This window comes from Lepus europaeus, chromosome 8 (assembly GCF_033115175.1).
Source record: "Lepus europaeus isolate LE1 chromosome 8, mLepTim1.pri, whole genome shotgun sequence".
Lineage (NCBI taxonomy): Eukaryota > Metazoa > Chordata > Mammalia > Lagomorpha > Leporidae > Lepus > Lepus europaeus.
This window is the reverse complement of record NC_084834.1, coordinates 102,951,820-103,082,067: the sequence shown is the minus strand read 5'-3', so window position 1 is coordinate 103,082,067 and position 130,248 is coordinate 102,951,820. Positions and strand designations below refer to the sequence as shown.

The following is a 130,248-nucleotide window of genomic DNA, read 5'->3' as shown; positions in this document are numbered from 1 at the left end:
TTATTTATTTATTTGAGAGGCAGAGTTACAGAAAGAGAGAGGAAGGGAGAGAGAGAAAGGGGGAGACAGAGAGAGAGAAAGAGACAGAGAGAGAGAAAGGTCTTTCATCCACTATTTCCTGAAATGGCTATAACAGCCAGAGCTGGGCCAATCTGAAACCAGGAGCCAGAGCTTGTTTTGTGTCGTCCACATGGGTAGAGGGGCCCAAGTACTTGGGCCATCTTCTACTGCTTTTCCAGGCCATTAGCAGGGAGATCAATTGGAAGTGGCATAACCAGGACACAAACTGGCCTCCATATGGGATGCTGGTGCCACAGGCGGAGATTTAACCTACTACACCATAGCACCAGCCCCTGGCTACATTTCTGCTCCAGGAAACAAACAGGTACAATGGGAGATGTGAGGAAGTAGACAGGCATTCACCTGGTGGGAGGCCTCAGACTCTCTGGGTCTTACAGGAAGCTAAGCTATCTTTCTCATGGGACAGTTTACAAGTGTTCTTCAGAAACCTGGCTCTTTCCTCGGCCACAGAAAATGTTCCTCCAGGTGATTGAGGCATTGCAACTCCTTCCTCAGCTCTGGGTTCACAGGATCCCATCTCTGTGTCCCTGTAGATTCTGGGAAAGAGTCAAAAACTCTGTCTAGACTTCCTTTCTCTTCTCTAGAAATCGACTGGATGTCAGTCCTGTGCCTCCTCCACTTCCTGGTTCTCTCAGTGGTCCACTTAAGCACATTTCAAGGCTAGAGTTTGAACAATAGAAACTCCATTTCCTTTCTCCTAAAGAAACCAAATGTATATGCTTCACAGTAGGAACAGCTATTCTAAAAAGAATTGTCTTTACCAATTGCATAGCTACCTTCCTCATCAATAGCTAACTGAAATGGCCAAAGATTTGGGAGATAACCTTTGAGACCATTCTCTTTGTAAATCAACATATAAATCATGAGGAATCAGTTTCATATCCAATTGGATATTCGATACCCATTTCTACTGATGCTTGCAAAGCACCTGTGTGTATATCACCTGCTGTGGGAGACTCCTGAGTCTGGTGGGGATGACAGAGGGATGGGTGCTTGTGACTATGGAAGGCTTATGTGCTGGCACTGGAAAACACTGAGGCTGTGTGGGAGGACTCAGGGTGTGGCTGGGACTTTGGGCAGGCACTGTGGGAGACTCCACACACTCAGGGCTCTCTGGTTACCTGGTGAGGGACATTTCTGGGGAATCTTAGCTTACACTGATGACTGCACAGATCCTTTATGTACTTGTGGTAGAGCAGACAAATAATATAACCACTGAAGCTAGTGCCCAGGCAACTGGTCTCCTTTGAGGAGAGGAGCTCAGCTGAGTCTACCCCAACAGACAAGAACAAATGTCCTTTTTCTTTTTTGGATATCCAGGGCTTTATTTTGTAATCCAGAGGCCACACCGTGGCCCCAACCCCACTTCCCACCCTTAAATGTTTATCACTCTTAAATGTTTATCACTCTAGGAGACCCAGCAGTCCCCTTCATGATCTTTTGAAGATAATTGAACTGGAAAATTATACTCTTATTTCTCTTAAAAAGATCAATAGCATTATTTACAGAATTCATTTTACATAGATAGCAAAAGTTATACTAAAATTTTCACTAAACTAACTTTATATTTTCCTTGCTTCAGTTTCATTGCTAAACATCGTCACAATGCCTTCTGGTTCTCATTTTCTTGGTGATTTCAAGGAAATTTACCATGTCAAACCTGGGTATGTCATTTCAGACATGCCCTTCACCCTGGAGAATTTGACCATACCTACCACACACCTCTAGGTATTCATTGAAAGCAGGCACTCCACTAGTCTACATAGGAATAGTACAAAGATAAAAGACACCACATCAAAAAAAAAAAGAAGAAGAAATCAACAAGTATCTCCACAAATGCTGAATAACAAATGTACCAATTCAAGAAACTAGAATAAGGAAGGCAACATAATACCCCAAGAAAAACACACCACTTCAGTACTAAATTCTGAAGATGATAAACTTGAAGGATTGTCAAAAATGGAATTCAAAAAGAGATCATAATAATAATTAGAATCAAATGCATGAACTAATGAAATCTGTATATGACATGAAAGAAAATTTCTCCCAGGAAATTGAGATCCTAAAGAGAAATCAAAATGGGGGCTGGTGCTGTGGCGCAGTGGGTAAAGCTGCTGTCTGCAGTGCTGGCATCCCATATGAGTGCTGGTTCAAGTCCCAGCTGCTCCAGTTCTGATCCAGCTCTCTGCTGTGGCCTGGTAAAGCAATGGAAGATAACCCAAGTCCTTGGGCATCTGCACCCACATGGGAGACCTGGAAGCAGCTTCTGGATGTTGGCTGCAGATCAGTGCAGCTCTGCATTTCAAATAAATAAATAAAACTGACTTTCAAATAAGTAAATAAATAAATCTTTTTTTTAAAAAAAGAGAGAGAAATCAAAATGAAATCTTGGAAATGAAGAATTCAATAGAACAAATAAAAAATGCAGTGGAAAACTTTGACAATGGAATCAGTGAAGCAGAAGACTATCTGACTTGGAAGACAAAGCACAGGGAATTATACAATCAGACCAAACACAAGATGAAGAAATTAGAAAGCTAAAAACCTACAGTAATCTACAGGATACTACCAAATGATCCATATATGAGTTCTAGAAGTTCTGAAAGGGGTGGAAAGAGAGAAAGGATTAGAAGGCCTTTTTAGTGATATAATAACAGAAAATTTTCTCAGTTTGGAGAAAGAAAAGGGCATCCAAGTTCAGGAAGTAAATAGAACTCCTAATAAACATGACCAGAAAAGATCTTCACCATGACATCTTGTGATCAAACTCTCTGCAGTAAAATATAAAAAAAAAAAGGATTCTAAAATTTGCACAAGAGAAATGCAAGCTTACTTTCAGAAGATGTCCAATTAGACTCATAGTGGACTTATCAGAAATTCTACAGCTAGGAGAGAATGGGAGACATATTCCAAGTCCTAAGAGAAAACAACTATCAACCCAGAATACTATACCCTGAAAAGCTCTCATTTATGAACAAAGGTAAAATAAAGGCTTTCCATGACAAACAGAAATTGAAAGAATTTTCACCACCTGTCCAGCCCTGCAGAAGATGCTTAAGGATGTCCTGCACACAGAAACACAGAAACATGGTCAACATTATGAAAGAGGGTAAAGAAAATCTCCATTTAAAAGTACAAAGGACTGGGTTTTATTCCTGGTTGCTCTTCTTCCAGTCCAGCTCTCTGCTGTGGCCCAGGAGGGCAGTGGAGAATGGCCTAAGTCCTTGGGTCCCTGCACCCACATGGGAGATCAGGAGGAAGCACCTGGCTCCTGGCTTCGGATCAGCACAGCGTGCCGGCCATAGCAGCCATTTGGAGAGTGAACCAGCGGAAAGAAGACCTTTCTCTCTGTCTCTCTCTCTCTCACTGTCTATTACTCTACCTGTCAAATAAAAAAAGTACAAAGGAAATAAAATGTAAAAAAATAGGAATATTTATGGAAACATGGCAGGGCAAATTCATTACTTATCAATACTCACCTTGAATGTAAATGGCCTCAACTCTCCAGTTAAAAGATACAGACTGGCTGAATGGATTTAAAAAAGCAAAATTCATCTATTTGCTGCCTACAAGAAACACATTTCACCAATAAAGATGCATGCAGACCAAAAGTAAATGGTTAGAAAAAGATATTCCATGCTAATAGAAACCAAAAAAGAGCTGGTTTAGCCATCCTAATATCAGACACAATAGATTTTAACACAAAAATTGTTAAGAGAGACAAAGAATGATACTATGTAATGACTAAGGGATCAATTCAACAGGAAGATGTAACTATTATAAACAAATATGCACCTAATTACTAGGCACTTGGATATTTAAAAGATGTTAAGAGAGCTTATGGGAGTCCTAGACTCAAACACAATAGTAATGCGGGATTTCAATACTCCACTTTCAGCAATGGACAGATCAACCAGATAGAAAATCAGCAAGGAAACAGCAGAGTTAATTGACGCTATAGACCAAAAGGACCTATAGACCAAAGGATCTGCAGAACTTTTCATCATACAGTAACAGAATAAACATTCTTCTCACCACTGCATGGAACTTTCCCTAGGATTGACCACATAAGAGGTCATAAAGGAAGTCTCAGCAAATTCCAAAAATTGAAACCATACCATGCATTTTCTCAGATCACAATGCAATGAAGCTAGAAATCAGCAACTCAGGAATCTCTAGAACATATGCAAATACATGGAGACTAAACAACATGCTCCTGAATGAACAGTGGGTCATAGAAGAAATCAAAAGAGAAATAAAAAAATTTCTGGAAAAAATTGAAGACCACAATACAACATATCAAACTTATGGGATAGAGAAAAATTATTGTCAAGAAGAAAGTTTATACTAATTGGTGCCTACATTGAGAAATTGGAAAGACAGCAAATAAATGAGCTATCAATACATCTCAAGGATCTAGAAAAAACAGCAGCAAACCAAACACAAAACTAGTAGGAGAAGAGAAATAATTAAATTTGAGGAAAAATCAACAAAATTGAAACAAAAAAAGCAATATAAAATCAGCAGAACAAAGAGCTGGTTTTTTGAAAAAATAAACTAAATTGACACAAAATGGATCCAAGTAACCAAACAAAGAAGAGAGAAAGCCCAAAGCAATAAAATTAGAGATGAAAAATGAAATTTAATAACAGACACCACAGAAATAAAAAGAATCATCAGGAATTACTATGAAGAGCTGTATGCCAACAAACTGGGAAGCCTAGATAAAGTGGATAGATCTGTACACATACAACCTACTTAAACTGATCAATGAATACATAGAATACCTAAAAAGACCCAGTACCAAGACAGAATTGAATCAGTAATAAAGACCCTTCCAAAAAAGAAAAACCCAGGACTAGGTGGCTTCACTGTTGAATTCTACCAGATATTTAAAGAAGAACCAACTTCAATTCTTCTCAAGTTATACAAAACAATTGAAAGAGAGGGAATCCTTCCAACTTCTTTCTGTGAAGTCAGCATCACCTTAATTCCTAAACCCCAAAAATACACAACAGAGAAAGAGAACTACAGATGAATTTTTCTGAAGAATATTAATGCAAAAATCCTCAATAAAATTCTAACCAATCAAATAAAACAACACATCAGAAAGACCATCCACCCAGATCACATGGGATTTATCCCTGGGATGCAGGGATGGTTCAACATTCACAAATCTCTCAGTGTGACACCTCACATTAATAATCTGAAGAATAAAAACCCTATGATTATCTCAGTAGATATAGAGAACACATTTGTTAAAATACAACACCCTTTCATGATGAAAACTCTAAGAAAATTGGGTATAGAAGGAACATTACTCAACACAATCAAGGCAATTTATGACAAACCCATGGCCAACTTCCTATTGAGTGGGAAAAATTTTGAAGCATTCCCACTGAGATCCAGAACCAAACAAGGATGCCCACTCTCAGAACTGCAATACAGTACAGTCTTAGAAATTTTAGTCGGAGCCATTAGGCAAGACAAATAAATCAAAGGGATACAAATTAGGAAGGAGGAAGTCAAATTATCCCTATTTGTAGATCACATGATTCTATATTTAGGATATCCAAAAGACTTTACTAAGATATTATTAAATCAAATACCTTGGGATAAATTAAACCAAGGATGTCAAAGATCTTTATGATGAGAATTACAAAACATTAAAGAAAGAAATAGAAGATACAAAAAAATGGAAAAATCTTCCATGTTCATGGATTGTAAGAATCAATATCATCAAAATGACCTTTATTCCAAAAGCAATTTATAGATTCAATGCAATACCAATCAAAATACCAGACATTCTTCTCAGATATAGAAAAAATTATCCTGATTCATATGAAAGCACAAGAGACCTCAAATAGCTAAAGCAGTCTTATACAACAAAAACAAACATGCAGTCATCACAATACCAGATTTCAAGACATACTACAAGGCTGGTACTGGTACAAAAATAGATGGATAGACCAATGGAACAGAATAGGAACTCCAGAAATCAATCCAAGTATCCACAACCAACTGATATTTGACCAAGGAGCTTAAACCAATCTCTGGAGCAAGGACAGTCTCCTCAACAAATGGTGCTGTGGAAACTGGGCTTCCACATGCACAAGTATGAAGCAAGACCCCTTCCTTACACCTTACACAAAAACCCCCTCAATATGGACTACAGATCTAAATTTATGCCACAATACCATCAAATTAATTGAGAACAAAGGGGAAACCCTGTAAGACATTGGCATAGGCAAAGAATTCCTAGAAAATACCCCAAAGGCACGGGCAGTCAAAGCCAAAATTAACAAATAGGACCCCTTCAAATTGAGAAGCTTCTGTACAGCAAAAAGTCAGGAAAGTGAAGAGGCAATCAACACAATGGGAGAAATTATTTACAAACTATGCAACTTGTGTAGTATTAATAACCAGAACCTACAAAGAGATCAAGAAGCTCCACAACAACAAACCAAACAGCCCACATAAGAGATGGGCAAAGGACTTAAACAGAAATTTTTCAAAAGAGGAAATCCAAATGTCCGAAAGACACATGAAAAATGTTCAGGATCACTAGCTGTCAGGGAAATGCAAATCAGAGCCACAATGAGATTTCACCTCACCCCTGTGAGAATGGCTCTCATACAGAAATCAACAAATAACAAATGCTGGAGAGGATGTGAGGAAAAGGGTATTCTGATCCACTGTTGGTGGGAATGTAAACTGATGAAGTCACTAAGGAAGACAGTATGGAAATACCTCAAGAATCTGAATATAGACCTACCATATGACCCAGCCATCCCACTCCTTGGAATTTACCCAAGGGAAATGAAATCAGTAAATAAAAGAGCTATCTGAACCTCCATGTTTATTGCAACTCAATTCACAATAGCTAAGACAGGGAATCAGCTTAAATGTCAACTAAAGAATAGATAAAAAAAATTATGGGACATGTACTCTATGTAATACTATACAGTGGTAAAAAAAATGGAATCCCATCATTTGCAACAAAAGGGATGAATCTGGAAAACATAATACTTAGTGAAATAGATCAGTTCCAAAGGAACAAATACTATATGTTTTCCCTGATCTGTGATAACTAATAGAGCACCCAAAAAGAAATCTGTAGAAGTAGAATTGACATTTTGAGAAAGAATGACTTGAACAGCTCTTGTCTTGACTATTGAGAAATAGCTTTTATATTTTTCTTCATACTATTTGTTGAACTCCTTTCTTAACACAGAATTAATCATATGTGTAGAAAGTCAATTGAAAATAGATTTCAGCAGGGCTAGTGCTACAGCGTATCAGGTAAAGCTACTGTTTGCAGTGCTGGCATCCTATATGGGTGCCGGTTTGAATCCCAGATACTCCACTTCTGATCCAGCTCTCTGCTAGAGCCTGGGAAAACAGTGCAAGATGGCCCAAGTCCTTGGTCCCCTGCACCCATGTGGGAGACCCAGAAGAAGCTGCTGGTTGTTAGCTTCAGATGGGCACAGCTTCATCTGTTGTGGCCTATTGGGAAGTGAGCCAACAGATGGAAGACCTCTCTCTCTCTCTCTCTTTGCCTCTCTCTGTGTAACTCTGACTTTCAAATAAATAAATAAATCTTTTAAAAAAAGAAAATAGATGTCAGTAAAAAATAAGAGTGGGAATAAGAGAAGGAGGAGGAAGTTTGTAACTGTAAAGCAGTATAGTTCTGCATACATTCCTACGGACTTCTTTTTTTTAAAAGACTCATTCATTTATTTGAAGTCAGAGTTACACACACACACACAGAAAGAGAGAGAGAGAGAGAAAGAAAGAGAGAGAGGTCTTCCATCCACTAGTTCACTCCCCAGTTGGCTAGTGATTGCAGCTGTGCTGATCTGAAGCCAGGATTCGGGAGTTTCTTCCAGGTCTCCCACATGGCTGCAGGGGCCCAAGCACTTGGGCCATATTCTGCTTTGCCAGGCCATAGCAGAGAGCTGGATCAGAAGTGGAGCAACCAGGACTCAAATTTGTACCCATATGGGATGCCAGCACTGCAGGTGGCGACTTTACCTGCTACACCACAGCACCATCCCCCAGACTTACTTCTTTTTCTTTTTTTTTTAAGATTTTATTTATTTATTTGACAGGCAGAGTTACAGAAAGTGAGAGAGAGAGACAGAAAGAAAGGTCTTCCTTCTGCTGGTTCACTCCCCAAGTGGCCGCAATGGCCAGAGCTGCACTGATCCAAAGCCAGGAGACAGGTGCTTCCTCCTGGCTTCCCACGTGAATGCAGGGGCCCAAGCACTTGGGCCATCCTCCACTGCCCTCCTGGGCCACAACAGAGAGCTGGACTGGAAGAGGAGCAACCGGGACTAGAACCCGGCGCCCATATGCAATGCTGGTTCTGCAGGCGGAGGATTAACCTAGTGTGCCATGGCGCCAGCCCCCCAGACTTACTTCTAAGAGTTCAGTTTAAAAACTTTCCACAGAACCCCTAATCACCTTAAGCTAGGTGGTAAAAATGCCATCTTAAGTGTTAAAGTGACCATATTAAGTGTAACAGTGATCATATAGATAGGATTAAGTGTTAAAGGGGTCATATGAATAAGATCAAGTGCCTGGTAATAATAATAATAATAATAGATAGATAGAATTAAAAAGGAGAGAACATTCCAACATGAGAAGCAGTCCACACAGCAGACTCACAGAATGATAATCACTTTAAACAGCCCTCTGACCTCAGAATCAGCCCTTAAGGCATTCTGGTCTGCACTCGGAAAGCCAAGACACTGTGGCAAAAAAAAAAAAAAAAAAAGTGTCATACATGAGGGATCTCTGTGAATGAAATCCTAGTGGATAGAAGTGGCCATCAAAGAAGGATGTACTTTTCTCCAAAAGGAGAAGAGAACTTCCACTTTGAATATGGCCTTGTCTATACTGATGGAGTTTGTGGGCTCAAAAAGCTTCCGTAGCCATGGCAGCTCATGTCAAGAGCCTCAGGTAATCACTGACGTCATACATAAGAGTGTTAATTGTTAAATTAATAACAGAAGTCACTGCGCACTTACTTCCCATATAGGACTTCTCTCCTCATGAGTTGTTATGAGAATTAAATGTAAAGCTTGTTCTCAGTTTGCGTGTGTGTGTGCAAATTGTTGAAATCTTTACTTAGTATAGAGTTGATCTTCTGTGTATAAAGTTAATTGAAATCGAAAAAATAAATAAAACATTATCGTTTCCACTTACTTCTGTATTCTTGGCTCAGGGTCCTCTCTACCTATTCATGTCTCTCCAAGTGATAGCTGGCATTGTTGCACCCTCTGGTGGTGATTTATGTTTCAGAGCTGGAGATGTTAACCCTGTGAGCTTTTGACTAATTCCCTACATACATTTTAATCCCTGGCAGGTATGTTGGTCCTATTCATTGTAAGTTTAAATTTAAGTAATATTAGTGCTCTCAATGATTTTAATTTTCATATGTCAAGTAATTTTTACCATGTAAAATTTGTCTGAAATGAATATAAATATCCCATCTCTATCCAAAAGCCTTTAGATACATGTGCAATTTATCTCACACTGCTAGCACCTTAAGACATTTAAAAAAGTCATCCTCATTTTTAATTAAGGGCTTTATATGTTTTAACTAGGCCTTTTATTTTTGAGATAATTATAAATTAACATGAAGCTGTAAGAAATAATACAATGAGATGGTATGTACCCGCTAGCCAGTTGCCACCAATGAGGACATTTTATCAAATTATGTTCCAATTGTCATAGCCAGACTACTTAGGTTGCTTCAAGAAAGATACAGAAAACTTCCATTGCCACATGGACTCCTGTACCACCATCGGTTACCTGCCTTCCCCCACCATTTAGCTCTTTTTTTACATTTCTATAATTTTGTCATTTCAAAAATGTTCTTATATAAATTAATTATACCTTCTGTACCCTTTTGGTATTGGCTTTTTTTTTTTTTTACTCCACATAATTCTCTTAAGAAATATCCAGGCTCCTGTGTACACAAGTTTATTTTTTGTCATTGCTGAGTAGTGTGCCATGATATGGATTTGCCTCGGTTTGCTTACCAATTTATCCAGTGAAGGACATCTGGGTTGTCTCTAGTTTCAGACTATTAAAAATAAAGTAACTAGGCCAGCGCCGTGGCTCACTTGGCTAATTCTCCCCTGCGGCGTCGGTACCCGGGTTGTAGTTCTGGTTGGGGCGCCGGATTCTGTCCCGGTTGCTCCTCTTCCAGTCCAGGTCTCTGCTGTGGCCCAGGAGGGCAGTGGAGGATGGCCCAAGTGCTTGGGCCCTGAACCCACATGGGAGACCAGGAAGAAGCACCTGTCTCCTGGCTTCGGATCAGCGCAGCGCGCCTGCCGTAGAGGCCATTTGGGGGGTGAACCAACAGAAGGAAGACCTTTCTCTCTGTCTCTCTCTCTCACTGTCTAACTCTGCCTGTCAAAAATAAAATAAAATAAATAAAGTAACTATAAATATTCGTGTTCAGATTTTTGTGTAAACGTATAAGTGCCCAGTAACGCAATTTATGATTTTTATGATAAGTACATGTTTAGCTTTTAAAGAAACTGCCAACAATTTTCCAGAGTGCCTGTACGTTCCCAACAGCAATGTGTGAGCATCCAGCTTCTACACATCGTTGCTAGCATTTGCTATCGTCACTGTTTTGTAGGTTGGCCATTATGATAGGTGAACAATGATATTACCCTGCTTACATTTGCAGTCCTCCAATGGCTAATAGTATTGAACATCTTTCACATGATTATTTTCCAGCTATATGTCCCCTTCATAAAATGTCTGTTTAAGTCTTTTGCCCAATTTTTATTTGGATTTTTTGCCATTTTTTAAAAAATGTTGAGTTTTGAGAGTTGCTTATATATTGTAAATCCTTTGTCAGATATACGGATTGCAAGCATTTTCTCTCAGTCTGTAGACTATCCTTCATCCTATTAACAGGGTCTTCTATTGAACAAAATTCATAAACTTTGATGAAGTCCAACTTACCAGTTTTTCCATAGCTGAATCATGCTTTTGGTGTGAAGTCTAAGAATTATTTGCATAGCCCTAAATCTCAAAGATTTTCTCTTATTTTTTCTAAAAGTTTTATGTTCTGCATTTAAGCCCTAGTTTAAAACCTAGCCTGTTAGCTTTTGGATAAAGTGTCAGACTTGGGTTGAGTTTCATGTCTTTGTATATGATCATGAATTACTCCAGCCTTATTTGTTGAAAAGGCTTCTCTTCCTCCAGTGAATTGCTTTTGCGTATTTTCAAGCTTGTTAGGCAAGAACATGAACAACAGTGTGAAAATGGAACCTGTGGGATGTGCCATGGTTTGGGTATAACTCGTCCCCTAAATTTATGTAGGTGTTTAATGTTTAATGTTAATGATAATACACACAAGGAAAATTAATCAAATTATGGAGTTAAAAAATGAAGTCCTTGGACACTGATTGGACTGAGTTAGGTCATTGGAGTTGAACCCTTATGATATGAATCCTGGTAGCTTTGGAAAGGAGGCAGGGACACAGACAAAGACACAGACACACAGTCTCCCTGTTTCTTCTGTGTGCTCCTCTGTGCCTTCCTGGGACCCTGCCAGCAGAAACATCAATACCAGAGGCTGAACCAATTGGACACTCCCAGTCCTAGACTATGAATCTGCAGAATCATAAGTCAAAATAATTTTGTTTCTTTTAAAAGGTAACCTGTATCGGTATAGTAATAAAAAGCTGAATAACGTAAGATGGACAAAAGTATTCACAAATCATTTACCTGATAAGGATTAATATTCATGATACCTAAAGAACTCATAAAGGCCAATAGTAACAAAAACAAGCAATATAAAAATGGGCAAAGGATTTGTATACACATTTCTTCAAAGATAACTTACAAATGGCCAACAAACTCATGAGAAGGTTCTCAGTGTCAAAAATCATTAGGGAAATGCAAATTTATTAATGAGATGCCCCTTCACACCCATTAGAATGATTAATATTTCTTACAAGAAAAATAAGATAAGTGTTACCAAGGCTGTGGATAAATTTGAACACTGTGCAATGTTGGTGGCAATGTAAAATGGCACAGCCACTGTGGAAAGCAGTAGAGTGGTTCTTCCACCATAAAAAGAGAATTACTATATGATCTGGCAATTGCACTTTTGAGTGTATGCCTAAAAGAACTGAAAGAAAGAACTCACACATAAACACGTACATCCATATTCACAGCAGCAGATTAGAAACAGTCAAAGGGTGGAAACAACTCACACGTCCAACAGATGAATGGATAAACTGAGCATTACATATATACACCATGAGAAGTCATTCAACCTTAAAAAGGGAGGAAACTAATACACACTACAGAGTATATAAACTTCAAGAACATTACAGCAAGTGAAATAAGTCAAAGCCAAGTGATGCTATGACTGGTACTGAAACAGTATTTTTATACTTTGCGTTTCTGTGTGGGCGCAGTCTGATGAGGTCTTTGCTAATTATATACTGAAGTGATCTTCTGTATATAAAGAGAATTGGAAATGAAAAAAAAAAAAACAACCTGGTGTTAAAATGGAAATGGCATAGAAAATTAATTAATTTGAAAAAAAATTATGTAGGATCTCTGTCTTTAATGTGCTGTACATTGCTATTTAATGCTATAATTAGTAATCCAATGGTAGTTTTTTCACTTTATGTTGCTATATGGGCAAAATGTTGAAATCTTTGCCTAGTGTATACTAAACTGATCTTCTGTATACAAAGAGAATTGAAAATGAATCTTTACATGAATGGAAGGGGAGAGAGAGCGGGAAAGGGGAGGGTTGCGGGTGGGAGGGAGGTTATGGGAGGGGGGAAGCCATTGTAACCCATAAGCTATACTTTGGAAATTTATATTCATTAAATAAAAGTTTAATAAAAAAAAATCCCAAAAGGACACTACCGTATGATTCCACTTTCATGCAGTAACTGGAGAAACTATCATAGAGACATAAAGTGAAGTGATAGGTGTTGGGGCTGGGGGGAGAAAGCGAGCAGTTATTGTTTAATGGGTATAGAATTTTGTTTTTATAAGATGAGTTCTATGTCTGAATGGTTGTGATGGTTGCATAATGTGAATGCATTTACTGCCACTGTGACATGCACTCAGAATAGTTAAGATGATAAAATTATGTTTTTTAACACAAAAAAGGGAAGAACTCAGTGAGTATACTTTTGTATAGTTTTTCTGAGTTTTCTATTTTATTTTATTTATCTTTTTCTCTATCCTCTTGCCAGTGCTACCAGTCTTGGTACTGTAACTAAAAAATCTTGAAATCAAGAATAATATCTCCTCCTATATTCATCCTCTTCAAAATCATTGAAGTACTTTGCCTCCTCTTCAGTATAATCATGTCTACAGTTACAGAAATTTTTTCCAAGATTTTGAAAGCAATGTCATTAAGTCTGTATATCAATTTTGAGATCACTGATATATTTTCCATCTCGAATCTTCCAGTTCATGAATATGTTATATTTGTACACTTAGTTCTATTTTCTCTGATTTCTTGTATCAGCATTTTGTAGTCCTCAGTATATATTATTGTCTCAGTATATATATATATATATGTATATATATACACATATATAATTTGTCTCCCCAAAACTTGTGAGAATAGTTGTTCCCCAAAACATAATATGCATTATCTTGTGCCTATGAAACGTGTACCAAGATAAACTCTCTCCTTTAATTTCTTTTTGGTTTAACTACCTTTCTATAGCCATCCTTTACAGGTAGATCTATCAGCAAAGTCATTTTGCTTTAGTTCACCTGATAATGTTCTAATTTTCCCGTCACTATGGAAGGACATTTTCCATGGGTATAGAATTCTGAGTTGACTTTGACTATTTAACATTTTTTTTTTTTTGCCAATTATTTCTGGATATCAATCTTCTGGTCTGAATTGTTTCTTCCCGTAGGTACCATGACATTCCTTTCACTGCTGTCAACACTGTTTCTTTATCTTTAGTTTTCAATAATTTGACTTGATGCTTTTGGGTGTGGCTTTTTTGAGCTTATCTTCCTTGGGATTTACTCAAGTACTTGAATCTGTATAATTTATGTTTATATTTTTTATAATATGGAAAGTTTGGGGCATGATTTCTTTCAATACTTTTCCAGATCTCCTTTTTATTCTCTTCTCTTTCCACTCTGAAGACATAAATGCTGAATCCTGTTGTATAATCTTGCAGGACCCCATTCTCTGAACTCTGTCTTTAACTGTTCTTCCTACTTTTCTTTCTTTCTCTTTCTTTCTCTTTTTCTTTCTCTCTCTCTTCCTACCTTCCTCCCTTCCTTCTTTCCTTCTTCCTTTCATCTTTTTAAAATTTATTTTTCACTTTATTAATTGTTTTCCTTTTAAAAAAGTTTTATTTAAGGAAAATAAACTTCATGTATTTCATATATACAAATGTAGGAACACAGTTATTCTTCTTTTTTTTTTTTATTAAACTTTTATTTAATGAATATAAATTTCCAAAGTATAGCTTGTGGGTTACAATGGCTTCCCCCCTCCCATAACTTCCCTCCCGCCCGCAACCCTCCCCCCTCCCGCTCCCTTTCCCCTTCCATTCATGTAAAGATTCATTTTCAATTCTCTTTGTATACAGAAGATCAATTTAGTATATATTAGGTAAAGGTTTCAACATTTTGCCCATATAGCAGCATCGAGTGAAAAAACTACCATTGGATTACTAATTATAGCATTAAATAGCAATGTACAGCACATTAAAGACAGAGATCCTACATAATTTTTTTTTTCAAAATAATTAATTTTCTATGCCATTTCCATTTTAACACCAGGTTGTTTTTTTTTTTTTTCATTTCCAATTCTCTTTATATACAGAAGATCACTTCAGTATATAATTAGCAAAGACCTCATCAGTCTGCGCCCACACAGAAACGCAAAGTATAAAAATACTGTTTCAGTACCAGTCATAGCATCACTTGGCTTTAGACGACACATTAGGGACAGATCCCGCATGGGGTGTAAGTACACAGTGACTCCTGTTGCTGACTTAACAATTTGACACTCCTGTTCATGGCGTCAGTAATCTCCCTAGGCTCTAGTCATGAGTTGCCAGGGCTATGGAAGCCTTTAGAGTTCGCTGACTTTGGTCTTATTCCGATAGGGTCATAGTCAAAGTGGAGGTTCTCTCCTCCCTTCGGAGAAGGGTATCTCCTTCTTTGATGGCCCCGTTCTTTCCACTGGGATCTCACTCACAGAGATCATTCATTTAGGTCTTTTTTTTTTTTTCCCATGATATCTTGGCTTTCCATGCCTGCTATATTCTCATGGGCTCTTCAGCCAGATCTGAATGCCTTGAGGGCTGATTCTGAGGCCGGAGTGTTGTTTAGGACATCTGCCATCCTATGAGTCTGCTGTGTATCCCACTTCCCATGTTGGATCTTTCTCTCCCTTTTTGATTCTATCAGTTAGTATTAGCAGATACTTGTCTTGTTTGTGTGATCTCTTTGACTCTTAGACCTATCAGAGCTATCAATTGTGAGCTGAAATTGATCACTTGGACTAGTGCGATGGCATTGGTACATGCCATCTTGATGGAATTGTGTTGGAATCCCCTGCACATTTCTAACTCCACCATTTGCGGCCAGTCCGATTGAGCATGTTCCAAATTGTTCATCTCCTCCCTCTCTTTTTCCACTCTTAGATTTAACAGGGATCACCTCCCTCCCACCCATATTCCCCCCCTTCTTCCTCATCCTCTTATTATTCCCACTCTTATTTTTTTACAGAGATCTATTTTTCAGCTACCTTTATATTTATAAGATTAACCCTACACTAAGTAGAGGGATTAACAAATAGCATGAACAAAAATGTAAAAAAAAAAAAAAAGCATCATTCTTCAACAGTCCAGAAAAGAGCTATTCAGAATCATCAAATTATAAGGAGTTGGCTTCACTCCTACGGATCAGAGAGAGCATACTGTATTTGTCTTTTGGTGACTGGCTTGTTTCATTACATATAATGGTTTCTAGTTGCATCCATGTTGTTGCAAATGACAGGATTTCACATTTTGTACCACCATATAGTATTCCATAGTGTATCTAAACCATAATTTCTTTATCCAGTCTTCAGTTGATGGACATCAGCTTTGATTCCATATCTTAGCTATTGTAAATTGAGCTGCGATGAATATGGAGATACAGATAACTCTTTCAAATGCTGATTTCATTTTCTTTGGGTGAATTTCCAGGAATGAGATAGCTGGGTCACATGGTAGGTCTATATTCAGCTTTCTGAGGTATCTCCATATGGTCTTTCACAGTGGCTGTACCAGTTTACATTCCCACCAAGAGTGGATTAGGGTACCCTTTTCCCACAAGCTCTCCAGTATTTGTTGTTTGTTGATTTCTGTATGAGAGCCATTCTACTTGGGATGATGTGAAGACTCATTGTGGTTTGGATTTGCATTTCTCTTATTGCTAGGGGTACTGAGCATTTTTCATGTGTCTGTTGGCCCCTTGAATTTCCTCTCTTGAAAAATGCCTGCTCAGGTCCTTTACCCATTTCTTAACTGGATTATTTGTTTTTTTGTCGTTGAATTTCTTCGGCTCTTCATATATTCTGGATATTAATCCTTTATCAGTTGAGTAGTTTGCAAATATTTTCTCTCATTCTATTGGTTGCCTCTTCACTTTGCTAAGTGTTTCTTTTGTAGTGCAGATCTTCTCAGCTTAACGTAATCCCACTTGGTCCAAGTGAATGATCTTTCTGATTTGTTGTTGGATTAAATTGATTAGAATTTTTTTGAAGAATTTTGCATCTATGTTAATCAGAAAAATTGGTCTATAGTTTTCTTTCTCTGTTGTTTCTTTTTCTGTTTTGGGAATTAGGTAACGTTAGCTTCATAGAAGGAGTTTAGGAGGATAGTCTCTCTTTCAATTGTTTTGAATAACTTGAGAAGAATTGGTATTAGTTCTTTAAATGTCTGGTAGTATTCACCTGAGGCTTGCTTTCTGACCTAGTATATGGTCTATCCTAGGGAAATTTCCACGCACTGATGAGAAGAATGTATAATCTGTAAGTGTGGGGTGAAAAGTTCTGGATGTATTGGTTAGGTCCCTTCTGTCTATAATTCTATTAGCTCTGATGTTTCTTTGTTGATTTTTTGTTTGGTTGATCTAGCCATTGATGAAAGTGAGGTGTTGAAGACCCCCATTACTATTGTATTGGAGTCTATGTTTTTTTTAGATCCATTAATATTTATTTTAAATATCTAAGTGCCCTGTAATTCAGTGTATGTACAGTTATTATATTCACATCTTCCTTTTGAATTGATCCCTTAATCATTACATAGTGCTTTTCTCTGTCTCGTTCAACAGTTTTTATGTGAAAATCTATTTTGTTTGATACTAGGATGGCTACACCTGTCCTGTTTTGCTTTCCATTAGCATGGACTACCTTTTTCCATCCTTTCACTTTCAGTCTACATGTATCTTTGTTAGTGAGATATCTTTCTTACAGACAGCAAATAGGTGGTCTTGTTTTTTAGTCTACTTGGCAGATACATGTCTTTTAACTGGAGAGCTGAGGCCATTTACATTCAAGGTGACTCTTAAGTAATGACTGGGCCCTGTCATTTTTCCATAAATATTCCTATTGTTTATTTTGGATTTCTTTTGCACTTTTACTAGGGGATTTTCTGCCTTCACATTCTTTCATAATGATGATTATCTTTCTATGTTTCTGTGTGTAGCACATCCATAAGCATCTTTTGTAAAGTTGGATGGTTCTGTTTGTTATGGAAGGTCTTTATGTCACCTTCATTCATAAATGAGAGCCTTGCAGGGTACAGTATTCTGGGTTCACAGTTTATTTCTCTTAAGTCTTGGACTACTTCTTGCTATTCTCTTCTAGCCTGTGAAGTTTCTGATGAGAAGTCAGCTGTGAGTCTAATTAGAGAGCATCTTAAAATAATCTTGTATTTCCCTCATGCAAATTTTAGGATCTTTTCTTTATGCTTTACTGCAGAAAGTTTGACTATAATGTGTTGTGGTGAAGATCTTTTCTGATCATGTCTGTTAGGTATTCTATGTGCTACCTATACTTGGACATCCCATTCTTTCTCCAAATTAGGGATTTTTTTCTGTAATTATTTCAGTAAGTAGGCCTTCTTGTCCATTATCTCTTTCCACACCTTCATGAACTCCTAAGACTCATATGTTGGGTCATTTGATAGTATCCCATAAATCTACAACAGTGTTTTTAAATTTTCTAATTTCTTCTTCTTTTGGTCTGACTGAATGATTTCCAGAGATCTATCTTCTAGTTCTGATATTCTTTCTTCTACCTCACCGAGTCTGTTGTTAAGGCTTCCCACTGCATTTTTATTTGATCTATTGATCTATTTGATCTTCATTTCTAGTGTATCATTTTGATTTCTCTTTAAAATATCAATCATGGGAAAAATTTTCATTCATGTCACATATGGTTTTCTTTAGTTCATGGATTTGCTTCTGATTGCTTTTGAGTAAATCTATGATTAGTTTTTGAATTTTCTTTCCAGCATTTCTTCAATCTCTTCATCTTCATGTTCTAATATTGAAATGTTGTGTTCCTCTTGGGGGGTCATGGTGACTTATTTTTGTTCCTTGAATTTCTGCATTTATTTTTAGGTATTTGAGTATTAAATGTTGCTTTTTTCCCTCTGATGGCTTTTATCTTTGAGCTGTGCCTCAGTGGCTAAGTGGAATGTCTGTGCTTTCCATGAATACTGAGATGGATGTTGTGGGTATGGCCAGGGAGCTCTGGTCAGTGCTCCAGGGTGGGGCAAGTATCCAGGGTAACAACCAGTTTGGGCATGGTTGCTCTCCTCTTATTAATAGAAGAGGAAGTGATGGTCATATCTGTTGGTATGATCATCCCCTCACCTCCTCTCCTTCAAGCTGAGCAATGCCCGGGTGTTAATCCCCAGTGTGTTCAACAATCATCTGTATCACCTTATGAACCACACAAATGATCTGCCAGTACTCACTGTGAGCCTGGTTCCAGCTGCAATGGGCTGCCTTGTCAACCAAGGGCTTTCAGAGTGTGGCTCTGCACCCAGAGCTTGCTCAGAACCCCAGCTACATCCTGCCCACTCTCATGCAGTTACAGTGTTTTCACAGTCTCAGCACCCAAGGCTCCCATGATCAAGGAATTCAAAAGGATCCACTCCACCCTGTCAGCTGATGCTGCTCACAGAGAGGCTGAAAGGTTCCCCAAGCCACTGCCATGAGTGTTCTGCCTGAACAGATAGAACTAGAATCTCCAAGCCAGACTTAAAGTCAGTGTAGAATGTGGATTTTTCCCTCTGGCAAAATCCCTGGATCACACACATGCACAATACCCACCAGCCGCAGCCCCACTCCTTTCACAATTGTGCTGGGCATGTACAAGAATTCCCATAGGCAGCACTTCCTTTCCACTGGGATGGCTCCCCCTCTGCACCTGTTACCCAGTGGACAAGGCAAAGCCTGTGTTGTTGCCCAGATGAAAAGGTGGAGACAGTCCCTGCCAATTGACTCAAACTGCCATGGTTGTCCCTGCCAACAGTATAGAGACTGTCCCTACTAGTTGCTGGGTGAGCACAGAAGAGCTGGAGCGCCTGCTACCTGCTTATGTCCAAAAAATATCTTTCTTTCATCTTTATCACTGTTATTCATTGAACAATTCTTATTATTTTACCTTCCAGTTTAATTATTATAAGCATATCCATTGAGTTCTTTCTTTCTGTTACTGTATTTTTCAGTTCTAAAACTTCCACTTGATTGTTTGCATTCTGGCTTTTCGTTAACAACTTTTTTTCTTGCTAAGAATTTCTAGTTTTCATTTATTTCCAATAAGTCTGTAATGTGAACTTTTTAAAAATTGGTATAGGAGCCGGCGCCGCGGCTCACTAGGCTAATCCTCCGCCTTGCGGCGCCGGCACACCGGGTTCTAGTCCCGGTCGGGGCACGGATCCTGTCCCGGTTGCCCCTCTTCCAGGCCAGCTCTCTGCTGTGGCCAGGGAGTGCAGTGGAGGATGGCCCAAGTCCTTGGGCCCTGCACCCCATGGGAGACCAGGAGAAGCACCTGGCTCCTGCCATCAGATCAGCGCGGTGCGCTGGCCACAGCACGCCTACTGCGGCGGCCATTGGAGGGTGAACCAACGGCAAAAGGAAGACCTTTCTCTCCGTCTCTCTCTCACTGTCCACTCTGCCTGTCCAAAAAAAAAAATGGTATAGGGAAAGAACTTATTTTTAGATTTATTTATGTATTTTTTTATTTGAAAGACATCGATACAGAGACAGAGGGAGAGAGAATCTTCCATTTGCTGGTTCACTCCCCACATGGCCACATGGCCAGGACTGGGCTAAACCAAAGGCCAGGAACCAAGAGCTTCTTCAGGGTCTCCCACATGTGTACATGAATCCAAGCACTTGGGCCATCCTTTGCTGCTTCCTCAGGCTCATTAGCAAGGAGCTGGATTGGAAATGGAGCAGCCAGGATTCAGGACTTGAATGAGTGCCCATATGGGATGCCAATGCTACAGGAGATGGTTTAACCCCCTAAGCCACAGTGCCAGCTCTTCCCTGAAGCATTTTAATGATAGTTGACAAATTTTAAAAATTTGTCAGGTAATTCTAACATGTCATTTCAGTGTTGGAATCTGCTAATAGCCTTAATATTAATTTTGAAGTCTTCCTGGTTGTTAATATTATGGGCATTTGATCTCTCAGTGTTTTGGGCATTATATTATGGAACTATGGATGTTATTCAAGTATTCTGAGTTACCTGAATTCCTGATACCACTCCCATAGGATAAGAGTGAAAGAGCCTCATACCTGCCAGGACTGAAGGTACAAGTCCAGATTCCCCACTCAGCCTCCCTAGACACACACAGGTATCCTCATCACTAGATTCTAGCCTCTTTGGGTATCTTCAAGGCTGGAATGTTATGATTTCTTCATTATTTTTGCCTGACATGGACTCCATTGATACCACAAGTGGGTTTGTGATGTCATTACCTCATTACCACTGGGCAGTGGTAAAAGTCCTGACTCTCCACTAGAAGTCCCATGATAGTGCCTCATAAGGAAGAGAATAGAATGTCTCATTCCTGCCAAGTGGTTGTAGAGGAGGAACCTTCCTACGTGGCTTCCAGGGAAACTGTGAACATATTGTTGTCACCTGGAAAGATAAAAGGGCTAGTGCCCTGCCTGGACTTTCCTGCCAGCATCCTGAAGCATGCAGAAGTTAATGTATCATGTTATACCCTGTTGATGGTAGAAGTCTGCCCTCTCCACGGAGCCCTTGCTGGCATGGGTGTGGGGTTTTCTGAAATGTTTGGTTGAAGTAGAGCGGGTGTTATCTACTTATTCTGCTTGCTAAGCTGTCCATTTGATTGGAGAGAACAGATTTTGTTTAGGCTTTTCTGCCTTGCCTATTGTTTTCTCTAGGTTTCCAACTTCTTAAGCTTAAAATCTGGAATATATGAGGCAAAAAGAAAAGCCAGGGAACTCACCAGCATATCCTTCTCTGGGTGCCAAAATCTCCAGCCAGTGAGTTGCCTTTTCCATCGTTCACCTTTTTATGTTTGATTTGCCCTCAATATTCAGAATTTTGGTGTACTTGTCAGGAGAAATAAAACACATGTCTACTTCTTATTTCTGCAAACAAAATTTCCATCTGCTATGCCTTTTATAATATGTCTGAAGGAAGCCTGAAAACATAGTGTACCCCCTCTAAGCTGCTGAAGTGTCCACCAACATCTTGTCTTCTGGATATTTGTAATTCTGTTTGTTACAATTTTCAGTTCTAACTTTCTGAGAAATTCAGTCCACATAACTGCTTTAAATAAAAAAAAAACTGTTGTACTCCTTTAGCAAATCATTTCCTAAAATCCATTGTTAAAGAAGAAAAATAGAAAAACTATATAATTTAATTTTATTTTAAATTTCTGCAGCCTATATACTCTCAGTTTTGGATTGGTTGGGGAAATAGCAGAGAAGTTGAGTCCCTAAATGAAATAATCTCTGTCTAAAACTCAATTTCTTGACATGCTAGCTGTGTAGCCTCAGAAAATTTAAGTAATATCTCCAATATCCATTTAATCCTCTCTAAAATGCATAAAATAATACTTTTTACCACTTAACATTATTGAGAAAATTTAGAGTCACAGTCCAACCACAACAGTCTCTTTCCCTTCAAAAACTACCACTATCTTGAATTTTATAGTAATACCTTCCTTGTTTTTAAAAAAATATTTATATCACCAAATATGCATACATAAGCAATGTGGTTTAATTTTGCCCATTTAAAAATATGTCCTTTTAATTATTTTTTAAATAAATATTTTATTTTAAAAGTAATTTTAGATTTACAGAAAAGTTGAAAAGATTATTCAGTTTCCACAAATTTCACATTAACTCCTGCCTATGATTAACATCATACATTATTAGCATGATCAGTTTGTGGTTAAAAAAAAAAAAAGCCAATGTTATCACTTAATATTAATTAGAGTCCATGTTAATCCTGATTTCCTTAGTTTTAATCTAATGTCCTTTCCTGTTTTAAAGTCCTACCCTCAACACCACATCATTTGTCACAGTACATCAGGAGGCCTCTTTGGATGCATCAGTTTCTCAGACTTTTCCTTGCTTTTGGTTACCTTGATAGTTTTGAGGAGTATGGTCAGATTTTTGCAGAATACCTTTCATTGGGAGTTTGTCTGATATTTTTCTTATGATTAGCGTGGATTTATGGTTATGGGGGAGGAAGACTAAAAGGTCAAATGCCATTCTTATCACATCACACTTAGAATGTATACTATCAACATTACTTAATCACTGTTGACATGAACCTGATTGCTTGCCTGAGATTGTGTTTGTCCAATTTATCTACTGTGCCTTTCCATCTGTGATCTTTGAAAGGAAGTCACCATTAAGCCCCCTATTTCATGAGTGCATAGTCATGATTCACCTCCTGAAGGCAGGGTATCTACATCATTTAATGGAAGTCTTCTCCATGGGATTTTTATGTTCTCGATTATTTACTTGTCCATTTAGTTTCTGGTTCATTTTAGTATGAACTCAATGGTTACATTTTTAATACTTTGAATTATAATCCAATATTACTTTATTTACTTTGTTGCTGAAATTATCCCAGATTTCATCACTGGGAGTATAAGCAGTTGGTTCCTAAGTCCCATTGACACACCCCTATCATTGTGGGTTTTTGTTTCAGTCCTTTATTGGCTTATTCTGGAATTTCAAAATGCTCCAGGATTGTCTTGTCTATTTCTGCCCCAACCACAGGATCAGTCACTTCTCCACAAATCCCTATTTCTTTTGTTGGAGAATAGTATTAGAAACTAAGGTCTGGGAGCTGAGTGAGTATGCTGATTGCTACCATGATACTGTGCTTCAAAGCCAGACACTAAGGTAACATAAGTATATAAAGCAACCCATATACCTCCTGCTAGTGATAGCCTCATATACAACCACCTGTAAATAATAGCATAAGCAAATGTTCCTATTTATGTGTCCAACTCTAACCCAGTACTACATGGGCCATTCTAGCTTGCTACCTTATTTGTATACAAACTTCCACTCCAAACATGAAAAAAAAAAACTATCTTTTCTGAGGAATATTTTACTCAATGATTCAGTAAATAATTTTCACTGTCTTCAATGTGCCTAATATTGCCTAACATCTACTCTAGGTAGAACAGATAGAGCAGTGGGAAAAAAAAAAAAAAAGTTTTACCCATGTATTGAAACAGTCATTTGAAGTCAATGTAAATGTTCTCTACAGGAACAACTTCCACACAGGCCTCATGGTCTAACCTGCTTATGTGCTTGCTCACTCAGTGATGGATTTTTAAAGTTTTAAAAAATATTTATCCAAGGCCTGTGCCGAGGCTCAATAGGCTAATCCTCCGCCTTGCGGCGCTGGCACACCAGATTCTAGTCCCGGTTGCCCCTCTTCCAGGCCAGCTCTCTGCTATGGCCCGGGAAGGCAGTGGAGGATGGCCCAAGTGCTTGGGCCCTGCACCCACATGGGAGACCAGGAGAAGCACCTGGCTCCTGGCTTTGGATCAGCACGATGCGCCGGCTATGGCGGCCATTGGAGGGTGAACCAATGGTAAAGGAAGACCTTTCTCTCTGTCTTTCTCTCTCTCATTGTCCACTCTGCCTGTCAAAAATTTAAAAAAAATTTTTTTTAAAAAGAAAAATATATTTATCCAAGGGTTGGGGCTACAGCATACCAAGTAAAGTTGCTATCTGCAAAGCTAGTCTCCCATATGGGTGTAGGTTCCATTCCTGGCTGCTCCACTTCCAAACCACCTCCCTGCTAATGTACCTGGGAAAGCAGGGGAAGATGGCCCAAGAATTTGAGTCGCTACACCCATGTGGGAGACCCAGAAGAACTTCCTGGCTCCTGGCTTCAGCCTGGTTCAGCCTGGCACTTGTAGCCATTTGTGTAGTGAATCAGTGGATGAAAAAATCTCTCTCTCTCTCTCTCTCTCTCTCTCTCTGCCTCTCTGTAAGTCTTCCTTTCAAATAAGTAAAAAGTATATTTATCCAATATTGTTCTAAGCAAGAAAGTGATCAAATCTGCCATATTGCTGGAAATAGAAAGTAGCATTTCTATAAAGACAGAATTCCTTTTGGAGCTCATTTTGTGAAATAACCTCTGGATTTTAAAAGAGCCTGCACACATTTAGATGTTTTGAATCACTCCCTCTAGTATAATATTAACTCTTGTTCATTCCTTTCTTCCATCTGTGTATATGGCATTTCCATTACTCTACTGGAGACATTCACAGTGTGTATAACAGAAGTTATTAGAGCAAAAATGACAAGAGCAAGATTCTGTGTGTTAGGAGAGGAGATGTGTAGTTCTTATACTATCTTGTTAGTCTTTTGGTAATCAAAAGCTAGGGTCTTTAGGAAACTGTCAGATTGTGCCATTAAAAAGGAACATGGGAAAGAACAGGAAAGGAACCAGTCCACCTTGTCCCCCCACCCTCCGACCCTGAAGTTCTGCCCTTCAGAGAGGAGAAGGGAGCTGTCTGGTGGTGGAAGGTGAAAGAGAATCATGGGGGAAGGAGCAGCAGTAGCATCAGAAGATTACCATGTCGGCAGCTCAGACCAGTGTGGTCTTAGAAACCAACCACCTGTAGACTTCTGTTCTTCATAGGAGAACCCAAGCTGTTGTCTCTTGGTCCTGTGGCATGAGCTCCTTCTGCTCAGTTACCTGCATGACGCTTAGAGATCATTCAGCAGAACTCACACCCCAGACTTTGCTGACACACACCCAAACTGCCTCTTGTTTCAACTGCACATGACACACATGAGGCGAAGTAAAGGGTGGGGCCCTTCATACCTTAATGCACAGTAAGAGTATGGGAACAAAAACCCAACTGTGTCTGGGTAGAACTGGACATACACATATATATCTTACATATATGTTGCACATGTGTGTGTATAGACACACACATACTTCTTCCTCATTTAGACATAGTAATGTGTGCCATCTAACCATATCAATTTTTAAATACTTTTATAACTTTATTTTTTAATTTTAATTTTTAAAAATTTTTAGGTTTTAACATTCAATACAGTTTATATTCTAAGAATATGATGATAGTCACTTCCTCCTTCACTCCTCCCTAGCCCCTCTCTCCCTCCCACATTCCTATCTCTCCATCAAAGATACTTTAAACCAATATTATAGTCATACATTATTTGGATAAGGGAAAGGATGAACATGAAGGTTAGGAACTGGTGTTCTTTCTACACAGCACCCAGTGCCTAGTAGGGAACAACTCTAGCTAAGATGTCTTATAGTGGACACATCCTAAGATGGACAAAGCTTACATTCTTTAGAAATGTCTTTAATGAAATTACTTAGAATCGTGCTCCTTAAGGCGGAGCCTTGTGACAGCCTACGCACTCAGCCTTTTAAGGAGGAGGAAGGCTCCTAGCAACAGTGAGCCCCATTGCATCAGATGCCAGCATCCAGGCAGCAATCCTGGCAGCAGTGCCAAGGCAGTTGATCTAGCAGCCAATTAAACGGATTCTCCTAAAGAAAGGGACTTTCACGGGAGAGATGTGAAACTTCATATTCAATAAAAGTCAACTTGCTGCTGTCTCTACTTTGGCTAACCATGAGCTAAAAATACCAAGTGACCATCAACAAACCCATACACCTCATCCATCTCTGTCCTCAGAGGAATGCCAGCAAATCTGCAACCCCTCCAGGGAAGTGACTGACCAGGGAAGGCAGAGCTCCAAGGAGACTTAGAAATCAACTCTGGACAAAGATATTCTGCAGAGAAGGATTGCACCAATGATTCTAAAATTTCCTTTAACTCAGAAATTTATTGATGCTTATGAAATACAAATATTTGGTTGTGGGAATTGGCCTAGCAAGTAAGATACCAGTTAAGATGCCTGTATCCCATATTAGTGTCTGGATTTGAGTCTCATATTTGGCTCATGATTCCAGCTTCCTGCTAATATGGATCCTGGGAGGCAGTTGGTGGAGGCTTAAATAGTTGGGTTCTTGCTATCCATGTGAGAAACTTGGATTGAATTGCCAGATCCCAGCTTTGCCCTGGCCCACTTCTGGTTGTGGTAAGCATTTGTGGCATGAACCAGTGGATGAAGGGGGTCTCTGTCTTGTCTGTTTCTCTCAATCTCTATGCCTTTCTAATAAATACATTTTAAAAAGAAATATGAATATTTGGAAAGGAATCTCTGCGGTACCTTTCTATCAAAGTAGAAGACAGTTTGTGGGCAGTTTCAGAGGTATTTTACATGCAGTGCTCACAGCTCACTGGGTGAAATGATTTCTTTCTCAGGCACCCACATATGGAGAGAATGGAGACAAGTCACAAACTGAGGACCAAGGAGACTATAAGGCCTGCAGAAGACAAACCACCAGTCATCATCCTTTCAGCTTATCAAGTGTGACTACCTGTACTCCATTCCTATAGTCACGACCAATGTGCTTCTTTCCTGCCTAAAAAGGAGAGCTCACAGATAGCACAGTTGGCCCTCCATGCCACGGCTTCTGCATCCACAGATAATCAACAGTGGATTGAAAACATTCAGAAAAAAGAAGTGCATATCCTGAACATGTAACAGGTTTTGTTTTCCTTGTCTTTATCCCTAAAAACAAATAGTATAACAATGACTGGGACTGACACTGCAGCACAGCAGGTTAAACCTCTGCCTGCAGGGCCGGCGCCGTGGTGCAGTAAGTTAATCCTCCGCCTGTGGTGCCAGCATCCCATATGGGCACCAGTTCTAGTCCCGGCTGCCCCTCTTCCAATCCAGCTCTCTGCTGTGGCCTGGGAAAGCAGTGGAGGATGGCCTGAGTAATTAAGCCCCCGCACCTGCATGGGAGACCAGGAGGAGGCTCCTGGCTCTTGGCTTCGGATCGGCACAGTTCCGCCCTTTGCAGCCATTTGAGGAGAGAACCAACAAAAAGAAGACCTCTCTGTCTCTCCCTCTCACTTTCTGTAACTCTACCTCTCAAAGAAATATAAAATCTTAAAAAAAAAAAAAAAAAAAAAACACTGCCTGAATCGCAGGATTCCCATTTGGATGCTATTTCAAGACCTGGCTGCTCTGCTTCTGATCCAGTTTCTTGTTAATGAACCCAGTAAAGCAGCAGAAGATGGCCCTAGTGCTTTGGCCCCTGCCTACCCACGTGGGAGATCCAGATGAACTCCCTGGTTCCTGGATTTGGCCTGGCCCAGCCCCAGCTATTGCAGCCATTTGGGAAGTGAACCAGCAGGTGGAAGATCTCTCTCACTCTCACTCTCACTCTCCCTCCCCCCAACCCCATCGCTTCTGTGACTCTGTCTTTCAAATAAATAAGTAAATAAATAAACAATAAAAGATCCTGGTTTTAAAAAATGGCTTAAATATCCTTTTCTTTGTATTCAGTATTACAAGTTACCCAGAGATGACTTTGGAGTCTGTGAGAGGATGTTTGTAGGTTCTATGCAAACACTACACCATTTTGTAAAAGGGACTTGAGCATTTGCTGATTTTGGTACCTGTAGGCTCCTAGACCCAATTCCCTGGGATAGCAAGGAATGACTACACAAACAACTGATGACGAAACTACCAAATTAGTGCAACAACACACATTCATCCCCAATATAATCAAAGTGTAGAAGGACAAATAATTCTGAAACTTGGAGGAATGGGGGAGGTGTTTCTGTTTTGACACCCTTGGTATCCATCTCCAGCTGAATTTTTGACTCTCCCTAAATCCCATCTCGTGTTCACAATGTCCTCTACCATCACTGTGTCAACCCTCAAGTGACATTTCCCTGCTTCTTGAACTTCCTGAAAGAGCCACAAAAAGTTGAATAAAAAGCAAACTATGTTTCAGAGCAGCAACCAGCCTACAGCTCATGTTATTGACACTGGTCTTTAAATTTTCTTCCACATTCTTACTGCTAAGAACAATTCTTCCTCTGGCTCTGCCCCTTTTTCTTCTTTGTCTCCCCTTTGCCTGGAACAAAAAAATATTGTAGGAGCCCAAAGCTTATACCATGTTGGGGAGCCTTTTTAAAGGCAAACAATACAAAACTCTGAATGCAAAATTAGATACAGGTCCTTAGAAGGGGCTCATGCAAATGTGATGCCCTAGAGCCTAAACTTCATTTGCTTTACTGGCTCCTTATCCATTTCCATAATGCTCTGACAGTGTTTTCCTCTCACAGCTTCCAACTCCTGACACTTCAATTGGTGATATTTTTCTTAGGAGAGAGAACACCAACTTTCATAACCTGAAAATGTAAGAATATATCTTTCTAAGTAAAATAATTTTTTTCTCCTGATATTTAAAAGCCCGCTGTTAATGCATGAATATGTGTTATTTCCATTGCATTTAGCATAAGAATTCCTAGTTCTGGATTTTTCTCTCCCTCTGTCTTAAATCACTCATGTCCTCCATGCACACCCACCCTCTCAACCCCAGCTAAGTATCACATCCATTTTAGAATTCACTCTGATATAGCTCCCCTAGTTTGAAGCAGGTGGGCTATGTGAAGAGCTTCTATAGGCATGTCAACACTTCCCACCCAAGGGTGCAAGTAAACTGAATGACAATTGATGCTTGCTACAGCCTCTGCTTGAACACGGAAGAATGTGATGAGTCCCAACCATTGGATGGGAAATGGAGAAAACATCAGAAGGCAGTGGCTATCAGGATCTAATCAATGAACTTGGAGAGTGCTTTTCAGTTTTTGCCCTTCCACATAAGCCCATCCCCCACCATCCCAGCTAGGAATTCCTACAGTCACTATTAATATGCTTCTATGTCACTGAGAACATAGATGCCCTAGATCAGTGTTGATGGCTATCATGGATGGATCTGTCCATGAAGCGATACTGTCAGGGCATTCCTGGGGGAAAAAATGTGCACAGGAGCTAAATTGCCCCCAGGTGTCATAAAATCTCTTGGAGGGCATTTCCTCATCTATGCCTTCTTGCTAACAATAGTAATTGCAACAGAGAAACTTAAGTGCCAGTTATTAAGAACTCTTCCAGCAGAAACTGTGCTGAGTGCTTTGAATAATAGGTATAATTCTCACACCAGTTCTGAGATTTTACTGTTCTCCATTTTTATTAGTAAGGAGATAGAGTTTTGGAAGGTTAAAAAAAAACCTTCAAAATCATATGTCTGATAAGTGAAGGACACAATTCAAACCTTATATGTGTTTTATTTGAAAACTAAACAATATTTTGGTCAAAGCATATAAAATTGTCATTTTATTGGCCAAAGGTAGTCAGATATGAGCAGTTTACTATGGTTCAACCCAACGCTCATTCAACTTTGTGCTGACTTCTCAATTAAAAGTCTCTGGCTCATGGGTCACTTTCTAGGTTTGCATAACTACTATCCATGGCTGAGAAGTAGCCACCACCCTGGGTAGCTAAGAGGGCTACACCTCAAGGAATACAGCAGACAATGTTGGAGTCAACTTCCTGAGTCACTTAGAGCAGGGGCCAAGCAATCTTTTCCTAAAAAGAGGCAGATAGGCACTGCTGTAAGCTCTGCAGGCCATACTGCCCCTGACACACTGCACAATCGTGCAGCTATGGTGTGAAAATAGCCACAGACAGAGAAGCATGGCTGTGTTCCAGTTGAACCTTCTTTGCCAAAACATGACAACTCTTGGGTTTTCTGAGCATTACCTGAAAATTCCCAGTGAGTGCAGAGGACTTAAGTCAAGGAGGAAACAAAATTATGTGGTGGTTTGCCATCTCGCCTCTGCGCTCAGGCTGCGAGCATTGAATATCAGTTCAGATGCTTCTTAGCCATGTGACTGGCTGAGAGCTTGAATTAAGCCTCAATTTTCTCATCGGTACAATGGAATAATAATAGTATATAGCTCATAGGCTGTGACAAATGAATGAAAGGATTCATGTAATGCCTTAGTTCAGGGCCTGTCTTACAGAAAGCACTTGATAAATGGTAGTTGGGTGTCCGTTTGGTACTTTTCCAGGTACCTTGGCATGTTTATGCTGAATCTCTGCATCTAAAGACAGTGCAGCTAAGATACTTGGGACTTACTTGGAGGAAATCTGCTCCAGATGATTTCCACGAAGGTTGTTAGAAGGGAGAAACCCAGTGCTGGGACCATTGCTACTTCTAGGCTCTATGAGGGCAAGCCTGGTATTCAAAAGGGGAGCTGCTGAGAAGGAGATTCATCCAGGCAGAGTAGGGGAGTAGGAGGACGGTCTTCCTTCCCCCTAAGACAAGAAGGGGAAGATTTCCAAGATTCCCAATACAGGAAAGAGGAAATGGGCTTCTCACCCTCCTTTCACCAAACCACGGAGATGCAGGTCTAGGTGTTTCCAATGAAGAGGAGAAAAATGTGCTGAGTTAACGGGGAAAAAATGACATAGATGCCCTTGCGTTTAGGAATGACAAGAAAACTGATATTGATGCCCATTTTCACAGGGAGAGTGCTGAAAGCAAGAGACGTGCTGCAGCAGAGCAGCAAGGGGCTGCATCTGATTTAGTGGTGCAAAATGTGGGAATTTCCCATTGGTTAAGGAATGGCACAGCCAAGTCAAGTCAGGAGGCCTCATTCAGAATGCCAGCACTTGAGTGGAGAGATGCATACAGGGGCAGTAGATAAGTCCGGAGCTGGGAATCCAGCATCAGCTGGGTGTGAACTGCCAGCAGCAGGGAGTGAGACCACTGACAATCCTATGGCCTCTTCTCCAGGCAGATATGACGCTGTCTTTCTTCTTTTAATCCCTCCTTCTTCTATAACCAATATGGAGAAGACAGAAGGAGAAATGTGTAGATTGATGAAGGAAGGCTGAAAAAACAGAGTATGGTTCTATTTCCACATTGGTCCCCAAACAAGCGTCAGGATTGAATTATTTGGGATTAGGAAGGTTTTGAATCAAATATGAGATGGAAATTTTGATAGTACTGAACTATTTATGATAGTAATATCTGATTTAATCCAATTTATTAACAATATTATCATTTTAGCATGTAATCTATATAAAAAGTTAGTTTTAAAATAATTTCAAATGTCTAATACAAAAGAATTGTACAGATTTATAGACTAAAATGTGAAATTTCAATACATGAATACAATGCATAGTGATCAGGCCAGGGCAATTGACATATCCATCATCTCAAACACTTATAACTTCTTTGTAGTGAGAACATACAAAATCCTTCCTGGGGCTAGCAGGGTGCTACAGTGTGTTAAGCAACCACTTGTGATTCCCCTATCCCATATCAGACTGCCTGGGATTGTCACTTCTGCCTCTAATGTTCCTATGAGGCGGCACATTATAGCTCAGGTACCTGGGTCCCTGTCACCCACATGAGAGACCTAGAGACCTTGATTCAGTGCCAGACTCCTGGCTTAAGCCTGACTGAGCCCTGGATGTTGTGGGAATTTTTGAAGTGAACTAATGGATGAAAAATAAATAAATAAACCACTGTGTGTATGTGTGTGTCTGTGTCCTTCCTTCTGTGTCACTCTACCTTTCAAATAAAATAAATTAATAAAAACTTCTAAAATTCCTTTCCACTAGCTACTTTGAAATATACCATTAATTCTTGCCAACCACAGTTACCCTACTGTGCTATAGAACATCAGGTTTATTCTTCCTACCCAACTGCATCCCCATACCTGTTCACCACCCTTTGTCCATCCTGCTGCCTCTCACACCCTTCTTAGCCTCCAGTAACTGCTATTCTAGTCTCTACTTCCACGAGATCAACTCTTCAGCTTGCACATGTGAGGGAACACAGAAGATGTTTGGCTTTCTGTGCACAGCACTTTTTAATGCCTGAACATCACAGCATAACTTTTGTTAAAGGAAAATCAATGACAAAGAAAACAAGGACCCTAAATTTGACTATTCACCTTCTCTTCTACATCTGTGCCAGTCACTAGGAAGCAGCCACTCTGCAAGCTCAGGACAACTGGGAATGGATTTGTTCATGGTTATGCTGAGCTAAACTGCAGTGGAAAGACATGCTCTCAAAATAATTCTTTCCAATGAGCAAACTAATGCATCTGTGTTTTTACTTGGAGGCTAAAATAGCTTGGCCATCAAATAACTCTTTTTATTTGTGGAAATATAGTATAGTCAAAGAATAATACTAAAGATGACTACTGCATAATCCTTTACATTGCCCAAAGCATTTTCACATACCTTACATCATTGGGTTATCTGATTTGGAGGAAATTTGGAGATGTTAGAAGGGAATAGGTCCTAGACCGGGGATGTGGACAATGATTCTAGCCCCACAAATCCTAGTTATGTGCCACAGAGACATCCTCTAAACAATCTTAGCCTCTGCTCAGAATCTCTTAAATAATAAATTTACCCTTCACGAAAGTTCTACTTCCTTTTGTGAAGATTTAGTGAAGTGTAAGTCACACGGTCAAGGCATAAATCGTAATCTGGGATCATTTATTCCAATGACAGTTACTGTGTACTTGTAGGTGCCAGGCACTGGGTAGGCACAAGAGACACAGCTGGAACTTACAGACACAATCCCTGCTGTCAGGTCCATGGTCTACAGGGAGTCAAGATAGAGAGGACCATCAAATGGTGATGTCACATGGTGACTTTAGGTAAAGACGTCGCAGTAGACTCTAAATTGAACTGACACTTCAGTATGGGAAGTGGCCACGCTGAGACCTGGACAAGCTCACCCCAGCCCTTCCTCAGAGGGGAATAGTGATTAGTGGAGAAGAGAAAATTTCCAAAGGGGCAGCTTTCTGTCATTGCCTGTGATTTCGTGGCAGCCTATAGGGTTTGTGGAACTCCAGAACCCTTTCAACTGCCTGTTCTTGTGAACATTCACAAACGGTCAAAGTAAACACAAGGATCACTTCCAAATTCAAAATGAGCTTCAGCTAAAGCAAAAGGCTAGACTTCTGGGGTATTTCCTAAGGCTGGTTTAATGCTATGTGGAGTGTGTGTGTGTATGTGTGATATTACTATACTTTTTTATGATATAACATTTCATGTAAGTATTATTCCAAAACCAGATATTTCCTGCTCTCCTAACTCCAAAATTATACTCTACTTCCATTTATAGACTATATCACGATAATTATTCCCAGGCATAAGGAGCTAAGAAAAAAAGCAAAGAAAGTCTTTGTGACTACACTTAGGCAGATTGCATTGCAACCGAACTACCATAACCCAGATAAGAAGCAAGGAGAAACAGACAAGAAAAGCTATTCTAATACTAGAACTTTTTCCAGTTGCCTACTCTAATAGTCATAGATAGCCCGCAAAATGGGCCGTTAGTTTTATTGCCATTTACTCTGAACATTCACATCAGCAAAGTGCCATCACTTGATTAATGCTTCAAAATTGTTTAACTGCACAGTTTTCATGACTTAACAGTGGAAAATTCCTGAATTAGAAAGAAGTCATTCACATCTATGTGCCTGTCTATTGGTGCCATAAATGACTTCTCAAGCCTACATTTACATTCCTATCTAGGATTGCTGTCGGTGAATTCTGCAGTGCTTTCTATATCTGGTAAAACTGCATCAGAGACCAAAATATGCACATTTAATTTTAAAGGAACATACCGTGCACTGCATGTAATTATTACTGCATTTTTCTTCCACAGTAAAAAATGCTATCAAGTGATAAAAAGACAAGCCCTTTTGGCCTCAGATCAAAAATCATCTGAGGCCTGTGGCTTCCTGGATGAACGTGGCATCCATCACACAGGCCTTTGATCAGAGGGCTGGACACACACCTCCTTAGGACAAAAGGGGCTTGCACCAAGATGCTCTTTCTCTCCCTCCACACCTAATGTCCATTCCTAGAAGATGCTGAAAGCACATGAAGCAGGTGTAAATAGTCCACAATTAACAAGTATGCAAATACTGCTTGTTATACCCCAATATGTGTCTCCCCTTCCTTTTTATTCCTATTTGCTGAGCCAATGGCTGCCCCTTTCTAGACTGCTGCTTTCAGCTAGGTGAGGCCATGTGGTTAAGTGTTGACTGTGGTGTGAGTGGAAGTTATTCCTCAAGCAAAGTGCACACCTTCTGTGACTCTCCTTCATTCCTTGCACTGAACAATGTTGCCCATGCAGAAGAAAATAAATTCCCAGTGAGTGACAAAGCCACAAGATGAAGGGGCCAGTACTCTGAATGACAATCATGAAACAAAGCCACCTACTTTGGAGCTCTTAAATGAGAGAAAAAAAAATAGACCTTTATTTTGTTTGGGTCACCATATTCTTGAATTCCTTTATCGCAGCAACATGATTTGTATCTTTTCTATCAATGAGTTCAACAATATATGAAAGCAATGAATTCAACAATCATTCAATCAATTTTGTTCTTAGCGCAAGGAACTGTGTTACTCTCAGCAGGGAATATAAAAAAAATGAAAATATACAGTCCTTGCCCTCCAAGAGATTAAAAAATTAGCAGAAAGGGACACATGCAGGTGTAAGAGCAAAATCAGAGAGGATACCATAGTGCTTCAGAGAAGGCAGAGCACACAGTATCCTATCAACTGCTCAAACTGCCAGCCAACATTGTTTCTTGAGCACACACTAATGGGATGATGAACGATTGTCTATGAAGATAACAAGAACAGGCAAGCCTGCACATACCCCTCTTTCCTGTCTGTTTCCTATTGCTTCTTCCCTCAGCAGGTACCGAACCCTTCTTTCTACTGTAGCCCTCTCTTGTAGAAGCCCCATCATGTTTGGATGACCCCCTGTGTCTCTACTTCCATCCAAATACATGTGACATTTGTCTTTGTCTTTGTTCCTTGGATTCTTACTGCCTGGATGGTTTTTTAAAAATCAGTATGAACCCAGGTGTTAAATGAATACTCTGTGGCTTCTCAAATAATAGTTAGCACTTATTAAACATTTACCATGCACCAAGTGTTGTTCTATTTTTTTTTAAAGATTTTATGTATTTATTTGAGAGGTAGAGTTAGAGAGAGAGAGAGAAAGAGAGAGTGGTTGTAATGGCCAGAGCTGGGCCGATACAAAGCCAGAAGGAGCCAAGAGTTTCTTCCAGGTCTCCGACGTGGATGCAGGGGCCCAAGCCCTTGGGCCATCTTCTACTGCTTGCCATGGCCATCAGCAGAGAACTGGATGGGAAGTGGAGCACCCGGGACATGAACCAATGCCAATGTGAAATGATGGAGCTGCAGGTGGAGGCTTAGCCTACTACATCACAGTGCCAGCCCCTCTAGACCAGGAGCCTTGAGACTCAGACCCAGTCATCTTCTGAACTCTGCTAATCTGAGTTTCTAATGATATTCACTTTACCAACACAAAGCTGTTTATTTGACAACTTAGCAAATATTGAATGTTGCAAAGATCACCATGCTAAATTAAATACAGAGCTCAAAATGAGAAATACAATCAGTTCATGAAATTTGGATTCCTCCTTGATATTATCTGAATACAAAATGCAGAAGTATTTCTCAATAATTTCATACAGGAACAAAAGTGGCCTCACAGTTAAGCCACTCATTGGGGTGCCTGCGTCCCATATGGGAGTGCCTGGATTCAAATCTTGGATCTGCTCCCAGTTCCAATTTCCTACTAATGCATAGCTTTGGGGGAGCAAATCATGGCTCATATTGTTGGGTTCCTTTCAGTCATGTGAGGCCCCTGGATTGAGTTCTCACCTCTTGGCTTTGACCAGACCAACCTTGACTGTTACAGTCATTTGAGAAGTTAACCATTGAACAGGAGCTCCTTCTATCTCTGTATCTCTCTCTCTCTCTCTCTCTCTCTCTCTGCATCTCAAATAACTGCCTTCATAGGCCATAAGCAGAGAGCTGGATCTGAAGAGGAGCAGCCAGGGCACGAACAATAACAGAGCAAGCCCAAAATATGATCTGTGGGTTGTTAACACTGTGCAGTCCAACAGTTTTAAAATGCCATTTCCTTTTCATTCCATTAATGTTTGTTACTTCCCTTCTACTTCTAATAGGTTACATGGATTATCCAATTACAATAGTGATATAGTTGCCTTAAAATAAATATAAATTTAAAGTGCAGTAATTGATGCCGGCGCTGTGGCACAGTGAGTTAAAGCCCTGGCCTGAAGCGCCAGCATCCCACATAGGCACTGGTTCTAGTCCTGGCTGCCCCTCTTCTGATCCAGCTCTCTGCTATGACCTGGGATAGCAGTGGAAGATGGCCCACCTCCTTGGTCCTCTGCTCCTGGCTCCTAGCTTTGGATCAGCACTGCTCCGGCCATTGCAGCCATCTGGGGAGTGAACCAGCAGATGGAAGACTTCTCCCTCTGTCTCTACCTCTATACCTCTCTGTAACTCTTTCAAATAAATAAAATAAATCTTAAAAAAATAAAGGAAGTAATTAAAAGAAGATCAAGTAAAATAGTATTATGGTCAAATATACATATAGGGAGAGAATTATTCAACAATGTATTAACATTTGGGAAATATGTCTGTAACAGATAAGGGTTTTCCTGGTTCACCTCCTGTGGGCACTAGAATGTCCCTTAATATTTTTAAAAAGTTATTTTTAATTTAAGATAAAAACTTAGGACCATAAAAATGCTAAGAAAAAACCACCCATTCAATAGACTCCATAATGCTCGGTTCATCAAACAGCAAATAAATACACACATATGTGGCACTTCCAAAAGTTCATGGAAAATGCATACTATAAAAAAACGGCATGGCTTTCAAAAACTTTTGCATCAAAATAAATTTTCCCTTTGTATTTGCCATGATCATTCTGAAGTACCTTACTACATATTCACAGGCCATAGTTCAAGTAATAGTGTTCACTATTGATTATCCACCATCCTGTTATAGAAATGAAGACTAATTAGGAGTGACACAGGTCAAGTCTCTGTGCCAGTTCTAATCTTTCTGTCCTTTAGGCTATATTTTTTTACTTCTTTATAATACACTTTATGTATAAAGTATATATCCATTTCACTTTTTTTTTAACAATAGACCACAGCATACAGAAGAGAATTGGGGCTTTGTAGCCAGGTGGATTTAGCTTGAAATTTTGACGCTGGCACCCATTGCTATGTGGTTTGGGGCAAATTACTTAGCCTCTGATTACCTGATATCCTCATCTATAAGGTTAGGACTCATCTCATTTTAAGAAATGGTACAAAAAATTAGAAGCAGTATTATTATGTTTAGTGCATTAAATCACTCCTACAAAGGTAAATATTGTAGGTTTTTTCTGATATGTGACAGTTAATATATAATTTTTAAAAAAAACACTTTGAAGGAATGAAACTGACGTATTATGATTTGATTATTGTTTATTACCCTTGTAAGAAAGCAAGCAAGTTAGAAAGAGTCTTGCACTGTGCCTGGCACCACAGTAAGCTCCTGAGAGCTGGAAAATGAAGCAGTTACTCAAAGATCAGGGTTTTAAGTACAGTGGTCCTGTCTGAGGAGGCTGGCATCGAGTATTTCACTATTCACATAATTCTCTTATTTGCTGCTACAGAAGTATGAAAGCCAAGGACTCCATGATAGGAGTCTCCTTTCAATGTATCCTCACAAGTCTTTCTGCCAACTGTCTCTCTGAAAAAATTACCTAATCAAGCTATAGGTTATGAAAGTTCTTTTGACCTCTCTGGTAGGAGGAAGGAAGGAAGGAAATCTATCTCTGGGCTTTTTATCCACTATAAGCAATGTACCCATAGCTAGAAATTTCTAAAGGGTCCACAAGAAAGTTTGAGACCTGAAAAAATATATCGATAATGACATATACAAAGAAAAATCCTACTAAAACAAACTAATAAAAATTTAACTCAATGACTAAAATATGTAATAATATAGTACAGTGGGTTGAAAGTGATTCCAGGCTGGTGCCGTGGCTCACTTGGCTAATCCTCTGCCTGTGACACCAGCACCCAGGGTTCTAGTCCCGGTCGGGGTGCCGGATTCTGTCCCAGTTGCTCCTCTTCCAGTCCAGCTCTCTGCTGTGGCCCGAGAAGGCAGTGGAGGATGGCCCAGGTCCTTGGGCTCTGCACCCACATGGGAGACTGGGAGGAGGCACCTGGCTCCTGGCTTCGAATCGCCACAGCGCACCGGCCGTAGCAGCCATTTGGGGGTTGAACCAACGAAGGGAAGACCTTTCTCTCTGTCTCTCTCTCTAACTCTGCCTGTCCAAAAAAAAAAAAAAAAAAAGAAAGAAAGAAAAAAAAGAAAGAGACTCCAGAGATATCAGTCCTGATCTCTAGAACCTATATGTTGCTTTACTTGAAAAAGACATTGTTTGCAGAGGTGATTCAGTTCAAGATTTTTATATGAGGAGATAATCCTGGTTAACCTGGGTGAGCCCTGAACGCCATTACAAGTATCCACACAAGAGAGCAGTAGAAAGAAATTGTGTGCACAGAGAAGATGTGGACACAGAGTCGAAGGCTGTTGCAATGCAGCGCAAGCCATGGCATGCTGCAGCTTCCAGAGGTGGAAGAAGAAAGGGAGAGTCACCCCCAGAGCCTGCAGAGGGAGCACAGCCCTGCCCATATCTTGGCTCTTAACCCAGTGGAACGTCAGGCCTCCAGAAATGTGAGAGAATAAATCTCTTTCGTTGTGAGCCTCTTGGTACATGATGGCAGCTAAAGGAAACCACTAAATATGTCAGTTTGTCACCTGCAACTCAACTATGATATAAAGAATAATTCCATAAAGTTTATACCTTTAGATCATGAATTCTTAACAACTCTCTCTCTCTCTTTTTTTTTTTTTTTTTTTTTTTTTTTTGGACAGGTAGAGTGGACAGTGAGAGAGAGAGAGAGACAGAGAGAAAGGTCTTCCTTTTCCATTGGTTCACACCCCAATGGCCGCTGCGGCCTGCGCGCTGCGGCTGGCGCACAGTGCTGATCCGATGGCAGGAGCCAGGTACTTATCCTGGTCTCCCATGGGGTGCAGGGCCCAAGCACTTGGGCCATCCTCCACTGCACTCCCTGGCCACAGCAGAGAGCTGGCCTGGAAGAGGGGCAACTGGGACAGAATCTGGCGCCCCGACCGGGACTAGAACCCGGTGTGCTGGCGCCACATGGTGGAGGATTAGCCTGTTGAGCCACGGAGCAGGCCAAAAACTCTCTACTTTATAAAACCCCTTTCTCAAATGTTATAACCAAAAGTTATATGTAACATACAGAGTGTATTTTAAGATGTTAGATATGGTGAGGAATGGATCCTCCCGAAATAAGAGTTGCTAGGAAAGCCAACATTATAACATGCTCCTGGCTCGGGAGGTCCTGACATGCTCACTAATTACTCAAACGCTCCCAGTGACATCTCCTAACATAAGTAATTGGGATTAACGACCATTTAGCTGTTCAACTACAGATCCATTGCTTTCTCCCTTAACTTTCCCAGAACAGGCAGAGTAAGCACATGGCAGAGAAAAAATAAATGCAATTTTAATGGCTGTCACTTTTTTTTTTTTTGGCTTGGCTTTATATTAATTAGTATTATCACAAAGATTCTGTCTAAATTATGAAATGAATTTATCCAAAAATTCAACCATGGATTTAAATGTTCTTTTGAAAACACATTGCTGATCATGTATTGGCTTTTTCCCTGTCATTCCCTAAACAATACAGTATAACATTTATTTATATAACATTTACTTTGTATTAGGTAATGCGGGTAACCTAGAGAGATCTGTGGCAGACAGGAGAACAGGCAGAGGCCAAATGCAAATACCACATCATTTCACATTAGGGAATCAAGCAGCAGCAGATTTTGGAATCTGTGGGGGTCCCTGGGACCAATCGCGTGAGGATACTAAGGGATGGTTATACTCACAGGTGGAACAATTGCAGCTGTGTCCATAATGCAGAAGATGCACTTGCTCTCTGCAAGTTGCTGTTCTATGAGAAATCCAGATTGGAAGACTAATGATTTCCCGTAAATTGTTCAGAGAGAAAACAATCAGAGAAGCAATGTGATGTCAAGCTGAACTTCCTGGATGAGCTGTCTGTGGACTCGGGCTGTGTGAGCTCAGCACAGACTCTCTCCCCCTTGACACTGCCCTCATCTGTAACCAGCGCTAGCAAATGGTCTTTGACCATGTCTTTCACCTCTGAGAGCTTAACTCGTACATCAGGAAAATGTGAAAATCTGCTTGACATTACCTCTGGCTCATGATGTTGGATGACTTTTCCTTGTCTTGTATTTTTCCATTTATCTTGAAATTTTTGACAATGAATAATATTCCCCCCTCAAAATTAAGAAACAATACAAATAAACAGAAACATTTTTTATTTTTAAATTTTCTTTTTATTTTAAAGGCAGAGTGAGTGAAAGAGGGAGAGGGGGAGGGGGAAGGGGAGGGAGAGAGGGAGAGAGGGAGAGAGAGAGAGAGAGAATCTTCCCCAAAGCCTGGGCTAGATCAGGATGAAGACAGGAGACAGGAACTCCATCAGGGTTACCTATGTATGTGGCAGGAAACCAAGCACTTGGGCCGTCCTGTGCTGTAACTCAGGTGCATTAGCAGGAATCTAGATCAAAATGCATCAGGTAGCAGGGTAGAGGTTCTCCTCTATGAGACACAAGTATCCCAAGTGGTGGCTTACTCACTTTGCTACAACATCCACCCCAAGAAGCTCTTTAAATTATACTTTTTTGCAGCCGGTGCCGTGGCTCACTAGGCTAATCCTCTGCCTTGCGGTGCCGGCACACCAGGTTCTAGTCCCGGTCGGGGCACCGATCCTGTCCTGGTTGCCCCTCTTCCAGGCCAGCTCTCTGCTGTGGCCAGGGAGTGCAGTGGAGGATGGCCCAAGTGCTTGGGCCCTGCACCCCATGGGAGACCAGGATAAGTACCTGGCTCCTGCCATCGGATCAGCGCGGTGCGCCGGCCGCAGCGCGCAGGCCGCGGCAGCCATGGGGGTGTGAACCAATGGAAAAAAAAGGAAGACCTTTCTCTCTGTCTCTCTCTCTCACTGTCCACTCTGCCTGTCAAAAAATAAAAAAAAATAAATTAAAAAAATTATACTTTTATTGCATTTATGTTCTAAAATGATAGCTTGGGCCCCTGTTTCACTGCTTCAGTGCTTATTGCCATCAAAGTAACCTCGCTGGTGTCAACTGAGCCCCAGATCTGCTCTGAGAACCTCATCACACAAAGTGAGTTCCTCTCCTTACTCTGCATTCTTCCTCTCGAGAGAGTCATCAGGACTTCGAAGGGCATCGTATAGTACAGCTTATTAAGATCTCTCATGGTGAACTGAGCAAGCCAGCCCTGAGACAGGTCTGTAATACAATATATATAGCAACATCTCTGGAACTAAAACTAATTAATTTGACTTGTGAGATGGTTCGGGAAACTTTATTTTGACTCAGGATTAATTCTAAGTAACTATAAATCTTTATCATTCTTATGTGGTTTCCTACCCCAGTAAACACAATCCAGAAGACTAGCAGCTTCTATATGGACAGGTGCAATTTAACTTTCTAACGAGTTTCAGTTTTATCATCACAAGCACCATTAGATTCACCTCTGGCTATAATTAAGGTAAGGCTTATCCAGCTGTAGCCAGATGAACTGATAATTCAAAATCCGCACATTCAGCTTTATGGTCTTTCTCTTCCTTCCTTCTTACCTACCTACTTAGTTGAAAAAAAAAAAAAAAAAAATCCCCAAACATCTTCAACAGCTGTGATGGATCATTGTCAAATTATGAACTCCTCCTAAAAACACTGTTGTCGTGGCTGTAGATTTCTATCATATCTTTATTTTCAACCAAAGCCCAACAGGAATATTTTTGGCAGTGAACAATAAAGCCTGTTTATTAAAAGTTGTTATTAATTGAGTAAGCAAGTGTATGTGACTTTATGTGAGTCGCTATGTGCACTACAATTTTTCAAAATGTGAATTTCCAGATGATTTACACCATAGTAGCTACTTCCTTCCAAGGTGATTAGGAAAAGAAGCAGAACTGTGAGAAGAGGGGCAGCCACGCCAAGTAACGGGAGAAAAGAGAAAAAACGGAACATTTTCCCTGAGATTGCAGGCATCTTAGTCATGTAACAGCGTTTTCCTGCCGACTCTGAAAGAAACCAGTTTCACAGGCTTGAGAGGACCTCCAGAAGACAACTGGATTTCAGGGTCAGTAAATCATGACAGCCTGGGACTCTCAGTCACCCCAGCATCAGTGAGGACCTGACACCAGCATGGGGGTCGCCACACTGCACAGACAGAGCCTGGAGGGCTCTGAGCATGTGCTTAGGGGCAGCCCAGGTCTCCCAACCAACTTTTACCCAGAGCTAGGTACCAAACCTTCTTATGTGAGATACAGGCACCCTACCCTACAGTTTAACTGCTCAGCCCAATCACTGTCTCTCTTCCCCTTCTCTTATATCCTATTCAGAATTTCACAAGTGAGGATGGGTATATTGCAAAAACCCCACTCCAATCACCAGCACTCTTATTTCTCCATATAACTTCACATTTCTTTGTCAACTCCAAACTCTTCATCTATCTTACTACTTCTTTCTCACAAGCTACTCAGGATAGTAGTTCCCCCAGGACCAGTCCAGCGAATCACTCCCTAGAAAATCTGTCCACACTGAATATGAGTACTAAAATAGATCCTACATATACATCAATATTCATTTATCCCCTAAAGATGTATACCATGCCTTCAATGTATCAGTGCGGGAACAAACATAGTAGGATGCCTGAATCCCATAGGAATACCTGGTTTAAGTCCCTGTTCCATCTCCCATCCAGTTTCCTGCTGATACAAACTCTAGATAGGCAGCAGGTGATGGCTCAAGGGCTTGGGTCCCTGTCACACATGTGGGAGTACCCAGATGTAACTCCAAGTGCTCGAGCCCCTTCCATGCACTTGGGAAACCTGGATTGACTGGATTCCTGACCACTGCCTTTGTCCTGATCCAGCCCTGGGCTGATGCAGGCATTTGGGCAATAAACCACTGAACAGAGACTGATATCTCTTCTCTCTCTCTCTCTTTCCTCAAATAAGATAAAAATGAATAAAGAAAAATTTAAAAGAGTAATAACATCAATATTGCCTCATGGATTACAAGTATACCATACTTAATATAACACATTAATAATAACAAAAACTGGTACATGAGAATTCTCTCAACTAATGTCACAATTTTCTGTAAATCTGTAACTGTTCTAAAAAAATAAGGTTTATTTTTAAAGTGATTAAGAAAACTAATTAGCTTTCTCCTAAGGCTCTTAAGTTCTTTCAATAATAACAAAGCAAGAATTCTATATTAGGAAGTGGAAATAAGCATATTAATAACCTAATAACTCTTCAACCTGAAAAGAAGGAAAGGATAATAAACTGCAAATATCAGAGAAACTCTTTCCTTTGTATTAGACTTCATATTGTAAGCACATTTAAAATTAGCACAGAATAACATTTATTTCCTTGACGTTCATCTTCCAAAGAGTCACATTGTTTGAGAGTCAATTAAAAATAAGGCATGTGAAATTTTATTAGGGTAAATTTACTGTGAAATTACTGCTAAGATAATGCTTTCGCTCTATTTTCTCAAGTCCTTTCCTGATTGTTCAGCCTTTTAGCTAGAGCTTCGAAGTACAAAAAAATGTCTTAGAAAGCAAAATTTCAGGTTGCAATTACAGTGCCCTAATGGAATCTCATATTGTTTTCTTTTGCTCAGATAGGGAACCTAATAAGTGTTTGAAGAATAAATGAAATCATTGCTTAATGCTTCATTTAGTTCACTCTAAGTCCATCTCTTGACCATTTTATGAGTGTGATTGTAAGTTGGCTTGATGCCTTTGCTTTCTTCTACAATCATTATCTCACAGTGTAATCCTGGAATCAGGAAGGCCTGGTTATTGGAGGTGCTGCTCTCTACATGCTGGACTTGTGTAGAGATGACTGAGAAAGGAGCTGCTATGGAGACCCCTGCATCATCTTAAATGCTACTCACTTAACGTTGTATTATAGGAAGATGAGATGACACTCCCTCCTCTCTACCTGCAGTCTACTTGTACAAATTCAACCAATACCAGTTAGTTTTCACTGCATAACAAATCACTTCAAAACTTACTGGTTTGGCCGGCGCCACAGCTCACTTGGCTAATCCTCTGCCTGCGGTGCCGGCACACCGGATTCTAGTCCCGATTAGGACACCAGATTCTGTCCCAGTTGCTCCTCTTCCAGTCCATCCCTCTGCTGTGGCCCGGGAAGGCAGTGGAGGATGGCCCAAGTGTTTGGGCCCTGCACCCGCATGGGAGACCAGGATAAGCACCTGGATCCTGGCTTCAGACGGCGGGGGGTGAACCAATGGAAAAAGGAAGACCTTTCTCTCTGTCTCTCTCTCACTGTCTAACTCTGCCTGTCAAAAAAAAAAAAAAAAACTTACTTGTTTAAAACTACAACTATTTCATCTAGCTCGTGGTTCTCTTGGTTGTTTCAGGCTAATGGGACTTTTCTCATACCAAATCTCACCCTTCAAGAAACTAGTTTATCTTTTCCACGTGAAAAAGTCCAGAATAAGAAACAATAAGCCTCAATGAGCAGGTACTTTTCAAGCCTCTGCTTGAGTCACACTTTCTAGCATCCCTTTGGCCAATGCAAGCCACATAGAAAAGTTCACGTTTAAGAGATTGAGAGATAAATTCTACCCCATGATGTGCAGAACTGCTAAGAGTTGTTACTATTCTGTTTCACTCTAGCACATTCCATTCACTGGGGTAAATTCTTTGTATTCTCTCCAAAGCATTAATCCTTAGGACTTTCCCCAAGTCTGTTCAATATCAACCTAAGATGTAATATTTTTGCAAGATATGTCTTTTCCAAATGTGATGAGGGTCCTTGGATGTGCTATGTTGACACCTCCCATTGACCAAGACTTCTAAACTTAAGAAGAAAAGAGGTCAGTTTTTCACTTGTTTAGTATGTAATGATGAGTCACAGATAAATAACAGACACTCATGCAAAAAGGAGGAAACAGGAGTCACACAGCAGCACTGTTTCATAAAAATTCTAAAATGAAATTGGGTACATATTGTCAGATGTCTCTCCTATGGAAGCCAGGAATGATCTCTGCCTAGAATCTGAAGATGGATTTGCCAAGGGTGAATCCTGGCTGTGCCACATACCTGGCTATGCGATCCTTGGCAAGGTGTTGACCTTGTGTCCCATGATTTCTTCAAGATTACATCAGGGAACCTTGAACACCTACCCGTGAAGTCTGGGGAGGTTACATGAGTTCCTATGCAAAGCACTAGAATAATTCTTGGCTCAGGATAAGTATACTCCACAAATGTAAACTTGTGCTGGGAATAACAAAATCTCACAAGTCCATTTAGGTGCTTAGAAATTATTATGTGGATTTTCAGGAAATTAAGACTCAAAAAGTATAAGTACCTGTCCAGGTTTGCTTAGCTAACTAACTGCATGAAACTCAAACAGACAATTTCTGGGTCCAAGTCCACTCTTTCAGGCCTCCCCAGTCCACAGTAAAAATTATCTTTCTGGAACCTCAAGGAAGTACCCTTGGCTAATTGACATATACTTTGCCATTGGCAACAATGTCCCTTGGTCCTTTCCAAATCAATGCAGATACATTTTCCTGGGATGTCTGCGCTGTGGAGAGATCAGTGGAGATTCTTGTCACTCTGAATTTGTTTGTACAGGATAGTTTACAATAACAGGAACTAAATCCCAGATTTGGATATGAACAGTAAGATATACAAGTAAAAAGCACTAGTCACTGGAATATTTCCATGTTTTACATGCAAATTATGTGCTTTCCAAATATATTGGCAAAATGCCCATGTATAATAAGAGTTATCAGTGTCAAAATGCTGATGGGAAAAATATCATAGCAGAGCTGAAAGGCATAGCCAGGTCTGTTTGCCCTCCAATCTTTTGTCCTGTCCGTCATATTGTTTCCACCAGTGTATTCCACCGCCACCAACACCTGCCACCACCAGAGGTCATTTGTAATGGCTATTTTATGATCTCCTAGAAGAGGGAAAAAGAGATAGAGGAGAGGCTGATGAAAAGGCACTAAAATGTACAGAAACTTAGGGTTAGGGATGACTTTAGGATTCACCTGGTATATCCTTGAAAGGGAAATAGGGTTTATATTTTTAAAGGCTAAAAATCTCATATCTGGAAAAAGTCGTTAAGACCAAACAAATCCTTAATACTCAGCCTCATATTTCTAGTCTCTTTTGGTTTGGTTTCCATGGCAACCTATATTTATTGAGCAATGCTGCACATATTTGCTGAAGGCAGGTGACTGCTTTCCCTCTGCCTTGGGGTAGGGGGTAGGGGAAAGCTATCCAGAGAGAGAACATTTTGAAGAACACATTCCGTTTATTTCACAAGAATGATCAGGTTCAAATTTTTTAAATGACCAAATCAATTTCTTAAACATTGTGTTAGGCATTATCAAAAGGGTAAATTAATATGAATTATAAGAAGAATATCAGGTGGAAGAGGAGAGAGAAAGGGAGAGAGGACAGAGGTAAAAACAGAAAGTGTAAAGTGCAGATTCTCCCTGGATCACCCTAGGCAAATTCTAGCCATTTCTCTCGCTTGCCTTCAAACTCCTGCACACTTTGTCTGCATCCATTCCTCTGCAGCCCTGTCTTCCTTCTGCAGTCTCATTTCTACCCCTTTCACTGCACAGAAGCAAAGGACAGACACTATCTGACATCCAGGGATGGCCCATGGCGATGACTCAACCCATGCCCTGGACTCAGCTCCACAGATTAGAAACTCCAGCCCTCTGTCCCTCTGCCTGAGGACTTCCCCTCAGTAGGGGAGATTTTCCTACCCATGAGCAGGACAGTCTACAGATGCAAGAATTACGACAACAGCTGCAGGTATTGTACCAGTGAGCACTTCATGTTAAGACAACCTTGGTAGAACACTTGTCCCTGTCTTGACATCAACATATCTGCAAAATAATGTCATTATTGACAAGTAAAGTAAAATGAAGTTGATATTTTTTAGGTTCACCAACATCCCAATGCCTCACTCTAGGTTCCATCCAGAAAGCAGAATCTCCCCTGGCTCCCTGTAGAAGGAGCCACAGCAATGTGGCGCAGCAGATTAAGCCTCCACCTGCAATGCTGGCATCCCATATGAGCTATGAATCAATTCCCAGCTGCCCCACATCCAAACCAGTTCATTTCTATTGCATCTGGGAAAGCAGAGGAAGACAGCCCAAGTGCTTGGGCCCTGCCACTCATGTGGGAGACCTGGATGAAGTCCCTGACTCCTGGCAATTGCTGGTACTGAACCAAGCTGGAGCCCATTTGAGGTGTGAACCAGCAGATGAAAGATGTGTTTCTCTTTTTCTCCTACTTGCTTTGTCACTCTGCCTTTCAAATAAGTAAAATAAATCTTAAAGAAGAGTTTTGCTGCAGGATTGGCGGATGATAGAATCAATGAAGAGCTGGAGAATTGCAGGTCAAGAAAGTAGCTGCTGGAAGGATGTGAGGCTCAGCTCACACCTGGGAAACATCTGCAATACCACAGCTGCCAGACTTCAGCTTCCTGCTGTTGCTAGAGAAAACAAACTTCTTTTCTCTTCCTCCCTCCAAATTCTGTGCAGATAACAAGATTCTAATATAGAAACAATAGGAAGGAAAGGACTCCTGAAAATCAGGGTCAAGGTGTCTGCTCTGTAAGCAGAGGGGAATGCTGACAAAGAGGTGAGCATGTGGCTGTTTGTTTTCATTTCTTCCTTTTGTCTTACTGATTACATAGCCTGTACCAGTCTTCCCTGTCTATAAGAGTCAGCTACTGCCAACCAGAATGCTTAGCCTCCCATGCATGCATCCATGGTGTGGATGCAGAGAGCGACGTGCCCTGCCATACAGCCTGTCATGGAGGATGAGCTAATACCACAAAGAATGTGATGAACACTTAGGCCAGAGGCAAGATGGAGGGTTGGAAGGAAACCAGGAGCTCCAAACGGAAGTCAGCTAGGGTAGGATGGTCACTGTGCTTAAGGCAGACCACATGGTCAGCTGTCTCAGAGTTTCAAACTCAAGCCATGTGCACCGGGGACATGTTCCTGGAAAACAACAGATTCCTGCCAGAAAAAAAATCCCAGGAACCCACAATTTTCCAAAGCCCATTTCTTCATTCCCTGCACAGCACTTTAGAGAGGTGGAAAGAGATGGAGACTCTGAGAACATCAGCATGGCATTGCAAGCCAGCCAGGGAATTTCTGGAGGGACTTCTTTATAACACTCCATTGTGCTAAGTCTAAACCAATTTGGATGTTTAATTAGTTTGTTTATCCCCTTACTAGCAGATGAGCATTCAAGAGTGGAAAACTGATTAGTTATGGACTAAATTAATTTATTAGATTTTTTTTCCTGCACAAGCAATTTAGAGTGTGGATTGCATATCCCTGTTATTTTTTTTCCTAACCAAAACCAGAAGAATTTGCATTTCTTTTCAAGGAATTCACAGCCTTTCTTAGAGTGAAGATCCATATTCTGTATTCATATTCTCTGAAACACTATTGATTTGTTGTAACTCCATACCATAAAAAATCTGTATTTTCATCAGTGATGTATAATTTACACTAACAGGACACCTTAACTTGGATGCTCTACAGATGAGCTGAGAAGCTGAGACTCCAGGATGCACAGTGGAGCCTCTCTGTTGTTTCTGAAGTCAGTTCCCTCTTGCCATCATGAACACAGCATTTCCATGCCCTGTCTTTCTCGACAGCATCAAAGGGCTTTGCCTCCTGTTCTCCTTTATTCCCAGATATATCTAGTGTCAAACCTGTTATTTTATTTTTTTCTTTCAAAGCATCTCTAGGTGTTTCTTCTCATCTTCCATTCCAACATCATGAAACCTCCAATCATCTCCTCTTTTCCTTCTAGTCTCAATATCTGGCCCTTTAGTCTGTCTTAAATCCAGTGGGCCTACCTTTTGTGATCAGGATCCATTTCAAGAACTGCACTGGATGTCTGAGGCCACAGGTAGTGCAGAATGCTGAATTTCTTGTGTTTTATCTCATATACACATACACAAATTTAACACCTTTTTCATCAAACCTAAACATTTATGCACTGTGGCAGTAACTTTTGCAATTTCCGTGGAAAGATTTGCTTATCTTTTTTTTTTTTTTTTTGACAAGCAGAGTTAGAGAGAGAGAGACAAAAAGGTCTTCCTTTTTCCGTTAGTTCAACCCCCGCCATCTGAAGCCAGGAGCCAGGTGCTTCCTCCTGGTCTTCCATGTGGGTGCAGGGCCCAAGCACTTAGGCCATCCTTCACTGCACTCCCGGGCCACAGCAGAGAGCTGGACTGGAAGAGGAGCAGCTGGGACAGAATCTGGTGTCCTAATCGGGACTAGAACCCTAGGTGTTGGTGCCGCAGGCAGAGGATTAACCAAGTGAGCCGCGTTGCCGGCCAGATTTGCTTATCGTTTCTTAGCCGCCTTAGTACACGACTCTCTTTCGTTATTCAGTCAAGGACTTCTAACTTAGAGGAAGCACTTTATGGCTTCTTTTTGGCATATCTGAATTGCCAGTATCATCACTACCCTTGCATTTTGAGGCCATTACTAAGTTAAACAAAGGTTACTTGAACACAAGCACCGTGCAGAGAGTAAAGACAGTAGAAACACAACTGATGGTGGCCAGGGGCAGGGGGCATATAGAGTGTGGATGCACACTGATGACTGGAATCCTGGGCAGAACAGAGTGAGCACAGCACACAATGTCATCGTTCTACTCAGAACGGAGCACAAGTTAACATTTCTAAAGTATTTATTTCTGGAGTTTTTGTTTGGTGCTTTTGGACTGTTGCTGACCTCAGGTAAGTGAAACTAGAGAAAGCAAAACCGTGTAAGGATTAGAGTGGTTCTTCCTGAAGCTGTGATTCAGTATATCTCTCAGATACTCAGAACTGGCCTTCCTCTTCATCTGGACATTTTCGTGAACTCCAAGTCTATTCCTAGTTGCTTGCAGGATTCCTCTACAAAGATATTCTCAGAAACCTCAAATCCATTTTTTTTAACCAAAAGCATGAGCTTTTCCTCATCCAAGCCCCCTGTCTTCCCTCTCTGTTCCTACTCCTGTCTCAGTAAATCATACCAAGAGTTCTGTGGTCACCAGTTTGAAAGCATCACTCTTCTGTAACCCTTGTCTCCCTCACAAGTACAACAAATCACAAAATCACATGGACACACTCAACAAAACATCCTCAATGTATCACAGTCTTCACTTTTCTACCTCCCAGTTATGGCTTCTATGATTTATTCTGCCTCTTTCTATTAGCTTCCTGGTTTATTCTTCAGAACACCTGCAGAATCATCCTCCTAAACAATATGACTTTACCATATCACTTGCTTTCTCAAAACCTATCGTCTTTCTCATCCATTAAATTACAAGAATCCTTGGGGGAGTACTGTGGCACATGGGTTAAAGCCCTGGCCTGCAGTGCCAACATTCCACATAAATGCAGGTGCGAGTCCTGGCTGCTCCACTTCTCATCCAGCTCCCTGCTAATGTGCCTGGGAAAGCAGCAAAGAATAGCACAAGACCTTGGGTCCCTGTACCCATGTGAGAGACCTGGAAGAAGCTCCTGAGTCCTGGCTTTGGCCTGGCCCAGGCACCATTGTTGTGGCTAGTTTTGTTGCTTATCTGAAATTCAAATTTAACTGAATGACTGTATCTATCTAGAACACTGTTCTATGCAGCATTCACCAAATATGCCCTGCACTTACAAACCTGTGTAATCCTTTTACAATGGTATGCTCTTCACACTCTGGTTTCATGTCTTGATTTGTCATCCATCCATAGATCTCTTATTAACCAATAAGATCCAGCTCTTCTTCCCATCTTAGACAGGTCTTATATAAAGTTGTGCAGTGAAGTGGACTTCAAACTTTCCACTCCTTTTGCCTGAAGTGTCATTTATTAAAGAGAGAATTCTTTTGATGTAACTCAAGGGGATTGAAGGCAGAAATGCTAGGCTATCATCATAATACCAAGGTATTAACTTTCAAGAAATAGATTTTTAAAATGTGCTAATGTAAGGGATACAGATTCCTCTTGGGAAGTATGATGGAGAATTACTTCATTTTTTAAAGATTTATTTATTTGAAAGTCAGAGTTACAGAGAGAGAGGGAGACACACACACACACACACAGGGAGAGAAGGAGAGAAGGAGAGAGGGAAAGAGGGAGAGAGGTGATAGGGAGAGAGGGAGGGAGAGAGAAAGAGAGAGAGAATCATGGGGCCGGCGCTGTGGTGCAGTGGGTTAAAGTCCTGGCCTGAAGTGCCAGTATCCCATATGGGCACCAGTTCTAGTCCTGGCTGCTCCTCTTCCGATCCAGCTCGCTGCTGTGGCCTGGGAAAACAGTAGAAGATGGCCCAAGTCCTTGGGCCTCTGCACCCACATGGGAAACCTGAAAGAAGCTCCTGGCTCCTGGCTTTGGATCAGTGCAGCTCCAGCTGTAGCGGCCATCTGGAGAGTGAACCAGCAGATGGAAGACCTCTCTCTCTGTCTCTACCTCTCTCTGCACCCTGTCTTTCAAATAAATTAAAAAAAAACTTAAAAAAAAAAAGAAAATCGTGCATCCACTGTTCACTCCCCAAATACCCGATAGCCAGTGTTGGGCCAGGCTGAAGCCAGGAGCTAGGAGCTTTAGCCAGGAGCCAGCAGCTTCATCCAGATCTCCCACAAGGGTTACAGGGGTCCAAGCACTTGGGCCATTTTCTGCTGCTTTTCTCAGGCCATTAGCAGGGAGCTGGAGCAGAAGTGGACCAGACAGGACTCAAACCTGCACCTGTATGGGATGCTGGCATTACAGGCAGTGGCTTTACCTGCTACACCACAATACCTGCCCGGAGAATGAATCCTTTTAATGGTGAGAGTTGCTTGATTAAATATTTAATACAGAGATAGAAGAAACTTCCATGTTTCTTAACCTTGCCAGAGAGGGGTAGAGAAGAAGCCAGCAGACACTGAGACAAAGTTCATTCTTTTTGTGAAAAGATGCAGCCAGGCACAAGGGTCGCCTATGTTCACACAGAAGCTGAGGAGACTCGCTTTGATTGAGAAAGGGCCTAGGGAGCACGGAGGGAAGAGGGAATCTGAAGGGAGCAATGGATGGCTAAAGGGAGAATCCTGTGGGGCAAATCCTGTGGGGCAAATCATCCTGATTTTTTCAAATTCCTCCCTACCCATTCCTATTTGTAACAGTTTGGAAAGAGGACCCACAATCTCCTCAGAGCTGAAATGAAAACACTCCAGGGGTGTCCAGTACACATTTTCCTTTAACGCAAAGTGGATGCGGCAGCACCCAGAAGAAGAGGAAAAGGAATATCCCTTACACCCAAGTTATAAATTAACCAAACTCTTCCTCCAGGCAGCGTATGGGATTACTCAAAGCATCTCCACACGGAGAGCACCCAGCAGGAAAACACTCAATTTGATTTCAGCTTGATCCTCCCTGGAAGATGCTAAAAACAAAAAAGCATCAGAAAATATGAGAACTGCACCATGGATGACTCCATGTCAGTACTTAATACCTTCTGCCTTGTTTTTTCAGAGAAGGGTGATTTATTGAGGATATGCTGGGTGGCCCAGTGGGCGATGTTAACACATTGCACATGTTTACTGCTAGAACTCGCATAAATCTATCTCTCCTCCAAGGAGTAGCTGGGCTTTTGTGAGTCTGAGCTTTGGATTTTTTTTTTGGCAAAAGGAACGTTACTAGCTTTTGTTTGACAATTGTAAAAGGAAAGTTGCCAGAGGAATGAGGGACCAAACTGATGAAATCACAAGTGAGAATTTGTGTCTCAACTCATTCAATTTTATTTCCTAATAAAATGAAAGGACTGAACATTCTGGGCTTAGAGTGTTGAAAAACTGAAAGCAACACTAACATCAGCTGACTACAGAAAGAGTGGCAAGGAGGAGGCGACTGGTGATATGTGGCCACTTTGCAGCTCTTAGATCCCAATATGTGCTGATTAATGGGTACCCACAAGGATAGAGCGTGGCTGTCTGAAACCCTGGGGAGCACCACCTATAGCTGAGCTTGACCTGGAGGTACAGCAGGTGCTAAAGGACCTCTGCGACTTGGAGCAGAGCACTTGGCTGGGGCAATGAGGACCCCACTCCAGTAGGTAGTGTTACAGCTCTGAGGGCCTCGGGACCCCTCGAAGGGTGGTGGTGAACAACTCAAAAAGGAGGCTGGAGCCTTGTCTCCTCGGCAATACAATTACATCTAAAGTCTCCATCAGTTAGTCTCCTTCTGCCTCTCATTGTCTGCTTTCAATCTATTTTGGTTTCTCCTATGCTGAAAACAAGAATCATAACTAATGCAGTGCATTCTTTAAACCCCATATCATCGTGTGCTGGGCACAGAGCACAATCTCCATAAATATGTGTGTCCCCCCAGGCACTGCCATAGTCAGTTCCACTAATGCTGCTTGAGTGATTCTGTATTGCAGGCACTCTATTAGGGCCAGGAACAGCTATGTTATGTATGGGGCCCAGGGCCAAATGACAAGGCTGGGTTCCTTGTTTAAAAGCAGCTCAGAATTTCAAGAGTAGGGCTGTTCAAAGTCCTGGGCCCTGTGTGCTGCACAGTTTGTATGCCCGTGAGTCTGGCACTGGCCAGGGGCTTTCATGAGCTCACCATCTGTGGGGTGGGTATTGCCATACAAAGTTCACAGATTAAGAAACTGAGGGTGAAGAAATTTATGCAATTTGCCAGAAGTCTTACTGCTAGCAAGGAATGCATTTTACATCAAAACTCAATCCTAAGGCCTCTGTAGTAAGCCTCTAGAACATTGGTAGGAATGATGAAAATGTAAAATTCATTAGGTCCCAGTAGAGATTCTGTTAGTTTTTTTGTTTATGGAAAATTGCCTGTTAATTTTAGTCTCCTGTCCTGTCTTTTATCAACAAACAGATCTGGGATTAGAGTGAAAAGAGTGAGGCACTCATTTGCTATAGTCCAAAATCTAAGTTGGTTCCAAAGTCTCAGGAACCAAGATAAATAATATACAATGTGATATGTTTTTAAAACCAAAATTAATGACAAAAGTCATAATAAGCAAAATATCAAAACTAAGTACAGACAGGTAATAGTTCTTTAACAACTTTGTATTATTATGCAATGAAAATCATCTGTTTCCAATATAATTGCAGGTCTCAGACACATAGCCACCAAGCCCCTAGCAGGTTTATGAAGGTTTACGAAAATGTGTGAACAGAGTAGACAATGCAAGGCTATACATAGGGTCATGGCCTTTCATGGAAATTTCATTCACTTTTTCTAGGTGGTCCAAAATGTAAGTGGATTTTTGAGAAGTGTATTTAGAGGCTATATATATATCAGGCTCCAGTAAGTCTGGCATGATCCAGTTGACAACTAATTATATTCTTGAGTATCAACGTATATAATGCCATGAATTGTGATGTAGTTCACATGGTACAAATCTCTAACATACATCCATTCCACCCATAAAAGTCTTGAACACCATTTTGACTGATGACAGAATATACTCTGTTTGGAAGAAGATGCTCCACTTGGGTGACAGTATGTAGTCTTCTAGTCATCATTGCCTGTGTGAATATTGGACCAGGATATTTCCTAGACTGCCTTTGGTGTCTGGTTTACACTGGTAGTTGGCACTTCTCAACCAACTGAAGTTGCTCCTGTGCCTTCATCCACACTAACCGAGGTACTTGACTGTCTTCTCACCTATACTTGGCTCTCAGGTCTGTTTTTCCAGGCCTGGATCTATGTCCCTTCTTCTGAGAAGTCTCTTCTAATCTCTTCAATCTTGAATTCATACTAACAAAGTGTTGTTTATGTAAAATCTCATCATTTTGACTGGACATTAGGGCACACATTAAACCTAATTCATCTTTTTATCCTTAGCATTTGGCACTATGTTATAACTCTGGTAGATGCTAAATATTCATTAGATGAATAAAGTAACTACTCAACTGTTTTTATAATAGCTATTGGACAATATGTACTCCTCATTAAAAAAAATTAAATGGCCTCTCCTGAACTCTGAAACATTTGTGTATCTGGCCATTGTCTACTTTCAGTAGTATTTAACTAAATCAGAATCAAAGCGCTTCATAAAAATGATGTTAGATTTGAAACATGTGAGGTGATGAGAGTATCATCATGAAAAGAAAGAAGATACTGCTGTTGCTCTTGAAATGTAATTTTAAATGTATTGGAAAGATTTCTAATCCTGAGATTTCCTATTTTTAAAAAATGACTATTTTAAATAAAAAGAAATAAAAAATAAAATTCCTCTCTCTCTCACTGTCTAACTCTGCCTGTCAAAAAATAAAATAAAATAATTAATAATTAAAAAATGACTATTTTGTGATTATCACTTTCAGTTCATGCCTAAGTGATGATAAATTCCATACTGATGGAATCTAAGCTCACAACATTACATTGAATTCAAAAGATATGAGCAATATAGAGTAAATAGCTATCAAATATTATTAAATTAGTTTGTATAAAGCTTTACTACTTATGAAAACCTCAGGAGTAACAAAGTCTACTTCTTCATAACCTGCGTTATATAAAAAAATACTTTGATCATGCCCAGTTGCACTACTCTCTGGCAAAAAAGCACACATTGAGTGAGTGCGCACACTGCTTTGCTCAATCTGGATGCGTTACACTCAATATCCTTCTCTTACATTTTAGGATATTTTAAGATTTGAGAAAAGAGAACTAAACCCATCAAAGGCAGTTGAAAATTGAATTTTATTTACAAAATGAAGACAAAGTGCCTGGTTGCAACAGAATCCTCAGAATCTTATTTATGTCCCGTTTTTCACCTTTTAAAATATTTCTATTTATTTTCACTTTGTTTAAGAGGAAGAAAGAGAGACAGAGAATGCTTCTATTTGCTCTTTCACTTCCCAAGTGGCCTCAACAATCAGGGCTGGGCCAGGCTTAAGCCAGGAGCGTGAAATCCTATCTAAGTCGCCCACATGGGTGTTAGGAACCCAACTACTTGAGTCATCATCTGCTGCTTCCAAGATGTGTATTAGCAGGAAGCTGGATCACAAGCAGAGTAGGCGGGACTTGAACCGATCAAAGTAATAAGGCATATGGGCATCCCAAGTGATGACTTAGGCACTGTGACCAACACCTGCTCTCACATTTACACTTTTTAAAATGTGCTGAGAATTCAAAAACTACATAGCCTTAATAATCATTTATTTAGCCACAGTGGGAGTCCAGACAATATATTTTTTTTTATTTTCCATTTGGAATGACATATTTTGAGTGGTTTTTTATGTTAAAGTTGGAGATACCACAGTTAAGAGAAAGCTATCATCTAGGAAATGTATACTATGAGGGTTGATTGTGAATATCAAGTAACAGAAGCTATTTTCTGGACCTGGCCCAAGTTATGTGTAAAACCTCCCTTGATGCTGATTGTACAAGTAGTAGTGAATTCAATTCCACCTTCAAAAATACATTACATCTCTATATCAGTGTAAACTAAGATGTTATTGGGCCTTCTTGTTTTCAACAGTGTTATAGTAGTTCTTCCACAATTTTTTTCTCATTGGGTGCTTTTTAGGAAGTAGTAGAGAAGGGATAGAGGAGGAATGTAGGGGATAAATGATGCAGTTTCATTGAGACAAGTCACTGAGTTGGAATTCTTCACCTAAACATGACTTGTTCCAATAAGAATAGAAGTGCATTCCTTTCCATAAGGATCACGAATGCTTAAATACACAGAGACCTCTCACTATTTCAGGGCAATGACTCTACTGTAGGAAAGAATTCCTCATTTTCCGCAGGAGTGATTGGAGTGCATCATTATCATCATCACCATCACCATTGCCACTATTATTTTTAAAAATTAATTACTTAATTTACTTCCATTTTATTTGAAAGGCAGAGAGGCACAAAGAAAGAGAATGACACACTGAGATGGAAAGATAGGGAAGAAGAGAGAGGAGAGAGATCTTTCGTCCACTGATACACTCATCAGATGGCCACAATGGCTGGGGCTTGGCCTGGCCAAAGCAGGAGCCAGGAACTTCATCTGGGTTTCCCAAATGGCTGGCAGAGATACAAACACGTGGGCCATCTTCTGCTGCTTTTTCCAGGTGGTTAGCAGGGAGCTAGATGGGAAATGCAGCATCAGGGGCCACAACCCTTGCCCATATAGGATGCCGGCTTACAGACAGCAGCTTTAAAATGCTAGGCCACAACACTGGCCCCCAGAAGTGGTGTCTTAGTTACTGTGCTCAATGTCTGTCCCACTAGTATTATTGATCTTAGCAATGATATACAACTAACATTTAATTTAACTCATACCTACAGAGTGCTTGAAATATCCCAGATGCCAGGGTAAGTTTTTAACCAGCACCATCTTAGTTAATCCTCTCAATCGGCCCTGTTTATCACTTACATTGACTCTGGGGATGAAAACATTATGAAGGGTAAGTAATTTGTTCATAGCCTCACACTGAGTAACATACCTGTGACTGAAGTCCGGAGCTGTTTGAATAAAGATCTTAAGCTCATAACCTTTGTATTAAGATTTGGAAGTGAGTTTGCTCATCCCCCACAGCATTTATTGAATGATGAAGAACTCTGGCTTGGTGAAGAGTTCAGATATTTTAAATCCAGGGGGAGTTAGGAGGGAGAGCAATGTCGTACAGTACCAAAACCAGATGGTCTTTTGCACTGAAACAAAAACCAACCAAACAAACAAAAAAAGCACTGAGTATATGAATTTTTAGAATAGTTAATTCTGGCTTATTGAGTAAACAAAATGTCCCTGCAGTGTTAAAGAAAAAAGTACGGGAGACAGGTTTGTTTTAATTAGTTTAAACATCACAGGATTTCAAAAATGGTTTTAGAGAACAATTCAAATACGTGTTTCCTCTCACTTCTCACTTAGAATACTACAAATCACTTCCTAGCTTGGATTAAAGAGTTTCATTTTTTTTTTTATAATTCTGTACACATCTTACAGGAAGAATTAAGCTTGCTGCAGCAAGCAACATTGAGAACTTCTGTGTTTGTGAAGAATTTTGACTTTTAAATACACCAAAGAGAAAAAAAAATGAAGAAAATAACACTCTTGAAGTTCTTCTGTTGCATATATTGGGGTTTTGTTTGTTTTCGGTGATTTAAGCAAAAATAATAAAACGTAGAGAAAAATGTCCTTCAAAACTATAGCTCCCAACATTTCTTTTAGAATATAAGTACTGGGGCTGGTGCTGTGGCGTAGTTGGTTAAGCTTCCGCCTGCAGTGCCGGCATTCCATATGGGCATCGGTTCAAGTACCAGCGGCTCCTCTTCTGATCCAGATCTCTGCTAATCACCTGGGAAAGCTGTGAAAGATGGCTCAAGGGCTTGGGCCCCTGTAACCCTGTGGGAGACTATATGAAGCTTCTGGCTTCTGGCTCTGGCCATTGCAGCCATTTGGGAAGTGAGCCAGCAGATAGAGGATCTCTCTCTCTCTCTCTCTCCTCCCTCTCTCCCTCTCTTTGTCTGTCTGTAACTCTACCTCTCAAATAAATAAATAAATCTTTAAATAAATATATGCATATATATTTATATAAGTACTGACTACAATTATTCATTAAACATACAAAAATTCACATTTTGGAATTTCAGGAAAAATCCTAATAAATTAGCTCTTGAAAACAATTGCTGATATAGTTTTTAGAGTTAAATAGTTTATATTCTTTCCTAATAGGACTTCAGACCCCTTCCAGCTGCAATTACTGACAGTTTTTGGGGAAGAATGGGTTTATAGAAGTGCCAACTAGATGTTACAATAAGATACACAATTCCAGGATCCAAGAACATTAGCAAGCAGGCAAGAGTAGACTGTTTGCACGTTATGTTCTAACATTAACACTCAGCTGCCAGCAATGGTCACATGGGAACAGGTTTCTTTGTAGAAAAATGCTTTGAAGCTTAGAAGAGTCTTTGAAGGAGAGCAGATGCCCAAATAGAGCTCCAATATTCATCAAGCATAGCAAAATAAAAAAAAAAGTATAAACAAAGATTTTTTTTACACCAAAGCAACATAGTTATACTTTTTTTTTTGCTTTTCAGAGTCATCATTAAAATATGTAAATGATTCAGTCACAGGGGAAATCATCTAAATCTACCATATCCTGGGTTCTTCTGTTACTACTCAGTTGGTTTCATGTTTCAAGACTTTTAGGTTAAAAGTCTAATGACAATGTTTTTTGGGTAACAACTTCTGGGGTAAGTCTTGTTTTAAATTTCATGATACAAAGATTGTATCCACTAGAAGATTAGCTCCAAGAGGTAAGGGGTTTTTAATTTTATGTAACTGCTGTAGTCCTAGAACCTAATTTACATAGCACATTTTAGGTACTTATTAAATACTTTTGGATAAATGAATGAATAATAACAATGTGCTGATGTGTTTAGCTCTCATAGGAAAGTATCTGCAGAATATATTAAAATGAAGGGCCCAATAAGGCAAAGCCTTAGACACTGAAATATGTCCTTGGTGACCTTTATGAAAGTTAACATCATTATGGCTTTATGTAAATAATATATATTTGACTCAAACTATTTTACTGCACTCGATGTAATGTGTCTATACCCTGCTCAATAAGATAGAGTATAAAACATTAATGATCTGAATAATCTACTTCAAGAAAGATAAAAATCTCTCCCCTGATCCAGCCCATCACTTTATCACACAGCATCACTGGGACCAGGACTATCTGACCTCACAGCTCATAGGCCCACATACTCTATCCCATCATGCCCAGGGCTGTTGGGAACAATGCATGAAACTGTTGATTGCTCTCTTCCTTTGTAGTCCCACCACTGCTACAGTTTTCAGAGGAATTCTGCAGCATTTGACAAGAACTCAAGATGTATTTGAGTTTATCCAGGTTTGAGTATGGAGACTTTTATTTCTCACAGCTAGACATCAGATTTAATTTGCTACAGGAGCCTACCTTGATACTTTCTTAGCTAGGTCAAGTCATACTCCTCTCTATTTCCATAATATCTTGAGCTTCTTTCAGAACATCTCTATTATTTAGAATTCTGCAGAGAGATAGAACCTACACACTATGCATATTGATAAATGAGGGGGAGCAGATTTATTAGGGCGATTGGCTAATGAGGAGTCTCCAATAGGCCACTTGCAGACTGGAGACCCTGGAACACCACTACATGGCTCGTTCCAAGTCTGAAGGCCTCAGAACCAGGGAAGTTGAAGGCATAATTGTCATTTTGTACTTGAAAGCCTGAGAACCAGTGCAGTTCACTAGGTTACATCCTAAGACCAGAGAGCCTGGAGTATTGATGGTCAAGGCCTTAGGGAAAAAAAAAGTCTACTCCAGTTCTCAGAGAAGAGACTAACTTGTCTACATGTTCATTCTCTCAGTTGGGTCCCAGCCACTTGGTGGTGCCTGGCCACAATGAGGGCAGATCTTCCCTAGATAATTCACTCTGAATCACATTTTAATTTCCTCTGGAAACACCCTCATAGGTACATCCAAAATAAGGCTTTGCCAGGTTTCTAGACATCTCTTAATCCAATCAAGTTGACACCTAAAATTAAATGTCATGAACCCAGATTGTACTGAAATCATCAGTGTTAGGAAACTGGCACAGTTTTAGCCAGGTGGCCGCATGGCCCAACCTCTGTGGTCAAGCTCCACCACCATTCCTAATGAGATTCGCTGCTCCTGCTTCCCTGCCCGCCCTCAGGCAAAGTTTTAAAAGGGTCTGTTTCTGAACACATGCTCTCTTGGCTCTTCTCTCCTGCACTCTCTTGGTTCCTCTTTCTAGCTTCCTCCTCTTCTCTCTTGGTCCTTCTCTTCTGCGCTCTCTTGATTCCTCTCTCTTGGCTCTCCTCTCCTGCTCTCTTCTCTGCTCAATCTTCTCTCCTTGCTAGCTCCTCTCCTCTCTGTTTTTCTCCTATACTTTCTCTCTCTCTTTCCCTTCGCTGCCCCTTCACTCCGGTCTGTTGGGTGTTCCCCAATAAACTCTTTCCCTTACTCTGGTGTTCGGTGTATTTTGCGAGGCTAACATTAATATATAACAATCAGTGAGTTGATGTTTCCCCCACTAAACTCCAAGTTTCTTGAGAAGCCATATCATATTCCTCCTTAGCACTTGCCACAGTGGATGGCACAGTACCTGGAACACAGTGGTGCCCAATAAGTGCTTGCCTAACTCTCTGATTCCTCCACATGCTTCCCTGTATGGCGAAAATGGAAGTTTGTGGCTGGAGATGTTCCTGTAATACAATGAAAGACTCTATTGTAAAATAAGAGTTTCATGGTTTTCTTCACAGACATTGCTTCTGCATTAACAGAATGTTGTTCACAATCTCAGGATGCACCCAACTTGATCAGAATCTTGGCTTCAGGTTACTAAAACACACAGAGAATCAGCTGAAAGGAAGACTTAATTATAAAGGTGCTCACATGTCTCATGGAGTGATGCCAGCCATGAGGCTAAAGCTTTGAATACAAGTCTCTGAGAATCAGTTTGTTGGGAAATTATACTCTCCTGTATTTCTCATTATCTGCCCAAAGCCTCCTTCTTACCACTGAACAGATTCCTTAATTTTTCTTATCCATGTGAAGCAAGGCATTGCCAATAGCTATAAAATGCACATTTTTATACCCCAAGAACCCAAAGAACACTGACTTCAGTTCAAGTTCCCAGCAACTCTGAAAATGACTTCAATTGGCCCAACATCATTAAGTGCCCACCCTAAACCAATCAAAAAACGTTGAAAGTAGAGTTCAAAATACAACCAGGGTATCAGCCAGGCAGTCCCATGGGTGCCTACCATACTTTCAAGCCTTCAAAATTTTACAAAAAGTTTTCAAAAGCGGTAATGTTCAAATTTATTTCCATTAATAATTCATGGTATAATAGAAAATTCTCAAACAAAATATGTCCATTTTGTTTTAAAAATAAATTTATTTTATTACACGATAATATTGACAGTTTACATAAACAAGGTCTTTCAGTACATGCAAAAACAATTATATAATACATTTTGTAAAGATACAAAAATACTTGAAATTCTTTATTGGTTTTAGAATTTCAAGGAAAACCATTACCTTTCCTGGATGAAAACAAAATTCCCAAGCCTGAACTGGCTTGAGAGATTCCATTTGTCAACCAACATCAGTCAGGTAAAGAGGAATTTATGGCATTGTTTTCTATTTTTAAATGCTCTAATGGGTATTTGTGTGTCAAACTCTTTTAGTATCAAAGAAGACTGATGAATGAACCCTAAAGAGACTTTTGAAAATCAAGCATATACAACATCAACCAGCTGGATATAATTTTGCTTCAGGGTTGACCATTAAGCCAGGAGAAAAAAAAATAGACCTTGAAAATTATCAGTTATTTGAGCTCTTTCTGATAGTTGAGCTACTTCTATATTCTATGTAACCACACTGCCAGCCTCATTCAAAACACCATGCATACTAGAAGAGGGTACACAAGTTCAGCTTTGTCTGAATTCTCTGCTTCGCTTGGGCCATGGAGTTTCCATGGCAGAGTTGAGTCACAAAGATTCTGCAAAAGAAGCAGCTTGGCTGACAGAAACAAAGTACAGCAATTTGGGAAGATCTTCCACTAGTTTTTGGAAGCAGTTCATGTAATCAGTGTAGAAAGATATATCGGCAAAACACAGATTTCACTCTTTTAGGTTTAAAGCAGTCTTTAGCAAATATGCCATGAATTTGAAGGCATACTTGGAAAGCTGGTCCCAAGTAACACATGCTATGGTCATGGTTTCACTGCCCCAACATTCACCTGAGGGTGATGCACATGCTGTTGTCTAGAAGAACAAAGTGAGGATGTGGTTCCAGCTGGCCTCTGCCTGGGCCCTCTGGTGCCATCACTGACATACATAGACTCTTCCAGTGCTGTTACTTGCACTCTACTGAGTGTAAACTCTGACTTGGGGCTTAAAGGACCAGAGGCATTTACTTCTCCATCTCTATTCATTACCATGGCTATGGGGCAAATCTGTTTGCTTTAAAAATGTGCGAATTTATTCAAGTCACGGAGAATTTATAAAGAAACGAAGAAACATTAAAAGTCAACTCTACAGAAAGCATGATGCAAACATCAATAAAGGCCAGATTCTGCAGGTCTGTTTTTCTGCGGGGAAATGGCCTAGTCATCTCAGAATCATAGCAAAGCACAGTTTAGTACAAAATCATGGGCTGTATGATTGGGTTAAGTTGTGCCAACCCAGATTAACAGAAATGATGGTTATGAGCTCGAACTTCGAATTTGGGTAAATCTTGGTTCCAATACCAGTTCCATCAATTCTTAACTGTCTAAATCTGAATTTGATATTTAACTCCTTTGGGGTTGTTGTCATATCTGAGAAATGAAGACCACCATATGTATCTCAGAGTTTAAAGAGAGGATGAAATGAAATAGTGTATGTGAAATAATAGATTATAAACTCTGAGCATACACTAAGTGTTTGATAAGTGGTAACTCCATTCTTAATTCATATTTTAAGATGTATGTTCTTGCCTGGCGCCTCGGCTTACTTGGCTAATCCTCCACCTGTAGAACCAGCACCCTGGGTTCTAGTCCCAGTTGGGGCACTGGATTCTGTCCCGGTAGCTCCTCTTCCAGTCCAGCTCTCTGCTGTGGCCTGGGAAGGCAGTGGAGGATGGCCCAAGTGCTTGGGCCCTGCACCCACACAGAAGACCAGGAAAAAGCACCTGGCTCCTGGCTTCGAATGGGCGCAGCACGCTGGCCATAGCAGCCATTTGGGGGGTGAACCAATGAAAAAGGAAGACCTTTCTCTCTGTCTCTCTCTCTTTCTCTCTCACTGTCTAACTCTGCCTGTCAAAAAAAATTTTTTTAAAAAGTATATTCTTCCCCCCTCCTCAATTTGCCTGACTAGGAATCCTGGTGATCAAAGTGGAAGTGCATTGAAATTTTCCTTATTACTATTGCTACCTAACCAGGTACTTTTTTCTCAATTACTATACAATAATAATATTATTTTTATTATTAAAAAACAGTAACAAATAACACAAACTAAAGTTACAAATAAAAAGTAAATATATTATTTAAAATCCCTTTCTACTAGCTGTTTTCCTGAGACATGTTCTGTCCATTTTCAATTAAGCAAGGCCTTTGCAGCTTCGCCATCAGCCTGGAGGAAACTTCATAGGCTGTAAGAATGGAGAAAACACAAGTGACATTCAAGGAAATGTGCTATGCACAAAGGATAACAAAAAAATACCCAGAACCAGCACTTTTATTTTCAATTCATTGTCATCCGGGTAATAAGTTAGGAGGACATTAAAAGCTCTCAACAGCATTTACCATCCCCCAGGAAATTTCTGGGGTTTTCTTGGCGAGGAGGTTCTTTTATAGCTGTGAGAGCTATGGTAAAGTCACTGCTCTCTCCTACTATGTGGGGAAGCATGTGGCCCCACTTGCTACTGGCCTCTGCTTTAACCCAGCAGGACCCAGGCAAGAATGAAGACAATGCTTTGAGCATCGAGCAAGACAGAGAAATCATGTTTCCTTCAGTGTGTGTCTCTGGTTCAACCAAGTGTGAAACTTACCTTCCCTCTGACTGCCATTCAGGTGAATTAATCCATCACCCTAATTTTTAGCCAGTTGAGTTGTCTTTGAGGTTCCTAGAACCCAAAGTATCCTGCTTAGCTATGCTAATTATGCACCATGGCTCCCTTTGCCGCTTTTCCCTGTCCTGCCCTGTCTCCAGGGGCCAATTGCTACTGAGTCCATCCCCAGAGCTCCATGGCTCTCAGGCTCTGGTGGGCTTCAGCTAGTAGGAGGCACCTGCTGAAACTCTGAAGGCAGGAGGAAAGCTTGGATACTTCTTGCCTATCTCCTCTCCATCTTGTTTAGATTCCCACAGTGGCCACAATTACAATTCCTGTCTGGGGCTGTCTTCCAGCATGCCTCTGAGTGCTAAGTAACACTAGCTCCAGCCTTTGCTGGTAAAGGAATGGCAGCTCCTTACCACTGCCTGACTCAAGGAGCCTCAGCAGTCCTGTGGGTTCCCTTAACCCTCAATGTCACAGTCCCTTCATCAAAATCTATTGGATTATTCAAGAGCATTTTTGATCCCTACTGGGATTCTAACTGGTATAACATTTGAAGAGCTTATGACAGTGCTTGACATATGGTAAATGCTCAATAAATGTATCTATTATTAAGACCTGCTAGTGATATTTCCTTTGTTTTTTTTTAATTTTATTTTGTTTATATAAAGGGAACATATCTCAAATGTACAGTTTTAAGAAGATAATGATACTTCTCTTATTATCCTCCCTCCTTCCCCTGCTACTACCCTCCCTTCACTTTCCTTTCTTTTTTTCTGTCAATTTTTGCAATGACATACTTTAAATTTACTTTATAATCACAAGCTTAATACTCTGCTAAATAAAGAATTCAACAAGTAGCAAGTAGAAAAATCACTGATACTCAGTAGTATAGACAAGAACTATAAACAATAGTCAAATCACAAAATGTCAATTTCATTCACATACATTGCAGTTTTTTGTACTCTATTGGGCTACCACAAACCAGAGAAAATGTGATATTTGTCTTTTGGCGAGCAGCTTATTTCACTAAGCATCACAGTCTGCACTTGGATCCATGCTATTTCCTTTCAATGTGACATTCTAAAATTAAAATATTTCTTCTGTATGCCCCAAAATGAGGTAGAGCAGAATATAAAATAGCCACCACCACCACCATGCAAATTAAGTGCCTGTTTCTGTGGTAATATGAGAAGAAAAGTAACAGAAAGTTTTTTAGTGGCCAGAGATGGTATGAAAAACTATCAATTTATTTTAAGTGTTTTTAAACATAATCAAATTCCAAACAATGACCTGTTAAAATAAGCCCCATCTTGCCACTTACAGGTCATTTAAATAGTTTCTCACTTACCAAGTTCAACGCACTTACCACTAAGTAATATTAGTTTCTTCAATATCTTCATTTACAGGAGTTATATCTTTACCCAGAGTTTCCATTTCCTCTTCCTTCTTCCTTCTTTTACGATGTTTCCGGAGAGGACTTAGAAAATAACATGTTAGAAATTAGTGTGGGCCTGTTAGTTCACAGGAATATAAACTTATTTGTCAGAGAGCCTACGATCTCGTTTCTGCAATGCTAAAAATATATAGGTTCTTTTCTTGAACATTTTAGGTTCTCTATTAACCCATCTCTTTCTCTGGGCTCAAATGAAAGCTCCAATAGACAATAGTGTGTGTAGCATATATATGATGATCTGTACATAGTTATCTAATGGAAAAGACATAGAACCTAATATTTTATGGAGCTTAGTTAGCACAAGAACATGTTCAGGCCAAGAGATTACAAAATATACTGATGAACATCATATACTATCTCATGTGTAAACAAGAAATAGTACAAATTGAAAACATGCAGAAGAAAACCAAAAGAGTGTTGATAGCTTCTGCATATATCAATTAAGCTTCTAGATACACTGATTAAGAAACGTGTTAAATATTCTGGACTGCAGTGTAGTTTTCTTAAAGAGTAGTTCAACATTAGTATAACCAAAGAGGCCACTTCACAGTCCTGCCCAAATGATTTTCGCCCAAACCTGGTACTAGAAACATCCCTGGGGCCAGCGCTGTGGCATAGCAGGTAAAGCCGCTGCCGGCAGCACCGGCATCACATATGGACACCAGTTCTAGTCCTGGCTGCTCCATTTCCGATCTAGCTCTCTGCCATGGCCTGGGAAAGCAGTGGAAGATGTCCCAAGTCCTTGGGCCCCTGCATCCCGCTGGGAGACCTGGAGGAAGCTCCTGGCTGCTGGCTTCAGATCAGCGCAACTCCAGTCATTGTGCCTAATTGGGGAGTGAACCAGTGGATGGAAGAACTCTGTCTCTTTCTGACTCTCTTTCTCTCTCTGTGTAACTCTAACTTTCAAATAAATGAATAGATCTTAAAAAAAGAAAAAAAAACAGTCAACATAAGCCCACCCTATGTCAGGAAAAAGAGTTTCATTGGATAGTACTAATTAATAATGAAATTTTCAGGCCGGCGCCGCAGCTCACTAGGCTAATCCTCTGCCTTGCAGCGCCGGCACACTGGGTTCTAGTCCCGGTCGGGGTGCCGGATTCTGTCCCGGTTGCCCCTCTTCCAGGCCAGCTCTCTGCTGTGGGCAGGGAGTGCAGTGGAGGATGGCCCAAGTGCTTGGGCCCTGCACCCCATGGGAGACCAGGAGAAGCACCTGGCTCCTGCCATCGGATCTGCGTGGTGCGCCGGCCGCAGCGCACCGGCCGCGGCGGCCACTGGAGGGTGAACCAACGGCAAAAAGGAAGTCTCTCTCTCACTGTCCACTCTGCCTGTCAAAAAAAAAAAAAAAAAATTTTCTCAAAAAGCATCCCTTCCCACCATGAAGTAGGTAAAATAAAAAATATCTCTTAATTTTATATCTAAAAGGAAGATTACAGATTATCTGGCTTAATATTCTCATTTTACCAAAAATAAAAGTAAGGCTCAAAGCTGTTAAGAAATAAGCTCAAGTTCTCAAAGGTGTATAATGACAAAGTCAAAGATTCCCTCTATGCTACTGTTTCTTTCTTTTTTTTCCCCCAAGAACATTGTGGCAAAAAGAATCATGAGAGACAGCTTCCATCAGTGTGGACCATAGTACAGACGTGGATGGAGTAGTCTTGTCATCATATGCGTTCTCCATGAGCCTTCTGAAAGCCTCACACAGATGCAAGAGTTTAGGAAGCTGGTTCAACTTCACAAGCGAAAAGTATAGTACCATGATAAAGGATCTTTTGAATACACTGTTAGCCTTGCTGATAAAAAATGGTAGATTTCCAAAATAAGCTATGAAGAATTGTTTGAAGTCACTCTACCTCAGAGAAAAACAAGGTGTTTCTTCATTCATAAATACAGGAAAATCATTATTTGTATAATCATTATTTGTGCATAAAATTCATTATTTTAAAGTGACCAAGAAAAATGCTTTTGTTGGTTTCTAGCTGTTAATGTTATTGTGTATGGTATAGTTTGAAAAAATAAAAGTCTTATTTAGCATACTAACAAACACTAAACATAGCTGAGTTTAGGACTAAATGATTTATCAGTTATAAGTTATACATATTTTGCTTCATATCTTCATAATTGTGTTTAGTAAAATAATAAAATCATGTGTTGTGTGTTTTATTATACATAAATATCTTAACATCAGTGATGGTGCACTTCAAGAAGTAGATATATTTAAACCAAAGCCAAAAAGAAAATAAAAGGTAGGAAGGAAGGAGAGCGGAAGGAAGAAAAGAAGAAAGTAAAAATAGCGGATAAGAAGTCAGGCTTATTTAAAATTAAATTTAAAAATACTTACTGACAGCATGTGCAGACACCAATGACCAAAATGATGAAAATGATCATTACTGCTATCAAACAGATCACCAAGATCTGTCTTCTATCCCCTCTGAGGTAAAACAAGTCAACCCTCTCACATCTTGCCCCTGTGTAGCCTTCATCACAGCTGTAAACGTGAAACAACAGGAGGGAAACACAATAAAGAATGAAAGACTTTTAAGAAGCTGCTTCTTTTTGAGAAAATTACTACTTTTTCATTACTTAATAAAGAACACCATTCCTTTAAGGAAAAAAAAAATTCACCCCTGTGTTCACAAATGATTTCACTTTCTTTGCTGTGCTGAAAACCTGTCATCACTTGGACATTATTAACATGTCGACTATAAATAAGCAAGCATAATGACAATTTGCTAACATTTATTTTGAAATTTTAGATTCTGAGTTTGAAGTGGAGAGGTTGATAAACTCCTTCCATAACATTCCCAGTAAGAATTTCCATTTCATCATAGGGCAGCGGGAAGTTTTAGTGTACTCAAGCTCTATTACATAAATTACTTTTAAATTACATGATTTTATTTGATCAAACACGTTAATGTATATGAAGGTTCATAACCCAATGTCCAACACATAGAAAGTTTCATAAACGTCATTTCTACAGATTCTCCCCTCTTTCCTCCACATGCACCTCTGCCCTCCCTTCCCCTCTCCTCCCCTCCCCTCGCCTCTCCTCTCCTCCCCTCCCCTCCTCTCCCCCTCCCTTTCCCTCTCCTCCCCTCCCTTCTCCTCTCCTCCCCTCTCTTCTCCTCCCCTCCCCTCCCCTCTCCTCCCCTCTCCTCTCCTTCTCTAAAACACGACAGGTGCTATCCAATCCAGGCCCTTTATCTGATTCTTTAAGCCTACATTGTCAAATCTGTTCCCCATTCCCTCTTCTATCCTGCTAATGGCCTTGTATCCTTGGCTCTCTTAAAGTGGAGAAGCCAGAAATTAACAAGCTAGTTTCTAGGTGGAGCTATCATTTTCCTCCTTCTCTCAGATGCCTGTCAGTATAATCTCAGACTGCAACTCAACTCAGCAGATTCCCCAAGCCTGAGGTGAGAGATTTGGACCCATTTGACCAAGCTGGGGCTTTGGGGCAGCAACAGTCAGCAAGCCAAAGGCTCAGTGATTTGGAAACTACCCTTAGAATTCTCAGAATTGTGTCAGAAGCTTAAAAGCTATGTAAAGAGTTTGTCTGATATTTTAACCAAAATTATGTAACCACAGTGCTGTTGCATTAGTAAGTATTTTCCAGGGTGGATGGTTGGCACAGGATTTAAAATGTCATTTGGGAAGCCAACATCCCATATTGGAGTGCCTAGGTTCGAGTCCCTAGTCCACTTCCAGTTCCAGCCTCCTGTTATTGTGCATGCTGGGACGCAGCAGGCACTTTCTCAAATACTTGGTTCCCTGACACTCCTGTGGGTAACCCAGATGGGCTCCTGGCTTTGGCCTGGGCCAGCCCTGGGTTTTGTAGGCAGTTAGGAAGCAGCAGAGGGAAGATCTCTGTTGGTCTCTGTTCCTCTTCCTACCCACTCTCTCTTCTCTCTCTCCCTTTCCATTAAAATGAATAAGCATTTAAAGTGCCTAGCAGAGGTCAAAATGGAAATTTTTTAACAAAAGAAATATTTCCCCTTATTCTCTTCAAATGCATTTAAAACATGAAGAGATATTAGTCATATGCATAATAATTTAAATATCAGAAAGATTAAATTCTGCTCTTTGAAAAGATTTCTGAGCAAACTTTTTTTTTTAAGGAAAGATTTATTACCAGGCTGCTCTATAGCTTATACTTGACAAGAGCCTGGGCAGTTAATTCCCACAAACCCTGTATTCCTCAAGTTAGGCGATCCCTTAACACCAATATGGTAGCTGACACAATGCTTCAAGAAACAAACAAAAACAAGCTCAGTAACAACCATCAATTGAAAAGTGAGGTGCAACACAAGCAAAATAGAAAAAACACCTAATGCCAGCTATTCCAAAAAGACCACAGCAGGAATGAGAAAATTGCTTTCTACAAGATAGCTAGTTATCCTCATTCCAAGGTCAAAATAAAAGAAAGCAAGTTTAGAAATATCTTGAAATACAAAAATCTGTTGGACATAGTATTGAAATTATTGCAGGGCATAGGGGAATCACCCCTCGTTGTACATGTGTGAGGAGAGATTTTCTAAAAAGGTTTTTCAAGGTCATAATTAAATCTTACAAATATAGTCTCATCCAATTGGCTTAAATATTCCTCTAACAAATTGACTAGGGGGATGGTATTTTTAAACAACAGTTTTGCCCATAAAATGCACAGCAATTACTGGCTGTTCTTTCGGAATGTTTTCCTAATTATAAGCCCTGGGTTCAGTGGCTTGACCATGGTTTAATTGAATTTCTCAGCAAGCAGTACTTCTTGTAAGCTGTAACTCAATGAAGCCATGCTGGACGGTCAAACCTTAACCAAGCTGGTTACCGTGGCTCTCATGTAATTTCACTCTTCAGCAAACCATCACATATCAGCTGATGGCTATGCTCAACAAGTGTGACTCCTGTTTGGGAGAGGAAGAGGCAATGGGACCAAGATCATAGTGTTTATTTAATGGTGAATAATTGGATATATGGGTTTTTATATAAGATGATAATGGATTTAAATAAGATAAAATTGAAAATCAAAAAATAATTTTTAAAGATGACCCTGACTCTCGAGGGACTGCAAAGTCAGATTTTGGGGTTATTGTACTGAAATTATCCCTGAGAGACTTGTAAATATTACCTCAAGCAGTGTGTCAACCTTCAAGGTAGATAGTAAACTAACCCCATTTTACAGATGAAGAAACTGACGTACAGAGAAATTAAGTGAATGGGGCTAAGATTCAAACACAGGCTTTGTGACTCCCAAATTCCATACCCTAAATTGCATGTAAATAATTTGTGTTAAACAAAAATTGTGTGTGTGGAAACAAATTATCCTAACTCCAAGTGAAACACTGAGAAGACCAACAGGGATTTGAATTAGCAGAAACACATTTTGGTTTTTCATATACAAACAGGAGTCTACAAACTCTGATGAGCCCAAGCAAGGGAGGTATTTCTGGCTTCCCAAGATGACTTTGTCACCAATGCTGAGACAGATTTGCCTGAATCCATGCTACACCAAGTCACCCAGGAGGTTAGGCCTAGGTTGAATATCTACCGCTCTCCTCAGTGGTACAATTAGGGAACTCTTACTCTGTGCTGGGTACCACAATAAGCAGTTCTGCCTTTATTGTTTGACTGAATCTTCAACAGGTGAATAGAAGGTGTTAAAACTGAGGCTCAGGATAGGTAATGGACTCACTGTTAATACTGCTTATCATTGGTGGAAACAAAATCTTATTTTAGGTCCATCTGACTCCAAAATCTAAGCACTAACCTTAGAACTCTTCTGTCTCCCATTGATGCTAAAGGATTCCCCCACAAAGATGGTGTTCCTGGCTCAGATTAAGGACTCAGTTTTGAATTCAGCAAAAAGCATTAGATGGACTTTGAGAGAAGCACTTATTCATTCATCAGTCACTTCTTGCACCCCTAGTGAATTCTAGGCACTGAGGTTACAACCGATACATCAACGTGAATAAGCCGCCACCCTTCCCCTAGAAGCTCACAGTCAAGGAAACCAACAGCTATTTTCCACTGGAATACCGTTCTCATTAAGCGTGACTACACTGCAGAAGAAGGATATCCAGCTTAGACCTGGGCATGTGAAGGGGTCCAGAGAACCTGACATTTGAGTTGCACCTTAAGCTGTCAGGAAAAGTTTGCTTTCCAGGCAACGAGAAGAGTTTATAGAACAAGCCATGGGAGGATGGGGCATTGCGGTGTAGCAGCTTGAGCCACCACCTCCGGTACCACCATCCCCTGTGGGTGCCGGTTGGAGTCCCAGCTGTTCCACCTCTGATCCAGCTCTGGCTAACAAGCCTGGGAAGGCAGCAGCAAACTACTAAATGCTTGGGCCCCTGCCCCTATGTGGGAGACCCAGATGAGCCTCCTGTTTCCTGGCTTCAGACCAGCCGAGCTCCAATCATTGTGACCATTTGGGGAGTGAAGCAGCCTTTCTCTCTCTCTCTCTCTCTCTCTCTCTCTCTCTCTCTCTCTCTCTAACTCTGCCTTTCAAATAAATAAAAAAATCTTAAAAAATAAATAAATAAATCATAGAAAAGAATGTAGGATTTAGGAAACACTTGGGAGTATGGTGAACAACTTTGCTGGAAAGTTAAGCCAAGATCAGAGGAGATCTGGAGGACAAGGAAATGAGTTCTAAGCTCAAACTCAAGGGGATAAGCAGTGGATTGATCTCAGGGAGTAGATTATCAATGTGGCATTCATTTTAGAAGGCAGCAGTATTAGAGAACAAAAAATCTGAAGACAAAGGAAGGAGGTAGAAAATGTGCTGGGTTAAATTTAAGGGCATTGATATTTGAACTCAAAAATGCTCCCAGGCCAATGAAAAATCAAATGAAATTTTAAAAGATCATATTTACACTCCATAACACATACACATACATCCCTTTTCATGTTTTCTTATATTTGCAATCCTTATCTCTAATTTTTATCAATGCATTTTTATTTTTAAAATTAAACTTAGCTGTAATTTTTGAAGAAATCTATGCCCCTTAATGTTTCCAAAAAATTAGGATTTAGAATCCCTGTTCTGAGATACTTATGGAAAAAAAATTATGCATTCTGTGAATTTTAGTTCAAAGTTGGAAAGAATCACCTCACTTCTCGAAAAAAAAAAAAAAAAAGGTCCCAGAGAGTACTTTACAGGACCATATTTTTTTTAAAGTGACTTTTAAAAAGATGCAAAATAGAATTATGCGTGCCTGAGAAGAACTTGGACTGTTAAGTAACAAACAGTTGGGAAGAGAGATTTTTCTCCCAATTCACTACCATGCTAAACCAGCTTTGCTAATTATTATTAAAAGTAGAACTGACTCCTTTGCACTGAACTGCCACCTGCAAAAGTAGCTTTTAATTTGGCAGGATCTCCTTCATTTTCACATGACTGCAAACCACGTAACACGGAGCAGAAGAATTGTTTCCATCCGAACAACTCTGGAGAATATTTGAGCTGAAAAGCATCTTCAACAACGGACAGAATCAGCTTTGCTTGCATAAGGAAGCACAGGACACTGCCCAGCCTGAAGTGGCTCTGAACTTGCACACACTCATATTTCAGGAGGAAAGTGTGCGTCAGATTCTCCATAAGGAGCTGCCGAGAGGGCCCCTAAATGAGCGGCTGGGGGCAGGACCAGGCGGAACCGTGTCCGGACAGATGGCACAGTTAGCTCAGACTTTCCAGTCCTGCCAAGCCCTGGGCAGATACCGCTCTGCACTCCTTTGACTGCTGGCTCAGGACACACACTTACATGCATGAGGGGGTCTGCTCGGCCACCACGAAGCGACATCTCCCTTTGATACAGTAATGCTTATATTGCTTGGGACACCGAGAAAAATGTCCTTTCCGCTTAGGCTGCACAGTGGTAGCTGGAAAATGAGAGAAATGCCAATAAATCAACCCATTTTACTGGTAAATCAAATCATATTCTTATATCAAGACCAGTTTTGTTGTTGTTGTTGCTTTTTTTTTTTTTTTTTTTTTTTTACCCCTGGAGAAGAATAAAATTTCATTTCTGCTTCTCTCCACACAAGGATAAAGGTCAGATTTTGGTAGCTCCCAAAATAACTATAGAAATTGGGTATTAGGACTTGAGCGGTTTCACATTTTAAGTAACATTTATGTCCAATCTACCTTTCAGAAATGTTGATGTCATTTGCAGAGTGAAATGTAGATATTAGAGAAAAAGCCTGCATTCTTTGCAAGTTAGCAGAGCTATTCTTACAGAAAAGAGGTCTCAGACGGTAGGTTGGTGATTTTGTTGTTATTTTTCGGCTTAAACACAGATGCTTCAACCAGGTGGTGGTCTATTTGCTTCTCATGTATTATCTCAGTGCTCCTAGTAGACTTGCAGGGTGAGCATCATTCTACATAATCAGCAAAGCACAACACATAGAGGCTGTCACCTTTCCAGATCACATGGCTAGGAAGGGCAGAGCTGGATCTCAATCTTGTCCCCAGAAACCATGCTCTTGACTGCAACATGCTGGTACTCTGTCACCCTCGCTGTCAAGCACATAGCTGTCGCCTACTCTCAGTCTGTTGCAGCAAAAGTATCATGCCTGCCTCGGGGAGCTCATGCCGTCCACTGAAGGAAAACGCTAGAGCTTCATTTCTCGATTTTAGTTCCAAGGGGACTTCCTTGCTTTACCTTTTTAGAGCCTTGACTGCCTACGTTTTTAAACTGAAGATAAATAATATGGAACAATTTCCCCAGCACACACATGTAAAAATTTCAGTGAATAATTATTGTGGAGGGGAATGTTACAGAAATACTAACTAGCCATTTCAGCTGCTGATTCATAATTGAAGTAGTGTTCATATCCAGAAAAAACAACTAACCAAGGGTCAGACTTCATTCATTCATGGTATAGCTCACCGCCTGCAGGACTCACACACCGGTGGAACCACAAAGACCACACTGTTCACTTCGGAAAGGTCATTCGCATGAGCTTGGGTCTAGCAATGGCATCCAAATGACATTTAAGAAATCTTTCATTAACGGCAGGGGCCATTAAACGTCTCAAATAGTACCATAAAATGGGTGTATTTATTTACCAGGGCCACAAAGAGAGGACTTCGAATGCTGTCTAAACTGTAAATTCCTATGAGACTATGAGACAGTTGTCCACCAGTGTCCAAAGGGGATTGGCTCCCAGATCTCTGAGCATACCAAAACCTCTGCAGGCTCAAGCCTCTTGTACAAAATGGTGCAGTATTAGCATATAACCTCTGTTCATGCTGCCATATAGTTTAAATCATCTCTAGGTTACTTATAGTAGTTAACACAATGTATATGCTATGTCATCTATATGCTATGTCAATAGATGGTGTATTATACTGTTTAGAGAACAATGACAATGATGTTTTGTACAGATATAAATTTTTTTCCAAATGTTTCTTATCTATGTTTGGTTAAATTCACAGATGTGGAAGCTTTGGATACAAAGAGTCATTGTGCAGAGTTCTAGCAGGTGGCAGAATGTTGGTAAGAAACTGGCCGACCTGGTTTTGGTCATCAACTTGATCTCCACCCATGCTGACTGCTGGGACATTCCACATAGTTGCTCCCATGCATGCCAATCAATGGGACTGAAACGTCCAGAAATAACTGGTAAGTGAGTCAAGGTCAAATACCTATGTATTTTCACAAATAAATTGATAAGTCAAGGTGAATGTTTCCTATTTCCAGAGCCTCTGTAACAGCCACTGGCTGAGAAGCATTGAAGAAATAAAGGATACACTGTTTAGTAAAATTGCCATGATAGAGCAAGTTCAAAATGAAAATACGCAATCAACCCCTAAAAATAACCATAGTAACCATATAAACAGTTGTAGTATACTAGAAATAGGAACAAGAACACTGGATTGGGGGCAGGAATCAAGGCTCAACCTTTGGCTCTGCCTTTCATTAGCTGCATGAGTCTGGGCAAGTTAATCAAGCTGTCTGTGCCCCAGTTTCTTCACCTACAAACTGAAAATAATAACATCCACCATGAAAGGCTGTTGGAAGGCAAAAAATAACAAATATATGTGAGAGGTAGGCATTTGGTGTCACAGTTGGGATGCCTGCATCCCATATCAAAGTGCCTGGGCCTAAGTCTCAGTTCCATTCCTGATTCCAGCTGCCTGCTAATGCACAACTGGGCTGCACATGATGGGCCAAGTTGTTGAGCCCCTGTCATTCATATGAGAAATGTGGGCAGTGATCTCAGCTTCTGGTTTTGGCTTGGCTCAGGCCTGGCTGCTGAGGGCATTTGGGAGATCTCTGTCTATTTCTGCCTCAGCCTCTCTCTCTCTCAAACTTTATACATATATGTATACATATGCACATGTATATATATACATAATATATATAGCATATTCCTATCAGAGTTGCTTAAACCATGAAGTCCTCAGTAAATGAATTTATTCTAGAATATTTTTAAACTATTTATTTATTTATTTGAAAGGCAGAGTTACAAAGAGGCAGGGAGAGACAGAGCAAGTGCAAAAGCAATAGTGGGCAAGAGAGACAGAGAGAGAAAGAGCAAGCCAGAGAGAGAGAGAGAGCCATCTTCTTTCTGTTGGTTTGCTCCCTAAATTATCTCAAGGCCAAGGGCTGAGCCAGGTCAAAACCAGGAACTAGAATTTTCATCCACGTCTCCCATGTGGGTACAGGAATCCAGGCATCTTCTGCTGCTTTCCCAGGCATATTAGCAAGGAGCTGGATCAGAAGTGGAGCAGCCAGGAACTGAACTAGTGCCCAAATGGGATGCAGGCATTGCAGGCACCTGCTTAACCCACTATACCACAACACTGGCCCTGGTTATAAAATTTTAAATATTTTGGCAATATTAAGAAAAATCTTCTGTAAATACAAACTGTTTATCACAATGCTTATGTGATCAAAGAACAATTTCTGGAAAATATGTATTTTAGGAGGAGATGAGCAAGCAGTTGAGTTTTGCAGAATGTCAGGACAAAGGCAGAGTCAGACACACTGCAGGTAGATGTCATTGCAACGGAAGAGTCAGCAAGAACAGCAGCCAAAGATGACTGTGAATGACACTTAGAAACTCAAATGTCAGTAGGCTAAAGTGTTTACATATGAAATACAAAGCCAGGAGAGCTGAAAATTGTTTTATGGATGAAGATCTTTTTTTTAGATTTATTTATCTGTTTGAAAGACAGAGTTATAAAGAAGCCACAAATGGCCACAATGGCCAGAGCTGAGCTGATCCAAAGCCAAGAGCCAGGAGCCAGGAGCTTCTTCCAGATCTCTCACATGAGTGCAGGGGCCCAAGGACTTCAGCCATCTTCTGCTGCTTTCCCAGGCCATAGCAGAGAGCTGGATTGGAAGTGGAACAGCCGGGACTCCAATTGGTGCCCATATGGAATGCCAACACTGCAGGCAGCGTCTATCTGCTGTGCCACAGTGTCAGCCTCCAGAGATGGTTCTTATGGTATGTGTAAAAAAATACACTAACTGTGAAGCACTGAATGAATGAATTAACTAGCAAATTAATTAACTACTCTGGATTAGAGTAGGAAAATGCCTGGGGCTGGGAAAACCGGGGCATACCTGAGTCATGCAGACAGGTGTGATGTGAGGAAGGAGATGAATTCAAGACACAGAAAGATTTTATAACTCATCTTCCATCTTCCAGAAGGGACTTCCCTGCTACCCGAAACACACCTGCCTTAAATTTATAACCTGTTTGGCTCTGTTTTCTGAACTTTACCAATTCCTCTAGGAACTCTACCCGCTTAAATGCACCCAGACTTTTAATAAACATCACACATAGTGTGATACCAGAAAGCGCGTTAACCAGCAGCTGCTGGATTCAGTGCTTTGATCAGCCTTGCTTCATCCAAGCAGCATAAATCCATGCCAGGGGACTGCTGCCAAGTCCTGCTTTGGTTGCTCACAGAGTGCCCTCCTTTTCCAAAGAAGCATTCTTAAGTATTCCCAGCATTATTTTGGATTTAAAACCCTTTCCACATCACCAGGCAGAAAATGCCCGGTGATTTCTCTAATGGAAATTTATAACCTGAAAGGCAAACAAATCACAAGGAAAGGGGGACTTTTCTTCCTCTCCCACAGCAATGGAAAGCTTATCAGCATTCTCCCTTGCAAACTGCACCTAGAAGTCCAGTTGCTTTTCATCTAGAATTCATCAAGGTTCTGTTATCTGACAATTGAATAACTGTGAAGCCTAGCATTTTCCACCTACCATGAGATGTGATGATATAGGGTAAGGAAGGGCAAAAACTACCCTTCCTTTCTAGAGATGCTTATCAAGAAGGAGAAAAAGCTAATCCTATCACAGAAGAATGATTAGTCCCAAGTATTCTCTCTTGAAGAAATGGTATAGTTTCAAAAACGAAGCAGCTGGAAACTTGTCTAGGGTCCTGAGGGTAGCGACACTTCATTGACCTTTGTTTCTCCTGTCTTACCTTTTTCTTTTTTTTCTCTTCTCTCTCTCTCTTCTCTCTCTCTCTCTTTTTTTTTTTTTTTGGACAGGTAGAGTAGACAGTGAGAGAGACAGAGAGACAGAGAGAAAGGTCTTTGTTCCATTGGTTCACTCCCCAAATGGCCGCTACAGCCAGCGCTGCGTCCATCCAAAGCCAGGAGCCAGGTGCTTCTTCCTGGTCTCCCGTGTGGGTGCAGGGTCCAAGCAATTGGCCCATCCTCCACTGCACTCCCGGGCCACAGCAGAGAAGTGGACTGGAAGAGGAGCAGCTGGGACTAGAATCCAGTGCCCATCTGTGATGCTGGTGCTGCAGGCGGAGGATTAACCAAGTGAGCCAAGGCGCTGGCCGCGTTTTACCTTTTTTTTTTTTTTTTTTTTGACAGGCAGAGTGGACAGTGAGAGAGAGAGAGACAGAGAGAAAGGTCTTCCTTTACCGTTGGTTCACCCTCCAATGGCCGCTGTGGCCGGCGCACTGCGGCCGGCACACCACGCTGATCCGAAGCCAGGAGCCAGGTACTTCCTCCTGGTCTCCCATGCGGGTGCAGGGCCCAAGGACTTGGGCCATCCTCCACTGCACTCCCGGGCCATAGCAGAGAGTTGTACTGGAAGAGGGGCAACCGGAACAGAATCCGGCGCCCCAACCGGGACTAGAACCCGGTGTGCCAGCGCCTCAGGCAGAGGATTAGCTTATTGAGCCATGGCGCTGGCCCTGTCTTACCTTTTTCTACCACATGTTCCCAAAATGTAAGTATGCCCCTGAAGGGCAGACAGTCCCACAAAATTTCACTGGAAAACTACACCCACTAGAAGGCCAGGCTGCAACACAGTCTTCTAAGTGGATGGGTTCCATACATCATCTCCTCATGGATGCTATGGTTAAATTACCTCCAAAGACCCATGTGTTAAAGGCTTGGCCCCCAAAATGGAACTGTTGGAGGTGGTGGAACTTTTAGTAGGTGGAGCCTAAGGGGAGGCCCTCAGTTCATTGGAGGCATGTCCTCAGAAGGTAATTTTGGTGAAAAGGTTACAATAAAAGCTGGTGTTTGGGCCCACCACTCTCTGTATCCTGGCTCACCATGGGACTCTTGTTCCACATATATTCCACCATCCATCATGGGCCCCTTGTCGGAGCCAAAGCCTGCATCATGCTGTTTGGACTTAGAACTTCCAAAACTGGGAACTAAATGAAGCTTTTCTGTTTATAAGCAGCTGCCTTGACTATTTCAACAACAACAAAAAACGAACACAATGGTTACTATATTCCAAAGATTCTAGAAGTCAATTCGTTAAGAAATTTTTAGGGTTACTATTGGATTTTGTAAGTAAAAATCTGATTCTAAGAGTTTGGTTTAGAAACAAGGATATCTGCCTTAGATTGTACAGGCAATTAAACAAGAAATGGTCATCCTACTTGGGTCATATGAATATGTGGGCAAGATGCAAAAGATTCTGTTGGGCTAAGCCAAACTGGAGAAATAGAGTAGATACCCAAATGATTTGGTTTCAATATGGAATGTTCCTCAGTTTGACAGATGCTTTGAATAAACGCAATATAGTCTCTTGGTCTTTTTGTATATGGTTCTAATTCTCAAAAAGAGGTTTTGTGACGATGCCTTTGTGACTAAAACTCTTCAGAAAGGATATATTATGTCTATTATTTTGTAAAATCTTCACTATTTTTCCTGACAGTGATAATTACAAATCCATTAAATGATTTTTATAAATGACATTAATATCAGCAACTCATTTCTTTTTACTTGAAAAGCAGAAAGAAGACAGAGAGAGAGAGAGCGAGAGAGTGCACCTCCATTCTGCTGATCCACTTCACAAATGCCCACAATGGCTGGGACTGGGCCAGGCTGAAGCAAGGAGCTGGGAACTCAACTGAGTCTTCCGTGTGGGTGTCAGGGACCCAAGTACTTGAGCCGTCACCCGCTCTCTCCCAGGATCTGCATTAGCAGGAAGCTGGAATTGGGAGCAAACCTGGAACTGGAAACAAACCTGGAACTGGAATCCAAGCACTTCAATATGAGATACAGGCATTCCAGAGAAGTATCTTAAACACTATGTCAAATGTCCACCCCAGAAAACTCTATTCTGAAGTCAACACTAAAGGCAACCACTACAATTATTATTATTATATGCTTTTTCAAAATACTTGTTGCAAAAGTTTTAACCTCATAGTATCTCTAACCCATTAGTTGGATAAATATCTAAATATATATGTACCAGATTTATAGAGAGATGTGAAATTTTGAAAAACAATTCCCACAATGAAGAACAAGGAGAGGAAGGAAAACAAACATCAGTAAATTCCTCCTCCTACACAGATCACTGACCTAAAATAGGAAGAACCATTGCACAGAAGAGAGAGTGTAAGTGGCCATGGCAACTTAGAAAGTTTCCTTCTAGATTCTGAAGTAGAGGTAAAGGCTTTAATGTGTGACTCCTTGGCTTCCAAGGATCTTCTAGCAGTGATTTCTTCATTTTACAGCCTCCTTAAGCCAAAAGGCGAGGAAGAAAGTTTTCTACTTTTTAGGTTACTTCTCCTTCTTATCTTGCCTACTGTCTCCTTGAGTCAAAGGAATGTGCCCTTGAAGAAAAGCAAATTTTATAAATTTAGTTTAATTGAGGATTCCCAGTTGCCTTACAATGGCATTTTGAATAAAAATGTGAAAGAGGAAGGAAGCGGTACTGTGGTGCAGCATAGATGAAACCTCCACCTGCCATGCCTGCATCCCATATGAGCATTCGTTCCTAGCTGCTGCTCCACTTCTGGTCCAACTCCCTGCTAATGCACCTGAGAAAGCAGCAGAGGATAGCCCAGTGTCTGGGCTCCTGCCAGACACTGTGAGAGATCCAAATGGAGTTTCAGGCTCCTGGCTTCAGCCTGGCTCAACCCTGGCTGTAGTGGCTACTTGGGGAGTGAACCAGTAGTGAGAAGATCTCTTTCTCTTTGTCTCGTCCTCTTTCTCTCTCCATCCCTCTACCTTTCAAATAAATAAATAAATAACTCTTTAAAAAAAGGTGAAAGGGGGAGTGGTATCTCACAGATGTCCCTCCTAATGCTTTCTGAGCTACTGGGATATCCTTTGGGACAGTAGAGGAAGTGGAAGCAATATGGCCAAATCAATATGTCTTTTTCCAGAAGGGCCATGCCAACCATTTCTGTCCCTTTAAAGACAAAAACAAAAGCAAGAATCCAGGATTGAAGTGGATGTATATTTGAATGTGTTTAAAATTCCTGGCTGAGGGTAAACAAAGATAAATAGGCAGAAAGAAAGCTGGTGTGACCTTTTTTTGTAAGAATGTATACAATAGAACTCTTACATTTATGATTCCTCCTTTGCTTATTCTTATTTGCTGATTCTTCCTCATCTCCCTCAAACTCTAAAATTTTGCAATGCATCTGGGTTAAATGCATTCTTATCTCTTCTCTCTATACTCAGTCCCTCAGTGAGTTCATCAAATCTGGTATTCAACACGTCTTTATGATAATTCCCAAATTTAGCTTAAATCCCAGGTATCTTTCCTCAATGCCTACTGTCTTAACTAACAGGCATTTAAATTTAATATTTCACATATGGAATCTAATTTTTACCTCAAATGTGATCTGTCCTTATCTCAGGAAATGATATCCATTGTTTCTTTTGTCTAGGAAAAAAAATTGGCATTATCTCAATTTCTTTCTCTCTTACTCTACATCCAATTCATTGTAAATTCTATTGGCTGTATTCAAAACACATGCAGAATTATCCCATCATTTCCACTTCCCTAGTCCAAGCACAACATCATCTCTAGGCTGGAAGCAATCTCCATGGCAACACATCTAACTAGTGCCCTTGCTTCTGCCTTTGTCTTTTTATCTAGCTGTACCAAGAAGCAAGATCACTGCTATAAAACTGACTCTCAGTAAAAGCTAAAGGTCTTAGATCCTTATCAAAACTCTGCATGACATTACCTATTACCTCTCTTTCTGACCTCATCATCAACCATTTCATTCATCGTTAAGTGCTTGATACTTAGAAGAGGGACTGCTATATGTTAAGTGTTCGTAAGTATTACTAGAATGAGTGAAGGCTTCATTCAAGATAGAAACTGACAAACTAGGGGCCAGCATTGCGGTACAGCAAGTTAAGCCACTGCCTGCAATGCTGGCATCACATATAACACCGGTTCAAGTTCCAGCAGCTCCATTTCTGATCCTGCTCCCTGCTAAGGTGGCTAAGAAAGCAACAGAAGATGGCCCAAGTACTTGGATCCCACGTGGGAGGACAGATGGATTTCTAGACACCTGTCTTCAGCTTGGCCCCAACCTGGTCCAGCTCTGGCTGGTGCTGGGTGCCATTTAGGGAGCGAATCAGCAGATGCAAGACCTCTGTCTCTCTCTGACTTTCCCTCTCTCTTTCTGTAACTCTGCTTTTCAAATAAATGAAATAAATCTTAAAAAACAAAGAAATGACAACTTAAAAGTGGAACATTTAGAGATTAGGACTTCATTTGAAGAAAAAGTCATATCACAATGATAATATGAATAATATTGTTATTGCCACAAAAATTGAAACAAACTTCTTGGTTAGCATTTTCAATTTAAAATAAATTATTTTTCACCATTTTGGGATTTTTTTTGCATTGTTTCTGTTTCTATGAGTGTTTACTTTTGTTTTGTTTTTAATAGGTTACTAAGAAAAGACTAGTAAAACAAAGAAATAATTAAGAATTTCTGGCTTATCTCTTAATTCTTCAACATTGTATGGACTGTGGTCATGCTGTAGTCTGTTCTATTCCCATCTCTAGGTAATATTTCTCAAATGGTCAAATATATGATTAAATTTGCAAGCTTAATTCAGAGAAAAAATTTTATCTTCTCTATAGAAAAATCTGAAATAATTTTAAAGATTTATTTTATTTTTTAAGATTTATTTATTTATTTGAAAAGCAAAGTTACAGAGAGAGAAGAGACAGAAGGAAAAGGATCTTCCATCCATCAGTTCACTCCCCAAGTGCCTGCAACTGCTTTTGCTCTGTCAGGCTGAAAGGAGTCTGGAACTCCAGTTCTCCCACAAGGGTGGCAGAAGCCCAAGTACTTAGGTCATCTTCTTCTGCTGTTGTAGGCACATCAGCAGGTAACTAGATCAGGAGTGGAGCAGCTGGAATCTGAACCAGAGCTCATATGGCATGCCAGCATCACAGGAAGTGACATAACTTGCTATGCCACACCACCAGGTTCCAGAGATTTATCTTATTTATTTGAAAGGCAGATTGACAGAGAGAAAGAGAGAGAGACAGAGACAGAGAAAGAAAGAGATTTTTCACCCACTGGTTGACTCCCCAATTGGATGCATCACCTGGGTCTGGGCAGACTGAAACCAGGAATCTAGAGCTCCATCTGAATCTTCCACATGGGTGGCAGGGGCCCAGATATCTGGCCATCTTCTGCTACTTTTCCAGGTACATTAGCAAGGAGCTGCTGGATCAGAAAGTGGAACAGTTGGGATTCTAACCTGTCCCCAGATATGGGATACTGGAATCATATAGGCAGAGGCTTACTCTACTACACCATACTATCAGTCAATGAAATAATTTTTCTGACATCAAGTTAGCACTATAATATTTAAATAAACCTTGCACCTCCACCAAATCAACAACATATTTGTGGTTAAATTGTGCTGGTAACTTTACTAAAATAGCTTACAAGACCTAAAATACCTACCCAGCCTCCTAAATGACAGTTCAAATAGCCAGAAACAAAAATGGCAATGAGAAAAAGTAGCAAGTATTAATAAATTTGTCTCTTTAAAGAAACTGTAGTCAGAAAGCAGAATATACACCAAAAAATAATTATCTGATCATTGTTTCCAGGTCATGTCTGAGAACAGAAGATATAACAGAATTCAAAATAATTGATCATAAAGATGCTCAATAAGATCAGGAGGATATATGAATCATGAAAAAAATTCAGCTAAAATAGAGAAAATATTTTAAAAACATAGATATTGGAGCTCAATAATACAACAACTGATCTGAAAAATTCACTAGTGGGGTTCAACAGTAGACTACACCAATGAGAAAACAAGATCAATGAACCAGAAGACATGTCATTGGAAATTATGCAGAGAACAAAAAGAAAAAAGAGTGAAAAGAGTGAAGACATGTAAAGGATTTATGGAATACCATTAAGCACACCACTACACACTTCACAGAAATCCAAGATGGAAAAGAGACAGAAAAAGGGACAGATTATTCCAAGAAATAATGGCCCAAAACTTCCCAAGCCTAATAACAGAATGATTATCCACATTCAGGAGGTCCAATTGGTCCCAAATAAGATGTAGTCAAACAAACACACCACAAGACACATTATAAGCAGATTGTCAAAGATGAAGAGAAACTTTAGAAAGCATCTAGACTTTTCATATACAACACAATCTCTATTAGAAAATCAGTGGATTTCTCAGTTCAGGATAAACCCTGAAAGCCATAGAGGAGTGGGATGATAGATTCAAAGTACTGAGAAAAAAAGTCTGCCAATTATGATATTCTACCAAGCAAAACCATCCTTCAAAAATAGGAAAGGCAAAAATTTTCACAAACAAGTCTGAGAGGTTTCATTATCAACAAGAAATTTTACAGAGTTCATCAAGGTAAAGTGAAAGGAATGCTAAAAAAATTTAGAAGTATAAGGTAATAGAAAATTCATTGGGAAAGGTAAATATATTAGACAAATACAGAGCTCTGTGTTACTATAATGGTGATGGATATAATACTTGTAATTTTAATATAAAAGTTAAAATATGACAGTGTTAAAATAATTACAAATATAAAATAAATCATTAATTGATGCACAATATTAAATATACTTAAATTACAACATTATTCACAAAGTATGGAGTGAGAAGAAATATTTGATTGAATTTGAGGTGTTACCAGCTAAAAACAGACCTTTTCTAATTATATTTTAGGTAAGTTCACAAATATAATAGCTATAGAAGATGCATAAATGAAAAGAAAAAAGAGCTTATCATTGTAAAACAGTCACCAAAACAAAAGGAAGACCACAGAGAGGAAGAGAGGAACAAAAGAACTTTCAAGAGGGGAAATAATTAACAAAATGACAATATTAAGGCCATTCCTAACAATAAGTACTTTAAAACAGCTAAACTCCCAAATCTAAAAACGGAGAGAAGATTAATGGAGACTAACACAAGATCACACTTTCAACAGAGAAAAGTCACTAAGGTACAATGGACATGAACAATATTTAGACCAAATAGACCTAACAAATATATGCAGAATATGTTGTCCAAAAGCAGCAAAACACTCTTTCTTCTCAAGTGCCTGCACAGTGTTCTTCATGATAAATAGCATATTATGGCACAAAAAAATACTTCAGAAACATAAGATTGAAATCATATCAAGTATTTTTATCTCACTCCAAAAGGAAACCACAAGTCAATAAAAGCAGGAGGACTGAAAAATTCAAAAATATGTTGAAGTCAAACAACACACTCTTGAACAAACAAGAGTTCAGAAATGAAATCAAAAGGAAAATTAGAAAATATCTTGGAACAAACACACATTGTATGAAAACTTATGGGTTGCAACAAAAACAGTACTAAAAGGGAAGTTTACAGTGATAAGCACCTACATTACAAAAGAAGAAAGTTCTCAAACAGCTAACTTTATGTCCCTAGGCACTAGAAGAAGAAAAATGAACCAAGTCACAAGTTAGTAGAAGAAAGGAAATAATAGAGATTAAAGTAAATTAAATGAATTAGAAGGTAGAAAATCAACTGAAAACATAAACAAAATTACTAAGCTGTGCTTTTGAAAAGTCAAAAAAAATTGACAAACCATTAGCAAGATTTACTAGGAAAGATAGAGAAAACTCAAATCAGAGATGAAATAAGAGATGTAAAACTGATCCCACAGAAATAAGAATTATGCAAGACTACCATGAAACATTATATACTACATACTGAATATTCTAGAAGAAATGGATAAATTCCTAGAAACATACTAATTGACTGAATCACAAAAAATTAAAAAAGTTCAACAGACCTATAATTAATAAGAGGATTAACTTGGTAGACAAAAGCTTCCCAATAAAGAAAAGCCTAGAACTAGATGTCTTCATTGTTCAATTTTCTCGGTCATTTAAATAATTTATGAAAATTCTTCTCAAACTCTTCCAAAAATTTGAAGAGAAGGAAACACTTTCATTAACAGAGCTGGCATCACCCTGATAGCAGAGTCAAAGAAAGACACTAAGAATACAAAACTATATTCCAATACTGTTGATGAAAAAAAAAAGATGCAAAAATCATCAACAAACTATTTAGAAAATTTAATAAAACAACATAAAAGGATCAAGCACCAGGCAAAATGGGTCTTCTCTCTGAGATGTGAAGGTGACTCATGATACAAAAATCAATGAGATATCAAATTAAAAGAAAGAAGGGAAAAACCCCCATGATCATCTCAATGGACAAAGAAAGTCATTTGATGAAACTGAGCGTCCTTTCATGGTAGTAAAAAAAAAAAAAGATACAAAGGAAATTACCTCAACTGAAAAATAGGTGGAATAACTTAGAGAAAATACAAATAGATGGAAAGACATCTCATGTTCGTTGATTGAACAATTTAATACATTTTAAATATCCATACCTTCCAAAATGATCTACAGATTCAATGCAATTTGTACCAAAGTTCTGATGAACTTTCGTTTTCCAGAAATGGAAAAACAATTCTAAAATTCATGGAACTACAAAGGACCCCAAGTAGCCAAAATAGTCTGAAGGAAGAATGAAGCTGGACATATCACACTTACTGATTTCAAAATACATTGTAAAACTATAACAATTAACACAGTATGGTATTGATGTAAAGACAGACAAATAGACCAGTGGAACAGAATAGAAAGCCCAGATAAACCTGGGTGAATACAGTCAACTGATCTCCATCTAGGCACCTAAGGATACAAAATGGAGGAAAGATTGTCTCTTCAATAAATGATGTCTTAAAACTGGATATCCACATGGATTAAAGATGAAGTTGAATTCTTTTCTTAGGCCGCACACAAAAGTCAGAATGAATTGACAACTTCACCACACAACCCAAAAGTAAATCTTATAAGAAAATTTCTTTACATTTCTCTTGAAAATAATTTCTTGAATATCAAAGCACAGACAACAAAAGCAAACACAAACAATTGGGGTGACAACAAACTAAAAAGCTTCCGCACAGCAAAAGGAACAATCAACAGGGAGACAAAGCGATCTATGAAACAGGAGAAAAGGTGTTTAAACATTTGTTATATCAAATACATCTGAGAAGAGGCTAATACCCAAAATATATAAAGAACCTGCAACTCAACAGCAAGCAAACAAATAACCCAATTTTAAAAATGCCCTAAGGACTTGAACAGACATTTTTTCCAAACACACACACACACACACAAATAGTTAACAGGTATATGAAAAGATGTTCAAAGTCATGAATAATCAGGAAATGTAAATCAAAACTGCAATAATGTATCATCCCAAACCTAAGGTTACCATTACTAAAAAAAAAAAAAAAACAAATAAACAAAATATAACAAATGTTAGCAAGGATGTGGAGAAATTAGAAACCTTGTGCACTGTGAGTGGGAACATAAACTGGTACAACTGCTATAGTACAGAGATTCTTGAAAAAATTAAAAGTATTACCACCATGAGATCCAACAATCCTGCTTTATATTCCTACATAAAAATTGAAATTAGTTTCTTAAAGAGATATGTAGACACTATGTTCATTGTAGCATTATTCATAATAGCCAAAAAAGTGGAAGCAACCCAAATGTTTATTGACAGATGACTAGATAAAGAAAATGGATATAAATACAGAGAATGGAGCATGATTTAGTCTTATAAAAGATTTGTGATATATATGACAGCATGGATAAACCTGGAAGACATCATGCTAAGCAAAGTAACCCAGACAAAGAAGAACAAACATTATAGGACATCACTTACATCAGATATCTAAAATAGCCAAATTCACAGAAGCAGAGAGAAGAATGGTGGTTTTCAGTTCTTGTAGAGGGGAAATGAGTATTGCTGTTTTATGAGTATAAAGCTTTAGTCATGCAAGATGAACAAGTTCAAGAGATATGCTGTATATTATCATGCCTATAGTTAATACCACATTATCCACTTTACAATTCACTTAAAAAGGTATATCATGCTGTTAAATATCCTTAATGCACTAAAAATAAAATTAGAAAACATGCTTAAAATGATATTTAGTAAGATTTTGAAAATTGTTTATCATCAGATTTTAAAATAATTTCCTATGGAAAATGTGGAAATGCCATCATTTAAGACATTTGGAACCAGACTGAAGAAATGCACACAAACACATACAGTTGGCCCTGTTCTCTGTACGTGGTGACGAGGCCCACACAGGCATGACCTAAGACATCACGAGATTGCACAGCCTGTGTGCACCCATTGGACCACCCACTGCTGAGGGGGATGAAAGAGGAAGATTGGGTTGGCACTGATGACTCACATCAGGAAGACTTGCTCAGCTTGTTCCTGGCTCAGTTACAACGTCCCCAGCATGCTAGGAAAGAGCTTCAGACCAAGTCACCGTAACCCTAGCTCGATGAAGTTTCCAGGGAACATAGAAGGCTCTTCTTCACCCCACTCTACTTTTTTGAATTTGCTTGTGTTTTGTTCTAAAACAGAAGCAACTCACAACACACCACCTATGCAGAGCAAACAAATCCTTAGACCAGAGGTCACCAAACTACAGACCAAGTGCCAAATCTGGCCCACAGCCTGTGTCTTTAAATAAAGTTTTATTGGAACACAGCCAAGCCTATTAATTTTCACAGTATCTGTGACTGTGTGTCCCACAAAACCTAAAATTCTTACAATACGTGCCTTTGCTAATAGTGACCATAGCCCAAGGCCAGTAACTTTGACAACACTAAAATAAGCTTAACCAAGGTAAAATATATAAAAATCCCTGCCTGCCTTCCTTCCTTCTTAAAGGTATGGAATACAAAAAAAATTAATTGAAAGTTGAGCAGAATACAACTTTCCATGATCCAGTCCAAAATAACACTTGGCAGAGTCTGGCGCGCACATCTGTGATATCCCAGAAGAGCACAGCAGTTAAGAGTGCAGGCACTAGATTCACACAAACCTGAGTTTCAATTTACCAGCTGTGTGACCTTTGACAAACTACTTAATTTTTTAGGCTTTGCCTTGAAATAAAGTCAAATATATGCTGAGCTCAAAGGGCTCTTATGAGGAGTGAATTACTGTTTATAAAGTACTTAACATAGTGCCTGGTTTACTAGTAAGTGCCCAAAAACCTATCTAAGATCCACATTGTGATTACTATTGTTAACAGAAGATCAAAACATAAGAAGATCATTTTCCAAGATGGAATATGAAGCTTAGACATTACCTGTGCAGTTTTCTCCAGGATATCCACAGGAAAGGCCATTCGTTTCTGGACTTCTGGTGGAATTCCCACTAGCCACCACACAGTGGAGAATCACCAGCCCTTCAAGTTCAAAACAGAACACAAAACAAATGTGAAAACTTGCAAAGTTTCTTACTGTGCAATCTGCAAAGTCATGATTTACTTCTGTATATAGTAAGCCTATGGCTTCTATTTCAAAGTCTTTCTCTCCCAGTCTGAGAGAGATTCTGAGGCTACTGGGTCTCATTTATTTTTTAAGATTTATTTGAAAGGCAGAGTTACAAAGAGGCAGAGGCGGGGGGCGGGGAGGGGTGTGTGTCTTCCATACGCTGGTTCCAAATGGCCAAATGGCTCCCCAAATGGCCACAATGGCCAGAGCTGGGATGATCCAAAGCCAGGAACCAGGAGCTTCTTCCAGGTCTCTCATGCGGGTACAGGGGCCCAAGGACTTGGGCAATCTTCTACTGCTTTCCCAGGCTCTAGCAGAGAGCTGGATTAGAAATGGAGCAGCCGGGACTCAAACCAGTGCCCATATGGAATGCTGGCACTTCAGGTGGCGGTTTTACCCACTACCCCACAGCACTGGCCCCATCATTTATTTTTTAGCTCAATGCTAAAGACAGAATTTTCAAACCAGCATCACATACATATAATTACATTTCTCAGGGGAGGAGACTTGGCTGTAGAATGTGTTGGAGCTGTCTCACAAAGGCAGGGAAGCAGAGGAGCTGAGTGCCCAGTCACCAGATGAGTGCACTGATCTCACACAGCAAGCACCTCCCCAAGTCCATAAGGATTGCTCCACAATACCAGCGTCCCACAGACATTAACTACTGAGGGCACTTCCTTCTTAGGAGATGGGAATTAGATGTTTGATGCATGGGAATGCTTTAAAAATCTTGGGCCCTCTGACTAGGTGTCTCTGTCTCTGAGAAGGACAGTCCTCATGCCTTATGGAGGGAAAGGAATTCTATGTTATGGTTAGAACGGCTCCAAACAGTGTCTTTCTGTGGACCCTGATTCAAACAAATCAAGCATAAAAGCTCATTCATGAGATAATCAGGGAGATTTGACACTGGCTAGACCTTAGCTTGCTAAAGATACTTTAAAGTACAAGTATCTTATGGTTTAGGTTAACAACCAGAGTCCACATCTCTTAGAGATATGTGTTTAAATACTAATGTAATAACATATCTGAGATTTGATTTAAAATAACCCAAAGCAGAAAAGGGGGTAAAAGCAGTGAGGGAAAGGTGTAAATGAAACAAGATGAACCACCTGTTTCAATTGTTGAAGCTGGGTGGTAGGTGTATTGTTCATTATGTTGCTCTGTTTATTGTACATATTTTATTTCTATAATAAAAATATGGAAGAAAAGGAGAGGAGAAAAGGCAAGGGGGAAGAAAGATAGTTTAGGAATTACTTGGTCCTGAGTTCAAGACCTTTGCCAGTGTTACCTATGTTAAATATGCAGAGCACTTAGCAAAATGCTGCCATATAATCAATGCTCAATAAAAAATGACTCATTATCATGCAGCTGACAGGAATAAAAAAAAAATCTGTTCACTAACGGAATTTTAACATCAGGCCAATGGTATCTAAACTATGCATGTCCTCCAATTCAGTTCAGTTCAACAAATATCCATAGCATCCAGGAACACACAGGTGAATAGAACATTTGACCCTCTGTGGTGGAACAAGAAGGCCATGACAAGATGGCCGCTGGCAAGTGAGCGTCAGTTACTCAAGAATGGCTTCAAAACCCACCTGGCAATTGAGCACGCCTGGCAACAGGCTGTGATGGGATGGCTTTGGAAACTGCCTGGCAACAGGCTGTGATTGGTTAGGGCATAAACTGCCCCTTTACCGGATTGGCTGCCTTGGCTATTTAAGCTGCTGTACCAACTGAAATAAAGGAGTTTGCGGGCAGCTCGCCTCTGGCATGCTTTCACCTGACTCCTAGGGTCTGTGTGGTGACTCCGTGCCTCTTGCCCCCACCACACTCCTCTTCTCAGAAGGAATCCACAGCAACAACCCTCAAGTTGCTTCAAAGCTACCAAGACAGATAATCAGGCAAGCAACTGGCAATCACACAAAGTGATAGTGCTGTTCTAGCAAACAACAGTAGCTAGCAAGTTCAAGGTCAAAGAGTTTTCAAATAAAAGAGGTTGCCGGCGCTGCGGCTCAATAGGCTAATCCTCCGCCTTGCGGCACTGGCACACCGGGTTCTAGTCCCGGTCGGGGAGCCGGATCCTATCCCGCTTGCCCCTCTTCCAGGCCAGCTCTCTGCTATGGACAGGGAGTGCAGTGGAGGATGGCCCAAGTGCTTGGGCCCTGCACCTGCATGAGAGACTAGGAGAAGCACCTGGCTCCTGCCTTCAGATCAGCGCGATGCGCCGGCCACGGCGGCCATTGGAGGGTGAACCAACGGCAAAAAGGAAGACCTTTCTCTGTCTCTCTGTCTCTCTGTCTCTCTCTCTCTCTCACTGTCCACTCTGCCTGTCCAAAAAAAAAAAAAAAAAAAGAGGTTTTCTGCCTATGAAGTTGGAAAGTGGTTTATTAAGTAAAGAGATAATAGCCAGTGTTAGAAATGGTGAAGAGAAATGTAAACTCAAATCTACTGATGATGGATAAATCAGTTCTGCTTTTCTGTAAAATAATTTTGCACTGTCTAGAGCATAAAAGAAAAAAGAAAAAACACACCAAAAATGTACAAATCCTTGAATTCTGTAACTATATTGTAAGTAACTTATTCCAAGGAGTTAGTTCAGGATATATAGAAAGATTTAACTACAAAAGTTCTCTATCTGGCATGACTTATTACGAAGTATCTAATAATACAAAATATATTGAACTATCTTTATACAATAAAAAGTGATTTTGCCATAAAAAGATTGGAAAAACTTTAATAGAACATTTCAATAAATTCCTACCAAGCAAGCAGACTCTGGAATAGCAATAAGTATCACATACTTGGGTTTGTGTCTGGTGTATGTGAGATAAGCATAGAAAGCTATTGTTATCTATAGTGACAACCCTGCCTGAGAAAACAGAACTGCTCACACTGGATAGCAGGGGAATTTTCCCTTAATTTTGCCTATTTGCACCTCCTAACTTTTTCCCAAACATATTTTATTGCAAGGCGAAAAAAAGGAGTAGCTAAATTTTTATTTTCTAATCAGAGTTTAGTCACTAAATTTCTAGATTATTTGCACCTCTTCTCCCAAGACCTGCCGCTCCATTCATTCTTCAATAAACAGAAACAAACAGTCACTTAGGGCTTATAAACAATGTCTTACCCACCGCTGTAACCTACTACAGAACTTAATGGGTAATGAATAAGTGAATCTATTAATAAACAAGCAAAAAAGACCCTCAAATTTTAAAGTTCTATTATAATTTTTACTGGAAAATACTAAAGAATTCATTGAATTCTCTTTTTCAAATCCCATATGCAGACTTTTTTCATGGGACAGAATCAGAGGCCTTAATGGGAACCAAAAAGAGATTTCTAAATGTCATATTCAGTATCTACAAACCAGCGCTAACCAGAGCTCCATCTCAGAGTTATTCTAAAAATTAACATAAGTTTCATAACAAAAAGTACATGACTTGTCACACATAAACCATTCTTAGTCTAGTTGCATTCCTTCCAACCAACACATACAATTTAATCCATTTATTCTCCACTTCCACCTGATTCCACTGAAACTCTGCCAGGTGCTCCAAACATCCCCACAGGCTGGGGGCTAGAGCTCAGGCTACTACTGCTAAGCCTCAGTCCACATGTTGCTATCAGTTGGCTAAGGAGGTCAGGGTACACAGAGATGGGGCAGAGACCCTGGAGAAGAGACACCCTGAGCCAAGTCAGTGCCCAGATGAAGCAGGGGGCACTGAAGCAGCAGCAGGCACTGCTCTTCCTACTGCTCACTGCAACAGTCCTCGGGTTGTAAGCTGGTGGCCAAAAGCCAAATCTAGCCTGAAGAATCATTTTCTTGATCTGCACAGTTTTTTGAAAAAAATTAAATCAGATCAATTTATGTTAAACCTGAACTTTCTGCTACCATTGCAAAAGCAGGAGGTCTGGCAACATAGATTTGAGGGGTTTTCTCCAAAACAGTGTGCTGGAAGAAAGAAGCAGGGATCCCTTCAAGTGCCACAAACCCCAGGTGGCTTGCTACATTGTTATTTTAACTGCCTGGACTCTTAATGGGCATTGAGTTTATGATCTATAATGAGAGACTCAGAAATTGGAAATGCTCACAAACCAATCTGCCAAATACTAAAAGCTGTTACCAAGAGAAAGGACATTCCTTTTCCTTCCATAATTCAACAAATATTTACTAAGCACCATGTGCTTGGCATTGGTGTAAAACCCTGCAGGTTCAAAGAGAACGGATGTTATCACTGATGCATGCATTCTGGTAAGACAGACAGAGTCTTCCAAGTCTGATGTCGTAAACACACCAACAGAGTTAACACAGGAGAGAGAATCAACTCTGCCTAACGGCAAAGACTTCATAAAGAAATTGAGCTTCATGATGAGTTTTTAATGAAAAATAAATGATGTTTTTAAGTCAATTATCCCAGAAACAAACAAACAAAAATGTTTCAGCCCTATAATAATGATAGTATATTATTTGTTTCAGCAGTGAATAGTTTGTTTGTGGTTATGATAATGTCAACCTTGACATTTTAACAAAAATTGTCATAAAATCAAAGCCAATAATTAACCCACACGTACCATGTGGGATAACTGGTAGTGATAAATGAGAGGCTGCACTGTGCTAGCTCTTTCATTTTTTGAATAACCTCCCTATAGTTAACTATACAGGAATGATGAGAGAAGAGATGCTCAGTAGGTAAGATCTAAACTTGACACATGAAGAAGTAGCATTATAAGCAAATTATTTAGCAATACAGAGATGAATAGCAGAAGAAACATCTAAAAAACTCAAAAGTGATTGCCTCTAGGGAGGTGGAGAGGTAAGAAGTTACGATGTAAAGATGTGTGGTTTGTTGTTATATACCTTATAGTGCTATTGGAATTTTTTTAGATTTATTTATTTATTTGAAAGTCAGAGTTACACAGGGAGAGGAGAGGCAGAGAGAGAGAGAGAGAGAGAGAGAGAGTGCGTGAGAGATCTTCTATCTGATGGTTCGCTCCCTAGATGGCCGCAACAGCCAGAGCTGCGCCGATCCAAAGCCAGGAGCCAGGAGCTTCTTCCAGGTCTCCCACACGAGTGCAAGGGCCCAAGGAGTTGGGCCATCTTGTACTGCAATCCCAGGCCATAGCAGAGAGCTGGATCGGAAGAGGAACAGCCGCAAGTAGAACCGGCACCCATATGGGATGCTGGTGTTTCAGGCCAGGGCATTAACCTGCTGTGCCACAGCGCCGGCCCCATGCTCTTAGATTTTTTTAAAAGAATCTATGCATACTTATTACTTTATTAAAAAAAAACTAATTTTAAGAAAAGGATAAAAATGTTGTTACCTAGGAATTATAAACAAAGAAATAACTTGTAAACAAAAGAGACAATTTATGGGGCCAACAGGTAAACCAATTGCCTGTGGTGCCAGCATCTCATATGGGCACTGGTTCAAGTCCTAGCTGCTCCACTTCTGATCCAGCTCTCTGCTATGGCCTGGGAAAGCAGCAGAGGATGGCCCAACTCCTTGGGTCCCTGCATCCATGGCAGACCCACAGGAAACTCTGGATTCCTTGCTTTAGATTGGTCTAGCTCTGGCCATTGCACTATTTGAGGAGTGAACCAATGGATGGAAGATCTTGCTCTCTGCTTCTGCCTCTCTGTGACTCTGTCTTTTAAATAAATAAATAAGTCTTAAAAAATGAAAGACAATTTGTAAAAACAAAAGATGGTATTAAATAACTCGCCAGCTTGTTTGGAAGGTTTGGGTGGGGACTGTGGTAGCAGAAGGAGGCAAGAGAGCAAGTATGTAACAAAAGATGCATCTCATAATAATGAGTTTGGATTTTATTATGCAGCTGAGGCCACTGGCAAGTTTTACATGATAAGCAGCACCTCTCTTTTCCAGCTTGAAAAAGTTACTTTAATGCAAGTGTGGGTCATTCAGACACAATAACCAAGGTGGCAGTACTGGGTATGGAAAAGAAGTGAATATGACAAACATTCACCAGGTAAAATATGACAGACTTGGTGATTGATAAGGAAGGCTTGGAAATGAGGAAAAAGGGGTCTGGACAACCCTGGAGCTTGTGACTTAAGTAATTATCTGGGTTATGGCACTAATCACAAAGATATAAGGCATATGGGAAGACACAGATATTGGGCATGGAGACAGAAATTGAATTTTGGACATTGAATTTAGATTGGTTCATCGAGGAGGAAGATGGAGATATAGATCCAGAACTCTGGAGCAATGTCAATGCTACAGGTTCTGTAGTTGAGGAATGAACAATGAATAAATTAGCATTTAATTCCATAGGAACAGATCTATCATAAAGAGAAGTAAGAACAGAGAAACTGATTAAGGACAGAATCCTGAAGAACACCAGTAAGACAGTGAGTGAGATAGAAAGAAGAGGGCCCACAAGACACTAAGGAGCAGCCACAGAGCTAAGGAGACACAGCTTTGTGACAAGTTGATCAACAATGTAAAAATTGACAGAGAATTAAAGATACCAATCAAATATATGCATTGGATTTAACAACTAAAAAACACTAATAATATCTCTCTAGATTGATCTCAATGATAAAAAAAGTACAAATAATTATGGATTACTCCTCAAAGATGTTGGACTTAGGAAAGTAGTCAATGTGTACAGAAGAAAGAAATTTTTGTTCTATTGCTTTTTTTAATGTGATAGATGGCTGACAGGAAGGAACCAAATGTTTAAGAGGAAAGCAAAGGACCGATTCCCAATATAGGCAAACTGATAGGAAAGTGTATCCTGAGACTAAAGGCCTCTTCTGCAAGGTACAGCCCTTTGAGGTCAAAGTCATCTATTCTGCCAGATGCACTTCATTCTGAGTGAATGACAAGTCTTTGAAAAATAAGAACTTAAGTATTGTATAGTCTATACATCTCATTTCATTGTTGAAGGAAACCCAACTCTAGTTTTAAATGAATGTGAAACAGCCGATGGGTTCCTTGACTTCACACTGCTGACACTTGGGGCTGGACTCTTTGCTGTGGAGGCTGCACATTGCAGCATGATTAGCTGCATCCTTGGCCTTTACCTGGCAGATGCCAATAGCAACCACTGCCTTTCTGACCCCTACTCATGAGTTACACAATCAAAGATGTCCAGCCAATGCCAAATTCCCCTGGTAGGGGAGATCACTCCAGTTGAAGACCACTGCAAGTCTCTCTGAACTATTTTACATTTTTACCCAAGTACAGCTTTCATTGTAGAAATATAGCCCTTTAATCTAAGTCAGTTGTACACCCTCAAAGGCTCAACTTTTGACTCCTTAACAAATGTCTAGGGAAAGTAGGATTATCTTGTAGAAAGATCATCAGACTCAATACTTAATTTATTATGTGACACTGAACTTATTAGCAAACTATTCTGGACTTTTGTTCCTCAAGAAAATCTAGCATCATAGGTTCTGTTCCATTCCATAACCCAGTTTGTGAATATCAAGTGAAATGAAATAAGAATTTTTAAAGGAACATACATTATTTTTTTTAAGATTTTTTTTTCTTTATTTGAAAGACAGAGTTACAGAGAGAGGTAGAGACAGAGAGAGAGACAGTGAACATGCTGGTTCACTCCCCAGATGGCCGCAACAGCCGGAGCTGTGCTGATCCGAAGCCAGAAGCTTCTTCCGGGTCTCCCACGTGGGTGCAGGGGCCCAAGGACTTGGGCCATCTTCTGCTGCTTTCCCAGGCCATATCAGAGAGCTGGATCAGAAGAAGAACAGCTGGAACTAAAACTGGCGCCCATATGGGATACCTGTACTTCAGGCCAGGGCTTTAACCCACTGCGCCACAGCGCCTGCTCCAAGAACATACATTATTAAAATTATCGGTGGAGGGGCCAAAGTTGTGGTGTAGTGGATAAGACCACTGCCTGCAGTGCAGGCATACCATTTGGACACTGGTTCACGTCCCGGCTGCTCCACTTCGGATCCAGCTCTCCATTATGGTCTAGGAAAGGAGTGGAAGATAGCTCAAGTCCTTGGGCCCCTACATCTGGGTGGGAAGACCCGGAGGAAGATCCTGGCTCCTGGTTTCAGATCAGCTCAGCTCTGGCCATTGCAGCCAATTGGGGAGTGAACCAGCAGATGAAAGACTTCTCTCTCTCTCTCTCTCTCTCTCTCTCTCTCTCTCCCCCTCTCTTTTTCTCTCTGTGTAACTTTGACTTTCAAATAAAAATAAATCTTTAAAAAATAATTATTAGTGGAAGCATGAATTGCATTTTAGAGTAAATTAAGGAAAATATAGTCCCTAACTGGGGAAAACATAGAATGATTTCCACTCAAAATAATCAATAGTTATATTAGATTTCAGAATTAGTAAAAACTTGAAAGGTATTCAAATCTCCTGCCAACAAATTCTCAGCTCCCTGGAAATCATCGCCTGGGAGAGCTCATCAAACTCACATCCAAAGTTTCAGTAAGGATATTTTAGTTTCTTCAGACACATGCAATTTCAAGGAAACTATTTATCTGTCCAATCCCAATCACTCACTTTCAAAAAATTAAGCACTTATTTCTATAGCTTTGTAAATGCTTCTTGTTTTTGCCCTCTTGTTATTTCACTTTGATCTTTGAAATTACCTACAATAAATCTAATCTCTCTGGCTCATAGCAGAGTCTCATATATTTGAAGCCAATGTCAGTTCCTCCTGAGAGCATTTCCTTTCTACAGGAGAGGCATCCTGTTTCCTTCAACCATACTTTGCTGGACATCCTGACCCTCAGAAGCCCCGTCAGTCTTCTATAGGCAAGCTGAAATAAAGTGCTATCATGCATTGGTCTGGTAAAGGCAGAATAGAGTGGGGCTCCCAGCCCCCACACTTCTGATAATATAGCACCACAGCCTAACAGTCCTTCTTGACTATCACATTAAATTCTGGGCTTTTATTTGGTTTACCATTAAATAAAGCCCCTAAATTCTTCTAGGAAGCTATGACTACTAGATTTGTTCTTTTTAAATTCTTCCATTCAATCCTCCCTACCTTACATGACCTGTAGAATTTCTCTGATGCAAAAAAAGTGATAAAAGTAAAATAATGTTGTTAAGCACAATTGTAACTGACTAGAAGTTGAGTCCCTGTTTCTGGGAATAGTTTGAAACATATACTCCATTCCTAAAATTAAACAAAACAGGAAAAGAAACCCAATTACACATTAGTGAGTTACAGTTCCGTTTACTTGTGTATACTTTGAGATCCTAAAGTTAAAAATTACAGAGTGTATTAAAAGTATTATCCTAGTCAGTCAGCTTGGGGATGAAGTCAGTGGGGACAATATCAGCATTCAAATTGTGGTAGCCCGAGGAGTGTGACAGGCTGTCTCAAAACCGCTGCTCACACTGAGGTAAGTAGGATGCCAGCTGGGTCAACTATTTAAAAAGATCATATGTGACTGACTTCCCTAGGCATGGATGTTGTATTTGCCTCATCTCTGAGCTGAATTTCCCACTTTTACAGCCAAGTGCATTTTGTATTTTAAAATTAGATCTAATGTTATTTCAAAATGTCCATTCATCTCTATTTTGATGATTTAGGACATCCTCCCAGATACTTTACAAACTTCTACTTGTGCAGACCAAATCACGTGATTTTTGGGATACCATATATCAATTTCACTTTTAATATTTGAACCATATTCCATGTCTCATTAGAAAATCTAATTGGGAATCAAAGGAGAATTTATCAACCTATGAATTGAAGCAGAAAGCAGAAGAGTATTTCATAGTCAGTCAAATCTCTGGAGTTTTATTTGTATTAAAGGAAAACAGTATAGACCAGTAAGAAAAGGAACACTTTGGAGGCAAATGGAGGTACATTTGCATCTAGATCTATCTTTTAACCAACAGATTTGTGATTATGATGAAGTTACTCAACCGTGGAACTTCAGGGTTCCCTTCTGAGGTCCATAGCAGCAAACTGACATGGCTGTGGTGAGGACTCACCTATACTGTTAAATGAAGGGAGAAAATTCTGAATTTTCAAACTTGGTGATGCACTTATAAAATAGTAGCCCAAAGAGACCAGAAGTGAAAGAATTCTACTTACTCTATTGAAAACAGTAACTTCCTTCTCACTGTAATAAATAGATATTGTCAAGTTTCTACATTTGTGGCATAATTTTGTGTGTATAATATGTTTGTGATATAAGCTACCATAGATAAAAAATATATGTGCCTTCCTACTACATTTTTATAGTGTGTTTATATGTATAAATTTAATGAGACAAAATTGTATGTAATCTCTTTGCAAACTATTTTCTAGTGTTTATTTAAAAGAGATTTGAAGTTAAGCTGCTTAATAGAAATATAGCACCTTCAACATGTGTGGCTTTTTGTATTCTCCCAACAATTCTGCCAGTGATCCAGTATACCATTTATGTCAGGCAATTACTAATTCAGTTGGTTGGTTAAGTGACTCAGATATGACTATAACTCATCATGTCACATCTTAGTAATAACTAACAATCAAGTGGATTATAAATCATATCTCTGTTTTCTGAAAATATAATTAGCAAAGTTTTTAAAGTTTAAATTAACACTAGGAGTAAAAACCAAGGAATTGAGGAATTTTTCCATTGCATGTTTATTGCAATGGAATTTTAAAGAAAGCCAGAATCTTGAAAATATGTATTTGACACAGTATTTTGTAACTCCAAAAAAAAAAAAAAAGCCACATCTTACATCAGGTTTTAAAAAAAAGGAATAGAAATGATGTTCAACACTAGCTCTGTGTTTCATTGAGAAAGAAGCAGTGAAATAGGTGAGAGCTTATAAAATTGTTCTCCTTTTTGTTAATTCTTCTCTACGTTTTCTTACTGTCTTTTCTTCTCTTATAATTCATTGTGTGCATACTGCTTTAACGTTTCCCCAAATAGAACATAAATCTTGAACACATCTTCCTTTATAAATGTACAAGGGGACCTCAGAGAATTTGTAGAAAGTGGGATTAAATGACAAACTGACTTTGGCCCAAAAAATTTTGAAATCCATGCATGGTTGTTTCATAATTTGCATTTTCTATGAACTTTTTGAAGACTCCTTGTATTTGCTTCCACAGTAGATTTGCAAGGGGAGAAATTGCTTAACTAAAATGCTCTTCAACTTACAAGAAGATTATATCTCAAAAAACATTTTAAGTTGAGATTAACGTAAGTAAAAAAATGCATCCTCTACACCTAACCTACCAAACATCTTAGTTTATCAACACAGTACACTGTGGAGCATCAGGTATTTCCCATCGTGATTGCACAGCTGACTGGGAGGTGCAGTTCACTGCCGCTGTCCAGCATTGTGAGAGAAGCTCTGACTGATCAGCACCAGCCCAGGAAAAGATCAAAATAAAAAATGTGAAGCACAGTTTCTACCTAATGCTTATGACTACCGCACTATTGTAAAATTGAAAAAGTACTAAGCTAAATCCACCACAAATCAATGACTGTGTACTCTAGTTCCTGGTGTTCCAAATCAGGCCTTCTTGAAAGCAGAGCCTGAGATACAGATTAGGGGTTCATTTTATTTGATATACAAGGGAAAGAATAAAATGAGTGGACACATTCACAGTGGCCCAGAAAGAATCACAGAGATATGCTCAGATACCATGTTCACTCATACACAAGCCATGATGGTGGTTCAAAAAGGAATTGCGTCTTAAAGCAGCACAAAGAAAGAAAAAAGGAGCAATGTATCTGAACCAACAACTTTCATCACCAATTTCCCACTGAACAAAATCCATCCCAGTGGGAGCCAACACCCTCAATTCTGGTCCCTCAGTGATTAAGAAGCAGACCTCAGGCCCTGGGACTTGGTGTTTACCCAAGTCCCAATGTGGGGCAATCTGGTATGGAAGGGAGCTGACTAAGAGACAAAGTAGACAGTTGAAGAGCCCTTAGGAGCTGCATGCCATTTCTATTCCAATACACCAAGTAATTTAGGCATCAGAACATGCTATGGTTTTAATAGGCTGTGGCTCTCACACTCATGAAGTGGTTAAATCCTAAAATCCTAAATTGATTTAATCCAAGAGTGGATATTTAATCCAAGTATGATGTCTATAAAATGAGACTAGAGGAAAGTTTTAGATCACTGAGAGAATGCCCTCAGAAGGTAGCTCTCATGGTTATAAAAATCCAAATTGTGCCCAGCCCCCCCGCCCCTCTCTCTCCCTTTCTCTGTCCTGGATCACCATGTGATCCTTTCTCCACCTGCAATCCATGCTCCTTCTTGCCATATGATACTCTGCACAGCCTCTGGGCTCTACCTGCAAGAACACCATCACCGCGTATGAAATTAATGAGGCTACCAAATCTCAGACCATGAACCTTGAAAATCATGAGCCAAAATAAACCTCCTTCTTTCCTAAGTAGCTTCCCTTAGGTATTTCATTGCAATGACATAAAGCTGACTCAAACAGGCCACCTCAGGAGGACCAACATTCTAAGACAAAGAAGGATTTTCCAAGTTCTCTCAAATCATATCACCTTGAGGTTCTTGTCAGTCTATAAAACAAAAAGATTCTTACATTTTCAGGGCCAATGGGGAAGCAGAGACAAAAAGAAAGAAAAATAACAGTGTTTTCACAAATTGTGTTTGTTCATTCAAATTCAGGAAAGTAAAATATTAACTCATTTTTCCTCCAATGGGAAACTCAATTACAAATGGTAGAAAAAATATCTTGGTGTTTAAGAAAGGCTAAGAATGATGGGTAATACTATTTTAAACTTATAAAATTACCTCACAATCTTATATTTTTAAAATCCAGAGAGGCAAATAATTCAACAACTTGTCATATATTAGCTAACTCATATATCTAAAACCTGTCACTGCCACAATAATGCTTTTGCCAGTAAACCAACCTATTTTTTTTTACCATTACAGTTACTACATTTGTGACAAGAATGACTGCATTGCATGGGAACCCCATAGTAACCTGGAGCTAGTTTCTTAGAAATCAGCAGTCATCACAACTTGACTTTTTGCTTCTCATTCTTTTATGATAAGGCCAGACCAGACAGTCAGACATTGTAACACTTTAAATGAAAGGTTCTGGGCTCACTGAATTCCACAATAGTTCAAAGAAAGACGGCAAAGGAGCCAAGGAAAGCAGAGAGTTTGTTTTCAAGGAGAATTATCCAAGCACAAAATGAGGAGGAATTGTAGGACTGGCATCTGGATCCAGCGATAACACATTCTCTGACCCATCGGGAAACAGTCATCAAACTTTAATAATGGTCGAGAAAAGAACATTGAGCTCAGAGTAGATGCTTACCCAACCTGAAAAGGACACAGAATTTAGGCCTTTTAGATGAATTAGAGTAAGCCAGCACAACCTAGCAATAATCATTATGCTTATCAATAAAACCATTTGTAGAAACCAGAAACATAAAGAAGCAGTAGCCAGTACAAGCATATTTTAAATATGACAAATTTCTACTGAATTTCAAAAAAGACAATGTGTTCAGCTGGAGAAATCCTAAGGTTTCACAGAGTAAGTTGGGAACTGAACTAGAACCAAGGCGATGACGCAGAAATGGGCTTCGCATATGTGGGAGACAATGAGTAAAGCTGTCCAGCTGAGGGGAAGAATTAGACAAAGTGTTAAGAAATAAGGCTCTTCTTGATGTGTGCCATGTGACTGTGAAATCATTCAATTGATTTGCTGGTGTGACCTGTGAAAATAAGACTCATAAAGAAACAGTCACACCACATATTTCCAGCTGAAGCTTGGCAATGTCTTCTCACCACATCCTGAAAGTCAGATTCCCAATTAAGAACCTGACTAGCCTAGCAAACTACTCAATACAGATTTAGTAGTGGTTGCTGCTGTTGGGTAGAAATCAGAAAGAATGAAAAGTAGCTCCTTATCACGCTGCAGCCAAGGCAAGTGGGAACTGGAGCCTGATATTCTATGTGTCACCTCATCCACGTGGAAATCAAATCTCTCTTCTGACTCTTTTCCACTAGAGGGTGATGGCCATTTATCCAAAAAAATAAATAAATAAAGATTTTTCTCAAAAAGTCTTCTATCATGGGATGGCCATGTTAGCAGTGTCTCCTGACATAACATGTTTGAAATTGTTGTCAATATAATTTATCACTGATCATTGTGCTTTACTTTGTCTTCTTCACAAGAAAATCAAAATTGATACTTATTATCCCAACAAATTATAAAATATAAAGTATGCAGGGTTTTTAAGGCAAAATCTAGGGCTGTGGCAAGGGCTTGATACTATATTCCAAGATGAGAACCATGAGAAGACAGAGTCATCAAATTTAGTTTTTGGTAAGAAAACTCAAATTGTTTTCTTTTTCAAAATTCTTCACTATTAACCTCTCAAATTAACAGTGCCTATTAAGTACCCAAGTCTCCAAGTGCCCTATCTCCTCTGTTTGGCCCCAGAGAAGTCTGAAGGTAGTTTCTTGGATTGAAACTCTACCTTCCAACCTCCAAATCATTTCCAAAGTGCAATAACATTATCCTATATCCTTAAGCCACAGCTAACCTTTGCAGACATCTAGTTCACCTCCTGTCTCACTTGAGAAGCCCCTTCACAACATCCTGTAAGTGGGATCCAAACCATGGGCATGGCCAACCATGAGAAACTCACCCCAACCCAAGGCAGCTCATTCCATTGCCTTCAAAGTCTCATCTGGGACCAAATTCCTCCCAAATTAGTGTGAGAGCTGTCTTCCTGGAATTTTAGTTCATTAATCCAACTTGAGTTCCCTGAACTACACAGAGAAAACATGTGTTGAAACAACTTTTCAAATATTTGAAATTGGCACTTATAATACCAAACTTTTTCTACCCATGATTCCAATTTCTTGACTCTCATTCATGTGTGTGTGTGTGTTTGTGTGTGTGTCTTCTTCAGTTACCATCAGTCTCTTACCTCTCGTCTTTCAAGAGTGCAGATGGTTTGCTCCTAGCTCACTCCCCAGTGGCCTCTGCTTGATCCCTGTCTGCCTTCACACCCACATTTTTTCTATGATTGACCTGCCCAAATCTTCCGCCTAAAATTCACCCCACTCTTTGCTTCCCTGTTATTCTACCGTTTTCACACAACTTTGCCAACTCTTTTTCCCACTCCCACACCATATATACAGGTGCCAACACTCCAATTGAGGTCTTTTCCCCTCTATTTTTAAAATTATTATAAAATAGATATAACGTAAAATTTACTATCTTAACCATGTTTAAGTATACAGGTTGGTGGTATTAAGTACAGTCCTATTGTTATGCAAATATCATCAGCATCAGCATCCATCTCCAGAATTCTTCGCAACCTGAAAAACTGAAATTATATACTAAATTATATGATAAAATAACAACCTGTCATTCTGCCCTGCACCCAGACCCTGGCAATTCTCATTCTACTTTCTGTATATAAGATTTTTTTTCTCAGATTTCTGTTTTACAATGACATTCATTCTCATAAAACACTTTTGGACTCAATATTTGAATAAGTATTTCCTGAGGATTTATTGTATGCCAGGGACTGTGCTAGACTGTGAAGTTATTATCAGCTTAATGATTCATTTATACTCCCAGTCTTGTTTTCTAACTACACAATTGTTTAAGATTTCTAGGAATTAGAATACCCCAAAGAGCTCTTTTGTCTAATAGTCTTTTATTTTTGAATTAATTTTATATTTATGGAAAAGTTGCAAAGTACAGAGCATTTCTGCATATTGCATCAGCACTTTCAGCTTCCCCTAATGTTATCAAATTAGATTACTGTGGTACATTTATCAAAACTAAGATACAATATTGGGATGTTACCATTGATTCAACTTACACCTTCATTCTGATCCCACTATTTTTTCTACTATGGCTGTCACTCTGTGTCAAGATCTTTAGCAACCTCCAGTCTGTGACAGGTAAACATGACCTCATTTCATGACCTCACTGACAGTTTCAAGAACTCGGCCTGGTATTTTGTAGATTGTCTCCCATTTTGGGGTTTGCCTGATGTTTTAGCATGATTTGACTGGGGTTATGGGATTTTTTGAAAGAATACTACCATGGTAAATATTCTCCTGATGTCAAGTGAGGAAGGTACACTATTTTGATGTCATACTTGATCATTTGACTAAGGTAGTGTTTGCTAGATTTCTCCAATGCAAAGTTATGATTTTTCTCCTTTAAAATTTACTATATGTGTGTATTAGAGCACTAAATGTAAGACCTACACTCAGCAAACTTTTAACCATATAATACTTAAAAATGGTCAACTGAAGACACTATTCTCTATTGTATACCTCTAGGACTTAATATTGTTGCATAACTGAGAGTTTTTCCCCTTTGACCAATACTTCCCCATTTCCTACCCACCTGTTAATCCATAGAAACTACAATTCCAACATATACTTCTATGAATTTGACTATTTGAAATCAGTATCTGTACATCTATGTCATTGCAGTACTACTCACATAGGCAAAACAAGGAAAAAACCTAAATGCCAAACATGCAAATGGATAATGAAAAATATTCACAAAGGGAGCAAAGAATTAAGCTCTACTTTCTAGAGACAGGAGTATCTACATAAAATGTTTTTAATTATTCTACAAGATAAATTGGAAAGTCTTAAAAATCTAGATTCCTAGGGTCATATGGGAAAAGATTTCAGCAGGTCTAGGGAGATGCACAGTAATCTGTACTTTTTACATTCCTTGGGAGAACAACCAAATTTGGGTTCCATTGCCATAATTGAAAGTCAACTTGCATATTTCCAAATGCTCATAGACAGGTAAATATCTCAAAAGAAGTTCACATCTCTGTAACAACATCAATTATTTTCAAAATATTATACCATGAACTCATTTTCTCTCAGATTAGCAATCTTGGAAAGGGTTTTAATTCTTCTTTTACTTTCCTTACCTACATATGACTTGCCATAATAGCCTACAAATTCTTGCATTGAAATATTTATTGAATGGGCTCCTTTCTTAGCCCAGCATAGATAGGATTAAAAACATCAGATTCCTCTTTATTTACCTCTGACTGATCTCCCCTCATTTGATCTATCCTGCACACTGAGACCAATCCTAAACTGCTATTTCCACTGTACCACAAACCTAGTGAAACTAAACATTTACCTACCTCTTACCCATTATAATTTCATTTCCAAGGAGGCCCTCCAACAATTGTCATGGACAAAATGAGTACAGTATGGAGCATTCATTGAGCATGGTAGAGTTAGTGGGGGTGGGAGGTCAGGAATGAAGTGCATCCCCTTTTAGTTTGTCATTAAGTTTTGATCACTAAATTTCCAATAATTTAATTTTTTGTTATTAAAATTTAAGTTCCTATTTCCAGATTACATTGCTTTCTTTGATGGACCTGTAGCTACCTCCTGATTAAGAGAGACCCCCAACCTTAGAAAGCCCAATTAGTGCACAGAGACCTGAGAAAAGGAACTGTGAAGGAGATCACTAAGCAAAAGGTGAAGCCAGCTCACCACTAAGTCAAAGAGAGTCAGTATTTCCACAGTAAACAAACAAGTTTCTTAGGTAAGAGACCATATGATATTTAAAAACAAAGTGTGAGATTATAATGAAAAGCATGAATTTATCTAAATTACAAAAATCCCCTGGCACCAATGCCTAGAAAATCCTGTAGAGACAGAATTTCAGCAAGAATTCGTGGTTTTGACATCCTCATCTTGGAAATCATGTGCTATTCAAGTCAGTCACCAAGACTAACTCTCTATTCTAGGCATCTGAGTATCCTTACTTTCCGCTACAAACACATACACACACAGTAATTGCTAATTTGCTTTCTGATTTTTCTCCCATTTTTCTTCTACCATAGAATAATTAACTCAAGTCATCATGTCATTAGTAAATTTTCTACAATCTCTCCAATCCATAATAATTACTCTTCCATGAGATCATATTTAATCTGTACTATGTAATTTAATTTTTAAGGTTCAAACTGTTACACAGTGTTTTATTTGTGAGGGATATTTTTACCCAATATATGGTAAACTTTTTGATAAAAATAACATATTTAGACTGTTCTCATCAATGCTTAGCACAGTTTTAGTCTTCCTTAGTATTGAATAGAATTAGGCCATTTTATGTTACTGTAATAAAATATCTAAGGCAGGCTAATGTTGAAAAGAAGTTCATTTAGCCCACCATTCTGGAGATTCATAGTCATGGTGCCAGCACCCACCAATCTCTGGTGAGAACTTCATGGTGAATAGGACCACAGTGACAGCAACACACGTGGGAAAGGCTAATCACGGAACCAGACAGAAAGCAGAAACAAGCTAGGATCTATAATCCCTTCCAAGCCTTCCAAGTTCACATCCCTAATGATCTAAGAACTTCTCAATAGGCCCCACTTCTTAAAGGTCCCACCAGCCCTCACATTACCACACTGGAAATCAACACATGCAACCATCCAACAGAGAAACTGTTGAGACAAATCACATGCAATCCATAACAAATATGCATTGAAAAATTAAACAAAATAGTAAAGGAGATTAGAACTGTCTTTCTCATTATTGTATATTTTAGCAATCACAATAGTATTTCCCACCAATCCATCTGATTGATATAGATAAGAGAGTCCTGTTTTTAGACAAGTTAATATTTTGTTAGTAGTAATAGTCAATACCTAATTCACAAGCAATTCACATTCTATCAGATCAACCTACTCAGCAAAACCAGGCTCCGCTATCTCAACAGGAACTGACTGATGAATTGTTAGCAAATTGTTAGCAAATGCAAAGACATTAAAGACATATGCAAAGAATTGTAAGTAAAAGTAAAAGGTTTAGTTTTTGATGATCAAAGCCAGAGAATTGTGGATGTGTGTTGTATGTGTGAGAGTGAACAAACTGCGAAGATGACATCTTTGTGACAACAACACGAAGCCATTCATCTAGGAGCACTTCATAGGATACCCCATTCATAGTCATTCCTTCACTCAACAGATATTTATCAATCATTTGCTATATACAGGCACTATCCTAGGCACTGATAAACAACAGTGAACAAAACACACAGAAGTCCCCTCCATCAGGAGACTTATCCCCATGTGGAAACACTCAAAGTGCATTTGAAAGCATGGTAGCATGGAGAACATTTCTGACTTTTTTTGCTGCTAGATTTCAGTGGTGAATATTATGGCAACTTTTGCTAACCAAACTACAAATCCTAATAGTCCAATTGGCTTAATGAACACAATGGTTTTATTTCTTCATTTTAGATAATACCTACAAAGTAACTTAAAAATTATCTGCATATTCACAAAGTTGAGGATGGTAATATGATGCTGAATATCTACCTGACAATCATTCTGCTAAAATCTTTTTCTTCATTATCTCGTTTTGTCTTCAAAACAATACTGTGGCTTTACATGACAGTTGCTATTGTTGTTGTTGTTATTGTTATTATATAGGTGAAAGAATGAGACATAGGGCAATAAAGTATCTTTTCAATACTATAGACCATTATTTATGCATTATTTATGCATGGCCACCCGTTGTGAAAAATCTGAATAAAATATTTTGCTCTCAGCAGACTTCCAAAATAAATTATTTTCCGTTTTTCTGATATTTAGAAGCCAATTTGACATTGCATCATCATCCATTCTTCTAAAATGGCAGTTTCATTTCTTTTTAATAAAGGCAATTATTTATACAATTCAAATAAATTAGACAACCCCAATTTTATGAGATACCTAAAATATTAAAATCATCTTGTAAATATTTCATTTTACTCTGCTATTGCATGCTGAATTTCTACTTTATACCAATGCCAGGAAAATGCTGTAAAGGTCTAAAGTGCATAAAATTAAGATCAAAATTGACAGGTAAAAAGAATCATGGGCAGTTTTTTTGGAAAGTACCCATGCATTTTACCTTTGCAGATTTATTCTTTACTTTTGTTCATTTCTAATCAAACCATTCAAAATAAAGCTTTTCAGAAAGTTTGTATCTATTGCCTATTCTAACTAGTGGGAGCAGAAATATGTGAAATAAAAGCAGGAGAAAGTTTTCCTTTTAATTAATAGACCCTGATTACATTCAGGAATTTTCTAGAATCAAAAAACCAAAAATTTAAGACAGTATTGGTTATAATTAATGAGTTTTTCTGTGCATCCCACAGAATGGGCTCATGCTTTTGCGGAACTTACTACATTCCAGGCACATTTTAAGTGCTTTATACAGAATACATTTACTCATATAATAGCTCTGGGTCTACTACATCAACCTTTATCAATGAAGGAGTTGAACTGAAGCCAAGAAGGATTAAGAGATGCACTCAAGGTTTTGGAGCTGGCAAGTCACAGCAGAGGGCATTGGCCAACACTGATGGTTGGCACAGAATCTACACTCTCAATCTTCACACACCTTTCCTCAAGACATGTTAGTACACATCCTCAGTAATCATTATGTGGGTCCCTAAAAAGGTTCCCTTTCCATCTGCAAATGGAGCATGCCCTAGGTGTCATTGTGTTGTAAGCAAAACAGGCAAGATACAGGAGTCACCACTCGGGCCCGAGTCAATTAGGATAGAATCAGACTAGGATGCCCAGAGTGATGCTAGGCACAGACTGAAGCAAAACTCCTGGTCTGACCAATACCAACTGGATACTATTAGCCAAGATGGTCTATGTATGGGCTATGGGTGGGCAGAGCTTCATGGATGTAATGAAGTTCCAGGAGTCCAAAACTCTGAGGCACAGCCAGAGCCGGAGTGCAATAGATATATGAGTAGACAGCAAAGCAAAGGAAACAGCTAGGAAGAACCTAAATCCCAGAACTTTGAACCAATGACATAATCCTATTCTGCTGCATACCCACCTTCAGAAATGGGAGAATAGTGAAGCCTAGCTCTTATATTGAGTGGATAAGGCTATATGGATGAAATAACTATTATGCTTTTAGAACAGTGCCTGATACATACACTACTGTACTATTATTTTTGTTGTAAAGATCAAGTGAGAATAATGGGATAAAATGCTTCTTAATTATAAGATCCCCCCAAAATGTAAAGTGTTACTGTGTTTGGACCCCATGGCAAAGGTCAAGCAGATACCTGAGTATGTAGCAACATGATCTGTCAGTGACCCTGGAAGATGAGACCAGTCAAGTGCAGAGTTGTCATCAGGAAAGTGGTCATGAACAAGCCTGGTCTCCTAAAAGTGCTTCATTCAGTCCTAATGAACATTTCCTGAACTAGCTCTTCTGCCCTACAATGCAATGCAAGTGATCCTCTATTATTCCACAAAGACCTGGACCACATGGCTCACTCCAGAGGGCAGAAAACAAGGATCTCTGTGTCCTGTAGTATCTGATCATCACCTATTGTACACATAGATTGAATGCCACACCATACCCCATAAATGCATACAATTACTATGCATTAATTAAAAACTACATGCTAAGCAAAGAAATGTTTAAAGTAGTAAAAACCAATAAATGGCAAAGAAAATTCAAACAACCAATAGCTATAAAATCCTTCTATGTAATGTTCAATAAGGATTTCTCAACAGTAGTAAAACTGAATCAACCATCAAAGCAAATATATCTCAACTTCTGCAGGGGGCACCAAAAGTTTCTTTCTCCATTTAATGCTAAACTTTGAGATGCCATGATTGTGAACAGCCCTTGTCTCAACTGTTGAAGAAAAGTATTTTTTTTCTTCATACTATTTGTTGAACTCTTTACTTAATAACTTAATTACTTACCACTAATAAAAAACACACATGTCTAAAAAAGTTCTAATCAAACCAAAGAGAAAATCATCAGATACCTTAGGTGATAGAATGCAAACAACATGTTTTAATGAGCTGTTGGCAAATGCCCTATATCCATGGCCATTTCCTCTGATTTTTAAACATTGGTTTTAAAAGAACGTATTTTGGCCAATGAAATTTTCCCTGAAACAAACATATGAGAAGAGGGGGCCAGCACTGTAGTGCAGCTGGTTAAAGCCCTGGCCTGAAGCATTGGCATTCCATATGGGCACCAGTTATAGTCCTGGCTGCTCCTCTCCTGATCCAGCAGTAGAAGATAGCCCAAGTCCTTGGGCCCTTGCACCCACGTGAGAGACCTGTAGGAAGCTCCTGGCACCTGGTTTCGGATTGGCACAGCTCCGGCCATTGTGGCCATCTGGGGAGTGAAGCAGCGGATGGAAGACCTCTCTCTCTGTCTCTACCTCTGTTACTCTGTCTTTCAAATAAATAAAATAAATAAATATATATATATATATATATATATATATATATATACATATGAGGGCCAGTGCTGCGACTCACTAGGCTAATCCTCCGCCTGCGGCGATGGCACCCCGGGTTCTAGTCCTGGTTGGGGCACCGGATTCTGTCCCGGTTGCTCTTCTTCTAGTCCAGCGCTCTGCTGTGGCCCGGGAGGGCAGTGGAGGATGGCCCAAGTGCTTGGGTCCTGCACCTGCATGGGAGATGAGGAGGAAGCACCTGTCTCCTGGCTTCAGATTGGCGCAGCGCGCCGGCTGTGGCAGCCATTTGGGGGTTGAACCAACGGAAGGAAGACCTTTCTCTCTGTCTCTCTCACTTTCTAACTCTGCCTGTCCAAAAAAAAAAAAAATATGAGAAGCATGGATCAGTCTGCATTTTCAATACATAACATAAGAAACAGAAGAAATGATCTTACTACTTGCAAAGCAAAAGTATTTTTGTGAAAGAAACTCTAGTACTGCCACAAGTGATGACATGTCCTTCTGTGTCTCCAAACACAGAAGGGTCTGTGTTTTGCCGACAAGAAATAGAAATGTTTCCTTTCCTGAATCTTCTGTCTCTTTAATAGCTGAACATGGTCACTAATAGCACTTGCATTCATTCATTGACTTAACTAACATGTATTGATCGCCTAACATATACCAGGTGCTCTTTATGGAACTTCTCCTTAGTAAATAAGGATACACAAGCTAATAAATGCATAATTTTACAAATAGCGAAATTTCATATTGGTAACGCATCCTGTTATACAACTAACTCAACATTTTGAAACAAGAAGGCTGACTATGAACATTGTTATTCTTTGCAAACTTATTTTGTAACTGATGCTTCTACATACAGGTCAGGTAAATTATCTACTACATATCTTCAGGAAAAAAATGTAAAGAATGAATGAAAATATTTCATAGCTACCATGCATTGCTGATAATGAAAGTAGGCAATAGCTTAATTGATGTGAATTAAAATTAAATGTCCCATCTCTCCAATGATCTAAAAGTAAAACTTTCCTTCTTTAAATTAGATAATCACTTGAACTATGAAGATTACTTATTTTCTAGATACGAATACTTGGGAATAATTCAAAAAGCTTGAGGAAAATAGTACTGAAATATAAGTTTATTTTGGTGTGAAAAATTTTGAAATCCATCATTATGAGTGTGCTTAGGAGGGCTAATAATCATTAGCAGTTTAAAGCTATCTATTTTAATCAGATGCCTTCCCTCTTAAATTTGACTTGAGAGCATTGCTAATTAACTGATCTACAAATTATTTGTCAATCTCATATCAGCTGGGAGCAGTCATCGCTTAAGATTGATTAACAGGGCCAAGCACTGAGGTACAGCAGGTTAACCTGGTGATATCTACAGTGCTGGCCTCCCATATGGGCTCTAACCATATGGGTTCGAGTCTGCTGCTAGACTTCCTATCTAGCTCCTTCCTAATGCACCTGGGAAGGTAGTGGAAGGTGGTGTAAGTGTCTGAGCCCTCGATCCCCATGCAGAAGACCCAGAATAAACTCCTGGCTTTGGTCTGGCCCCACCCTGGTCATTGCAGCCATTTTAGGAGTGAACCAGCAGGTTGAAGATCTCTCTTCCTCTGACTCTGTAACTTATGGCATTCAAATAAATAAATAAGTATTTTTGGAAAAAATAAACAAAGTAAGACAAGATAGGGTTGAAAAGACAAAGGGTAAGTCTAAGCAATATGGTAAATTCAAGGAAGTTATATAATCTCTCAAAATGTTAGTTTCCACTACTGTAAATTGAGTCATTAGTAAGACCATCTCTGTCCTGAAGATGCAGTGAAGGTTAAAGAATGTTCAATCATCCTCTACCCAGTTCCTTGAGAAGGAATGAATTCTTAATGTCCTAAAGTATACACTGTGTCTAATTACTTAAATTCTTTCCTATGAATCTGAAATAGTACTAGATATGTATTTTCCATGGGGAAATTGCAGAAAGACTCGTTTAAAAATAGGTCTATAGTTTAGAACTCCTCCAGAGCAAGACTGAGAAAACTTGTGAGGATCAGCACCGGGTACATGATCCACACTGGACAGTGATCTTTATTGTTGTAATAGGGTGAGTTCTGCTGTGAGAACAGCATAAGAGAACTAGGAAGTCAATTCACTGCATGATTAAATCGCGTTACCATAACTTGGTAATGCATTAAGTTCTCCATTTAAATAAGCAAAGTTGCTCATCTCAAAAGGATGCTGGGGGCCGGCACTGTGGTGTAGTGGGTAAAGCTGCTGCCTGCAGTGCCGGCATCCCCTATGGGCACTGGTTTGAGTCCCATCTGCTCCACTTCCAATCCAACTCTCTGCTATGCCCCTGCACCCATGAGGGAGACCCAGAGAAAGCTCCTGGCTCCTGGATTTGGATCAGCACAGCTCTGGCTGTTGCAGCCAATTGGGGAGTGAACCATCAGATGGAAGACCTCTCTCTCTCTTTCTCTGCCTCTCCTTCTCTGTGTAACTCTTTCAAATAAATAAATAAATAAATCTTTTTTTTAAAAAGGTGCTGATGTCTACTTTACTTGAAGCAGTTTGCACTTTGTCACAGAGGAGGTGACTTAAGAATACTTTTAACTTGGATCTCAGATAAATGAATGATGGAATTAAATATCTGCTAGATCAGACAGTATCTGATGTGCAAACCACCTAGGCATGAGTCAAAATCTTTGCAGCCCCATAAAGACCATTGCCTTTGGGCCCTTATCTGAAGAATAAACAGCCTGAGATGGAAGATGTCTTCTAACATTCAAATATATTCAGGCATTGATCATCAATTACACAATGCCTTTGCTCATAAGAGATACTCAATATCAGTTGTTTGAACGAATGATGAGGGATGCACTGCAGACATTACCTCACTCCTACCTCCCAAAGTCCTTGCATATGAAAAGAAATTCACTGCTATGAAGACATAATAATAGAACAAAACACATTTTCTGCTAAACTGATATTTGCTGAACAATCAATACAATTATTACTCTTAGTTCTATACTCTCAGTACCTTGTGAATTCAGAAGTCTTCATGAATTGACTTGAGAAGATAATTACCCATCACTGTTTAAATGGGATATTGTGTGGTGTGAGTTCGAATTGTTCAACATAACCCTAATATCTGGAACACAAGCCACTGGGAAGTCAGAAACATCTCTCATTGGAATTTACAAGACGTCAGTATAAGCCCAGAACCAGTCTCTGGTTTTCCTGGCATGCCCTTCACAAAGGAGCAAATGCAAACGTGGCATAAAATGAGCTCACTACAGGACTCTCTCTCTCCTTTTGGGCAGGAGGAACTTATGGATTGGCTTTTTTGTCAGTTAAAGATTTGTAACCAGATATAATATAAGACCATGTCCTATCACCCACACCTCTCAGTGTTGGGAATAATTCTAATGGGATTATTTCTCATCCACAGTAGCAAAGCTAAAAATATCATATTCAAGTATCTCTCTAGAAGTTACCTCTCTGTCACCAGGACTATTCCCTGTTAATAACTACAGTTATTAACAAGAGAACAAAACTGAGAAAGGCAAGCCCAGTTTGAAAGATCCCATTTATGAAAAATGGGGTAAAACAGTTCAAGATTTCTCAAGATTCCGTGAAAATTCTCTTAATTTTAGTAAAAATAAAGCCAAATCAATGTAAAATATTTATAACATATATAATTTATATGTATTTTAATTTATTATAGGAATTTAATATATTTATAGTAGACATCATTTTTCCATTTTTGACCCCATTTCTCTCTTCATAAAATTTCCCAAAGGGAATACTACATTGTTTGCATATGTTATCATATAAATTGCCTTGTATAGATCTATCTACTAAATGTCAGATGTATTTAAGAAGCATCCACATTTTTGATACGTATAAGCCATTCAAAATGTAAATCATACATTATTTTATACAATTTTTGAAAAAAAGTGGTAGTAGGAAGTGTATCATCAACTAATAAAACCTCTTACAAATGACAAACACAAGAATGTTGTAACTTCCAGCCATCTCAGTCAGTGACTGGAAGAACTGGAGCCAGGTCCCCTGTGTCTGCTTAGTGCCAGCTCTCCTTGCTCTTTTCACTGCCATGCGCACACATATGTGCAAACACACAGGCACACACAAACACACATCCCACAGTGCATCATCTGTCAGATTGCTCATATTCTTTTTAAAAAGTAAATAAAATAACATGTGGCTTAAATTAGGACTGAGACTTAAACGTTAAGTGCCTGTGATAGAAATAGGATAATTTAATGGAAAGAATGATGCCATCAAATTATATCCTTTGGCATTTTCTAAGAAGTAGAGTTTTTAGGGGATCTAGAGACTGAATTCAATTTCCTAAGCTAATCATTCAATAGCGTGGTTATACATTAGGTTACTGAGTGTGTAATAGTACTGGATTGGAGTTTTGTGGGTTTTTAAAAACTTCTGCCTTTTGGCAAGTTTTGAGAAAAAACATAAAGCACTGTGTGATAGCCAAGGGAGAAGAATATCCAATAACCTTGAATAATCAGTCACTCCTACTCTGATATGTGTGCTGGCCCAGAGTCTGAATTAGGGGCTATTTAGCTGGTTCCTGGTTTACACGTATGAGACAACCAGGTCCTCTGTTCCACCACCCTCCCCACTTCCCACTCCACACTCCATTGCCAGATTTAGCTCCTTCAAACCATTGTTTGCATCATGTTCCCTTATTCAAGCCCTATGATGTTGTGTGCTTATTTGCTGATTTGAATCTGAATACCAATTTGCCTTTTCCGATTCTTCATCATTTGTCTGCTTCTTGTAAACCCTACTTTCCGGCAATCAGATCGCCTCTTCCAGTAAAGCATTCTCATTACATCACAACTCTTTACTAATTTATTTTTTCTTCCCTCTCACTTCTCTGCTACCTCAAGTCCTATCCAAGCATCAAGGCAGCCATCCTGACCTCCACACAGCCTCCCGGCTCTGCTCCAGCCTTCATGGCTGAGCTCTCCCTGCTCTGGTTTCCTGGGTCTTTGTTTGTCATTGTTGGTCGTACATTCCCAAGTTCAATGTAAGTTCCTTCAGGGTGGGGATCTCTTGAGCCCTCTTCCCATCCCCCTTCCTACATGCTCCAGCCTCCTGCCAACTACAGCAGGTTCCTGGTGAGTTCTTTCCCTGATGAGCAGCCCAGAGAGGGTGGAGGGGAAAAAAACACCTGCAAAAGCACCAGTGCTGTTTCTAGGCCTAAATCTCGAGCCATTGCCCTCCCTCATGCTCCACATCACTCAGCCACTAAATTGACAAGGACTTTGACCTCTGCAGGGCTCACTAACTCAGTCCCTTCTAACTGTGGTCCTAAGTCTGACCCACCTCAAGCCATGCTCAAGGCGCCTCTTTAACCACCTCTCTCCCTCCAAGGACACAGTCAAGTGAAAACTTCGAGCTCCCACCTTTTTTTCCTCCATAAGAGAGAGTCCCATCCGTTATCAGATGCGGTCTCCCCTTCACAGGTTTGAAGGCAGGAGTGACATCATAGTCACATGTCCCATGGGGAGACAACCTGCCACATGAACAGCCAATCCCTAATGTCTCTACAGCCAAGCTGGAATATATCTCACAGATTTCCCTTCCCTCACCCAAACCAGCATGCAGAGAGTGAGCCTTGAGGTGGTGGGGTTTTCCCACCCAAATGCCTTTTTGTCTCGCTTCCCACACGGGAGGCCGTGGGACCCTGGCTTCCAGCTGCATCTGAGTTTCCAGGCAGCAAGCAGCCAGGAGAGCTCCTGGTGACGCCAGGGGTTCTAGGCTTTCAACTGCCCCCACAACAGCCGATCACTCCCAGTAGTCCTTAAGCCCACAAGCCAGGCTTAACTTTCCAAGCACCAAAGATACTTCGCTCCCGTAATCTCTCCTTAAAGTAGGAAACAGATTCCCAGTGAGGTATTCGTGCACTTCATTGACAATTCCAACCGTAAAATATGGCATGTTCCTTTCCTATCAGCAACGGGAGATTCCAGCCACTGAAGCAGAGTTTTTCTTCCCCAGCACCTCCCAGCTGCCCTGGCCAAAGCGAGGGGCGAAACGTCATTCCCAGGCCACGGCGAGTCCCGCAGCGCTGCCCCCTCCCGCCGTTTGCACACCCCCAGGAACCTTGCTCTCGCCTCTCCACTCCGCTCCACAGTCGGGGCCAGCATCTCTTAAATCAAGGAGTTTTCCTTTCCTCTGCCTCCCCCGGTATCCTTCTCGGCCCGGACTCCCACGTGCCTTCCGTATGGGTTTCCCTCCCACGGCTCCTGACCAGCGGACAGGGCGCCCCCAAGGCCCCAGGGAACACCAGCCCGCGCAGCCGGGCCCTGTGCCCACGGAGACAGCCGGCGACCTGCGCGCAGCACCCGCTGCGGGGAGGCCGGCTTCCTTCCTCTCTCCGTCTTCCTCCACATGCGCCCTGGGACAGCCTCCAACAGGTGCAGCTCCAGGTGCCCGATTGGATTGCCAGATCCGTCACCTTGCGCTGCTCCTGTCGTCAAAGTTCTCCGCCCGCGCCTGCAGCCCGAGAGCGCCCTCGTGTCCGCAAGCCTCACTGTTCAGCGTGCGCCCTGCCTGCCACTCCAGCCCCACTGTCCTCCAGCGTTCAGTGCCCAGCGCGGCCACTTACCCAGCGCAAGGGCCAGGAGCAGCGGCAAGGATCTGGCGCCGCTGCCCAGGGCGGCCGGGTCCATCAACCCCACTCTGCGGGGCCGGGCAGCCCCTAGACCGGTCTCCCTCGACCTTCTTCGCCCGGTTCCCGGGCTCCTGGCGCCCGAGAGGGTGCCTGGAAACTAATCCCGGAGCCAGGAAGAAACGAAACTACTCCCCGGCTGGCACCCTGGCTACGGGGCAGGGAAACACCCAGGGCGGGCGGGCAGCTCCGAGTGTCGCGGGGCGGAGGGAGCCTCCTATTTAACCCGCTCCTTCTGCACACACCCCACCAAAGAGGCACAGGGCTTGGTGGCGGTAGCCGCCACGGCGCTACCACCCAAACTGCCCCACGCCCATACCCACACCCCGGGACATACCCGAAGGCCCTCGGGCCGGCTCACCCACTCCCCCTGCTGGGTCGCACCTGTCTGTGTCCCTCCCCCTGGGGGAGTAAACAAGGTAGGGAGGAGAGAGGCGAGCGGGAGAGCCCGCGAGCGAGGGTGGCACAGCACTTAAAGCGCTGAGCTCTTGCAACCCACTGAGACCCAGCCTTGTGGAGCAAACGTGTTCTAACTTCTCTGGTTTCCCTGGATTGCTGCTGTCATGGGGAGACCACAGCCAGCATTCCTTGTGGGTAACCACAGGCATTTATTTGACCATTGACAAGCCTTTCTGTTACACATGCAGGCAACGTGGAAAACTCTTTAGAAGTCCTCGAACTAGTCTGCTGGTTTCCAGTGGGCATTGTCTTCTGGGATGTACTTCACGCAACCTCATTTATATTTTTATTCCTCTGCTGGCTCCTGTCACAGTCGGTCCCCTGGACAGTCATTTGTCCCAGTAGCCTCCACGGACACCAGATCTGTGTGTGTTCATGTCCCTTTGTAAAGTGATGTAGTACCTGTAACCTACCCATGTCCTCCCATGCGCTTCTCTAGCTGGGGTATGATACCCAATCCAACGTAAATACTGCGTAGTTGTCTTACTGTATTGTTTAGAGACTGATGATGAAGGGGGAAATATATATGTATTCAGTACAGATGCGATACTCCCTCCCCCAATATTTTCGATCTGCTCTTGGGTGAATCTACAGACACACCATTTGCATTTTCATTCATTTACTTATTTCATTCATTTGTTCCATTATTCTTTTAATTTTGGTTGTATCTATAAAAATAAGGAGAATGATTTTTGCTTGTGATTAGCCAAGCCCCTTCCTTTGCCGGGTCTCCCCTCCTCTTAGTGGAAAGATGGACTTGTGGTTTTGCATCAGGCCATTTCTGGAAGACAAAGACATCTTTGCAGCTCTCAAAGACAGAGAGCAGCATCAAATTTTACTTATGTGGTTAGCATACTTCCCTCCAAAATAACTAATGAGTGCAGCTGTTTTTGTGTTCAGGTCAGTTCCACCTGTGAGAGCAGGACATGTCATCATGTCCCCTCGGCACAGGGATTGTGCTTCTACAGGATCCAAAGATCCAGCAAACATTATTCTGTATATGAAATGCAGTTTTGATATTTGCCCTTTCCACTCCACCTCACTGTTTAAATTAAGTAAATTTTTATGCACTTTTCTTCCACTAGTGACATTCATTTCAAAACCAGTTAAGATTATTTCTGTGCTGCAGGCAGCCAATACATCCAGAGAAATAAAAATCAGCCCTTAATTTTTCAAATTCCATTCTAGCCCCACATGATAGCTCAGAAAGCACTGGGAGAGAAGGCAGACATGGAGCTGGGAGAGTTCTGGGACAGAGGGTGACTGCACCCCACATAAAAGCAGCAGAAGTGCAGGAAGCCCAGGGGTTCTGGCTTTCTCTCTCTCTCCCTGGCAATGCTTCCACCCCTCCATTTCCTCCCTGATGTTCTCTCTCTTCCTCCCTCTCTCTCTCTCTCTCTCAGGGCCTTCTCTCACTTGGGATGGAACCCTCACCAACAGCTATCTTGTCTTCCCAGGAGAGCATTACAATTTTATTTTCCTTTTCCAAAGACACTAATAAAAAAGAAAGCACACCTAAACTAAAACTACTAAATACTTGTTGAGTATGATAAAGCACCAGGACTTAATATAAGTATGTATCATCCATGCCATTCAAATAGCAAATTAACTTTTTCAGGCCACTAGAGTATGAAATAGTGTAATTTAATATACTAAATTGATAACCTTCCCTGAGAGCTTTATTTATGTGCCATAAATAAAACAGCTCCAGAGAATATGTGTTCCAAAGCTCCTGGCACCAGAGATCCAGTCTCCCTCCCTCCCTCCCTCCCTCCCTCCCTCCCTCCCTTCCTACCTTCCTTCCTTCCCCCTCCCTTCTCTTCCTCCTCCTCCTTCCTCTCCTCTCCTCTCCTGTCCTCTTCTGCCCTCCTCTCCCCTCCCCTCCCCTCCCCTCCCCTCCCCTCCCTACACCCTTCCTCTCCCCTCCTTTCCTCTCCTCTCCCTCTCCCTCTCCCTTTCCCTCCTCCTCTCCCTCTCCCTCTCCCTCTCCCTCCCCCTCTCCCTCTCTCTCTCTGCTTATGGAGGAAGGGAAATCTGGAATACAATCATTAAGTTGGGATGAGTAGAAGGTAACAATTGATCTTCCTGGGTCTTCATGTAACTGAAGTGTGTCTCAATGCTTTAGATTGTAAACTGGGCCGTTGCTAAAAGACAAATGGATCAAAATTACACCAGAGTCACAAGATAGAACTTGTATCCCCAGTAACCCCAAGTTGGTGATGTCTTTCCTACTTGGGTGTAGGCAGGTATAACCAGCCCTCCCAAATCTGGAATGAGGTTAAATGGATGCCTTTGAAAGGCCTTTGAGCATCAGCCTTTTTCTCTTCCCACACAGAGCAGCCTCCAGCAGAAACATTCTTCCCCTTCCTCTGAACAAGACAAAATAAGCATGTAGCTATTTGGGGGTCATAACACATAAACAGATGCATGCATGGTGAGGGAAAGGACAATTTCAGAATGCATTCGTTCTAGGTCAACATATATTCTCTAAATTATATCTTTAAACCATAAGTTCAGTAGTTCAGGAAGATTGCCTAGTGGCCAACATTATTTAATTCAATAAGAATGAATCAATGTAAATGGTGAAAGATTTTAAAAATATAAAGTTTTCATAAGATTGATAAACATGCATTATAAAATAAAAGCCAAGTATAGTTCATATAGAAAACTTTGAAATGTTATGAATGAGACCATTGGATTAATCTCTAAGGACAGAGCAATGAAAAACACATTCAAATCTGTGACTTTGTTTTATAATCTAATTTTCTTGGAAGATAGAATCATTGTTTTCTTCTTTTTCTTACCCACTTTATTACACCTTCCTCTTCGGTGTTTGGAGGGTTCACTTTTTTACATTGTACACCTCAGCCTATTTGACTTGGCTGTCATTCTTAAAATGACAGCTTAATAATAGCAGTTTAATACATCTCAAGTATTCTTGTCTCTGCAATTTAGTATGTGATAGTCTCAGTCCACACTATGATCTTTTTCTTTGAACATATTCTTATTCCAAAAAGAAATTTCTGATTATAAAAAAAAATCTAGGCTTTTGTGTGGGCACTAGTAGCAAGCTAATTAGGCAAACACCTAAGTGGCATAATTTTCATGCTGTAATATGGCAAGGCCATAAACATCCCTCCTAACACACTTGCTACAGTGGCTTCAGTCCCTCCTATTTAGTCCCACATTCCCATCAGTGTAGACATTCTTTTGGGTGGGACACCAGAGGTGAACTACTGTGTACAGTCGGTTTGGAGTCTGTTTTATCTGCTCAAATGCTGTGCACTGAATGGGTAAACACAAGTTACTTACTCCTTTGAGCTTCAGTTTCCTCATCTGTAAAATGTGATGGTAGTTGTGGGCACAGTCATTCTGATCCACCATGATATACTTATATATTTCCAAAGTATTCACAAATTAGTCAATGAGTTAAAGTTGTCAGAATATTAAATTTTGGAATATATAGAGAAAACCAGCAGGAGAATTCTTCACTGTCACAGAAAGCAATCAATTGAGGCCAGCATTGCTGGTGGTGAAAGAAGTCACCAGAGCTGTGAGGTCAAATGGGTGGGGTTAGATTTCTTGAACATGCTACAAGGGAGCAGCAGACAAGCAGGCCAACTAAAAGCTGACAGTTGCTACAACATGGACTATAATCTGAGTAGTGTGTAACAATGGTCTCTTCTTAGTGTGAATTTCCCATGATTCAATAGGGTTCCCCTGATAGATAATTTGCATTTCTAGGTGGAGCTTGGGAGCCCTTCACACTCCAACTCTCTCTTACGAATAAAATAGTTGAGTTGGAGGGAAGGAAGCAAACAGCAAAGCTCTGCCAGGAAATAATGCAGAGTTCAGGTCCCATGGAATTCAGTGTGCCTTTTTGTACTACCTTAGATCCCTCTACTCTCTGCCCTTTTCATTCCTCCTATCTCCTTCAGCTCTCATTAGAAAACAAGATGATATACAACCCAGAATACAGTAGTTTATCAGGCATTGTCTTGGCCCATTTTCCGTTGCTGCAACTGAATACCACAGAACAGAAAATATATGAGGAACGGAAGTTGACTTAGCTGATGGTTCTAGAGGCTGGGAAACCTAATGGCACGATGCCAGCCAGCATATGGGGAGGCCCTTCTTGTTGTGTCACAGCATGGCAGAACACATCTCATGGTGAGATTCAGCAAGCTTGTTAGCTCAGATCTCTCTTCTCATAAAGTCGCCAATGGCATCATGGAGCACCCTGATGACCTCATGTAACCCTAACTACCTCTCACAGGCTTCACCTTCAAATACCATAAATGTATCAATTTGGGAGTTACATTTCCAATGCATGAACTGTTGGGGCACATATTCAAGCCATAATGTTCTGCCCATGGTCCTCCAAATTCATATCCTTATCACATGCAAAATGAATTCATTCTACTCCAGTGGTCCCAGAGTCTTAACTCTTGCCAACACCAGCTCAAAAGTCTAAGGTACAGAGTTGCATCTGAATCAGATATGGGTGAGATTCTGGTGCAAATTTGCTCCATGGTGAACCTGTGAAATCAAAATAAATGATCTACTTCCAAAATACAATAGTGAGACAGGCACAGGGCAGACATTTCCATGCCAAAAAGAAGAAACAAATAAACAAGAGAGTGGCTTCAGGATACTGCAAGGACACAAAAGAGAGTGGCTTCAGGACACAAAACCCAGCAAGAAAAACACTTTTAAGTCTTAAAGCTGGAGCATCATCCCCTTTGAGTTTGTGTCCCACATCCTGAGTATTCTGGTGCAGGGTTTGGGCCCTTGGGAAGCCCCACTACTATGGCTTTACTGGGCTCAGCGTGCGCTTCAGATCTGTCAAGTTGCAGGCCCATGTCTGCTGCTTTCCCATTCTGGCACTGAACGCTGGTAGATCCGCAGTGGCCCCACTGCCATCAAATTCCACTAGGTGCTGCCGTGGTGGGTACTGGGTGACAGCTCTAGCTATGACTCCACATTTTCACTCAGTGCTGCCCTGGGCTCTCACTGTGATGACTCTTTGTTGGTGACTCCATCTCTGGCAACAAACTGCCTGGATGCTGAGGCTATGTAGGGCATCCCCTGAAATCTAGGTAGAGGAAGCAATGCCCCCACAGCTTTTCTTCCCTGGTCCTGCAGAATTAACTTTGTGTGGAAGTCACCGAGGTTTAAGGCTTATGTCCTCCAGAGCAGTGGCTGGAACGTCACCTAAGCCACAGCTGGAACAGCCAAGGAGCAGTGACTCTGATCAGGGAGTTCACAGAGGATGCTCCAGGCCAAAGCCATGCAACCACACTACCTCTCCCAGTGCTCTGGGGCAGTGACCACTAGATCAGAAACCTTTGGGGTCTCTCTCCTATTACCTGGAAGATCCTTTCTCCCCACATTATTCTTAGCAATCAGTTGCTCAGGGAGATTCTTGGCTTTCTCTCATAAAAATGCTTTTTCATTCGCTACCACATAGCTAGACTGAGAATTTTCCAAATCTTTCCATTTTATTTCCCTTTTAATTATAAATTCTTTCCTTAGACTAGGCACTCTCATTTAAAAAAAAGTATTTATTTTATTTACTTGAAAGGCAGAGTTACAGAGAGAGCTCTTCCACCCACTGATTCACTCCCCAAATGCCCCCTTGCTCCAGGCTAGGCCAATCTGAAGCCAGGATCCTAGAATTCCATTTGGGTCTCCCACATGGATGGCAGAGACTCAAGTACTTGAACCATCTTCTATTTCTTTCCCAGTAGCATTATCAGGAAGCTGAATTGGAAGGGGAACAGTTGGGGCTCAAACTGGAGTTCATATAGGATGCTGGCATCAGAGTAACCTGCTGCCCAACAACCCTGGGGCCCTCTGCACTCTCATTTATACTGTAAATAGTTAAGAGGAGCCACACAGCAGCCTGGATACTTTGGTGCTTAAGATTTCTTCCACCATATATTCCAGTTTGTGACTCTTAAATTCTGCATGCCATAAAGTCCCAGGGCATGGGCACAATGCAAACAGGTTATCTGCAAAAATGTGACAAAAATGTTCATCATACCAGTTTCCTTGTTGCTCAGTTCCATGTGAGACCTGATCAGAATGTCCACATTTCTACAGCATTCTGGTCATGAGCACTTAAATTCTGAGAGGTTCTAAATATTCTCTGGCCTGACTTCTGAGCCCTTGCCAGAATCATCTTTGTCAATAGAAATAAACAGGATCACAAGAATGTTAAAATAAGGTTATTCAGGGAAGAATATGAGTGATCTAGGCCTAGGAGATACTTTCTTTTTTTAAAGAATTATTTAGTTATTTGAAAGGCAGAGTAACAGAGAGACTGGCATAGAGAGAGAGAGGGAGAGAGAGAGAGAGGAAGAGAGAGAGAAAACAAATCATCTATCTGCTAGTTCACTACCTAAATGGCTGCAGCAGCCAGGATTGAGGCAGATTGAAGTCAGGATCCAGGAGCTTTTTCCAGGTTTCCCACATGGATACAGGGACCCAAGTACTTGGGCCATCTTCTGCTGCCTTCCCAGATACAAAAGCACAGAACTTGATTGGAAGTGGAGCAGCTGGGACTCAAACGGCACTCGTATGGGATGTTGGTGTGGCAGGAGGCAGCTTCACTCACTACCCCACAGCAATAGCACCCCCAATGACTTTCAATAAGTCTGGGAAGTGTTCCAAAGTGGCTAAATTCTAGCAGAGTTTATATGTTGTATAGTGAGCTTACTTTGGCTTGGTCTGAAAATCCAGGCTTTAGGTATGAAGGGGTGGATTTTTCCATGGTTGGAGGTTACTTCTTCAGGGTATGATGGGTTAAGCACTGTCAGAAGCAGAGAAGGCATTACTTCTGAAAAGAGGATACTGAAAAGAAGGCGACTAACTGATTAAGGAGAAGATTTCTGGAACTAGGTAAAGAATGTATAGATGGTGGGAAAAAAAATCGTTCAAGGCTGCTCCAGCTGGCTAAGATGAAATAGACCCTATGGGCACATCAGCCTTATTCACCTGGTGAATAAGATTAATAATTCAGTTTGTATGCTCCTCTCACAGGTATGTGATTCCTGGGGCTTTCAGGTACAGCATGTTTGCACCCTGTGCTCTGTTCATAACAAGACAGGGTTTTATTTTTTCCCTAGCATTCACTTAAAAATTATTTCAGTCTCTACATTACCCAATTCCAAAATTCCTTCCACATTTTCAGGTTTCTAAAGTCTAAAGAAATAAATTTCTCTTGCAAGTCAAAGAAATTAATGGTCAATTAGCTTACAACAAACTAAGCAGATTATAAATCCCCAAGACTTTACAGGAATCTTCTCTATCTTCCTCACCAACCTCTTATGAAAGAGAAATGGTGAAAGGAGAGAACAAAAAGAAGGAAGCCACAGAGCAGTGAGGAGACGTGGCTTGAACTTGAAATGATTCTTTAAAAATACCATTCAGAGAAGCAGAATGGCATTCTTTGGTATTAAAGGGGTCATCAGGAAGGTGATATCTAACTTGGAACCATTCTCATTTTTCTTTCTTATTTTTCTACTTTCTCATTTTTCTCTTCTATGATAGTTTTAGATGTCAGCTTGGCTAGAGTAAGGGTTAGCTACAACTAAGACCAACCAAGCAGGAAAAGTGTTACTTTGGGTGAGTCTGAGAGGGTGTTTCCTAGTCTGTATGGACTAGGTGGGAAGACTCTGCCTCAGTTTGGCAGGCACCTCATATGGCAGGGCTGGAGATATGCAGAGAATGAATATAGAAAAAAGTTGGCACTGGCTTTCAGAGCTGGGACATACTCAACCCCTACCTTTACTGTCACTTGTTGATCATTATATTCCAGAACTTAAAACAATGGCCTTCTTTCTGTTACTCAGCCTTGAGTAGAGAGTCATACCTTGGCTTCCATCATTCTGAGGTCTTTGGACTTGGATTCTGTGTCACGCTACAGATATTCCAAGGTTTCCAATCTGCATTTGAGTTGTTGCGACATAATCACATGTGCCAAATACTCTTTTAAATTCCCATTAATGTCTCAATATCTGTTTCTATAGAGAATCCTGGCTTATAGACCTTGTTTTAAGGTAAAAGTATCAATATACTTGTAATTAACATCAACGTAATTTGGTGACAGTCAGGATTTTTCCAACAATTCAGTTATGTCTATAGTTTAACAATCTTTGGAATTTAAGCTTTTGCTTAATGATACCTTGAAATTGCTTTCAGATTTCTCAGTGTTATCTTTTCTAAGCTGTTTCTAGCCCTGTAATATGCATCTACCATCTGTCTGTAAATAGAGTATTTTTAAAATGCTAACAGATGTAAAATGTTTAGAAATGACTTAGCAGATGATATGATATCATGCCTGCCCAATATTCTGATATTATTTACTCTGTCATCCATGTATATTGTTTTTACTGTTGTCTCCACTAATGAATAAGAGAGGTTTCTAATAATTTTGCCTCCAGTATTACTACATAATGATGACCCACATAAACAGTTATTTTTGATATTCAAATAAGCATTATCTACAAAAGAAAAAATGTCCAGACCATAGAAAATGAAACCAGCATAACTCTTTAAATTGTCTATGTTTATTTTTGGGACAATTAGAAATAGTTTACTAATAATTAATTTCTAGTTAGTTTAATAATAATTAATGAACTACATTTGTAGAGCACTTTTCCATGTATTAACTGTTTGATCCTAAAACAGCTTCAGAGAGAGGCAGTTTAAACTAAATACATCACCTTCCACCCAGCCATATCCCTGAGAGGGAGGGGGAAGGAGAAATGGAGGGCCCATTCCAAATCTACAAAAATTCCAGGCTGAATACGGACTGGGCTCTTAGTTGTTTACTGACAAGCCTTCTTGGTCTGTCAGGCATACTGTCTTCATTAAACTTGCTTACTGCTTAAAAAATGGATACATCACTTTAGGAAAGGACGAGACAATGTTCATATGTTGAAGAAGAAGCCCACAAAGGCAGACTATCCACATCAACTTGTAAGAGGAAATTCAATCTTGTACATGCCCTAATTGAAAAAGACTGTGATATGGCAGAAACAATAGCCAGCACCTCAGACATCTCAACGGGCTCAGCTTACACAATTCTGACTGAAAAATTTAAGTGGAGCAAAACGTCTGATGAAGACCAAAAATGTTGTGCCCTGATCAGCTACAGACAAGAGCAGAGCTTTTATGCAAATTTTAAATAAGCAGGATCAAGATAATAAAGCATTTCTTTGACGAACTGTAACAAGAGATGAAGCACAGCTTTACTAGTGAGACCCTGAAGGCAAAGCACAGCCCAAACAATGGCTACCAAGAGGTCACATGCTTATGTGGCAGAACTATGCTGTATATGAACAAGCTCTGAACACTGGGAATATGCAGCCAATCCAATGACCCAGAAACAAGTCATTTTTTTAAAAAAAAAGTTTTTTTAATTTAATTTAATCTTTAAAAAAGATTTATTTACTTATAAAGGGAACAAATTTCATGTATTTCATATAACACTTTTAAGAGCATAATGATACTTCCCACCATACCCTTCTTCCCTCATTCACTCCAACCATGCCTCCTCCTTCTTTTCTTATTTTTCTTTTAATTTTTACAATAACATGCCTTCAATTTTCTTTATAATTACATGCTTAACCCTCCATTAAATAAAAAATCCAACAAGTAGTAAGTTATTTGAGAGGCAGGGAGAGACAGAGAGAGAGGAAGGTCTTTCATCAATTGGTTCATTCCCAAAATGGCTGCAATGATCAAGGTGGGGCCAAAGTCAGGAACCTGGAACTCCATCTGCATCTCCCATATAGGTACTGGGATTCAAGAACTTGGGTCATCCTCTGCTGCCTTCCTAAGGACATTAGCAGGGAGCTGGATCAAGAGTAGAGCAACCAGGGCTCAAATTGGTGCTCCTGTATGGGATACTGGTATTAGGAACAGCAGCTAAGCCAACTATAGCCAGCACCTGAAAGAAGGCCAACTTTGAAAAGCCTATGAGAGAAAGACATGTGTGTTATCAAAAGAGCTAAGAGGGTGAATGTTTCAAAAGAATTAAAAACATTCA

General features: G+C 40.1%; 1 protein-coding gene across 1 annotated transcript; it reads right to left on the bottom strand.

Moving 5' to 3' along the window:
• Positions 1-64,682: 64,682 nt before the first annotated feature.
• Positions 64,683-119,892, bottom strand: BTC (betacellulin). The gene is made up of 6 exons (XM_062199214.1): positions 119,670-119,892; positions 90,599-90,697; positions 74,431-74,548; positions 69,015-69,161; positions 66,590-66,700; positions 64,683-64,818 (listed from the first exon to the last, which is right to left on the bottom strand). Exons 1-5 carry the CDS (start codon positions 119,731-119,733, stop codon positions 66,592-66,594), a joined length of 537 nt encoding a protein of 178 aa, XP_062055198.1. The 5' UTR covers positions 119,734-119,892; the 3' UTR covers positions 64,683-64,818; positions 66,590-66,591.
• Positions 119,893-130,248: the final 10,356 nt, after the last annotated feature.

What these genes read in the sequence shown, in the direction of transcription:
- BTC (XM_062199214.1), bottom strand. Translation starts at nt 119,733, where the DNA reads ATGGACCCGGCCGCCCTGGGCAGCGGCGCCAGATCCTTGCCGCTGCTC. An exon ending in GAGCAGACCCCCTCATGCAT is followed by an intron (nt 69,162 to 74,430) that starts GTAAGTGTGTGT and finishes TCACGTTTACAG; the next exon opens with CTGTGATGAAGGCTACACAG. An exon ending in GGTGTCTGCACATGCTGTCA is followed by an intron (nt 66,701 to 69,014) that starts GTAAGTATTTTT and finishes TTATTTTCTAAG; the next exon opens with TCCTCTCCGGAAACATCGTA.